Source organism: Dermacentor andersoni, chromosome 8 (assembly GCF_023375885.2).
Source record: "Dermacentor andersoni chromosome 8, qqDerAnde1_hic_scaffold, whole genome shotgun sequence".
Lineage (NCBI taxonomy): Eukaryota > Metazoa > Arthropoda > Arachnida > Ixodida > Ixodidae > Dermacentor > Dermacentor andersoni.
In genome coordinates this window covers 63,975,399-64,119,577 of record NC_092821.1, presented here as the reverse complement: position 1 = coordinate 64,119,577, position 144,179 = coordinate 63,975,399, and the positions used below count along the sequence as shown (strand labels likewise).

Here is a 144,179-nt window from a genome sequence, read left to right as displayed (position 1 = left end):
AAAGACAAACTTAATGTGCAACTGAGGAAACTAGTCTAACTAGCACTGGGAATCCCCAAGAACAGCGAGACAGAGCTCCTGCTGCAACTCCGAAGCGGAAGAACGGGCTTAATTGAGAAGACTCTCTCGCAGAAAACCGGGTAGAGAAATCCTAGCCAAACTAGGTCATGACACCGCAGCAATCGAGAATCTCTAGCAAAGCGTCGCGACGGACACACGCAGCTCCTACACGGTTCGCCCACTCCCGCGGAACATGAATCCCGTGCACCATCAACCCAGAAGGCTGGCACGCGGATCGTTCATCCTGCGCGAAATACGTGATAAGAAGATCCTAGCCTCTTACGTAGACGCGGCACAGTACCCGTCCAGGAAGGCCTTCGTTGCCACCACGGTCAGTAAGCAAGGTCAAGTCACAAACGCTGCCGCAGTCAAGACCCACAAGTCCGAGATAGCAGAACAGGCCGCCATAAGGGAAAAAAAATAAGGGAAGCTGTAAAACGGCTTAAGACGCACCACGTGGACCACTTCAGGTCGTGCGCGGCGCCGCTGTGAATGCGAAATGCCATCTGGCACGACCTCATAGTCCAGTGCGCCAATACATCTGATGACCTTGTAGGGTCCAAAATAACGTCGCAATAGTTTCTCACTCAGTCCTCGTCGGCGTATCGGGTTCCATACCCAAACACGGTCGCCGGGCGGGTACTCGACGAAGCGTCGTCGGAGGTTGTAGTGTCGGCTGTCGGTACGCTGCTGGTTTTTGATCCGTAGGCGGGCGAGCTGTCAGGCTTCTTCGGCACGCTGGAGATAGGTAGCGACGTCAAGATTCTCTTCGTCAGTGACGTGCGGCAGCATGGCGTTGAGCGTCGTCGTCGGGTTCCTGCCGTAAACCAACTTGAACGGCGATATCTGTGTTGTTTCTTGGACCGCCGTGGTGTAAGCGAATGTTGCGTACGGCAGGACGGCATCCCAGGTCTTGTGTTCGACGTAAACGTACATTGCTAGCATGTCAGCGAGGGTCTTATTCAGCCGCACCGTAAGACCATTCGTCTGTGGGTGGTAGGCAGTTGTCCTCCTGCGCCCTGTCTGACTGTATTGCAGAATGGTCTGGGCGAGCTCCGCTGTAAAGGCCGTTCCTCTGTCGGTAATGAGGACTTCTGGGGCGCCATGTCGCAGCAGGATGTTTTCGACAAAGAATTTCGCCACTTCGGCGGCGCTACCTTTCGGCAGTGCTTTAGTTTAAGCGAAGCGGCTGAGGTAGCCCATCGCCATGACGATCCACTTATTTCCGGTAGTTGACGTCGGAAAGGGTCCCAACAAGTCCATCCCGATCTGCTGGAATGGTCGGCAAGGAGGCTCGATTGGCTGTAGTAATCCGGCTGGCCTTGTCGGTGGTGTCTTGCGTCGCTGACAGTCTCGGCATGTTCTGACATAACGGGCGACGTCGCCGGTCAGGCGCGGCCAATAATACCTTTCCTGTATCCTCGAAAGTGTCCGGGAAAATCCGAGGTGTCCAGCGGTCGGATCGTCATGTAGGGCGTGCAATACTTCTGGACGCAGTCCTAACGGGACAACAAGAAGGTAGTTGGCGCGCAATGGTGAGAAGTTCTTCTTTACGAGTAGGTTGTTTTGAAGCGAGAACGAAGATAATCCTCGCTTGAATGGCCTAGGGACAACGTCGGTGTGCCCTTCCAAATACTCGATGAGGTTTTTCAACTCCGGGTCTGCTCGCTGCTGTTCAGCGAAGTCTTCTGCGCTAAAAATGCCAAGGAAGGCGTCGTCATCGTCATCTTGCGGCGGCGAATCAATGGGGGCGCGTGATAGGCAATCGGCATCAGAGTGTTTTCGTCCGGACTTATAGGTTACAGTGATATCATATTCTTGCAGTCTTAGGCTCCACCGCGCCAGCCGTCCTGAAGGATCCTTTAAGTTCGCGAGCCAATACAAAGCGTGATGGTCGCTGACGACTTTGAATGGCCTGCCATATAGGTACGGGCGAAATTTCGCTGTAGCCCAAACGATGGCGAGGCATTCCTTTTCGGTTGTAGAATAATTGCCTTCCACTTTTGAGAACGACCGGCTAGCGTAAGCTATCACGTGTTCATGACCATCTTTTCTCTGTACTAGCACGGCACCGAGGCCTAGGCTACTGGCGTCAGTGTGGATTTCGGTATCGGCGTGCTCGTCGAAGTGCGCAAGTACGGGCGGCGACTGCATGCGTCGTTTGAGTTCTTGAAATGCGTCGGCCTGCGGCGTCTCCCTCTTGAACTCGACGTCACATTTAGTTAGCTGTGTCAGCGGCTCAGCGATACGTGAAAAGTCCTTGACAAATCGTCTGTAGTAGGCACACATGCCAAGAAATCTACGCACTGCCTTCTTGTCGATGGGCGGCGGGAACTTTCCGATGGCAGCTGTCTGCTGCGGGTCGGGGCGGACTCGATTTGGTGATGATGTGTCCTAGGAACAGAAGCTCATCGTAAGCGACGCGACATTTTTCTGGCTTCAGAGTGAGCCCTGATGACTTGATGGCCTCTAGTACTGTCGTAAGCCGCCTAAGGTGATCATCGAAATTTGCGGCGAAGACGACGACGTCATCCAAGTAAACAAGACAGGTCTGCCACTTGAATCCTGCTAACACCGTGTCCATGACGCGCTGGAACGTTGCAGGCGCCGAGCAGAGTCCGAATGGCATGACCTTGAACTCGTAGAGGCCGTCTGGCGTGATGAAGGCGGTCTTTTCGCGATCTCTCTCGACGACTTCTATTTGCCAGTAGCCAGACTTGAGATCCATTTACGAGAAGTATTTTGCGTTGCAGAGCCGATCTAATGCGTCATCTATCCGTGGGAGAAGGTATACATCCTTCTTCGTGATCTTGTTCAGTCGACGATAATCGACACAGAAACGTAGGGTTCCGTCCTTTTTCTTTACCAGGACAACAGGGGATGCCCACGGGCTTTTCGACGGCTGGATGATGTCGCGCAGCATTTCACCGACTTGTTGTCTTATAGCTTCACGTTCTCGCGGCGAAACTCAGTAAGGGCTCTGGCGGAGTGGCCGAGCGCACTCCTCGGTCATTATGCGATGCTTGGCGACTGGTTTTTCTCGAATCCTCGATGACGTCGAAAAGCAGCCTTTGTATCGTCGGAGCAGACTTCTGAGCTGCTGTAGCTTGATCACGGGCAGACTTGGATTAATGTCGTAGTCTGGTTCGGGAACCATGGTTGTCGGGGTAGATGCGGCGGAATCCGAAAGGACAAACGCATTACTCGTTTCCAGAATTTCCTCGATGTACGCGATCGTCGTGCCTTTGTTGATGTGCTTGAACTCCTGGCTGAAGTTTGTCAGCAACACTTCAGTTTTCCCTCCATGCAGTCGAGCGATCCCTCTTGCGACGCAAATTTCACGGTCTAGCAGTAGACGTTGGTCACCCTCGAGGACGCCTTCTACGTCGGCAGGCGTTTTGGTGCCTACGGAAATGACAATGCTGGAGCGAGGCGGGATGCTGACTTGACTTTCGAGCACGCTTAAGGCATGGTGACTGCTAGAGCTCTCCGGCGGTATCGCTCGATCTTCCGACAGCGTTATGGACTTCGACTTCAGGTCGATGATTGCGCCGTGTTGGTTCAGGAAGTCCATGCCGAGAATGACGTCTCGCGAACACTGTGGGAGGACAACGAAGGTGGTAGGGTAAGTCCGGTCATGAACGGTAATTCTTGCCGTGCAGATTCCAGCCGGCGTAATGAGGTGTCCTCCAGCGATTCGAATTTGGGGACCCTCCCATGCAGTCTTAACCTTCTTCAACTGGGCGGCGATTGTCCACTCATTACGGAGTAATCGGCCCCTGTGTCGACTAAGGCAGTGACTGCGTGGCCGTCGAGAAGCACGTCGAGGTCGGTAGTTCTTTGTCTGGCGTTGCAGTTGGGTCTTGGCGTCGGATCACGGCTGCGTCGTGTTGAACTGAAGCTGGAACGTCGCGTCGTCAAGTCGTCTTTCGTCGGTGTAGTCTTGGCTTCCTGGCTTCGTCGGGACGGCGGCGTGTCGTCATTAGGTCGTCGAGATCGTTTCTTCGTCGTCTTCGTCGTCTTCGTCAGCGGCGGAGGATCTTCGTCAGTTCGATGAACAGCAACCGCACCTGCATCGGTTGCTGCTTTTAGTTTTCCGGATATGGGCTCGCAGAGCGGCCCCGGGCTGGACCAGTGTATGGTCGGCGCTGCGGTTACAGGTAGCGGCCTGATGACGGCGAATGGGACCGTCGTCGAGAGTTCCACTGAGTGGCGGCTAGGTAATCGGCGATGTCACGTGGGCGCTTCCCAAGCTGTGGACGCGGCGCGTTGACGGCGAACCCTCTCAGTCCCATGTCGCGGTATGGGCATCGGCGGTACACATGGCCGGCTTCTCCGCAGTGATAGCAGAGCGGGCGGTGGTCGGGGGCTCGCCAAATGTCCGTCTTCCTCGTGTAGGTGCGCTGGGCAACGGGTGGGCGCGCTGGCGGCGGCGGCGGCGGACGACGGAATTGCGGCGTTGCATGACCCTGGCGCGGTCGCGCAGGGGGTCCTTGACGGCGGGCGACGGCAGCTGCGTAGGTCATTGCTTCCGGCTGCGGTGATTCTGGTTGCACCTCAGGAACTCCAAGGGATCGCTGAACCTCATCTTTGACGATTTCGGCGATCGTACCCCTTGAGGGTGCGAGCTCGGATACAACGTCTGCAGCTCTTCCCGTACGACAGCCCTGATAGTCTCGCGCAGATCGTCGGTGGCCAGGGATTGAATTCCTGCATAATTTGTAGAGTTCGTGCGGCGGTTGAATTGCCGGCTCCGCATTTCGAGTGTCTTCTCAATGCCGGTGGCCTCGCGAAGGAACTCTGCTACGGTGGTCGGTGGGCTTCGTACCATTGCGCCGAAAAGTTCTTCCTTCACACCACGCATGAGTAGGCGAACTTTCTTTTCCTCGGCCATATCCGGGTCGGCGTGGCGGAACAGACGGCTCATTTCTTCCGTAAAGATGGCAACGTTCTCATTTGGTAGCTGCACTCGGGTGTCCAGCATAGCTTCGGCCCATTCCTTACGCACGACACTCGTAAAGGTGCGCAGGAAGCCGCTACGGAACAGGTCCCACGTTGTCAAGGTCGACTCCCTGTTCTCAAACCACGTTCTGGCAGCGTCTTCTAAGGCGAAGTAGACATGCCGCAGCTTGTCGTCGGAGTCCCAGTTGTTGAATGTCGCGATTCGTTCGTAGGTCTCCAGCCAGGATTCCGGGTCTTCAGTCGCTGCTCCATGGAAGGTCGGTGGGTCCCGAGGTTGTTGTAGGATAACGGGGGACGCTGGGGCAGCCATTGGGGTTGTCTTGACCACGATTTTCTTTGTCGTTTCAGGTAGAAGTCCGTGCTCTGGGGGCAGTCCTTGCAGTCTCTGGCTAGCACGCTGGTCTTGGGCGATGTCGGTTTTGTCCTCGGGCTTCGGGCTTGGATCGCAGCTTTGCGGGGGCGTTCGGTACATGAACGCACAAGCACCTCCACCAGATGTCACGTGGTAGTGACGTTGAATAACACAGTAGCAATACTGTGAACGATAAAACTAACCTTTATTGGGCGAACCTGTGCCCACAAAACAGGCTACACTTATAGCACCACGATAGCGGCGAACACGGTCGGCGATCGTCGAAAATCTGATCAGCGGGTCAAGCGCGTCGGCTTTTATACAGCAGTAATCGAATGTTCCAGACTAATCGTTGGGACCCGCATGCCTTCTACAAAGTTCTACGCCATTCGCGTCAAGGGATGAAATCATATAACACAAGGTTCGGCGACACCAGACAGCGGATAGAAACATCGATAACTTTCCAGAAACTTCGGATACATGCAGGCGCGTCCCGCGCTGTGCGATAACATTTGTTAGGCGGCAAAACGTGTCGCCGGATAAAGACAAGTACACGTGTCAATATTGTGCACGAACGTCACAGTGGCAATCCCTCTAAACTTACAGACAGTGCATGTGAGGTTGCGTCATCTTCTGGGGCTTCTGAGAATGCCCTTGGTCATCTCGGTCGTCGTGACGTCATAGATTTTGATGGCTTCGTCTCGAGCTGAGATAAATACAAAGATGGACCATGTTGTCTTGTACAGGAGCCACAGACTGCGCTTTGCAGTTGTCAAGAACTTTTAATGCGCTTAATGTCATAAATGGAGAAAAATACCCTCCCTTGTGACGCCTTGGTGACGTAGCACTGCTAGGATTTCGCTGCAAGAATATAAGGAACATCGACCTTCAATTTCTTTTCTAATATTTTCAATCTTCATGCTCCGCCAGGTCACACACCATGGCCAAAAACGTTTAGTCCGACAACCATCAAGCGCCCTTTTGACCAATGGTCGCACCATCCACGCGAGGCTTGTCAGTTTTCGTTTCGGCACTTGACGCCTGCCCAAATTTCGACTTCGCCTCACTGCGACGTTTACACCGACGGCGCCTTCACGAGACTGGTGGCGAATGTGACGTATGTCGTGTTGGACCCGCGCGACAGGTTCAATACGGCGCGCAGGCTTCGCGTGGAAAACGCCACAAGCGCTTACAGTGCCGAGACCATCGCCTTCGCGGAGGCGCTCGATTTCATAAAGGCATTGCGCGATAAGGCTAATGTGCGCCTGTGCACTGATTGATTGTCGTTATTGACAGCGCTTGCACACATCTCTGTCAGGTACGCGCACATTTGAGAATTTCAAAAGATACTGCGTTCGCAAGCCCTCAGCGTCGTCAGATCTTCATCACGCCCCTGGCCACAGAGACGTCGTGGGAAATGAAAAAGCTGACTCGGCCGCGTCGTGTGCAGCGACCACCGGACTCGTTCGCTGGCGTCTACCTACGGTGAGATCGGTCCGCACTAAGTTTTTTTTTTATAATTGCTCATAATCAGTGGCACTGTCACTGGCAGCGCGAGGGCGCAAGCACTACCCTTTACATATGGATTCGTAGTGTTTACGAGATACCGTGCTGGGTCCCACCACCCCCCCCGAACCATCTTTTGACGCATTTTTTACAGGGCATGGGCACTTTCAATATTACCTTCACCGCTTTAATCTCAGCGCCTCTAATTGATCGGCGTGCGGTGATACTAGTAATGAGGAAACACACGAAATGACCTCGTCTACGCGCACCGCGCTCATTGCGTCTCAATTATGAGCGCTCATACGCGTCGAAACACTATCACCCGATGTTTATACCGCCCCGTTAACATCGAAACGATTCCGAGCCTTGCTCCTGCGACTCGTAAATCTCATCAATCTTTCCGTTTCTTCCTCCCCCGTTACTGTCTATTCCGTTATTCCTGATGCTACCGAATAACATTTCCCGTCTTACTGTTCTTTCAGCGCATCCTAATAATTTCACGCGTCTGTTGATTGCCGTCCGCATTGTGGCGGACGGCAATCGACAACTATGGCGGAGTTACTACGTGCTGGATGGCTCTAACGGCGCCATTTACATTCCCTTTGCTGTTTCCTCCGGCGCTCCTCGTACGGATGCTGTTCTTCGGGTGTACGAACCATACGTGTCCGGCCCAACGATAACACAGCTGTTTTTAGCGCCGACACCTCTCCTGCTGATATAGTGCGATAACCTTGACGCCACACTATTGTTTACCGCCAGCGTTCTAATCTGCTCCGCATTTTCACATCTGCGCCGCCGCACAGAACCCGTACGTGACCAGACGCAAAGCAAACAATGAAACCCATTGTGTATCCGTTTGTTATAAGTCACCAAGTCCGTTTGTGTTGCCGGGCGCTGAAAAAACTGCGGGTAGGTTTGTAATATACAGCTTTCGCTGTAATAAATGAATGAGTAAAAAGAAGCGATTTACATGTTGGCGAGGTGCCTACTATTTGTAACTATAAAATCCTTTAGTAACAGTGAACGAATGTTACTCGGTATAGAATTCCAAAGCTCTATTGCACGTGAAAAAAAAGTGTATTTTAATGTGTCAGTAAGAGCTAAATTAGGTGTTCAAGGCGTAGGAGCTACGGGTACAACTTGCGTTAGTAAATGCGATATAATTACAGCGAGAAAGATCCAAGATGGAGTTCCTATTTGCATTTAAATGTTTTCAGGAGTCAATGCGATAACTTGAAAGTAATGTCCCAATGTTCTGAGGTTGTTGAGCCTGTGTTGGTGAGAAACTGCGGCTGTAATTTTTGCAAATGAAACGGATAGATGTTCGTTAAACGTTACTGAGCGAGCTTGTTTCACATCCTTTATAAGGAGAACCAAACGATAGATGCATATTCTAGAACAGGGCGAATTGGTTTTTTATATATTAGTTTAGTATGGCGGGCGGTGTTAGCTAAAGTGCGGCGCGAATAACTTAATTTTTTAGGGCTTTCCCGTTTACATATTCGATGTGTTCAGACAAAGACACTATGTTCTGTTAGAATGTCACCTAAGTATTTATATTGAACCACTCTTTTAAGTTGGATGCCATCCAGAGAATAATCGAACGAGAGGCGGCTCTGTCTATTAGCAAATGACATCATGATTGGTTTACTACACTTGATGTTCATTTGTCATGTTTCGCACCAAGCGCAGAAAGACATAAAGCATTGGGCAAGATGGTGATGGTCATCAACGGAGTTAGTAGCTTCATGTAATACATAGACATCTGCATGAAGTGTGACATTAGTTGAGCTGCTATGAGGTAAGTCGTCATTATATAATATAAATAATACAGGACCTAATACGGATCGCTGAGGAAAGCCTGACGTAACGCCGACAGGAGTTGACTCCACTGAGTTGAAAGAAACAAATTGTGAGCGACAATGACAAAAACTGGCTATCCAAGAAACAAGAGTGGGATTCTTGAATATGGTGTTTAATTTTACCACTAGTTCATGAATGAATAACAGAGTCAAAAGCTTAAGAGAAATCCATAAACAAGGCAACCGCTAAATTACCTATGTCTAGGTACCCTTTGAAGAGGTTTATGTAGCGGCACACTCCTTCAGGAAAAACACGACCCCAGGGGTAGATCAGGTCACGAACACAATGATTCGCAATCTAAGTGACGACACGATAAAGAGCTTGACCAAATTCTTTAACGACACGGTCTGGACAGAGGACGGCGTCTTTCCAAAAGAATGGAAGGAAGCAAAAATTATTCTCATTCCTAAACCAGGTAAGCCTCTTAACATGAACAACCTTCGACCCATCTCCCTAACCTCTTGCGCGGGGAAACTCTTTGAAAAGGTTGTGCAGGTCCGGCTCTCGAACCATATAGAGCGAAACAACATGTTCCCCCCCCCCCCCCCCCCCCCCACCATGTTCGGTTTCTGACCCCACGTGTCGGCGCAGGACGTTTTCGACTACTAAAGCACAAGGCCCTGCACCCCAACAGAGGGTCGCACGATAAATTTGTACTGGCATTGGACATCAAAAAGGCCTTTGACAGCATCTCCCACCACACTATTCTGGAGGGACTGGAAGCGGTGAACTGCGGAACGCGAATTTATAACTACGTGCGCTCGTTCCTCAGCGACCGCACGGCCACAATTGGATTAGGCTCCACGAGGTCCGACACCTTCAACTGGCCCGACAGAGCTACCCCTCAGGGAGCTATACTCTCTCCCCTGCTATTTAATGTAGCGATGAGAAAACTAGCCCTAGAGCTAGATAAACACCCGAATCGCGGCTGTGCGATATATCAGTCAGTCAGTCAGTCAGTCAGTCAGATTTTTTATTTGCAGGAAAATCCCATCATCCTGCGGGTGGCAGAGACTACAGGCATGATTGCCTGACGAGGTCTCTGCCCCCGTAACAAAAGAAGCAGTCTACAGGAGTACAGCAGAGAGCTGGTAACAAAAGAAAAGCGGCGTTACAAATAGTACACGCATACAGCCTACATCATACATACATCATACATCCTATACAATATGGGTGTACTTAAGCACTATGGACAGTTTATTTTTAAAAATCACATTGAAGATTCGCTCATATCACAAAAATACTTAAAAGGAAGCCAACAATTGAAACAGCAATTTACATTTATCATTGTAACTTAACAATTTCAACGGAAAACAAAACTGACCGCCGTTCGCGTTTGAACGTTTTTATGGGTAGGCAAAAATCCAAAATAGAAGCACAGGTATTTAACATGTCTATTACCCGATATTCCAGATCTTGTTTTCCATAATTTGTTCTGAGTTTTTTATTTCTGCGTTTGGGCTTACGGATATCATTTGCGCCAAGAGAGGTGTTTAAATACTGTGGAGCTTCTGTTTATAAATTCGTTGTGCCAGTATCCATAACTAGACTTTATTTGCAGGTAAAACATCAAATCAAGGAAAACGTGGTTGCGTAGGCAACAAACTAATAGGGCCGGTGTGGTTCACAAAAATCCGGAGGACACGTCTTTGCAGCAGTTGTAGCCTATCATAGTTCCCTTTTGTCGTTGTTCCCCAGACCATAATGCCATACAAAAGTTTAGAATAGAATAGGGAGTAATATAGTGATTGCTTTAGCCAAAGAGGTAGAAGAGGAGCTATTTTTCTAATACATCCAGCACACTGCGGTATTGGTATTCCCATTAACTGCACAGGTGCAAATTACTTTACAATACCGACAGGAAATCATTCCTCAAGTTGACGAAGTCAAGTACCTTGGTGTCATTTACGATGGCAAACTCACCTGGTGCAGTCACATTGAACATATTAAAACAAAGGCAGAACGAGCCGTAGCTATGCTCCGCCGGCTCAGCCACCGTCGCTCTGGACTACGCTGGGATACCTTACTGATGATCTATAAAATGTATGTTCGGCCCATATTAGAATTCGGCTGCGTGATACTTTCCAGTGGCCCCGCCTACAAAATTAAACCTCTCATACTTTTAGAAAGAGAAGCTCTACGGTCATGCCTCGGGCTTCCTAGATTTGTTGCCAATGCTGTTTTATATCAGGAAGCTCATACGCCCACCCTAGATTGGAGATTCCGCATGCTTACGGTTCAGACATTTTTAAAAATTTATGAGTTTTCAAAAAGACGTACGCAATATGCCTTTATCACTGAACCTGCTGAGTTTTTCCAAGTATGGTGGTCGAGATTGCACAGCCCTCAGATAGTATTCGTACAAGCACAGTAACAAAAACTGGATGTATCCATACGCCAAGTTTACCATTCAAATGATGCCTTTACAGACCTCAAAATTGAGTTCGAGGACATATTTCCTAATCATGCTAAACTATTACCAAGGCGATATTTAATTAATATCTTACACGGCCACCTGCACCAGCTAACCACTGACAACGTAGTAGCTACTGACTCTTCTGTGTGCAATGAGAAGGCGGGAGTGGGGATCTTCTCTGAATCTCTTCAGTGGCCTTACTCCCTTCGCCTTCCTGACTTGACACCTATATTTCAGGCATAATTATTAGCGAATAAATTAGCATTACGAAAACTCCCCCAAAAAGACCCATTAGCTGTTATCGTGACCGACTCGCTATCTGTAGGCACAGCACTAACTGCATCTTTAAATTCAGCAATTCAAAGAACATTTCGTTCGATGATACCTCCGTACTTACGAAAAGTATGTTTGCTTTGGGTACCGGGACATGGTGGGTTGCACTTGAATGAAATGGCCGATTCACTCGCACGACCATCCCTTAACGGCCCTATCATATCTGTTTTGCCGACATCAGCTTATGTCACCGCGGCAAGGTACAGAAATTTCTCTATATCTCAAAATTCTGCAATATCCATGCTAACACCGTGTTCTGAATTCCACCATCTTGGCTTCCCATGGAATATTAATTGGTGTCCTTCAAGGCAATTGGAAGTATCTTTTACAAAATTGAGATGCCGTATACCTCCTCTAAATTTTTACTTACACAGGTCTGGTCTCGCGATGTCCCCTCTATGTTCTTATTCCAGTGCACCTGAAACTTTCGAACATTATTTTCTGTCATGCCGCCGCTTCCTAAGACAAAGAAGAATATTAGAATACACATTTACCAAACTTGGCCTATCACTAACATCGACAAACATTCTTTCTTTTGGGGCAACTTCACTGGGAACCAGCCACAGGGAAGCTTTTCTTGCTGTTTACAATTTTATTAGAGAGACAAAAAGAGTACCTTGCTGATTTTCTACAATTATCCATAGTTTCTATTACTTAATTTCTTTACGTTAAATTATTTTATCAAAATTCTTACCAATACTTTCATTGCAAGTCTAAATTACAGTTCTATCGTCCCACGCTCCACTATTCAAATCTAGTTTCTCTATACTTCTAACCTTACGGAAAACCGCCTGCTTCTTGGCCAATCCCCCATAGTGGGTACGCGCCACTGTCTGGGACACAAGACAAGACAAGACGAGACTTCGCGATTCGGAGAGCAGATGATTGACATGAGGGGTCAAAGCCAACTCTTCACTAAACCATACCCCAAGGAACTTTTGCACACTTACTTGTTCTAAGTTATGTCCTCTGTACTGTAAGTTAATCATTTTTTATGCTTATTGATTGGCTTAAATATCATGTAGTCTGTTTTTACTGCATTCAACTGAAGTTTGTATTGTTGCAATCATGTGGATAAATCATTTAAATATAGATTGGCCGATTGTTCAATGTCATGCAGTGTTCTACCTGTAAAGAATAAACCAGTGTCATCTGCAAACATGGTTATTGTGGTTGTTCCTTGTAGTTCCGTAAGGTCATTCACATATAAGAGGAAAAGTAACGGGCCTAATATCGAACCTTGCGGGACACCTAGTTTAATGTGAAGATGTTTTGAAGAACTACAGTCTATTTTAACAAACTGATGCCGAAACGATAAGTAGCTCTTGATAAGGTCCGATGTGATACCTCGAATTCCATAGCAATCTAATTTTATAACTAAGACATTGTGGTCAACGGATTCAAAAGCTTTGCGCAGATCGAGAAATATTCTTAAGAAGAAGAGCTGATCTTCAAAATTTCTGATTATTTGCTGCTTGACGGCAAGAAGAGCATCCTGAGTTGTCTTATTTTTCTGAAAACCATACTGTGAGGGTGGTATTATATGATACTTGGTTAGATATTGTTACGTATAGAAAGACACAGACAAAAGAGGCTATTTACAGACTATTTACACTAAAATGGAGCCAGAGCGCCAGGCCGACATTCACTCGCGCCAAGGGCACAGACCCACTTCGTCGTCGTTCTCACGGCGGCTCGTCTCTCGGGTATTTACCGATCATATCGTAATAATATTTTGACAGCCTGTTATTTATTGACAATTCGTGAATCTTTGAAAACAGCCGTAGCACTGAGATTGGCTGGTAATTCGTAATATCGTCAATTCTACCTCCTCTGTGTATTGGAATTACTTCGGCCAGTTTTAATTTATCTGGGAAGACTCCAGTAGGAAATGTGAGACTAATGAGATAGGCTAGGACAGGGCTGATAATTATTGGCACTCGCTTTACAGGTTCAACTTTAATTTCATCATACCCGCTTGCGACATTATTTTTAAGCGTGTTATAAGACCATTGATTTCTCTTTCGGTAACGGCATCCAAAACAAATGAATTTACACGACGAGAAGGCCAGTAGAGCCCACATTGTTGAATAGACGGCTGGGGTACGGCTGCATTAATGAAATACTCATTAATTTCATCTGTTAGCATCTTGCCTCCTATAAAGTAATTGATTACTATTTGGTCAGCCTTAACCGGTGATGGGTTTCTGTCAGTAAGGCAATTTACCTGTCGCCAGATCTTTGCCGGATCCGTTCTTATCCTAGCAAACATTACTTCATAATATGCAAGTTTGGCTTTCTTTATATCAGCGCTTAATTGATTGCGATATTTTTTAAATTCTATGAAGAAGTCACCGTCTTTGCATTTTATGAATTTGTTGAACATATTATTTTTCTTCTTGATGCATTTTACTAGGGTGGTGCCAATCCAGGGCTTTTTAATCTTCCGATTGCATTTCTTATACCCTCTCAGTGGAAATGCATCATTGTAGCAACTAAGAAAGACCCGAAGAAAAACGTCATGCGCAGAATTTGCATCCTGCTGCAAGTAAACATTTGGCGAGTCAGCCCGCTCAATTAAAGAATGAAAATAGCTTAACGAGAACTCATTCACCACCCTATGTTCAAGCCTGCTGCGTTTATAGTTCGTGGCTAGGGTGTGTTGTGTGGCAAAGAATATAGGCAGATGGTCACTGATGTCGCATGATAATGCCCCTGCTTTGAAATCTGATGTATTCAGGTTTGAAACACATATATCTATAGAAGTAGAACTTTGTGAAGTGATTCGGGTTGGCATAGAAATAGCATTTTCGCACCCATGAGAGGATAAGAGATTCATCAAGTCGCGCGCAGAAGAGTCATCAGCCAACATGTCGATGTTCACATCTCTCAAGAGAAAGAACTGCTCATAAGTATTAATACAATAGATTATTTCATTTTCTAAATGCTGTAGGAAATGCCGCTTGTATCCAGTTGGTGGTCTGTACAAATCGGCAATTAAAAACGTGCTCGTTTCCACCATTAGGCACTCTATGTCCCTATTCATAACTGTGCACTCATCAACAATATGATATGCATACTTTCGTTGTAGATAAATAATCAGGCCACCACCTCTACCAGTTCTGTCTAATCGTATTGGCATGTAATCAGTAAAACAAGGAGAAGGCTCATCTTTGCTTAACCATGTTTCTGTGAACATGAATGCGTCAAAATTAACTTGCAGGGACTTCAGCGAAATGTCCAGCTCATCTTGTTTGTTCCTCATGCTACGGACATTTAAGTGTAATAAGGAAAAATATGGGTGTAAATATCGAAGATTTGATTTTTGTGTAGAGGATTCAGTAATGAAATAGGTTGAGTTGAGCATCATACTGATTAAATGAAAACCCCGGACCAACACAATGACGACTAAGATTATTTGTTGCGGGCGATATCTTCTTTGTTTGCAATTCGAATGGCATCGGTCTGTTCATCTTGCCGTGCCAAAATTTTACCCGAGCTGACCCAGACGTATATCCATCCGGCCTTTTTCTTTTCCGCAAGGGCAGCACCAAGAAGTTGCTTGTTCTGTCGTGTTAAGTGCTCATTCACGTAAATGGTAGCGATGCCTGTGCCCATATATCCCACATCTTCAAATGACAGCTTCTTTTTTTTTTTGACTTGGCAAAAAACGCGTTGCGCTTGGTTCGCGATATGAACCGTACAACGATGTTCTTATCCTATCTGCGAGCCGTGCGCACCCGGTGGCAAATGTCGATATCAGTATCAGTTACCGCCTCACCAAAAATTTCACTGATCTTTTTTATCACTGAGGTCGAGTCGAGCTCCTCTGGCACACCCCTAATTTCCAGGTTATTACTTCCCTGATAATGTTCGAGCTCGTCCGCTTCCTTTTCAAGTCTCTCGTTTTCCGCTTTGAGATGTTGATTCTGAGCTGTTAACGCTTTTATTTCTTCATGTAACGCCTTGATGTCACCAGTAATTGCCTTAACTTCATCACAGGTGTCGCTACAAAAGCGCAGACTACCTTTTCTTTCGCTCATTTCCCCCGCATTTCCCTGCGGAAGTCTGAAAACGCACTTGCGAGTTCCTTTTCTTCTTTCTTTGACATCCTGTGCCAACGTCAAAAAGCAGTCAAAATACAAAATATATTTTTTTGGTTGTCCGGCAGCAGTGCAGCAAGCCAGGTAGAGAGACAGAGAGAGAGAGAAGGGAAGAAGGAAAGGCAGGGAGGTTAACCAGACTGAGTCGAGTTTGCTACCCTACACATGGGGAGGGGAATGGGGAGTGAAAGAGAGAACTTAGGTGTAGGATGTCTATAGTCGGGCACTCAAGTCTGTTGCCTTCAGGTAGTGAAAAGGCGCTCGAACCGCTTTCTGCGCTAATGAACTGTGGGACCAGGCTCCCAAGATCTTCGCTTCCGTAAATGGCCTGTCATCCAGTCTATTCAAGGCACGCTGGAGAGTCTGAGGTTGATTATCGAAGCGAGAACAGTGGCACAGAAGGTGACTGATCGTCTCTTCACACTTGCACTTAGCGCACATTGGTGAATCTGCCATTCCAATACGATAGCTGTAGGAGTCGGTGAATGCTACTCCTACCCACAGCCGACACAGCATTGTTGCGTCACGTCGTCGTAGATTCGCTGGTAATGTAAGTATCAGTGATGGGTCGAGGCTTTATAAACGACACTTAGAGTGCTGTGGTGCATGCCAGTAACTTAACGTGATGGTACGAGCGAGACTACGAAGCTCTCTTGCAGCGCCGCCTCTCGATAAAGGTATAAGGAGTGTCGGTGAGCCAGCCTGGGCACGTCGGGCAGCGTCATCGGCGAGGTGATAACCAACGATGCCACAATGTCCAGGCAGCCACTGAAATATGATATCGTGTCCTCGTTCAGAAGCGCAATGACGGGTTTTGTTGATTTGTGGCACCAGCTGTTCATAATTGCCACGACGTAAACTTCGCAAGCTCTGGAGGGCTACTTTCCAGTCACAAAATATTGCCCATTCTTTTGGCGGTTCTTGTTCAATGTATTCGACAGCAGCGCGAAGAGCGGCCAGTTCGGAACCTGTAGATGTCGTTAGGTGTGAAGTCTTAAACGTGATGACGACCGATTGAGATGGTAGAAGAACGGCGCCCGTAGAATTTTCCGAGACGGAACCATCCGTGCGAACATAAATTCGGTTAGCGTATGAACGATGCAAAAGTTCCAATGTGATCTGCTTGAGAGCCACGTTGGTCAGGCTAGCTTTCTTCACTATTCCTGGAACAGCAAGGTACACAGGAGGCTTTTTCAAGCACCACATAGAGGATGGCGTTCTTGTTGCGGGTGAATGCCTCAAAGACAAAGAGTGCCGGTTAGCCGCAATTGATCTGGTGAACGCTGCCTTGGGTCTTTTCTCAGGCAAGCGAGCGAGATGGCGGTCAGGCACTAAGGATATATGGCGAACATGCACCCAGAGTGCGTTGATAGCTATATAGGTCAATATTGGGGGGTCTCGAAGGGCGACAGGTTCGAAGGGCTTGGCCTTGAATGCTCTGTAGGACACGGATGTTAGTTTCGTTACCATTGGACAACACTGGTGTGCTGTATCGCAAGTATCCTAGGAAGAGCGTCCAGTATAGTTGAAGCATAGATGCTACGGATGTGCCCCACGTTTTTCCGGCAAGAAACTTTAGTATATGGGAGATAGAAATAAGCCTCTTCCTGAAGTATGAGATGTGGGGGCTCCATGAAAGGTCTCAGTCTGTAATAATGCCTAGTAATCGGCGAGTTATTTCGTAGGAAATTAGTTGGTGGTCAATAGAAATCGGGTACCAGGTCATGGGCTTGTGGGTAAAAGCTACTAAGGCGCACTTCTCGGTCGAAATGCTGAGGCCTTGAGCACGCAGGTACGATGATGTTAGGGTCACTGCTTTTTGGCGCCATCTCCAAGGCCCCAGGAAACGTATGGCTGTAACGATATACAGGATCACTTAGTCGCCCTCCTCGCTAGGTGCACTGCTGCCGAACTGAAGAGCGAAGCAGGGATTCCGGGCTTATGTAGGCTGCCGGGCACTCTGCTCCGTCAGCGTAGGCAGAGACGAGGATGCGCAGTAGGATGCACGGGCGTCACGGTGACCAAAGGGCACAGGCAGCCTGCGTCGTTGATGGCCAACCGTAGCGTTGAACCAAGGCCCCAGGAAACGTGTGGCTGTCATGATATACATGATCACTTAGTCGCCCTGCTCGCTGGGTGCACTGCTGCCGAACTGAAGAGCAAAGCAGGGATTCAGGGCTTATGTAGGCAGCCGGGCACTCTGCTCCGTCAGCGTAGGCAGAGACGAGGATGCGCAGTAGGATGCTCGGGCGTCACGGTGACCAAAGGGCACAGGCAGCCTGCGTCTTTGATGGCCAGCCGTAGCGTTGATCCAAGGCCCGAGGAAACGTGTGGCTGTAACGATATACAGGATCACTTAGTCGCCCTGCTCGCTGGGTGCACTGCTGCCGAACTGAAGAGCAAAGCAGGGATTCAGGGATTATGTAGGCAGCCGGGCACTCTGCTCCGTCAGCGTAGGCAGAGACGAGGACGCGGAGTAGGATGCACGGGCGTCACGCTGACCAAAAGGCACAGGCAGCCTGCGTCGTTTATGGCCAGCCGTAGCGTTGATCCAAGGCCCGAGGAAACACGTGGCTGTAACGATATACAGGATCACTTAGTCACCCTGCTCGCTGGGTGCACTGCTGCCGAACCGAAGATCGAAGCAGGGATTCAGGGCTTATGTTGGCAGCCGGGCACTCTGCTCCGTCAGCGTAGGCAGAGACGAGGATGCGCAGTAGGATGCACGGGCGTCACGGTGATCAAAGGGCACAGGCAGCCTGCGTCGTTGATGGCCAGCCGTAGCGTTGATCCAAGGCCCGAGGAAACGTGTGGCTGTAACGATATACAGGATCACTTAGTCGCCCTGCTCGCTGGGTGCACTGCTGCCGAACTGAAGAGCAAAGCAGGGATTCAGGGCTTATGTAGGCAGCCGGGCACTCTGCTCCGTCAGCGTAGGCAGAGACGAGGACGCGGAGTAGGATGCACGGGCGTTACGGTGACCAAAGGGCACAGGCAGCCTGCGTCGTTGATGGCCAGCCGTAGCGTTGATCCAAGGCCCGAGGAAACGTGTGGCTGTAACGATATACAGGATCACTTAGTCGCCCTGCTCGCTAGGTGCACTGCTGCCGGAAGGCAGAGACGAGGACGCGGAGTAGGATGCACGGGCGTCACGGTGACCAAAGGGCACAGGCTGCCTGCGTCGTTGATGGCCAGCCGTAGCGTTGATCCAAGGCCCGAGGAAACGTGTGGCTGTAACGATATGCAGGATCACTTAGTCGCCCTGCTCGCTGGATGCACTGCTGCAGGACTGAAGAGCGAAGCAGGGATTCAGGGCTTATGTAGGCAGCCGGGCACTCTGCTCCGTCAGCGTAGGCAGAGACGAGGATGCGCAGTAGGATGCTCGGGCGTCACGGTGACCAAAGGGCACAGGCAGCCTGCGTCTTTGATGGCCAGCCGTAGCGTTGATCCAAGGCCCGAGGAAACGTGTGGCTGTAACGATATACAGGATCACTTAGTCGCCCTGCTCGCTGGGTGCACTGCTGCCGAACTGAAGAGCAAAGCAGGGATTCAGGGATTATGTAGGCAGCCGGGCACTCTGCTCCGTCAGCGTAGGCAGAGACGAGGACGCGGAGCAGGATGCACGGGCGTCACGGTGACCAAAGGGCACAGGCAGCCTGCGTCGTTGATGGCCAGCCGTAGCGTTGATCCAAGGCCCGAGGAAACATGTGGCTGTAACGATATATAGGATCACTTAGTCACCCTGCTCGCTGGGTGCACTGCTGCCGAACCGAAGATCGAAGCAGGGATTCAGGGATTATGTAAGCAGCCGGGCACTCTGCTCCGTCAGCGTAGGCAGAGACGAGGACGCGCAGTAGGATGCACGGGCGTCACGGTGATCAAAGGGCACAGGCAGCTTGCGTCGTTGATGGCCAGCCGTAGCGTTGATCCAAGGCCCGAGGAAACGTGTGGCTGTAACGATATACAGGATCACTTAGTCGCACTGCTCACTGGGTGCACTGCTGCCGAACTGAAGATCGAAGCAGGGATTCAGGGCTTATGTAAGCAGCCGGGCACTCTGCTCCGTCAGCGTAGGCAGAGACGAGGATGCGCAGTAGGATGCATGGGCGTCACGGTGACCAAAGGGCACAGGCAGCCTGCGTCGTTGATGGCCAGCCGTAGCGTTGATCCAAGGCCCGAGGAAACGTGTGGCTGTAACGATATACAGGATCACTTAGTCGCCCTGCTCGCTGGGTGCACTGCTGCCGAACTGAAGATCGAAGCAGGGATTAAGGGCTTATGTAGGCAGCCGGGCACTCTGCTCCGTCAGCGTAGGCAGAGACGAGGATGCGCAGTAGGATGCACGGGCGTCACGGTGACCAAAGGGCACAGGCAGCCTGCGTCGTTGATGGCCAGCCGTAGCGTTGATCCAAGGCCCGAGGAAACGTGTGGCTGTAACGATATACAGGATCACTTAGTCGCCCTGCTCGCTGGGTGCACTGCTGCCGAACTGAAGATCGAAGCAGGGATTCAGGGCTTATGTTGGCAGCCGGGCACTCTGCTCCGTCAGCGTAAGCAGAGACGACGATGCGCAGTAGGATGCACGGGCGTCACGGTGACCAAAGGGCACAGGCAGCCTGCGTCGTTGATGGCCAGCCGTAGCGTTGATCCAAGGCCCGAGGAAACGTGTGGCTGTAACGATATACAGGATCACTTAGTCGCACTGCTCGCTGGGTGCACTGCTGCCGAACTGAAGATCGAAGCAGGGATTCAGGGCTTATGTAAGCAACCGGGCACTCTGCTCCGTCAGCGTAGGCAGAGACGAGGATGCGCAGTAGGATGCACGGGCGTCACGGCGACCAAAGGGCACAGGCAGCCTGCGTCGTTGATAGCCAGCCGTAGCGTTGATCCAAGGCTCGAGGAAACGTGTGGCTGTAACGATATACAGGATCACTTAGTCGCCCTACTCGCTGGGTGCACTGCTGCCGAACTGAAGAGCAAAGCAGGGATTCAGGGCTTATATAGGCAGCCGGGCACTCTGCTACGTCAACGTAGAGAGAGACGAGGACGCGGAGTAGGATGCACGGGCGTCACGGTGACCAAAGGGCACAGGCAGCCTGCGTCATTGATGGCGAGCCGTAGCGTTGATCCAAGGCCCGAGGAAACGTGTGGCTGTAACGAATACAGGATCACTTAGTCGCCCTGCTCGCTGGGTGCACTGCTGCCGAACTGAAGAGCAAAGCAGGGATTCAGGGCTTATGTAGGCAGCCGGGCACTCTGCTCCGTCAGCGTAGGCAGAGACGAGGATGCGCAGTAGGATGCTCGGGCGTCACGGTGACCAAAGGGCACAGCAGCCTGCGTCGTTGATGGCCAGCCGTAGCGTCGATCCAAGGCCCGAGGAAACGTGTGGCTGTAACGATATACAGGATCACTTAGTCGCCCTGCTCGCTGGGTGCACTGCTGCCGAACTGAACATCGAAGCAGGGATTCAGGGCTTATGTTGGCAGCCGGGCACTCTGCTCCGTCAGCGTAAGCAGAGACGACGATGCGCAGTAGGATGCACGGGCGTCACGGTGACCAAAGGGCACAGGCAGCCTGCGTCGTTGATGGCCAGCCGTAGCGTTGATCCAAGGCCCGAGGAAACGTGTGGCTGTAACGATATACAGGATCACTTAGTCGCACTGCTCGCTGGGTGCACTGCTGCCGAACTGAAGATCGAAGCAGGGATTCAGGGCTTATGTAAGCAACCGGGCACTCTGCTCCGTCAGCGTAGGCAGAGACGAGGATGCGCAGTAGGATGCACGGGCGTCACGGCGACCAAAGGGCACAGGCAGCCTGCGTCGTTGATAGCCAGCCGTAGCGTTGATCCAAGGCTCGAGGAAACGTGTGGCTGTAACGATATACAGGATCACTTAGTCGCCCTACTCGCTGGGTGCACTGCTGCCGAACTGAAGAGCAAAGCAGGGATTCAGGGCTTATATAGGCAGCCGGGCACTCTGCTACGTCAACGTAGAGAGAGACGAGGACGCGGAGTAGGATGCACGGGCGTCACGGTGACCAAAGGGCACAGGCAGCCTGCGTCATTGATGGCGAGCCGTAGCGTTGATCCAAGGCCCGAGGAAACGTGTGGCTGTAACGAATACAGGATCACTTAGTCGCCCTGCTCGCTGGGTGCACTGCTGCCGAACTGAAGAGCAAAGCAGGGATTCAGGGCTTATGTAGGCAGCCGGGCACTCTGCTCCGTCAGCGTAGGCAGAGACGAGGATGCGCAGTAGGATGCTCGGGCGTCACGGTGACCAAAGGGCACAGCAGCCTGCGTCGTTGATGGCCAGCCGTAGCGTCGATCCAAGGCCCGAGGAAACGTGTGGCTGTAACGATATACAGGATGACTTAGTCGCCCTGCTCGCTGGGTGCACTGCTGCCGAACTGAAGAGCAAAGCAGGGATTCAGGGATTATGTAGGCAGCCGGGCACTCTGCTCCGTCAGCGTAGGCAGAGACCCCGATGCGCAGTAGGATGCACGGGCGTCACGGTGACCAAAGGGCACAGGCAGCCTGCGTCGTTGATGGCCAGCCGTAGCGTTGATCCAAGGCCCCAAGAAAGGTGTGGCTGTAACGATATACATGATCACTTAGTCGCCCTGCTCGCTGGGTGCACTGCTGCAGGACTGAAGAGCGAAACAGGGATTCAGGGCTTATGTAGACAGCCGGGCACTGTGCTCCGTCAGCGTAGGCAGAGACGAGGATGCGCAGTAGGATGCACGGGCGTCACGGTCAAGGTCGATTCAAATAGGTCGCGAAGCTTCAGGCGAAAAGCAGTTCAGTACAGATTGTCACCGACATCAGCATGGGGGGTTATGGGAGCAGCGATTGAAGCGCGACTATGTTTGGAGGGAACAAACATTGAGAAAGAAAAACGCGTTTTTTAAATTCAAACGAGACACAGTTAGATTCATTCAACGAAAATAAATTTCCTAGTCAATTTTATATAATCGTGACGAGTTAAGAAAATACAAGTTTAATTTTATTATTATTAATAATGCATTTCTTTTCAGCGCCCATTGCTATGGGGCGTTGACGCCACTATCACTCGCAATGCAATGCACATCTTGAAATGGGCAGAAAGGCGCACTCGTAAAGTTTACCTGTTAAAATACACTCCCCTCACACGTTGTGCTTTCTTGCGTGTCGAAGTTTGTCTGAATTTGGTGACGCGGGTAGCTTCATCGCTTCTTAATCTGTTCAGTCAAAATTAGTGAGTTACGACCGCCAGTTAATTGTGTAGTTGTTTTCGTGCGACGGCGCTGGCCGACGGGATTGGCATCCAACAATAGGATCAGCACTCTACACCTAAAGCTTTCGTCGGCCTCCAAAGAAAGTATGTTCTGTGCAGAGATACGATTTCGACAACCGTATGGCTGGCTTTTCCTGCATCGTATCCGCGCTGAAAGCTCGAAACGCCCATCGAGTCGAATGGCGGGGCATTTGAATATATAGCTCCAAAAGCAGGCCAACAAAACAAATTTCGCGCCTTCGAAAACAAAATGACGTCACTTCTGCTTTTAACGGACATGGCGTCACATTATTTTTTCTTCCGCCGGAAGTGTTCCCACCACATGCACATGGCGCTAAGCCCCATGGACCGCCGATGGACTACCATGTTTTGAACGTATGGGCTCCTATGGAAGCTTCGCTACCAGGTATATTTACCTTGTCACGGTGACCAAAGGGCACAGGCAGCCTGCGTCGTTGATGGCCAGCCGTAGCGTTGATCCAAGGCCCGAGGAAGCGTGTGGCTGTAACGATATACAGGATCACTTAGTCGCCCTGCTCGCTGGGTGCACTACTGCCGGACTATGCTGATGACTTCACGTTCTTGGCTCACCAGGAGTCCTACGGGGACAAGCAAGAAACTCTTCAAAAGGCCATAGATGCAGTCGTGGAATGCGCGAGTGTCGCGGACATGGCATGCGCACCCGAAAAATCAGAATTCATTCGGATGCATGCAAAATACGCAAGAAAGAAGGACTGGGTGCAACTCACTCTGACTCTCGACGGGGCACGAATTCGTGAAGTGGAGACACTCAGAATATTGGGGATGTGGATACAGCAGAACGCAGGAACATCCCACACCTTTCAAAAACTAAAGGCGGTCACACGAAACGTGACCAGAATGATATGGAGAGTGGAAAGAAGCAGAGACGGCCTAATTGAGGGAGAGACCATCAGCCTGGTTCACGCATTCGTAATTAGCCGAATCACATACGCCCTTCCGTACCAGGCCTTGACAAACCAAGAGATTATACAGGCAAACACAATAATAAGAAAAGCCTTCAAAGATACCCTTGGTCTTCCCGAATGCACTACAACAGAGAGATTCGACGGACCTTGCCTGCACAATACTTTTGACGAGTGCGCAGTCACGACGTTATATACTCAGAAAGAACGACTTTGTTCTTCAACTCAAGGCAGGGAAATATTGGCGAAGTTAGGCTTTCCCCTGAGACCCCAGTATTGCGGAGAGGAAACGGCACAGATAGACCGCAACGTTCGATCGCACATCGCGGTGGCCCCAATTCCCAAAAACATGCACCCCAAGTACCATCCCGGACAACTCAGAGCAAGAGTAAAGACTCTTCACAAACGTTTTGGCATGGGACCGGGGGTGTGTTATACGGATGCTAGTCGAGCCAGCTCAGACACTTGCACCATAGTCTCTACATCCAACAAAAACATAACAACGGCATCCTTCAAAACCGCCTCGGCATGCGTGGCAGAGGCTGCAGCCATCGCCTTGGCCACTCGGGATGCCGAGCGTCAAACTAATTCGGCTGTCATAGTATCCGACTCACAAGCGGCTTGCCACCTGTTTCTACATGGAACGGCACCCAAATCAATAATCAAAATTTTGGGCATTGAACTCATGGTGGCCAGCATTCCCAGACGGGAGAATGCCGATCGATATGCCCACATCAAGCAAATGCAAATCTCAGTCAAGATCCATGAACTCTGCGCCTGCGGGACAGCCCCGCACTCCACGTGCGAGGGGGTCATACGGGGCATACCGGTACAAGATGACCCAGCAACGGTGGATGGCAAGATTGTTAACCCAAACAACCCTCTTGCACTAGCAACCAAGAGAATCGCTCAGACCGGGACCATCATCATCGCCTTTGACGGGCACCGGGTACCGAATTTTGTCACGTACGGAACGCTCCTGATGAAATGTTCCCAATATCGAAAGGAAGTGGAGGTATGCCATGCCTGCGGAAGACTCGGGCATCGCGCCGATGTCTGTCCATCACTGAGCGACGTCGTCTGTCGGGGATGCAGCCTGCCAAATCCCCATGAGCAGCATCAATGCACCCCAAAATGCAATATCTGCGGTGGTCCCCACCTTACAGCCGGTAAAGAGTGTGCGCATAGATTCAAGACGCTGTACATTGTTCGCCGACGACGCTTCGAGCGTGTCAGGCAGTAAGAGCAGCTCCCTACGCCATCGATCGTTCGATCCTCCGATCCGGAAGCCTCATCCAGCACCAACCTTAGGGGCAAAAGACGCTTGCGCTCGAGGAGCCGCTCTACAAGCCGACGGGGCTCCAGAAGTCTCTCTACCTCGAGATCGCGACTCACGTCGCCTTCTCCAGCGCGCTCCAGCTCCAAAAGCTGCTCCAAGTCCAGTACTGGGAGCGACTCATCCAAGAGCTCACGATCGAAGACCCCCAACGGCGGTAAAGGCAAGTCCTCTCTAACGTGGGCCGATAGGGCCCGTGGCAACCAAACGCAGGCGTCCAACTCTCAAGACTCGCACGGCCTGCGTCTCACGAACGAGCTCGAAGAGCTTAGGCATGCCAATGATAGTCTTAGGAAAGAAAACGCAATGTTCAAGCTGGAAATTAGTCGGCTAGCCGCCGAGATGGCGGAAATACGAAGATTGGCGCTCACATAGCCGCACGCTCTTTGGCCATGGACACAGTGGAAGCGCCTCCCAAGACGGTTGCAGTGAAGCGTCGTGCCCTGGATGACTCAAGGGGAGATGAGATGGTAGAACTCCTGTCTGATCTTAAGAACGCCACCTCCAACATACAGACAGGTCTCTCTCACGTACAAGAAATGATCGCGCACCCTCAGCGCTAGAATACTTAGGCTGGAGGGGGCCAGCCAGGAATCTTTGCCAAGCACATCTACAGCACAAGTCCCAAAGTTGCACAGCGTCATTGCCTCACAGACGGAAGGTGCCATTCTGAATGTGGCACTTTCGCAATCCATCCCCAAGATCAAACATGGATAACGGAACTAACGTCATAACAATGTGGCAGTGGAATTGCGCAGGGTTCGTCAGCAAACGGGCGACCCTGCGACAATACCTAAAAAGCGTAAAGGACAAACCCCAAGTAATCGCCTTGCAAGAAACGATCACATCATCACATCATCACATCTCAAGCTCCCCGGTTTCCTGACGGTGGCTTCCACTGAAGGAGGAAGGGGGTCGCTACCCTGGTCAGTAAAAAGTTCACGTGCCCTCAGCGAGACGTTGGTCCCGCGGACAATGGGATGGAGTACGTCATGGCCGAACTCCTTGTCGACCCCCCTAAGCGGCGCTTAAGAAGAAACAATACCTTCATACTCAATGTTTACTGCAGACCCAGCGTTCACAGAGCCAGGCCTGGTGGTATTCTCAAGAAGGCTGTGCATTTGGCCGGCTGTCAGCTTGTAGTCGTCATGGGGGATTTGAATGCCCATGACGTGCCCATCAGGCGTGGGGCTATTGTACCAATACAAAGAAGGGTAGAGACATATGGGACGCGGCAACGGAGGAAGATCTTACGCTTATAACCGATAAAGACTCTCCAACCAGGAGAGGGAACTCGGTGTGTCAAGGCACGACTCCGGATCTTACCTTTGTCAAGAAACTGGAAAACGTCAAGTGGACCAACACAGCCATGGACCTCGGTAGCGATCATTGTATCATCGAAGCGGTGATCAAAGCTGCCCGTAACAAAACGAGGACCTTCAGGTTCACTGACTGGGACTTGTTCCGAGCCAACCGCTCCGAGCGCGTCTTTAACGATGATATGGACCTAGACTCTTGGTGCAACGAGATAAAGGATGCGGCTAGAGCCACCAAGGAGGTGACAACCGATCTGGAGGTGGACAGGATGGACAGTAGGCTGGCGCATCTATGGGAAGCCAAGCAGGCACTGCTCGAGAGATGGAAGATTCAGCGCCATAGCAGAAGACTACGCCAGAAAATTTCCGTTATAAAAAAGATGATAGAGGCTTATTGCAAGGTGCTATGCAAGCAGCAATGGGGCGGGCTGTGCGACTCGGTGGAGGGCCAGCTCAAGAACAGTAAAAGCTGGGGTCTCCTTAGGCACCTACTGCACGATGGCAACACCAAGTCCAATGAGAAGAGAGCTTTGGTGAAAGTTGTCCATTTGGCCACCGACTCGACTCCAGATGAGGCGGTCACGGAGCAACTCGTAGACAAGTACCTGGCGGCCACGGACGATCCGGTGCCCTCCCCCGAGTTTCCCGAGTACGAAGGGCGTGACGTACCATCTATGGACGAGGATTTTACCGTGGCTGAGGTCAAGCGGGTTCTCCCATCCCTCAACGGCAAATCTGTCCCTAGGCCCGACGGGATCACCAACAAAATGCTCAAGAATCTCGACGACGACTCAATCGAGTTTCTTACGCACAAGGTGAATGATATCTGGTGCAGCGGCCTCATTCCCAAGAGCTGGAAAGCAGCCTACACAGTACTCATACCGAAGTCAGGTAAGGCGCCGAGCGTCGATAATCTAAGGCCCATCTCCCTGACGTCGTGTGTTGGGAAGATGGCCGAGCACGTCATGCTTAACCACCTCACTGACCATATCGAGTCTAACGAATGCTATACAAACAACATTATTGGCTTTCGGCCGGGGCTTTCTACTCAGGACGCCATGAGACTGATCAAGCACCAGATCATTGACTCTACCTCCACCGACACTAAGGCAATTCTCGGCTTGGAACTGGAAAAGGCTTTTGACAACATGTTCCTATGGGTGGGCAGCGCAACCCGGACGAAGGACGAGAGGCAGAACACAACACGAGCGCAGACTAACAACTGGTTTATTATTTCAAGCAACGAACTGTAATATACAGAAAATGTAAACACGTGTAAAGTGACGTTTACAAAGGTGTTAGCCTATCTTGCCATTCAAAAATTCGGCTTCTTTATCATGTAGAGTGATAGAAGGCTGGCTGACACATGCACCTGAGTTCACATGCATGAAGTAGGCCTCTACAATCTCGCGGTTAATTTGATGCATATTTTTATACAGTATTTCCGTTTGTTCAAACATGGGTTTGCATGAGCAAACTCTACAATGCGCGGCCAGATTCGAACCTGTTTCATTCCTGATCGCACCTTGGTGCTCCCTGAGGCGGATGTTAAGGCAGCGTCCCGTCTGCCCAAAGTACATTTTGCCGCACGAAAGTGGAATGACATAGACCACTCCCACCGAGCATGCCACAAGCTGCCCCGAGTGTTTGATGTGGCATGTAGCTTTGGACGCCTGTTTAGGTCTATTGACAAGATTGCAAATGTTGGTTAAGGAGTTCTTTGCTGAAAAGAGTACTTGAACACCATATTTCATGGCTGTCTTTTTTAACCCATGCCCCATCTGATGTACATAAGGGATGACTGCGTACTTTTTAACTTTTTCGATCTGTCTTTGGGGTGCTTCCCCTTTCTTTATTTTCTTCACTAGCCCTTCACATATTGACACAATAATGAATTTAGGAAAACCGGCCTTCTCTAAACCGGCCTTCTCTGTTCTGCCTCTCGTCCTTCGTCCGGGTTGCGCTGCCCACCCATAGGAACATGTTCAATCACCAACTCGCCCAGCTTGCCGTCTTAATTCAATTTTGACAACACACCGCACGCCTTTATTCTCAAGAGCCTGACGGAGTGTAACGTCGGCAAACGGGCGTACAATTTCGTGCGCTCCTTCCTTTCCTCAAGGTCCACTAGACTCAAGATTGACGAGTTTTTCACCCACGAAATCCAGCTTGGGCCAAAGGGAACACCTCAGGGGGCGGTAATCTCCCCGACGCTGTTCAACATCTTCCTGATCAACCTGTTCAGGGCCTTCAACAAAATCCCGAACATTAACCACACGATCTACGCGGATGACTTCACCATCTGGTGCTCCAGCGGATGTGAGGGTCAGGTCGAGGGTTCTTTGCAAGAGGCCATCGTTGTGACGGAGCGGTATCTTATCCCCACCATGCTAAGGTGCTCGCCCACTAAATCCGAGCTCTTGCTCTACACGAAGAGGCCCAGAGGCGGTTCACACCGGTCCTGGAAGCCAGCAACAGAGAGCCACATTACATTATTCACTGGTAAGGGCTCCCCAGTACCGCGGGTAGACACTATCAGGGTCCTAGGAATGCTTATCGAGTCGAACGGGGCCAATGGAGCCGCCCTCAAACGCATGTGTTCCAAGACCGAAAGTGCCCTCGGCCTGATCCGAAGAATCGCCAACAGGTACCGCGGAATCAGGGAAGACAATCTGATCCGGATTATCCACGCCTTCGTGCTATGCCACCTCGCTTATTCAGGGGCTATGCACAACTGGCTCGCATCGGAGCGCAACAAGATCAATGCCCTAATCAGAAGAGTCTTCAAGCTTGCCCTCGGCCTTCCCATACGAACGCACACAAAAGACCTCCTCAATTTGGGAATTCACAACACGTTCGAAGAAATCGTTGATACCCAAGAATTTTCCCAGTTTGTCAGACTCTCCGGTACCCCAGCGGGCCGAGCCATACTTGGCAAGCTGGGACGTAACCCCACGGTCGTCAATCTCGACGCTGTGAAGCTGCCCAGCGACGTAAGATCCAACATTTACATACACCGGATGCCACGAAATATGCATCCCACCTACAATGAAGGACGAACACGAGCCAGGGGTAAAGCTCTGCTCGCCAGTGCCCGCTTGAACAAGGACCGAACAGGCTTCGTAGACGCTGCTTCGTACGTTCAAGAAGAGGCCTTCTCCTCAGTGGTCATCGACTGTGATTCTAAAATCCTTAGCTGCGCTACCATCCGCACTTCTAATTCCAGCGTTGCAGAGTAGGTTGCTATTGCTCTTGCATTGACGGACAGTGTACACGACATGATTTATTCGGATTCCAAGGCCGCTGTCAGGGCCTTTCAGATGGGAATGGTGGCTCCCCAGGCCCTACGTATCATTCAAAGTGCCAAAGACATGAAACATCACTCTTTGGCCTGGTTCCCTGCGCACCTTGGAACCATTGAGGGTGCCTCGATCAACCCCAATGAGGAGGCGCACTCGGCTGCACGAGGTTTGACTGACCGTGCGCTGGGCAACGCGTCCTCTCCTGGGCGACCCGAGCCTCTCTGTTCGTACAACGAAATCTGCAAATATAATTATCTGTCAAGAAGACTCCTACCTTTGCCGCACTCCTCTCTGTGCAGGGCCCAGACAGTCACTCTCAGACTTCTGCAAACAAGCACTTACCCGAGCCCCGCGGCGCTGCACACAACGTATACCGAACGGTTCCCAAGCCCGGACTGCCCTCTGTGTGGTGATAATGCGGACTTCGAACATGTCCTGTGGGGCTGCGCCTCTGCCGGTCCCCCTTTCACCCAAGAGGAAATGATGAAGCTAATTAGGGCCCAGGTTCAGACCTCTCAAATCCTGGCAGTCCAGAGGGCTCGTGAGAGGGGCGTCACGTTTCACCTGATGGTCCCCGAGTGGGCCTAGCCGGGTGACGTGGAGTTTGCCTACGTCTTTAGTGGGCCAAATAAAGTTGTTTAACTCACTCACTCACTCAACTAGAGGGGCCCCCCACTATGGTATGGTGTCCGGCACACGAGCGACTGGCAGGAAACGCGAGAACAGACCGTATTGCTCGAGGATTAAACGTCCGAGCAACGGCATGGCCTCGCGACGACCTTCCACCGAATTCTCGTGACATCCTCCTACAGCAAAGGCAGGATCGCAGACGTTTGACATCCTCACTCCGATTTAAACAGCCAACGGGAGAGTGACTGGCGTCGTATTCAGACGAATACATACCCCAACCTGCACCACCTACGCAGAATACACCCCAAGAGGTTCACTGACGAGTGCCCGTGGTGCACGGACACACCCACACTAAAGCACATCACATGGGAGTGCCCCAGGAGGATTGCACACATAGACAGCCCTTTATTACACCAACAATTAGAAATCGGCAGTGGGAGGCATGCCTTGCGGACGAGGGCGGGGAAAGCCAGTTGGCTCTTCTGGACCAAACCAAGCGAGCCGCTCGTGCCAGTGGGGCCCCGGAATAGGGACACCAACCATCGTGCCTTATTTTATTTATATTCAATAAAGTTTTTACCCTCTCTCTCTCTCTAGGTTAGGAGTGATATCACGAACAAAACTAATTGGGTAAGAGTGCTATAAACAAGACGGAAACCATGCTGGGCAGATGTTAGAACGTCATTAGCGTCAAAGAGTTCGATTATATGTTCGTGAATAATCTGCTCCAACAACTTGCAGAACTGAAGTGTGAGAGATATCTGCCTGTAGTCGGAGAGAAGTTGTTTATCACGTGATTTATACAAAGGCAGGACTTCGGCTGTTTTCCATTTACTTGGTACTCTACCAGAGTATAAGGATTTCGGGAAAATTACAGTAAGTTACTGAGCAGCCCAGAGGAAAAATCTTACAGGGAAGGAATTTAGGATTCCATCTGAAACGGCAAACTTTTTAGTTTCGAGATTTAAGATTACTTTGAAGACACGATCAGAATTTATTACAATGTCGCCTAGCTTAATAATTTCTGCATCATAACTAAACTTCGTAACTACATGATTATCGTGGGTGAAAACAGATTGGAAGTACGAGCTAAAAATATAAAAAAAGGTAATATTGATGTCGAGAACCTTGGAGGATGAGATTTAGGCAGTATAATGAGTTGCAGTGAAAATAGAAACCTTTAGCGTTTTAGTATGAGTACAAAGTTCCTCCTTGGTCTTTTTAAAGAGCATCGCGAAGCGCACGATTAGAATGCTTTGATTTACGTAGTCTACCGGATACCATTGGCCATAGTGAGATTAGAACTGGTGAGGCTTATACGTTGCTTAATAACAGCCATGTCCTCCGCTATAGAGGGCTGCCTGATAACAAGCAATACGGAATAGGATTCTTAATCCGTAAGGACATAGCAGGCAACATTGACGAATTCTACAGCACTAATGAGAGGATAGCAGTAGTCGTAATGAAACTTAATAAGAGGTATAGATTAAAGGTAGTTCAAGCCTACGCTCCAACATCCACTCACGACCATGAGGAAGTAGATCAGTTTTATGAAGATGTTGAATTAGTTATCAAAAAAGTGCAAACTCGCTATACAGTTGTAATGCGTGGCTTCAATACAAAAGCAGGGAAAAGCAGGTGGGTCACCAGGCGATTGGCAAATATGGCGTCAATTCTAGAAACGCTTGAGGAGAGGTGCTGGTAGAATTCGCAGAAATAAATAAGCTGAGAATAATGAATACCTTCTTCAGGAAGCGTAGCAACAAAAAGTGGACCTGGAAAAGCCCTAACGGCGAAACAAAGAATGAAATGGATTTCATACTTTCGGCCGATCCCAGCGTAGTGCAAGATGTAGAAGTGATAGACAGGGTAAAGTGCAGTGATCATAGGTTATTGAGGGCTAGGATTCACCTCAATTTGAAGAGAGAAAGAGCACAATTGGTCATGAAGAAACAGCTCAACTTAGAGGCAGTTATCGAAAAAGCAGGCAAATTTAGGCTGGTACTTGCAAACAAATTTGCAGCCTTAGAACAAAGAGATGATGATGATGACATAGAGATAATGAATGAAACCACAACGAGGCTGGCTTCAGAGACAAGAACTGTATTGGAAGACAAGGCACCAAGGCAACCAGTAGGCGAGCTCTCTCAAATAAAGAAGGACCTAAGAAAAAAACTGCAAAGAACGAAAGTCCAACTCAAGAAATAGGATAGAATTCGCAGTGCTGTGAAAACTGATCAACAAGGCGAAAATAAGTGTTATTCGATAATATAACCTGAGAAAGACTGAGGAAGCCGTAAAAATGGACGCAGCCTGAAATTAGTGAGAAGGAAACTTGTCATAGGACAAACCAATATGTATGCACTGAAGGATAAGCAGGGTAATATCATCAGCAATCTCGAAGGCATAATAAATGCAGCGAAAGAATTCTACACTTATCTGTACACTGCCCAGAGGACTCAGGAGAACTCCATTCGAAACGATAACGAACAGGATACAAAAACTCCTCTTATAACTAGAAATGAGGTCAGAAGGGCCTTGCAAGACATGAAACGGGGAAAAAGAGCAGGAAAAGATGGAATAACAGTCGACCTAATCAAAGATAGAGGAGACATATTTCTTGAAAAATTGGCGGCTCTCTATACGAAGTGCCTATCAACTGCAATGGTCCAACAAAACTAGAAGAATGCGAACAATATACTAATCCACAAAAAGGAGACATTAAAGAACCGAAATCTTATAGGCCTATTAGCTTACTCCCAGTACTATATAAAATATTTACCAAACTAATCTCCAATAGGATAAGGGTAACACTGGAATTTGTTCAACCAAGGGGACAGGCGTGCTTCAGGAAAAGATTCTCTACAATGGATCACATCCATGTCATTTATCGCCTTATCGAGAAGTCCGCAGAGTACAATAAGCCTCTTTATATGGCTTTCATAGATTATGAAAAAGCATTTGATTCAATAGAGATACCAGCAGTCATAGAGCCATTGCGTAATCAAGGAGTACAGACCGCTTACATAAATACCTTGGAAAATACCTACAGAGATTCTACAGCCAACTTAATTCCACACAAGAAAAGCAGGAAGACACCTATAAAGAAAGGGGTCAGACAGGGAGACACAATCTCTGCAATGCTATTCACTGCGTGCTTGGAAGAAAAATTCAAGCTAATAAACTAGGAAAGTTTAGGAGCAAAGATCGACGGCGAATACCCCAGCAACCTTCGGTTTGCCGATCACATTGTTTTATTGAGCAACACTGCAGACGAGTTACAACAAATGATTGAGGTCCTTAACAGAGAGAGTGTAAGAGTGGGGCTGAAGATTAGTATTCAGGATCACCAGTCAGCCTCTAGAGTCTGTGATGGAGTACGTTTACCTAGGTCAACTAATCACAGGGAACCCTGATCATGAGAAGGAAATTCACAAAAGATAAAAAATAGGTTGGATCGCATACGGCAGCCATCGTGAGCTCCTGATTGGAAGCTTACCCTTATCATTGAAAAGGAAGGTATACAATCAGTGCATTTTGCCGGTGATGACATATGAGGCCGAGACTTGAAGACTGACCAAGAAGCTTGAGAACAAGTTAAGGACTGCGCAAAGAGCGACGGAGCGAATAATGCTAGGCATAACCTTAACAGACACAAAGAGAGCGGTATGGATCAGAGAGCAAACGAGTATAGACGACATTCTAATAGACATGAAGAGAAAAAATGGCGCTGGGCAGGTCATTTAATGCGTAGAGTAGATAACCGTTTGACCATTTGGGTGACAGAATTGCTACCAAGAGAAGGAAAATGCTGTAGAGGACGACAGAAGACTAGGTGGTGCGACGAAATTACGAAATTTGCAGGTGCTAGTTGGAATCGCTTGGCGCAGGAGCAGGGTAATTGGAGATCGCGGGGGAGAGGCCTTCGTCCTTCAGCGGACATAAAAATAGGCTGACGACGATGATGATGATGACAGACACGCCGTGACAGGTGCATCATTCATTCAACTTCATGTCAGCTTTTAACGCTGAGAATGGGTTGCCTGTTTAAAGCGAGCCCTCCATGAGTTTTTCTTTAATTATGGGGTTTTACGTGCCAAAACCATTTTCTGATTATGAGGCACGTCGTAATGGAGGACTCCGGAAATTTCAACCACCTGGGGTACTTTAACGTGCACCTAAATCTAAGGACACGGGGGTTTCCGCATTTCGCCCCAATCGAAATACGGCTGCCGTGGCCGGGATTCGATCCCGTGACCTCGCGCTCAGCAGCCCAACAACATAGCCACTGGGCAACAACGGCGGGTTCCATGAGCTGTGCGGCACGGGTTGTGCATCGCCTCGAGAGATGGCAGTGTGCTCTGTCGCCCTGGCGTCTTTCGCTGCCTATCGTCCTGCCTTCAGCCGGTATTCTTCTTCTAGCTGGGCAGCGTCCGAGTGAACCAGTGCACAGTATTGCGTGGTGCGGTGTGGTACGGTGAGGTGTACCATTGCGAACACGCGCTACGCTCAATTTAAGATTGTGGATCATATCATCTCCAACCCATCTGTCTTGCCGGTTGCCATTTGATGCCTACATCTACTCTCGGTTACGGGAGAGGGAACATTTCTTTCTTCTACTGGTACCGCAGTCAAGCGCTCTGAAAGCTTTCTGAAAATCTTGCCAAGTCTCCAAGTCTTTACGGATGATGCCATCAAGGCTCTGAAAGGTGCCATTCACAGATCTTACGCCGTTTTTCCCTGGGAATGCTTCCTGATTAGACTAGTCTTCCACTTGGCTTTCTGCATTTGCTTTTGTTCTTTTTTCATTCAGTGATCACGGATTCATGATAAAAAGAGTTTGCAATAGCCTTATTGTAGACGTATCGGATCATGCATGCGCCATGTGATGTTCGACTGTTGTGTCGTGCCCACCTTAAAAAAACTTCTTGACCAAAAGTTCAACAAAAGATTTTTCTGAGGTATTACGTGGCAAAAGCACAATATGGGTATGATGCATGCAGTAGTGAGGGGCTCCCGAACAAGTTGGAACACGTGCGGTTCTTTACCGTTGTCTCAATCTAGGTTCGTGAAAATTTTGTCATTGCGCCCCCATTGAAATGCGTCTTGCTGCGGCCGGGGTCAAAGCACCGACCTCGAACTCAGCCTTAGCAAGGAAATTTTGACATGGCCCCATCGGCTATCCGCACCACCAGCAAAATTCAACAGGGAGTGTTTGAAAAAGGTATACTTCATAAGACTGTCCAATGTAAACCACTTTCAGCTATCAACATCCTGAAGGTACGCACTTTTGTTAACATTGTTTTTTTAACCACCCTGGTCGTATTGTGTTTCCTTCCTTAGAGCACAATTTTGATCACGTGTAAAGCACTGCTTTAATGCCGCAAGAAGGGTATGAATAAGTGCCGTAAGCGCGCGTGCTTTAAGCAGAACAGACCCTCCCGACGTTTCGAAGTGAATGTTGGTGAAATTCAGGCTGCCTTTAGAACAAAATTGTTTTAATGGTACCTATTGAGTAAGGCAGCGTGGTTGGCGGATGGGCGTGGCTGGCACGGTGAATGCTTATTCCCGCTGGAAGGAAGCCCAGAAAAACACTGATCTCGTGCCGTATTTGCCGGTGTGATCTTTTTTCTCAATGCCTGTGCATTCACGTGCTTCTCTTTACCAAAAAGTTTGTTTCAATTCAGGGAAAATGTTAAAGAAATCTGCGTTTGCCGTGCCCGAAATTGATGCAGTTGTTTGGCATGTTGTTTACTATACAAAGAGGAAGATTGTGCTTGTAATCATTCCTGGGTTCTTATTAGCGACGAAAAGTGCGCGCTGTAATAATGAGCATGGCATCGCACGTTGACTCATTTCCCGTAGATGCACAACGTTGGATGCCCCGTAAACATTTGGATGTGAGCTCCACCGAGCACCACCGGTGATACCTAAGCTTGAGAGGCGCGGTCGCAGTACTGAGAAGTTGGTGCGCAGCGAGACATGATTTTTAAGCGTTGCTTTCTAATTTGCCTTATGCGCTACCATCCCGTTCGTCTAGTGCACGACATTGATAAATCTAATAGCTGCCTGCAGTTGCGATATAAGAACGTAACCACAAACCCATAAAGGAGGCAGCTTTTCATTACATTGAGAGCTTCGATAACTCATATATTTCTACCAGAAGTCCCTGAAAAATTCTGACGCGCTTTTTTCAAGTTAGGCAGCAGTTTACACGCAAATGTTCGCTTTCAAATGCATAAAGATGCCATAACGTGTTCACGCGAATCTGTATGATTGTGCTCGTAACAACGAACGCTAAATGGCAACTATTCAATAAGTGAACACTTGTTTTCAATTGTGAAGGAGAGTTTTTCTTGTGTTATTATCACACCAGGATTTACAGCACCTGCGTTCTCCAACGTTCTTTCTCTTCTTTTATTTTAAGCCTGCGGACGGTAATATAGAGTTTTGTTAAAGGTTCGGCACTAGCACACTTTAATACAGCAGTCAACATTCACAGATACACCCAAAATTTATGAGAATGCAAGAATTTCACAGAAAGTCGTTACAGCCGTGCGTAAAGAATCTTCCCCGTGCACCGCTTCCAGGAGACAGTGCGCCGCAGCAAGTTTGCAAGCAGGTAAGTTAATTTAGTGAGCTAAGGTCCCACATAGCATTAACACATAGTTGAACGTAGGTCTCATAGGTATAGCCTGATGGAGGCAAAAGGCGTAGCGCATGAAAGAAACGTAACAAAGATGCATACAGAAGGCACACACAATTGGCGTGGCAGTTATTGATCTTTTCCCGGTGACCGTTTTTCACCGGCTAACAAATGTTCAAACTTATCGCTGAGCGCAGGACGTGCCAGCAACTATCGGAAGTTTCTGGAATGGAATAGATGGTTCTACCCGTTGTGTTCTGTCGCGAATCGCCGAACCATGCGTAGACTCCCTGTGTGCGCGACACAAATTGTGTAGTACTTTCTGGAAGGTACGCCGGCACTAGCGATTACGCTGGAACGTTCCACGTGTCCTGTGTAAAAGCCGATTCACTTGACACAGAATAAGATTTTCGAAGATCGTCGACTTTGCTGACTGCTATCGATGTTCTTAGGTGTTGCTTGTTTTGCTGGGCACAGGTTTAAGAAATAAGGAGTCAATTTTTTTTAACTCGCGGTTTTGTCACAACGTGAATCTTCACTGATACTACAACGCGACATCTGGTGAAAGTGCTTCTGCCTTCAGGTGCCGGACACCCCCGTAAAGCCGCCACCCAAGCCCGAACCCCGAAGAAAGCACTACCGTCAATCCGGACCTTTGATCAAGCCGCACGGTCACACCTGCCCTAGGAGTACGGACTTTTTGCTGGGACGATCAGTAAGATCGTGTACCACTCAACAACCACAGTCGCAGCTCCGGCATTCCCTATTGTGCTGTAACAGCCCAGGGTGCTAGCGAGAATGCGCGGATAATCGTTTGGAGACCCAGAAAGGTGACTGAAAATACACGAAAGAATTGCGACATTCAGCAACTAGCCTCCGCATGGTGTGTTTTTCATTGGTACGTACAAATTCCATTTCAAGCATTTCTAACACTATGGATGCCATGTCTTCTGCTCCCTGAATTGCACTTCAAACATTTGACTCTGTATGCCGTGTCTTATGTTGGTCTAGCGAATGTTCACTTTAGTGAACTTTAAGTTAAGTGAACTATTTCCTTCGGTCTCTTGAAGTTCACTCAAGTGAGAGTTCACTGTATGTGGTATGTGTAGAGAATCGACTGTAATTAATTTGCCAAACATTAGGGTCCGAACTGCCACTTGCTCAAGGGGTGTTCGGAGTTCTGAAGCTCGACGTGCTCATTTCTTATCGACTGTGATTGCTACGCCGTCCTGTGCAGCATAGGCATCGGCGCGGTCTTGCGAAGAATAGCGTATTTTGGTAGAACGTCCGTGTATGTTTTAAGCGTGATTCCTGGACACACACTATTTTTGGCTTCGGTTTAATTAGAGTTGCTTAACTTCATCAAGATTGCGGAGCAGACCTCTGATGTTCTGTTGAAGCATTTGTACATCCATATCAAAGATGCGGGTGCTGTGTGTGTGAGGGAAATAACTATTAGCTTAACAGGCGTCTTTACTGCGGGGTTTGTCTTTTTTGGGATGCTCAAGAGAGTTGCGCCGTTTTTTCGGCATCTGTGACGCCGATGCACTAGACATCATCTCCACCGAGGCCCTCGATGCCCGCTCGCGGTCTACACTCGCTGGTGTTTCGGGCCCTTCTACGCAAGGAGAGGCCCCAGAGGCTGCATGCCCAGACGCCTGCAGGCACTTCTCCGTTGGTGGCGGATCGGTGTTAGCAACGTCCACCTGGGGGGCTGGCGGCAAGCCTGTCGGCCTTCTACATGTGGTATTAGTGGCCGCCAGAGGTCGCTGTGGCATCGCTGCCTGGGAGAATGTTTAGGTATCTGTAAAGGAAAAGCATTGATTCACAGTGGAGGAAAAGAACTAGGAAGCTTACCAGCAAGTTTGCGGCCTGTAGGGTGGTCAACACAGCAACAGAGAACGTCAAGCGGAAAGTCAGAAAGGCTGAAATAATATCGTGGCTGGCGGCAATGGAAGAGAAACCTTCAAGGAATAACTACTTAAGAAGAAAAAAAACGAAATCAGGAAAGAAACAATTTATGGTAACTCAAAGCGAAGCTCATTACTTTTCTAAGCGAGATCTAGATGTCTTAGACACACCTATAAAGCAAGATATAAGAAGGAAAAAGATGCATGTGCTTGCTGCGGTGAAGCTAGGGAAACGATGGAGCATGTTTTATTAGAATGAGAAGACATCCGCCCAGCGGCCGATTTAGGCACTACTGGCCTCCTTGAAGCCCTTGGGTTCAGCGAAAGCAGGGTAAAAGTAAACATGTCCTCAGTAGAGTTTAGTAAGAGGCGATTGGAAGATTGGTGGAAGAAAGGTAGGGAAACGACAGAAAACGGAGACGTACAAAAGCAAAGTTCGCAATAGGTGGTCAGAAAATTTAGTCGTGGGAGTTCATATTGGTTATTTCTTTATTTCTTTATAACCTAGGTAGGACATTCGGCAGTATAATAGCAAGAGCTTGGTGGCGCCACGCACCGCCTCGTTCCAAAGGGGATGCTCATAACATCCATCCATCCACGCACCCATCCATCCATCCATCCATCCATCCATCCATCCATCCATCCATCCATCCTGACATGCCACTAGGGCATAGCTTGTTTCTTGCAATGGAGAAACGTTTCCGTGCCTCACCAGAAAGATGTTCCCTTTGAATTTCAATGCCACAATGTCCTTTTGTGTTTTTTTTCCAGGATGGACAAGATCGGGAGTATGCTGCATGTTCTCCTTGGCAGTTTGCACTGAGGTGCGTTGGCACAGATTTTGGTAGGTCACCTAGGGAGCTCCATTTTGCGCAGTTTAGTCGGCCTCGGCAGCTCTGCGAGCCATGGTCAAATATCTTACAGTGGAAGCATCCGCGACGGTTTAGAATATGTGACCTTACGCAGATTCTTGTGTATCCAGTTTTGATAGATTGAGGAAGTGTACTAGAGGCAAGGGTCAGAATAAGGTGTTTGGTGGAACTTTCTGTGTTTTCACGTCTTAGTTTAATTCTTTTCGGATCAATGACATCCTGGTCCTTCTATCCTTCAAGGAGTTCAGTTTCATTCAGATCCAATGGTCTTTCTCGGATATGGCACCGCAAACAGCGTTTAGAGCACGGTGATTTGTTACTGTCACCAGGATATTCCCGAACGTCACATGTTTGGAGAGTTTTTCTTATTGAAGTTTGTGGTTTATGTTAAGGAGGAGGTTAGCACTTGCCGTCTCGGTTACCTTGTAGTCTGGTCCTATTCTGTCTGTTAAGCACTTCCCCAAGAGAAATGAAGAGAGTTCCTGCAATTTTGTCGCGGTTTTCATTGTAGACCGCATGAAACCTTGGAAAGTTTTGTTTTACATGACACAAGAAAGTGAATGTTTCATTGGTCCGTCCCCTTTTTGATAGAGAAAGATGAGGAAACGGGGAAAGAAGCTGAAGCCATAAAGGTTTACGCTTTTCGGGAGTGATCGCAGGCACCCTCCACGAAGATCAACGAACGGACGCTACAATGCGTCTAAAAGAGAGACCTGCATGCGGAAGCTGCACTTCGGCGCTATAACCCAAAATAATATATCCAAGGTTGGATATATTACACCAGGTTAACCCTTGCCATAGGAAAATTAGGAAAGTTATACGAAATAACCGTGAGACAGGAAAGATGATAAAGAAAAAGTTAAAAGACGTGGTGAGCGGTAGGAAAAGACGACTGCCAATTTCACGATGGCAGTTCAATTTAGGGGTGCCATCCACGTGAAGCGAGGACCAAACAGGTATATTGCCTCCGCTGAGGGGCCTTAGATGTTCAAACATCCGGCATCGGCTCATCCCCCAGGTTTCCCTTTTCCCTGGACACGGCTAGGCTACGCATGGCCACGCGCGGGAGGGTCCAACCCCCGTGTGTTCGCGCACGTGCTGTCGCAACCCATAAAACGCCTGCTGTCGCAGGCGCCCCAGCGGGACTTTGCCATTCGGATCCAAATTTTATGCAATGCCACCTATTTAGATAAGTAACAACACAAGTAGCAACACTCAACCTGGTGGCATTCTGCACAAAACATGTCAGCTGATTACACACCACCAATTATCGCAAAGCGTGCATGATTTTGTAAATAGGCATGCATCCAATGCACATATTTTGTGGATATTGAAGTAATTTAAGAATTTCACTTCAGTATAGGCGTGGCACACACGTAGTGCGTAAGCATTCTTTTCAGTCGCTCACCCCTCTGACGTATCCAAAAGCACATGATTGCATGATGGCACGTTTAGTCGGTTTCCTGCTTTTCGCTGTGTGACACATAATATATATATATATATATATATATATATATATATATATATATATATATATATATATATATATATAGGTGAAGCGGGGAAAACGAAGAAGGCGTTGTTGTTGTTCCCTTGGACGACTGATAAAGTGCGTTTCTTGGCGGTGCTGCTACGCATACTCGTCGATCCCACGTCGTTACACTGGTGGAGGTACGGGGTATTCTTCATGCTTGGCACCCCTTCGCGGAGCCGACGATCGAGCCCGGAATCACCATCGCGCATCGATACACCGGTCCACCGGTGCAGTCGTCGCCTGCTAGGCTTAGCACCCGAGTCCAGTCCCCTGCAAGAAACTTCGAGAAATCGTTTGCCTCCTGCAAATAACATGGCCACCGCAGCTCCATCGCAAGTAACACTACAGAATCCTATGGTCCCGGAGAGCTTTCATGGTGATGCCTTTGAAGACGTCCAAGATTGGCTAGACCAGTTCGAGCGCGTCGCCCAGTATAACCATAAGACCAGCTCGGTGGACAAACTCTCGAGTGTCTATTTCTATTTGAAGGACAATGCTCGTACGTGGTACGTAAACCGGGAGAGGAGCTTTGCCACGTGGGACGACTTCCGCGCACAGCTGCTGGATACCTTTTCAAGCATCGACAGGAGGAAAAACGCGCAGCGTCTCCTTGAAATCCGCGTTCAAAAGCCCAAGGAGAGTGTTACTATGTTCTCGGAAGACATGGTCCGTCTTTTCCGTAGGGCAGACCCAGGCATGCCAGAGGAAAGAAAGCTGCGATATCTCTTGCGAGGAGTGAAGGAGCAACTGTTTGCCGGCCTTGTCTGAAATCCACCGACAACAGTGGCACAGTTCACAAAAGAGGCTGCAGCCATTGAACGGGCCCTGCATCAACGATACCGCCAGCATGACTTGAGCAACTCGGAGGCGAACACTTCCGTACTGGCTGCAAGTAACGACATGTCTCTGCGCGAAGTTGTCCGAGAAGTGGTGCGAGAAGAGCTTCGGCAGCTCGGCTTTGTGGTTGCGCCTACGGAACCGACGCCAGCGTTATCTTTTGTTGCTGATGTAGTCCGGGAGGAAGTCCGGCAAGCTTTTTCAGCGCCAGACTATGGCAACGTTCCGCGGCGCCTCAGTTATGCGGAGGCTGTTCGCCGTCCACTCAACGCAACTTCAACGCCGTTGACATCCATAACTACAACACCACCTACGCCACAAGTAGAACCGACATCGTCACCCTCGTCGACTCTACCGACCCCGCCGATCATGCCAGCACAAACAACGCCGTATTTTCGACATGCGCACGACACTCCTTGGCTCCATGGAGAGTTACCGCCGAACTATCAGCGTCGGAAAACCGATTTGTGGCGCACCGTCGACCGTCGACCAGTGTGCTACCATTGTGGTAAAGCTGGACACGTCTATAGAGTTTGCTGCAAATGAAACTATCCCGCCGCTCAACACCCAAGCTTTCCTGCCAACTATGCTTATTCTCCGTACGACGGTCGACGCGCTTACAACGACGCTCCTGTGAACAGTCAGCCACAAAATACGACGACGCCCCGACCACGTTCTCCTTCTCCATCTCCCGCGTGCTACAATTCGCCGACTCCTCGCAGTTTTGCCGACGTCACTAGGGGCAGATCGCCTAGCCCTCGACGGGGAAACTAGCCGCAGCGACCTCCGGGGGTGAGGTTGCCAATACTCTAACTGCTCCACATCCCCCGTTATCGACGAACGACGACGTGAAGACTACGTTGACGAAAAAGACGCCCAGCACAACGACGAATACGACGGATAGAAGTACGAAAGACGTAACTGACATCATCAGCGCCGAGCTCATCGTTTGCATTGACGGCCACGAAATAGCCGCTCTGGTTGACACTGGCTCCCAATTTTCAATCCTTAGCTTACAGGTCGCTGACAAACTGAGGAAGGTGAAGACACCATGGCACGGACCCAACATAAGAACCGCCGGAGGTCAGTTGATGACACCTGTCGGGAAATGCACGGCCCGACTCTTAATCGCCGATTCAACCTTCGTCGTCACCCTCGTCATCCTTACTGAGTGTTGTAAAGAACTTATATTGGGCATGGATTTCCTACGGGAGTACGGCGCCGTGATTAACATCCGTGACAGAAGCGTCACATTTGCCACGAGTTCGGATAATGTCACCCATGAGAAGCCACAACAACCTCGCTTACGTATTGACGCGGACGACGTCATACTTTTGCCGCGGAGTTGCTCTCTCGTACAGGTGCGCTGTGACAGCCTGCAAAGTGGGACTGGAGTAGCTGAACACATCAGTGCGCTAGCACTGAATTGCGGTGCGTCCATTGCCAGAGCACTTATCAATGTAATCGACGGAAGCGCCGAACTCTTGCTGACAAATCTTAGTAAGGAGCGCCGACACATCGTTAGAGGCACTGCTGTCGCCTATTTCGACGAAGTGACAGAAATACAAGACTGCCACTTAGCGCAGTAGTCGGCCTCTACAATCCACACAGCTGCACCTATTGTAGACGTTAATCCGACGTTAACGGCCGTTGAGCGGAACCGTCTTCTTGAGCTCATCAATCAGTACCAGGGCTGTTTCTCCTCTGTGTCAAGAGTTGGTCAAACGCCACTTACCAAACACCACATCATTACTGATGTCGACGCCAGACCCATCCAACAAAACCCTTATCGCGTGGCCCCAAAGGAACGCGAAGCAATACAAAAACAAGTGAAGACGATGCTGGAAGATGGCGTTATTCGACCATCTAATAGTCCGCGGGCATCACCTGTAGTTTTAGTGAGGAAGGACGGTAGCCTGCGCTTCTGCGTCGACTATCGGAAGCTCAATCAGGTCACCAAGAAGGACGTCTATCCACTGTCACGTATTGATGATTCCTTAGATAGGTTGCGAAACTCGTGCTACTTTTCCTCAATGGACTTGAAAAGCGGTTATTGGCAGATCGAAGTGGATGAGAGAGACCGTGAGAAAACAGCCTTTGTGACGCCTGACGGACTTTATGAATTTCAGGTACTTCCTTTCGGTTTGTGTTCGGCGCCAGCAACATTTCTGCGTCTAATGGACACTGTGCTCTCCGGACTCAAATGGCAAACATGCCTGGTGTACTTGGATGACGTGATTGTCTTTTGCGCAACGTTCGACGAACACTTACGAAGGCTGAAAACTGTTTTTGAAGCGATACGCTGTGCCGGTCTCACTTTGAAGCCTGAGAAGTGCCATTTTCGTTTTCATGAGCTCCAGTTCCTCGGTCACGTCGTCAGTAGCCACGGAGCCCGACCTGATCCGGATAAAATTGCCGATGTCGCTAATTTCGCGATTCCATCAGACAAAAACGCCGTGCGACGTTTTCTGAGACTCTGTGCATATTACCGGCGATTTATTGCGAATTTCTCGCGTATCGCATGGCCGTTAACACAGCTCACCCGAGAAGATATGCCTTTTACTTGGAGCGAAGACCAGCAGCGGACATTCCACGAGCACCCGCAACGCATGCAATCGCCTCCCGTATTAGCACACTTCGATGAGGAAGCCCCGACGATATTGCATACAGACGCTAGTAATGTCGCTCTAGGGGCGGTGCTAGTACAATGGCAGGGCGACAGCGAAAACGTGATTGCTTACGCCAGTAGGACACTATCCCGAGCCGAAGCTAACTACTCCACCACTGAAAAAGAATGCCTCGCAATGGTATGGGCAGTTCTGAAATTTCGTCCGTATTTGTATGGTCGGTCTTTCACCGTCGTTAGTGATCACCATTCCCTCTGCTGGCTCATTAATGTGAAAGATCCTTCCGGTCGGCTCGCACGTTGGAGTCTTCGACTCCAAGAGTTCGACTTTGTTCTTACATACAAGTCGGGAAAACGGCACGCAGACGCCGACTGCCTTTCTCGGTCTCCTGTTGAGCCGGCAGCACAAGACGATGACGACACGGTTTTTCTGGGACTCGTGGATATTGCCGATCTTTCACGCCAGCAACGGGATGACAGTGAATTGCTGCCGCTTATTGATTACCTCGAAGGACGAACCAACAGCGTGCCGAGGCTCTTTGCAAGAGGGGTGGCATCATATTGCTTGCGTCGCAACGTCCTCTACAAGAAGAACTTCTCGCCTACGGCAGCAACTACTTACTTGTTGTTCCATCACCGCTTCGACGTGAAATCTTACACGCCTGCCACAACGAGCCGACTGCTGGGCACTTCGGCTACACTCGCACATTGGCACGGATTCGGCAGAATTACTACTGGCCCAGACTTACTGCGGTCGTTAAACGTTACGTTCAGACATGTCTGGATCGCCAACGTCGTAAACCGCCATCCGTCAAACCAGCCGACTTACTGCACCCTGTTGACGTACCGGCCACACCTCTTGCACAAGTAGGCATGAACTTTCTGGGCCCCTTTCCAACGTCTACTACTGGTAATAGGTGGATAATCGTTGCCACGGATTATCTCACTAGATATGCCGAGACAAGTGCCCTGCAACGGGCAACAGCAGATGAAGCGGCACGATTTTTTCTGGAATCCATCGTTTTAAGGCATGGCGCTCCCGCAGTAGTCGTCACGCACAGAGGTACTGCGTTAATGGCCCAGTTTTTAGATATCGTTGTACGTCTAAGTGGTACCGCCCACCGGAAGACAAGAGCGTATCACCCTCAAACGAACGGACTGACAGAACGACTCATAGGACATTGGCTGATATATGTACGTAAATGTAGAGCATAGGAACTGGGACGAGGTTTTACCTTATGTCACCTTCGCGTACAATACGGCTCGTCAAGAGACCACTCGCAAGACGCCCTTCAGTCTCGTATACGGCCGTGAGGTTACAACAACATTAGACGCAATGCTCCCTCATGAATTTGACGACAACGAGACGGGTGCTGAAGACATAACACACCGAGCAGAGGCAGCTAGGCAGCTTGCGCGTCTGCGAATCCACGAACAACAGGACTGTGACGCCAGACGCTACAATCTTCGGCACAAAGCCGTAACATACAACATCGGCGACAAAGTGTGGGTCTGGACACCTATTCAACAGCGTGGGCTCTCTGAAAAACACCTACGCAAATACTTCGGGCCCTACATAGTTCTCCGACGCATCAGTGACGTCAACTATGAAGTCGTTCCAGACAGCTCGCATTGTTCAAAGCGCCAACGTCATTTACCCGAGGTCGTTCACGTGCTGCGCATGAAGCCGTACTATGAGGACTGCCAAGACTGCGCAGTTCTTTACCGCTGCTTTCCAAGCCTCTATCATCGGGACGATTATCTTTTCTAAAGTGGGAGCAAATGACACAACTACATTTGGCAGAACCATAATTCAGCGGGTATGCGACAGTGGGGACGACGCTGAAGTAGCGCGGGTTTTTAGGTGAAGCGGAGAAAACGAAGCAGACGTTGTTGTTGTTCCCTTGGACGACTGATAAAGTGCGTTTCTTGGCGGTGCTGCTACGCATACTCGTCGATCCCACGCCGTTACAATATATATATATATATATATATATATATAATCCAAAAGCACGTGATTGCATGATGGCACGTTTAGTCGGTTTCCTGCTTTTTGCTGTGTGACACATCGTATATATATATATATATATATATATATATATATATATATATATATATATATATATATATATATATATATACATATATACATAGAAATGAGAGGTGAGCAGGTTAACCGAGGGGCCCGATTTTTAATAGTCATCATTACTGCCTTCAGGTAGCATGTGTCGATTGAGTGAGTGAGTTAGTGAAGGAACTTTATTGCAGGTCCGGCGAGGACGCGAACTCGTCGCGCACCTGGCTAGTCCCACCTCGGGACCGGCAGGTCTAGCCCACCGGCCCGGTCGCGGGCACGCCGGACAGCCAGGATTTGCTTTTCTAGAGCGGGGCTACGCAGAAGCGAGTCTGCTCCTCCTTGATGAACTTGGGGTATGTCGACCCGCACTCCCAGAGCATGTGCGCTAGAGTGGAGGTCTGCCCGCAGGAGGGGCAGGCGTCGTCGCGATACACGTCCGGGTAAGCCTCGTGTGATTGACCGGTGGCCTTCACCAAAAAAGATCACGTTCTTGTGGCGCCTGTGGCAGAAAAGGATGTTCCGCATCCGCCGCCAAGCTTTGTCAGTGGTGGCGCTCGCTAACACTCCCAGGATTCTACTAGGAGCCCTGGGAATGGGGAAACGTGGATGGGGAAACGGTGCCGCGGTAGCTCAACTGATAGAGCATCGCACGCATAATGCGAAGGTTGTTGGATCGTTCCTCACCTGCGGCAAGTTCTTTCTTCATCCACTTTAATTTCCATTAATTTATCGTTTCTTTATATTATTTATTAGGCGCAAGTAATTTCCCCTATGTTGTCCTTGATGTCGGTGTTTGTTGGCTTCTTACAATATGAGTATATATATATATATATATATATAGGCATATCATGAGAAGCCAACAAACACTGATACCAAAGACAACATAGAGGACATTACTTGTTCTTAATAAATGAAAATATAGAACCGATAAATAAATGGTAATTAAAGTGGATGAAAAAACAGCTTGCCGCAGGTGGGAACCGAACCCACAGGCTGGCCCACCCCCCATATTCCCCCAAACTTAGGCTTACCCACCCCTATATCACGTCAAATTTAGGTTGGGCCGCCCCCATATCAGCCTAAAATTCAGCTTGCCTCATTACCATTTCACCCCAAATTTAGGTTGGGCCACTCCCATATCACTACGAAATTCAACTTGTCCCATCCCTGTATCACGCCCAAATTTATGCTGATGCCACTTCCAATTTCATGTTGGCCACCCCAACCCTTTTTATAAAGACATATGTATTCATGTGGGAAATGTGGGCGTTACATGTGGGCGTTACAGACACGATTTTGCACGATTTTGCTACCAAATTGCTGGGGTACTCGCCAAAGAATGCTGCGCATTAAAAGCAACTGCACCGAACGAACGACGCCATATGTTTATCCTAAATACTGACGGCTAGCCAAGCTAGCTTCTCTGTAGAGCGACTTTGGAGACACAGCACGGGACATTTATTCAAATGGTTTTTTACGGCCACACCTATGGATTCATACCACTTGATTGTAGGGAACAGATTAACAGTAGCTATTAATGCACACACTGCACATCTTCTCCTAGTTGGTGCATTTCTTATTTGGATGAATCTTTAGAAATAATTAACGTTCAGGTAGCGACTCAGCTTAGCAGACCCTTTGTTCTGCACGAGTGTTGCATAGGAATGGCACTGGCCACCGTGTGGCATTGTGGCCCAGGTGGACCTGATTCGCTCGGAATATGTGCCATTAAGGGCAGGCGAAAGTCGAAGAAAACGGACCTTCCAGAAACGGACCTTTCTGTCCTTTATGCGGGCGCGGCCAGCGGCTACAATGGCCTCCCGTTAGGAGGTCCCGAAAGTAGCTCCTCAGGATTCAATAAAGTTCGTTGTCTGTCTGTCTGTCTGTCTGTCCAGAAGAACGCAATAAGAATAGCCATTTTGTTCTCCCAGGTTACACGCTACAAAGCACGATTTTTTTTTTTTTTTTTTTGCGTAACACAAAGCTATGCGCAAGCTTTTAGTTATGATGTCCAATGAATAAAATCTTCATAATGCGATGACTTAACAAATGAACACGACACTGCTATGTTTTAGGAAGGAAAAATAGAAAACATAGTATTTCAAGAGAACCACTGGAAAACCAGAACCGAAAGCAAATCATGAGTTTTGTGTTTCTGCCATCTGGTGGGAGACTATAAAACTAAATCCTATGCGCCTTTTGAAAAAAAAACTGCGCCGCTGAATAACCAGAACCGAAAGCAAATGTTGGGTTTTGTGTTTCTGCCATCTAGTGAAAGACTAGCAAACTAGGTGCTATGCGGCTTATAAGAAAGTGCGAAGCGGGAACCGAACCGCGGCCACCGCGGCCACCGCGAAGCGGGACTAAAAATGCGCGCGATTCTACCACTCGGCAACGGCATCCGAGGCTTCGGCAAGTGGTATGCTCATCTTTTTATAGATACCGCGTGAATTTTCATGACGGTTACAAAAAACGCTTTTGGGAACAGTGTTACGCCATGTGTGGAGAGTTGAGATAGGCATCAATCGAAAGCTGGGTCTCCGGACTACATACGCTGCACGGGGTATTACGATAGACTCAGTAGTATCATCACAGGCACCGTTCTCGCCTCGAAAATCGAGTACAAATTTCCGTCGTTTCCTTAGGCTTCCACTGTTAAATCTTTAACCGCTGTGGGAACAAAATTCTTACGTGCCATAGAATGATCAGTGCATTTGGCTCGTGTGGATTGTCTTCCAGAACACGTCTGTCACCTGCCTTTTACGGTAATCGACCTGCAGCTTTTGTTATTCGCGAAAAATCCGCTCGCATGCTGGGGCCGCTTGGGGCGCTAGTTGGTACGTGTCCACTAAAGCTGGATATAGTTGGCCTTTCGCGTGCGATGCTCTACCAATTGAGCTACTGCGGCGCCGTTTCGCCATCCGCTTTCTTGGGTGTTTATGTGTCCTAGTAGAACCCTGGGAGTGTTAGCCAGCGCCACCACTCACAGACCTTGGCTGCGGGCGTGGAACGTCCTTTTTGCGGCAGGTGTCATGAGAACGTGATCATTCTTTTGAGTGAAGGTAACTGGTCAATAAACCCATATATGCTACCTGAAGGCATCAATGTTGCCGGATTCGAGACCCTCGTTATGAAATAAACGAGAAGAAAGGGGATTAACCGAGGGGCCCGATTTTTATTAGTCATATCATGAGAAGCCAACAAACACTGACACCAAGGACAGCAGAGGGGAAATTACTTGCTCTTAATAAATGAAAATAAATAAACGATAAAAGAATAGAATTGACCAGTTGCCTTCACTCAAAAAAAGATCACGTTCTCGTGACGCCTGTGACAAAAAGGACGTTCCACGCACACCACCAAGGTCGGTGAGTGGTGGCGCTGGCTAACACTGCCAGGGTTCTACTAGGACACATAAACACCCAAGAGAGTGGATGAGGAAACGGCGCCGCGGTAGCTCAATTGGTAGAGCATCGCACGCGAAATGCGAACGTGTTGGGTTCGGTTCCCACCTGCGGCAAGCTGTTTTTCATCGACGTTATTTTGCATTAATTTATGGTTTCTTTATTTTAATTTATTAAGAACAAGTAATTTCCCCTATGTTGTCCTTGGTGTCAGTGTTCGTTGGCTTCTCATGATATGACTAATAAAAATCGGGCCCCTCGGTTAACCCCCTTCTTCTCATTTATATATATGTATATATATATAAATATATATATATATGTATATATATATATATATATATATATATATATACATATATAACCGATAATAAAAGGGTTAACTGAGGGGTCCGATCTTTTTAGCAGTCATATCATAAAGCCAACAAATACTGACACTAAGAACAACGTAGGGGACATTATTTGTGCCTAATAAATGAAATAAATAAACGACAAATTAGTGGAAATGAAAGTGGATGAAGAAACAACTTGCCGCAGGAGCGGAATTATTCCATAGTTTCCGCATTTCGTGTGCGATGCTCTACCAATTGAGCTACCACGGCGCCGTTTCCCCGTCCACTTTGTTGGGTATTTGTGTTTCCTAATAGAACCCTGGGAGTGTTAGCCAGTGAATCCACACAGAGATCTTGGCGGCGGACGTGGTACATACTGCCGCAGGCGTCACGAAAACGTGATCTTTTTGGGTGAAGGTAACCGGTCAATAAACCCACAAATGCTACCTGAAGGCATCAGTGTTGCAGGATTCGAGACCCTCGTTATGTAATAAACGAGAAGAAAGAAGATTAACGGAGGTGCCCGGTTTTTTATTAGTCATATCATAAGAAGCCACCAACGCAGACACCAAGGACAACATTGGGGAAATTATTTGTCCTTAATAAATAAGATAAAGAAACGGTGGGAATGTTGTGGGATCGTTCCCCACCTTCGGCAAGTTGTTCTTTCATCCACTTTCATGTCCGTTAATTTATCGTTTCTTTATTTAATGTATTAGGCATAAATAAATTCCCCTATGTTTTCCTTGGTGTCAGTGTTTGTTGGCGTTTTGTTATATATATATATATATATATATATATATATATATATATATATATATATATATATATATATATATATATATATATATATATATATATATATGTGCCAGCGAGCTTTTATACCTCGACGCTTTATTCAGCAGTTGCACGCTGAAGACAATGGCGCTGACCATGGTGACGTATACAGACGATATATGACAATGGTGATAGATACAGATGAAGAAGATGAAGGGTGGATATAATGTTGACAGTATTCCGTCGCGCATGCCGCCGACAACCCTGGTCGCTAGTTATGGTGGCGAGGAGCGTATGAAAGGCTTTAAACGTGAAACATGCACCATCTCTATGGACCGGCAGTAGCCGTCGAAAAGCGTGACAAGGCGAGTGACTCGATAGTGCACTGGCGAACTTTGTTCCCCAACAATGTAGGGCCCAATAAAACGGGATTGAAATTTTTCACCTACTCAAGGACCTTGAACTGTGGGCAGAGCAACACTTGTCTCCATGGCAAAAGAAAACGACATGGTGGGATGCATCATAGCGAGTTTTTCAATCTTATTGACTGGCGTTGGTGTTAAGGGGGGCGTGCTGGGAACTTCCGAGTGATGCGTGAAACGAACTGCAGACACATCGTTGTCGACTAAGGCACCGCAACACCAAGGAAAGAGACGTCGAGGAGAGTGACCTGATGACGGCCATGCATGCGGAAAAATGGTGAGTACCCTGTAGTGCGTTGCATGGCGTTGTATGCGAAAGTGGCGAATGGCAGAATGACATCTCAATTGGTGCGGTCAAGGTTGATGTACATTGATATCATGTTGGACAGCATGCGATGAAAGCGCTGTGTGAGGCCGTTGGTTTGTGGGTTGTAGCTGGAAGTCGTCTTAGTGATGATGTTGGACGCACCAACGACATAGTGGAGGAGCTCCGACCGAAAGGTTCTGCCATGGTCACACGTGGGGCTCTGTGATGTAAACAAACGGCTTTCAAGAAAAAGGCCACAGCTTCCGCTGCAGCTCCTGAAAGTCGTGCGGCTGTTTCAGCGTGCCGTGTCAAGTTTCCTACAGCTGTGACTATCCATGCGTTAGCGCAAGCTGATACTGGTAGCGTGGGTATAAGTCGATACCAGTTACTGCGAAAGGAGCTTCACGGCAGGGTGCAGGTTGGAGCAGTCCAGCCGGAGGTGAGGTAAGTCGTTTGCAGTGATGGCAGCGCGAGCATGAAGACAAGTACTGCGCTACGCTGGTTGCAAGTGCAGGCCAAGAAAAGCTGCTGAAGACGCGCTCATAGATTTTATGGTAACCAAAGTGATCGGCCGTGGGATCGTCAAGACAGGTCTTCAGTATCTGGGCCAGAAGTGATCGGAGTGCGACAAGAACCCAACGGTGTCCTCCGGAATGAAATACGTATGGGCACAGCATCAAATTTTCGATCTTGTTCTTTAATTGCCAATGGAGCCGAGCGGAAGACGGGCGGGATCATCCACGGAAACGTTTGATAACGTCGTGGGAGTAGGAGTCACTACGTTTGCCAGATATAAACGTATGAGAATGGTTTGTTGTGAGTCGGTCGACGGCTGCGAGTGAAAGTACTGCAGAAGTCGCATCCTGAGGCTTGCTAATGAAAGGTGGTAAGCAAGCAGCGTTTGAAGACATTGGTAGGGGATAGCAAGAAAGAGATCCGGTATCTTGGTGCATCTTTCCAAACTCGTAGGTGACGTCAAGTCGTATTCTTGTAAACGAAGTATCCAACGACGAAGACATAGCGATAAATTCTCTAGCGTGGCAAGCCAGCACAAGACATGTTGACCTGTAACGAGCGCAAAGTGGCGGCCGTTAAAGTAAGGCCAGAATTTTTGGATCGACCAAACAACGGCGAGACACTCTTGCTCGGTAATCGTATATTTTATCTCTGCACTTGTCAGCGTGCGACTGGCGTATGCGACCACACGTGCTTGAGAATTTTAAGAGCATTAGCTCTTACTCATCCCGTTTCTCGATTTCTTGGGGTCTGCTACCACCTCACTTCGGCGTGAAATTTTCAGTCTGAGGAATTCAAGATGGCGGCCTCGTAGTAAATCGATATAGCAACCCGATTTGCGATCGATTGGTGACATCATTAGTATAGCGAATCGATGATTGATTGGTGGTGTTACGATATGTCGAAGGTGGCCACGAATTGATGACGTCACCTATAAATCCAAGATGCCGGTCCCCGTAGTAAATCAATAGCAACCCAATTGGTGATCGGTCATGTCGTAATCCAAGATGGCGGCCACATTTTGGTGCCAATGATGACGTCATAATCTAATATGACAGCTAGAAGTGAAACCGCATGATTATGACAGCATGCTCAAAGATGGCGGCATAGTTTCGGAATTAGAAATCCAAGATAGCTGCAAAATTTGGTGCTAATGATGACTTAATGGTCCATAATGGCAGATAAAGGTATAACCACGTGATTATTGCGTCATGCTACGAAATGGCACCATATTTTCGGTTTCTCAATACCCAGATGGCGGCTCTCTGTGTAACGTCATAGCAGAGATGGCGGCTACTAAAATTAGTTGAGTCGAGAAGAATGCGAATCCATGGATGACGACGAAAGTATTATGGAATAAGGCAGTCTAGCCAATCAAGTGAATAATTTGATGAAGGCGCCAGTGAAGATGTTGAGCAGTGATGTGTGATAGTTGATTGCAATATTTACATGTGAAATGTTTTTGAGTGTGTTTATCATATGGGAAAATAAACGTACCAATTCGTTTTTCCATCGGTGTACCTCACATTAATCTCATTAATATCAATTGTAAACCAAACACCTATCGCTCGTCACTTCAACGTCTCCCAGATGGTGGCGGCATTTCTGACTGCAGAGAAACAGCGTCGATACTATGACTGCTGGAGTCAATATGTAAAAGAATGGGCCCGGTGTAGTCCAGATGACAAAGCACTGCTTCGGACATGAGGGCACGCATGAGGACGTCAAAAGAAGTTTGGCATTCGTTCGACTAATACATATACGGAGCTGCAGATGGAAAGAGTTCATGGTGGCAAAGTTAAGTATGGAGCGCTGGAAATACCTAGCTAGGCCAAGGAAGCCACACAAGTCTACCGAAGTCTAAAGGAAGGTCGAAGAAAATATGGCTATGTTCCATGTAGCATGAACAAGTCTTAAATTTTGGGCCCCTTAGTACATTGTCAATCATTCGCTCAAATATTGCGGGAGCGTTGTGTAGGCTGAAAGGTATTCGTATCGTTCATTTGGTTTTTTTTTTTTTCTTGTTGGCTTCGCGAAAGTGGAGTGTAGATCAAGGCCGGAGGAAAAAGCTCCTCTCTATGTAATGAATCTAACGCATCATCGGTTTGGACAATGGATATACATCTTTCCGGGTTATTGTGACGAAGGCACAGTAGTCAACGCAAAATCGCACCCACCTTTTTTTCTTACGCACAAGAGTGACAGGTGGTGACCAAGGGCTTGAATAGGGGCCGATAATGCGTCGTGTCACCATGTCGGCAACGTGAATTCTGATGATCTGGAGTTCAGCAGAAGAGACTCGATATAGTCTACGACGTACGATAGAAGTTCCGTCTGTGTGTACGCAATGAGTCATGGTAAATGTATGTCCCAGAAGAGGAGAATGCACGGCGAAGGAAGTTTCACGCTTGGATAATAACGCTATTAACATCGCCGTTTCCTGTGGCATTAGATCGGTGCTGATTACACTACCGAGAACAGAAGCTGGAACTGCATCTATAGCGGTAAGTGGTTATCGAACATCAGTATTCAAGGTAAGCAAAGACAGGCTCAGTGTGAACGACGCACGTTACAACAGCGCCTTTAGAAAACGCTACTGGCTCATTGTTGCGCTGAGTACAGCCAAAGTGGCGGTATCGTTGGCGAAGCGAACAAGGTTGGGTACTAGTGCTATGCCATAGGGGATAGCTCAAGGATAGCCCACAAGCTCAAGGCACACATGGATGTCTCCATCGGGGATGCCAGGCTTAACTACAAGAAATTGCCCGTGGCCAGGTGGCACACAATCGTCAGCAGTTTGTAAGCGAAGGCGCCAATGATACACATCATCTTAATTGTTCGTCTCTATCAAATGAACGAGGCATTATCGGGATGATATCTAACCAGACGCTGAAGAGAGAAAGTCCCACCCTACAGTAAGCATGTGAGCACAGGAAGTGAGCTTTTGCTTTTGTAGACAGCCGTGTCAATTAGTACCGTTGCATTCGATTTGTCAATGGGTAGAATCACGGTTCCAGTGTTCGCCGGAAGTTGCTTGACAGCCTTCTGTTCCTCATCAGAAAGAAGGGAAAAGAACTTTCTGCGGTGCTGTCGAGAAAGGTCACCAATAGCGCGGGTGCGAGCCTCGTCACGACGGGACGGGTCAACTTGGTTAACCGCGCAGTCCGCCGCACACACACAGCCTTGCTGACATCCGAGGCAGGTGCGACATTGAAATTCATATCTAGCTCCAGGACGGAGGCCTCGGCAGGGTCGACACGGTGCGGTGAAAGGTTCACCATAGTTCTTCTGCTGTGCAGCCGGGATTGCCTGGCACTTTCCGAAAGTCTGTCAAGCTTGACACTATTTATTTATTTATTTATTTTCGATACCCTCAATCCCCGAGGCATCGCAGAGGGGAGTGGGTGGCAACATATAAACAAAGAAAAGGACACAGTGAAACGTGCAGCTTTTTACAGTATTAGCGACAAATTGTGAAAGTGAAATGAAATATAACAGAATGGCACTGAAACAAATATCGCTGAACTGAAGAGAAATAAACACAGCATGTTATACAATACTAGTGGCAAAATTTTATACAATATTAGTGACAAAATATAAGCGTAAGAGAAATTTGGGAAAGGGAGAAAAAAAAAGAAAACAGGAGAAAGGTGAAAGGTACCGTGAAAAATGCAAAAGAAATTGCAGGCATCGCGACACATCTAAAAAGAAAAAGAAAGGAGTGGGGAGAAAATATACATGAGATCATTAAGCCGGGCTATCAGAATGCAGGTTCGCAGATAAATAATTGCTGTTATACTTGTATGATGGTAAATAGAAAGAATTATCCGTGCAGCTTTATTCTTAATTAATTCTAGAGACCTAATTAAATTTGCGTGATGAGGTTTCCAGATTGCAGGCGGTGTATTCTAACTTCTAGCGCACAAGAGTTTTGTATAGAAGCATTTTGAGGGGAAGTAGGGCTTTATTAAAGTTTTGTCGTAAGTATCCCAGTGTGCGGTTAGCACTGCAACTTGTCAAATTAATATGTGCATTCCATGTTATATTGTAGGTAATAGTAATCCCGAAGTACCGATATGATGATACTTGGCCGAGCTCGATGTCACCTAGGTTGTATGCTGAGGAGCTATCGTACTGCCGAGATACAGTCATTAGTTTGAATTTGCTAGGATTTAAGTTCATGAGCCAGTTATCGCACCAACTTGCAATATTATTTAAGTCTGTCTGCAAGATATATTATAGTCATCGTTACGCATTTCCCTGTATTCTACACAGTCGTCGGCATACAAATGCACATAAGAAACGCAGTTAGGCTAATCGTTAATATATATTACAAACAAAACTGGGCCTAAAACTGAACGCTGTGGTACTCCCGATCTTACATTTATTTCATGTGAGTAATGACAATTATTTGTGACGTATTGGAGGCGGTTTGTTAGAAAGCATTTGAGCCAAGACAGTATGTTACACTAGAGATTGAGCGAGAAGATTACATTAGTAAGGCGTGATTAACTTTTTCAAAGGCCTTCGCAAAGTAAAAAAATGCCGTCTATCGTGAAGTGTTTGTCAAGTATAATATGCAGGTGATGTGTGAACATAAGTAAGGGGGTTTCACGGGAAAACGTACGCCTAAAACCATGTTGGGCCGATGCAAAGAATGAATTAGATTCTAAAAATTTAGCTATGTGCGAGTACAATATATGTTCCGTAAGTTTACACGGAATCTTTGTTAATAAAATGGGCCGGTAGTTCAGAGCGCAGTGTTTATTGCCAGCCTTATGTATTGGAACCACCTTACCGATTTTCCAATCGAGCGGCAAGATTCCTTGATCAAGAGACTGCTGAAAGGTCTTGTGCAAAAAGAGAGAAGAATATGTGCATGTCTGCTTGAGAAACTCTGAGTTAGTGTTGTCAATACCAAATGATGACGATATTTTTAAAAAATTAAATAAATTCACAAGTCTAGCAGATTCAAAAATTATAGGAAACATTGGGCAATATTCACGGCACACAACTGTGTTAACAGGCACGGGGGTGCTTCCCGAGGAATTGGCGGGAAAAATATTGCTAAAGGAAAGTGCACATTCAGATGCTGGTAGCGGCTCACCAGACTCATTGTTGATTGAAAGTTTGGTACTTTCGTTAGATTTGATTACGCGCAAAAATTGGTTTGGGTTCCTTGATAAAAGCTCAGGTAATGTATGGTTATGAAAATGATTCTTAGCAGTATGTACAGCTTTTATATACTCTGCTTCTGCATTTTGATAAGCTTCCCAGCGATCTGAAGTGTTTTGCAACTTGGCCATGCGGGAAAGACGTTTCTTTTTATTACACAAGCGTTTGGGATTCATATTATACCATGGGGTTTTTTTGTTGCTTCGTGCACGCCGAAGGGGCACATGTGCTTTAGTGAGATCAGAGGCTAGGTTTCTGAAGAAATCCCAATTTTCTTGTAGACTACACTTATCAAAATTGGAACAAAAAGTATCTAAGTACTCAGACACTTCTTGGTTAATAGCTACAAAATCAGCCTTGATGTAGCCCCGGATATATTTGTCTTGCTTAGTTCCACGCGAAAATGACATCGTAATATCGAAATGTGCACCAACTCGGACTGAGGGGGGCAACACATTGGCTTGGAAGTTGGCATGTAACTGGATGCTTGCAAAATGATCCGGGAAAAGGTCCACCAGGCGGTGCCATGGAAAAAAAAAAACACCTCGCTTCTCTTTTTCGTGTACTTCCCTGCCTATAGTTATGCTTATGTCGCCTTTGATGCATCATATTCATCACATTTGATCTTTGGTTCGCGCCTGAAGCCATGCTATACCTTAATTCGATTGCATTTTCAACTAGTCATATTAATTATGTAGTTATGCAAGCTGCGCCTAAGTATAGCATTCTTACTGTAATGGGAATGAAAAGCTATCATATAAGTCACGAAATTTGTTCCTTGCAATGTTCCTTGCAGTTTTAAACTCATTTTCTACACATTACATAATAATGTAAATTTAATTTTATTTATTTGTGAGGAAGTGTAACGGATCAATCCCAACAGCACCAGGAAACTACTTTCGTGAGGAGGCCAACCGAATAGGAAATATAATGCGCCTCTGTACCGCTTTGAGATCAGGCAGGATATTGCTGCAAAATCACTACAAGACACGTTAAGAAACAAGGGGGTGCAGCCCATACATGAATAACATTATGTGAAATATAAGCAAAGCTAGCTAGACCTGCGACCTTCAATGAGAATATACACCACATTTCTAAATGCACTGTACTCTCAGTCAGAAACATCCATACGCTGTACAGCATGTTATCAAATGAGCTGCTGTCATGGAATATGGCACACAAAAAAGTTTCTTGAAAAATTTATCTATGTTCCCAGCCCCATGCTTAGCACCTCATCTGGTAACCTCTGCCATATAAGTGCATGCGTTTTGAGCCAGAAATGCCTTTGCTGACCAGTAACGTGGCGCATATTCCTCTTCGATCGTAATTCAATACTTGGTGAGTTTACACACGTTTGTTCTATGTTTAACATTCCTTTGTATGCTTTATTTTTGAAAAGGTGGAGCTAATTGATTTAAAGGATATTTCTGCAGTTTAATACTGACTAACAGGCACGTACCCAGGGGGGGGGCCTCGGGGGGCCCGGGACCCCCCCCCCCGAAATCAAGTGGCGTACCCCCCCCCATCCCTCCTCACCCACGCCACCACTCCTTACACATTCCTAAAGCGCCGCCAGATCAATGTTGAGACTTGGCAGCTGTTCATCGGTCAGCATTATGCTGCCTTTTTCACTCCTTTTAGATGGTGGTAGTTATCGGCATCTCTTGTAATATGAAGGACAGTTTTCTCATAGATTCCGCACCCGCGCGATTAACTCGAGATGCGTTCAGTTGTCACCATCTATTCAACCGTCACGCGCATAGCTGTTGCTTTTGTTAGTTCAACCTTCTTTGTTTAGGCTGATCCTGGGACCAGGAGAGGGATGCGGCTGTTACTCAGCTGGTCTGTACTCTCATGGAACGAGTTGCGGCCGGAGAAAACGCCAATTGCGTTTAACTTATGCCTTTGATTCATTATTTCCTTGAGTTACGGCTCGCCGCGACGCTGGCAGATGCCCGGAACCATGTACACGTGATATGGGTTAGATAAGGTGGGAAATAAAATAATGTGAAATAGCGTCCATCATGAAACCCTGCAATAACCCTTAAACCCATAAGCAAGATGATTGTTGTCCGTTACCTCGTCTGTTTTTCCCTAATTGTATAGCACTTCTCGTGCAAAATTGGCAACTGGAAACAAAAATCGCAAGGAGTTGAGAAATCAAGCGATCTACTAAGGGAGAGAGCCAAGGCAACAACCAAACAGCAAGCAAAATCGAATAATAAGAAGGTAACCGTTGTTTATGAGAATATTTATGGATCAAAATCTTTTTATTTAAAAAGGAAGTAGAGAAAACGCCGCCGGAAGTGGAGAACAATTACTTGTTTTGAATGACGCTTCTATAGTTATCGGTCGAACCGCCTCACCTAGCCACTTCTCTGCTGTGCTTATGTGGGTGTTTTTCTAACCTTTCGCGGTGAGCGCAGTACGTCTAGAATCGCAGAGTCCTGCGCTCTACGCGGTTGTATGGGACTGGCGGCCGCACAGCGTTACGCAATTCGCGGAACTGTCAAAACTGATCAAAAAGGCGAAAATAACTGATGTTCGAAACCATAACATGAGAAAGACTGAAGAAGCCGTAAAAAATGAACGCAGCCTGAAACCAGTAAAAAAGAAACCTGGCATAGGACAAACCATGATGTATGCACTATAGGATAAGAAGGATAATATCATCAGCAATCTCGAAGATATAGTAAAAGCAGCGGAAAAATTCTAAGCTGACCTGTATACAGTACCCAGAGGAGTCACGATACCTCACTTAGAAACAGTAATGAGCAGGATACAGAAACTCTGCTATAACTAGCGATGAGGTCAGAAGGGCCCTGCAAGACATGAAACGATGAAGAGCGGGAGGAGAAGGTGGAATAACAGTCGATTTAATCAAAGATGGAGGAGACATAATGCTTGGAAAACTGGCGGCTCTTTATACGAAGTGTCTATCCACTGCAAGGGTCCCAGAAAACTGGAAGAATGCAGGCATTATGCTAATCCACAAAAAAGGAGACGTTAAAGAATTGAAAAATTATGGGACCATTAGCGTGCTCCCAGTATTATATAAAATATTTACCAAAATAATCTCCAATAGAATAAAGGCAACACTGGATTTTGCCAACCAAGGGAACAGGCTGACTTCAGGAAGAGATACCTTACAATGGATCACATCCATGTCATCAATCAGGTTATCGCGAAAACTGCAGAGTACAATAAGCCTCTCTATGGGGCTTATATAGATTACGAAAAGGCATTTGATTCAGTAGAGATACCAGCAATCGTAGAGGCACTACGTAATCAAGGAGTACAGAACACTTACGTCAAAAGCTTGGAAAATATTGCTATATGCGTGTGGTATTTGTTTGTTTGAACGAGGCGCGTAGGCGCCATCACTCCAGAAAAGAGGAGGAAGAACGAACTGGGCTCGCGCTGTGAATCTAACCGGTCAGCGCTGCAAACGTTGTTGTAAATATAATCTGTAAATAGTTTCTCGTCTTACTGATTCGTCCTTCGCGTAAGAATATCTACAGAGGTTCTACAGCTACGTTAATTCTACACAAGAAAAGCGGGGAGATACCTGTAGAGAAAGGGGTCAGACAGGGAGACACAATTTCTCCAAAGCTATTCACTGCGTGCTTAGAAGAATTCAAGCTATTAAACTGGGAAGGCTTAGGAGTAAAGATCGATGGCAAATATCTCAGCAACCTTCGGTTTGCCGATGACATTGTTCTATTCAACAACAATGCAGACGAGTTACAACAAATGATTGGAGAGAGAGTCTAAGAGTAGGGTTGAATATTAATATGCAGAAGATGAAGATAGTAATAAATAGCCGGGCAAAGGAACAAGAGATCAGGATCGCCAGTCGGCCACTAGAGACTGTGAAGGAGTACGTTTACCTAGGTCAATTATTCACAGGGAACCCTGATCATGAGAAGGAAATTCACAGAAGAATAAAAATAGATTGTATCGCATACGGCAGACATGGCCAGCTCCTGACTGGAAGCTTCCCATTATTATTAAAAAGTAAGGTGTGCAATCAGTGCATTTTGCCAGTGCTGACATATGGGGCAGAGACTTGAGAGCAAGTTAAGGACCGCGCAAGGAGCGATCGAACGAAGATTGCTAGACATAACGCTAAGAGAGAAAGAGAGCAGTTTGGATCAGAGAGCAAACGGGTATAGACGATATTCTAATTGACATCAAGAGGGAAAAATGTAGCTGTGCAGGTCATGTAATGCGCCGGTTAGACAACCGTCGGACCATTAGGGTTACAGAATGAGTACCAAGGCCCATCGGTTGCGCCTGCAGTGCCGTGCAGTGCAATGCAGTGCAAGCCTTGGTCCTGTGAGCGAGTTCGTTAAACTAAAATATTGACTGTTCCAAAATTCGTTTAAGTGAAACATTTTTGCATAGAATCTATAAGAAAACTGTTATTCTGTTATTAGAAAGTTTGTTATTCTGAAATATTCGATAAACTGACGTTCGTACAACTGAGAGTTTACTGCAATTATCGACTTTGTAAAACTGAACTCCAGGAATTATTAGATGAACGGTCTCAACCTTATGTACCGGTTAGCGACTTTAACGCACAGAGTACTATTTGACAAAGTATCCGGTGCGAAGCAAGAGGCCGATTAATTGAAGGACATATTTTCTCTTCGGGCGCATGCCTGTTAAACAAGAAAAAGCCAAAATTTACAGCCACGAAAAGAACACACGTAGCTCCATGGACCTAAGCATACCCTCTTCGACGTAAGTATTCCATTTAGATTAGAATGTAATCAAGGATCTCTATGTCAGCGATCACTTACCTATCCGTCTCACAATTACAAAGGAACGCGATCCTCCACCATGTGCCCCTCAATGAAAAGTAGCATCTGCAGACTGGGAAAAGCTTAAGCAGATGCCCCATCTGCCCCGAAACGCTCCCAAGGATTTTAGTGAAGATGATGCGGTTGCCTGTTTTACTGCTTTCATAATTATTGCTGCTTTACAAAGTGTCCCAAAAACTAATGACATTCTGAGGAGACGGCGTGTGTCATGTTGGAATGAAGATTGTAGAAATGCACTTAGAAAACAAAATAAAGCCTGGGGAAAACTGCATGACTTATGTAATAGCGCGGAACATAAGGAAGGGACGACGATAGAGACTGAGTGAAAAGAGCGCTTACTTCCAACTGTTTATTCTACTGTCGATGCTATGCATATGTATACATACGAAGTGCCAGCAGGAAAGGAAGAACAGAGGAGAAAAGATAAGAACAACAATCATCATGAGTGGCACAAGCTGATATCCCCAAGCCCCTATTCATCAACCCTCTAAGAACCTTAGCTCTTTTTTGGTCGATGTAAGCGATGGCATGCTTACACACCACTCTCCTGCACGAGCAATCTTGACCGCCTCAATAATATGTCGATGCACTGATCCTTTTGTCGAGAAACAATCCCGCTTTTTTCGAACTCAGGCATGCGTGGCTTGATACGATGACCCGTATACTTATAACAATTACCGCAGTGTAAGCTAAAGTGGCCCTCATTAAGGTCACTTATATTCTTGTTGTGCTCTTTTAGTCTGGTGCTTATGCACCTGCCAGTATAGTCAACGTATTTGCGTCCGCAAGACAACGGCACACGATAAACGACACCCTCGTCGCAAGAGACAAAACGTTTTTGGTGTTGAATCTAGCATGGGGTTTTTTTTTTCTTTGCTATTGCACGGGTTTGTTTTCTTGCACAGTATTGAAAGTTTTAACGGAGCCGAAAACCGAACGGCGACCCCTACGCGGTTTCGAATCTTTATAAAGTTGCAGGAAGCTTGGTGGTTATTCGAAATAAAAGCTATTTTCTAGCGCCAACCGAGCGTTCCATATCTTGCTTCTCAGGTTGCTGCACTGTTTTAATTTTTTGCGCCAGGGCCTCAGCCTCAGAGACCAGAACAGGTCCCGGGTATCCGCGTCAGACAGCCATCTAATTTGAAGTGCGAGGCTTTCTTGGAGCATATCTTGACTAGATTTTGCTAGGGCGTTAGTAAAGCGGTAAATAACAGTGCTAGGTTCCACGAGCTCGGAGTGAGCAGATACAGCGGGCAATAAAGTTTTTCTGGCTCTTTGTTCATAACCTCAACATACATGATCATTAAAAAGTTTAGTCGCAGCTCTAAAAACCTCATGGAATTCTGCTCAGACAGTTAATGCGTAAAAATTAAAGGCGTTAAGTTTCACTTGTAAATGTCAAGCACGTTTTCAGCTGGCTGATGAAAATCTTCTTTGGCGTGGTCAATGATGATTAGAAAGTCGTCTACAAATCTAAAAATTTGGATTAGACTTGTTCCTTCGAGACATTTTATGGTCTTCATGTCATGTATAGCTAAGAACAGATCAAAAAGGACAGAAGTAATACATTACCCAATGCAAACTGCTAGCTTTTGGCAGAGAATATCTTTGTCCGAAGTGGCAAAGGCAGATCTCAGGTACCTCAAGCAATTTCGGAAAACCTCTAATAGGTCCACAGATGTTTGTAAGGAAACCGCACCTAACCTGTCAATTGCATGTGCAACACGAAACAGTAGTGTATCTTGCGGCAAATAACAAAATATGTCTTTTATATCGACCGAAAAGGTCGACACATTTCCATTGTTATAGTGCCGCAAATATTCAACAACCTGCGTGGAATTCTTGCCTAGGAATGTGCCTTGAAGTTTTAGCATAGCCAACTTATCTTCCAGATAAAGAGCCAAACATTTCTCCCATGATTCCTTTTCTGAAATAATCACACGAAGGGGGCAGCCATCCTTATGCGTCTTCGCAGAAAAAGAAACATGTAATGAAGGATTTTGTGTCCTGAATTTGCCTGGCAAGTGATTGCATTCTTAACCGTTTGCAGAGTTTCGTGGCCGCAAGGAGATATTCTTCATTTCTGTGCATGAGCTCAACGCCATACTCCCAGGGATATCACGGTGGGTGCCTAAACTTGAAACTTGGTGTGAGACATATTTGCCACTAAACGGAAGCGCACAATAGCACTCGTGTCATGCCACGCTTTCCGGTGTCACCTTTTGCCTTGATGTCTGGGTTTCCACGTGTGTGTTCGTACCTGCAAGATTTATTAACAGCGAGAAAATACATTAAACGCAAACTCTGTTTAGCGTGTACTACCATCGTCATCATCAGCTTGGTTACGCACAGTGCAGGGCAAAGGCCTCTCCCGCACTTCTCCAACTACCCCGGTCACGTGCTAATTGTGGTCATGTTGTCCCTGCAAACTTCTTAATCTCATCCGCCCACCTAACTTTCTGCTGCCCACTGTTACGCTTCCCTTCCCTTGAAATCTAGTCCGTAAACATTGATGAATATCGCTTATCTTTTCTCCTCATTACATGCCCTGTCCGTGCCCATTTCTTTTTCTTGATTTCAAATCAAATGTCAGTAACACGCGTTTGTTCCCTCATCCAATCTGCTCTTTTCTTATCCCTTAACGTCAAACCCATCGTTCTTTTTTCCATAGTTCGTTGCCTCGCCCTCAATTTAAGTAGAACCCTTTTCGTAAGCGTCCAGGTTTCTGCTCCGTACGTGAGCACCGGTAAGACACAACTGTTATACACTTTTCTCTTGAGGGATAATGTCCACCTGCTGCTCATGATCTGAGAATGACTGCCAATCGCACGCCAGCCCATCCTTCTTCTTCTGATTATTTCAGTCTCATGATCCGGATCCGCGGTCACTACCTACCCTAAGTAGATGTATTCAACTACCACTTCCAGTGCCTTGCTACCTATCGGAAACTTTTGTTCTCTTACTGGACTGTTAAACATTACTTAAGTTTTCTGCCGATTAATTTTAGACCCAATCTTCTGCTTTGCCTCTCCAGGTCAGTGAGCATGTATTGCAATTGGCCCCCTGAGGTACTAAACAAGGCAATATCAACAGCAAATTGCAAGTTACTACAGTATTCCCCATTGACTCTTATCACCAATTCTTCCCAATCCAGGCCTCTGAATAGCTCCTGCAAACGCGCAGTGTATAGCATTGGAAAGATCATATCTTCCTGCCTGACGCCTTTCTTTATTGGGATTTTGTTGCTTTCTTTATGGAGGACTACGGTGGCTGCGGAGCCGCTATAGATATCTATCAGTATTTTTAAATATGGCTAGCCTACACCCTAATTCCGTAATACCTCCATGACTGCTAAGATTTCGACTGAATCAAACACTTTCTCGTAATCAATGAACGCTATATATAAGGATTGGTTATATTCTGCGCATTTCTCTATGACCTAATTGATAGTGTGAATGTGGTCTATTATTGAGTAGCCTTCACGAAATCCTGCCTGGTCCTTTGGTTAACAGAAATCTAAGGTGTTCCTGATTCTATTTGTGATCACCTTAGTAAATACTTTGTAGGCGACGAACAGTAAGCTGATCGGTCTATAATTTTACAAGTCATTGCGCGCCCTTTCTTATGGGTTAGGATTATGTTGGCGTTCTTCCAAGATTCCGATACACTCGAGGTCATGAGGCATTGCGTATACAGGGTGGCCAGTTTTTCTAGAACAATCTGCCCACCATCCTTCAACAAATCTGCTATTACCTGATCCTCCCCAGCTGCCTTCCCCTTTTGCATAGCTCCCAAAGCTTTCTTTACTTCTTCCGGCGTTACTTGTGGGATGTCAAATTCCTAGACTATCCTCTCTTCCATTATAGTAGTGACTGCCGCCGGTACTGTATAAATCTTTCTAGAACTCCTCAGCCACTTGAACTATCTCATCCATATTAGTAATGATATTGCCGAGTTTGTCTCTTAACGCATACATCTGATTATTGCCTATTCCTAGTTTCTTTTTCACTGCTTTTAAGCTTCCTCCGTTCCTGAGAGCACGTTCAATTCTATCAATATTATACTTCCTTATGTCAACTGTCTTACGCTTGTTGATTAACTTAGAAGGTTCTGCCAGTTCTATTCTAGCTGTAGAGTTAGAGGCTTTGATACATTGGCGTTTCTTAATGACCTCTTTCGTCTCCTGCAATAGCTTACTGGTTTCCTGTCTCACGACTTCTATTGCACACTCCTTATTGATGCACATACGACTTCGTTCAATGCTTCAACACTAAGGTCCTCTTCCTGAGTTAAGGCCGAATATCTGTTCTCTAGCTTGATCCGGAATTCCTCTATTTTTTCTCTTACCACTAACTCATCGATCGGCCTCTTATGTACCAGTTTCTTCCGTTCCCTCCTCAAATCTAGGCTAATTCGAGTTCTCACCATCCTATGGACACTGCAGCGCACCTTGCCAAGCACGTCAACATCTTGTATGATGCCAGGGTTAGCGCACGTGAAGTCTATTTCATTTCTAGTCTCCGCATTCGGGCTCCTCCACGTCCACTTTCGGCTATCCCGCTTGCGGAAGAAGGTATTTATTATCCGCATATTATTCCGTTATGCAAACTCTACTAATAAATCTGCCCTGCTATTCCAAGAACATATGCCATATTCCCCCACTGACAAGTCTCCAGCCTGCTTCTTGCCTACCCTGTCCTTGAAGTTGTCCATCAGTATAGTGTATTTTGTTTTGACTTTACCCATCACCGATTCCACGTCTTCAAAGGAGCTTTCGACTAGCTGGTCATCATGACTGGATGTAGTGGCGTAGACCTGTATGACCTTCACTTTCTACCTCCTATTAAGTTTCACAACAAGAACTTGCACCCCCTCGTTAATGCTATAGAATTCCTGTATGTTACCAGCTATATCCTTATTCACCAGGAATCCGACTCCTAGTTCTCGTCTCTACACTAAGCCCCGGTAGCACAGGACGTGCCCGCTTTTCAGCACTGTATATGCTTATTTCGTCCTGCTAACCTCACTCAGCTCTATTACATCCTATTTAATGCTCGCTAATTCCTCCAATTGCCCTGCATGTACTATATTCATGCCAATTTTTTGACATTGGGTTCACTACATGACGCTGCATAAAGTAGTTTATTCATGCCTCGGGTCTTATAAGCGATAAAAACTGCACGCAATGCGACAGAATGTTAGCTCACTTTACGTAGAAGCCCAGCCTAGAATGCGCAGACAATGCCTTGGCGTCCGCGGCTCTCGTTTCGTTAAACTAACGGGAAAAGAGGCCGTAGTTGCATAGTGGCTATATAGTGTTGGGCTGCTAAGCACGAGGTTGCGGGAACAAATGCCGGCCGAGGCGGCCGCATTTCGATAGGAACCTAATACGAAGGCGCCGTGTACTTAAATTTAGGTGCACGTCAAAGAACGCGAGGAGCTCCAAGTTATTTCGAAGTGCCCTACTACGACGTGCCTCATAATCAGATCGTGGTTTTGGCAAGTGATAACCCCCTAATTTAGTTCTTTTTTTTTTTCAATGTGGAAAGAGTGGCTTTCAACGTGTGGTCGCAGTATTGAGATGTTTGTGCATTGCGGGAGACGTTTGCGAAGCGTTCGTTCCTAATTTGCTTTATGCGCTGCACTCACGACCACCTAGTACGCGCCATTGATAAACGTAGCTGGCGCATGAAGTTTCGATATATTAACGCAACCACGAATTAATAAAGGAGGCAGCATCCACTCGAAGAGACTGTTCATTACATTGACGGCTTCGATCACGCATTTTCTTCTATGACAAGTCTCTGAAAACGTCTGACGCGATTTCGTCCAAACTACGTGGCAGTTTGTATCCCAATGTTAGGTTTCAAATGCCAAAAGATGCAATGATGTGTACACGCAACGCTTTATGATCGTGCGTGTAACAATAAACCCTTTACGGCAACTCGTTAAGTGACCACTTGTTCATAGTTGCAAAGGAGACGCCGCTGTATTCTTTTTTCATATTGATATCACAGCTGGGTTTACAGCATGTTCACTCTCCCACTTTATTTTGCTTCATTTTTTTCGGCCTACTGAGGGCACTATACTGTTTTGAATATTATATCAAAATGTGAAAATTTCACAGAACGTTTTCGCAGCCGTGCGTACAAGAGCTTCCCAGTGCATCCTCTATCCAAATGACGCCACCACGGGACGATGCACCGCTGCTTGTTTCTGAACAGGTGCGTTCAGACAGTTTCAGGCCCTACGTAGTTTTGACACAAAGTTGCACGTCGGGCTGGTTGACACCGCGTAATAGACGCAAAAGACGTAGCGCACCCGAAACCAGACGAAAGGTGGTCACATTAGGCGCAGTATTGGCACATGTGCGTATTTACCTTTCTCTTGTGACAGCTTTTCAGTGGATAACAAGCGTTAAAACTTACCGCTTGGCGCTCGACTCGCCTGCATAATCGTGTAAATACGTAATAGTCTATGGGCTTCTCCACAGAAGATATGGATAAGGGGAGCCAAAGTTAGGCATGTACACGATAAAATTACAGTCAACAACGTTCTTTATGCAGAGAATCGACACACGAATAAGCGATACGAGTGTACTGTGCTCCCACAGAATGATTCTGAGTGACCTTTGGAAAGCAGAAACTTAAAAATATTGAATGTGAATGCAAAACACATGCTAAATAAGGTCGAGGATATCGAAGCAATTATTCTAGAGCATGAACTAGACAGTATAGTGATTGCCGAGACATGGCTTCATAAATATATAATATACAGCGAAGTTACACCAAATTCTTATGTAAAGTTTAGGAAAGATCGGGATAGTAAATGTTGTGGGGTTGCGGTAATGATTGGCAATAATATCAATTTCGCTATAATCCTTGCTCCTGTTGACACTGAGGCTGAATGCACCAAGACAATTTTAGATAACCACGCCGTCCGCATTGGTGGCATTATGCACCACCAAATTCACCAGTCCAAGTTCTTTTAAGCCTGCGACACTTTCTGGATTACAATACGCAACATGGTGATATTATACTCATGGGGGACTTCATCCTACCTGGAAGAAACGGAAATGATTACTCTCCTGGAACAGAAATTCTAAATTATGAACAAGTACTAGGACATGATTTGTGCTTTAGTTTAAGCCAGGTGGTGGGCGACCATACAAGAATCAGTGTACGTCCTTCATCTATCCACTACCTTAGTTTTATGCAGAATCACATGAGGCCTTTTCTATTTGACTGAAACCAGTGTGGTATCTCTGACCATAAGCTAGTAGTGTCGTCTTTACACCTTTCCCCCCGCACCACGCGCCTTCCCCTCATGAATGTCGTTTTAAACTATGCTTGCGCTATTGGCGTTGGGCACTAACATATTTAGAAGACTCTTCCGAGACATTTTCTGAACTTTGTCAGCTTAACGAGTGCCCAGACTTTCTCTGGGAGTGATTTTTTTAATTTGGTCACCTATTGTATACAATAGTACATGCGTAAGCGTATTTAGAAAACTAGTAATAAAAATCCTTGGATAAGTAGAGACATATTACACCTAAGAAAAGACAACTAAAACGGAAAATTATGAATTGTAAGATTAATTGTAGAACTCGGCTTCGATCATCCATTCGACGTCTCGGTAACGAACTCAAACAACTCCTAAAAGAATCTCAACACAAGTTTTTCGGCATCACAATCCCGAGACTTGTAAGAGAAGCACCTGACAAATTTTGGATATATATCAACACATCGTCCAATGATCACTCAATGGCACTGTCTAAGAAATATGCATCCGCTGAGAGTTTCAACGCATATTTTGCATGTATGTTCACAGAATATTATGATATTCTGTGATACCTGATAGGCCCCCTATTCAGACTTGGAAATTTCCGAACAAAGTGAGCTCAATCTCTTGCTAAATTTGAACCTAAAAAATGTCCCAGGCCTGATGGCATCGTAAGTTAGTTTCTGTGCCGGTACGCCGAAAGGAATTCAAAATACCTCACAATAATTTTTCGGTCTTCGCTTCATAGCGGTTCTTTCCCTAAGGTGTGGAAGCAAGCTGAAATGATTCCTATCCTCAAAAACGGCGGTCTGGACCATTTATCAAATTATCGCCCTGTCTCGACTGCTAATATTTGTCCAAAGCTGCTTGAACATTTTATTTCAAAACATTTTTTTTATTTACCTTAAGGCAGCTGAAGCGCACAGACACCAACGGCGGGAACAAGAGACAAGGCGCTACTTCCAACTGATTTTATTTGCAAGAATCCCCGTACATATACATTCACCATTCATGTCGCATGCGCCGCAACAAATGATAATTCACTGAATGGCTAACTATGTGAGATGATGCCCCACCGCGCACTATCATACCTACACGTGCCTGCAGAACGCTATGATTACACTATGAAAACATGAATCGGTAAAAGGTGTTAGCCAAGAGATCATCAAAGAATAAAATGATGAGTATAAAAACATAAGAAGCGCTATAATCGGGGTGCGAACAAAAATAGTGTAGGACACTGAAACAGCTGTACACTCCGGGCACCAAAGGCTAGTCAGTCAGGAAAGGGGAAAGAAAGAGAGGAGGGGAGCAAGGAAGATTGATAACAAAATGTGGCCTTTTGCACGAAGAACTTGCCGTTGAGATTAACAACCGTGGGCGCTACATGTAAGGCTAATAAGTCATTAAATTTGTTAATTCGGCTGGCGACAGTGTTGTAGAAACAAATAGCCAGACAGTCGTCAATGCCAGCCTGAACTACTTCGACGAACGCAGCGTGCGGCAGGGAATAATAGAGCTCCTTGATGCCTGCGGAAAATGCGTATATGGAAGGTTGACAAGAGGCCTCGAGGAATTCAGATACGTCACCTGGCCTTTTCACGAGAAACGGGTCGTCGACGTTCAGCAGCGAGAGGCCTTGTTGAAGGAAAGGCCCCACACACTGCTGCCAAGTTCTTATCTCCGTCACCATCACTCGAAACAGGAGGGAGTCCTTGCGGGTTTTTACAGTGAAGAAGGCGGTGAGGCACAGAAATTTAGAAGTTTTCGCAGAGGAGGCGAGCTTTGACGAGCCCGCAGTCTCGCAAAGCTCGAGCACTTTCTTCTTCGCCTTGCTCGAGAGAAACCTTTTGGCTGGAACGAAGTTTTCGTTGATAGCGCAATCCGCTTTTTTGCAGTAGACATCAAAGGTGAGCATGACAAAGCCGCCCTCGTTGTCCAATTGAAGAAGCTTTAGCTTCTTTTGTTTTAGTACTGTCACCACCTCAGAAACGGCACGCTATTCGACCTTCGTTAACTTTTGTGGGAGGCCATCAACGCTGCCCCAGGTAATGCGATCCGCTTCAGGTTGGGAGGGGGGGGGGGGGGCTTTCTTGACTGTGGTCGCACCAATGCGAGGAGCTCAGTATTGAATGGCCTCGAGGCAATACAGAACTTGGGACTCAAGCTAAGGACGTCTTCTACAACCTTGGACACGTCGGCATCACCTATTATCTTCGCTCTACTATTACGCTTTTCAGAAGGTCGTTGTTTCAGTAGTTCTGGAAGAGCTTTCTTTTTAAAGAAATTCCGACGCCTGTGTCACCGTCTGAAGTTCTTCACGAAACCTGGCGAGGGATTGTCCAGGGGGGGGGGGAAGGGGTGAGGGGAAGGGCTACTGGTCACAGGCTACAAACAGGCAGTCTTTCAGCAAACGGATTTGCCTCAAGGACTCAGATCTCAGGAGGCGGCAAAGGAGCAGAGCATGGTGGTGAGAAGGCTGTAAAAGTCCAACTGGTGGTGCGACCAACGGTGGAACGTAGGTCCTTTTTATGGCGAAGGTAAATAATCTGGCATTGAATGTGGCTTCAACGATGAGCGAAGGAAGCGTGGAAGGGTCTAGGGGAACACTTTGAGGAAAGAAGCTAGGTGAAGAAGACATATATGAACAAGCGCCTGGATCCGAGCTAGTTGGTGCGGAATTATTTTCCTTAAGGCAGGTCAAGGCTGTCAAGGACGGCCTGCTGAGGTGCCTACATGCAAAGTTTTGCCAGCCAGGTGCGACAGCGGCGTCGACGTTTTCTGGAAAGCCACCGTCATCCTCTAGCCAAACGGGGCCACTAAGTCTTCTGTGTGCGGAGGACAATACGCCGCGGCCGCGACTCTACGTCGCGGGATTGCCGAGATGAGTTCGACGAACCAGGCTCTGTTACTTAACACGCCACCGCCGACCTAGTCTGCCGTGAGCGGGGAAGTTCCCGAGGGAAAGTATTTGGCGGCAGCGTACCACGCACATTTCCAGACGTAAGCCCCGAGTTCTGTGAAGACCATCTGGCCTCGGTGGGGGCCGTGAAACCTGTGCGGAAGTGTGTGTGTGTAAGCCCTCCAGCTAAAAGGCGGCTCGGCTACGATGGCTTGCCGAACATTTTCCCTCACCAAGGGATCTAGGGAAGACAGAGTGCTTATGCGGCTACTCAATGTATTTTCTCTCGCAGTCATGCTAGATTGATGAACCGCAGCATCCTGATGTAGATACTGTAAAAAACCCATATGCCTGGTTCTCGATGTGAAGCAGTCCTTCTCTTCAACAACGGCCTCAGCGTGGATAAGTTGGACGACGGCATGGGCCAGCTACCATCTAATTCATGCCCGACTCCAATCTTGACAACGGGTTGCGAGCGATGGGATTGAGCCCCCAACCCTTACAACTGGCTGACAGCGGTGAGTGCTTGGTTCTTGCTTTGACTCTCTAGGCTTCATTTTGTGGTTGTTCTCTTTAGAACAGTAGGGAAGCTAGATTGTTGATTGTCAACCACGTTGTGTTTTCCTAGGTAGGTTTAGCGAGCAGGACCAAGGCAGTAAAGCAGCAATCATGGAGTTAAGGACACTGCTGAGAGAGGAATTGTTGATTGTTGGTGAGGAACTGGGCCTAGATGTACGCAAGGAAATGCTAAAATCGGAATTATTGGAGATACTTTTTGAACAGGCCAGTGAGGAAAAAATTAAAATGGGGTTAGAACTTCCGAAAAAAGAGAAACGGGACAGAGAGAGAGAAGAACAGGACAGAGAAGAACGGAACAGAGAGAGAGAAGAACGCGATGAAAGATCGCGAGTTAAGAAAAATGCAACTTTTTTTATTGCGACAGCGTGCCTTCTGGCATAAATAAATATTTAAACATGTAGATACACTCCGGATTCGCGGAGGAAGTCCAGCAATGTCCGGTGGTGGGGCCCAAAGATCCAACTTTCTACATCTGGAGGCCGACCTGGGGGTGGTCCACATCGAAGCAGGTGTTTCTGGTGGAGGGCATGTAGAGAAGGGCAAGTCCAGAGGAGGTGCCCAGTGTCCACCTCGCAGACAGGAGCGGGACTGAAGGGGCAGGAATCGCTGATGGAGGCACGGTACTGTGCCGACTCCGACCAGGTTATCGCAGGGGTGAGGGCGACTTGAACTTGAAAGCAAACGTTAGGAGTTGTCTCAAGGAAGTGAAGGGGCTCTGGGACGGTCAAGTGAGGCAGAATCATACCGCATGGGCAGGCTACTAAAGCTATTTGAGGTCGGGGCCAACATAGGCTTGTTCCGAAAAAATTTGGAAAGGACTTGCGAGAAGATGAACTTCGCTCCGAGTGCATGGCCACAGCGGTCGCCCTCTATGTTGCCGTGTGAGGCGGCGGAAGTAATCGCCAGACTCAGTGCGGAAGATCATATGATTATGCGAAAGTTAAGGCTAGTCTCCTGAAGAAATACCATCTTTCAGCCGAAACTTTTCGGCAAAGGTTCAGGAGCACAGGCAAGAAAGATAGCGACGGGGTATCCGGAGTTTGCATACGGCTTAAAGGCCAACCTGGTCGAGTGGCTGAAAAGTGCGAAAGCATACGACAGCAGAGACATGATCATTGAATGCATGTGTCTAGAGCAGTTCTATAAAACCATCCCCCAAGCTGTGAAACTGTGGGTGCAAGACAGAGGGAATGTAAACACTGTAAAGGGCGGCTGAATTAGCCGAAGAGTACGTAACGCGTAGAAAGTTGAACGCCGAGGACGGAAACTGGGACGGTTGAAATGGACCGCGGAAACCATTTCTGTTCAAAAGGGGTTCGCAGACTAGACGACCGGAGCCTGTAGACGTGGAGGAAAAGCCCGCACAAAAGAGCTAGGAGAAACCTAACGGGGAAACCATACAAAAAGAGCAGAATAAAAAATTCGAATATTTTAGACCGATCCGCTGCTACAAGTGCCCCAAACTGGGACATATCGCTGTGAACTGCGGAAAGCCTAGCGTAGTTTTTTCCTACGTACATGAAAAAGACGAGAATATGGAACTTTTAAGCCCATATCTTCACGACCTGCAACTTAATGGCAAACCACGCCGGGTGCTAAGAGACAGTGCCGCCCCGATGGACATTGTCCATCCGTCTTGCGTGACGGTAGATGACTTCACTGGAGAAGTAGCATGGATCAAAGAGGTTGTAGAAGAACACAGCGTGTGTCCGCCCATGGCCAAAGTCAAAATCAATGGACCATTCGGGGAGCTAGTGACTGAAGCGGCAGTTTCCATTTTTTTGTAACTGCAGTACCCTCACATTTTTCAAATCGTTCGAATCGGTTACTGCGTGACAAAGTGCTTAAACTGGGAGAGGGCATAGTACAGGATTGACCCGAGGCCAAGCTCGTCAAATCGCGTCACTTTCGGCTGAAAATGCACAAGCTGCTCCAGCGGAAGCAGCGAAAGAGATAACTTCAATACCCGAATCCGAGCTAGGCCCGAGGGACAAAAAAACAGCTGAGCAAAGCCTGCCAGCTGACCAGCTCAATGAGAGCGTATCACTAGGGTGCCAAAGTTCACCCCTGCAGGAATAGCCCGCTGATGCACTCGCAAGCGAGACAGGGTCGTTACTGTCACCGGCCTCAAAGAACTTTGATCAGCTCTTACGTGTAGACAGAGTCACTGGCAGCCGAGCAAAAGAATGATGACAGCTTAGCTAAAATACACCACACAGCTAAAAAAGGCATTGCTAGGCGCAACGTGACGATACAAGAGAGAGGAGGATTGATGTATCGGCACTACAAAGATTGAAAGGGTAGGATTCTAGATCAGTTAGTCGTACCTACTAAGTACAGGGAGGACCTCTTGAGTCTGTGTCATGGAAATGGGTGGTCCGGCCACCTAGGCATAAACAAATTAAAGGAAAGATTGCTTATGGAATACTACTGGCCTGGTTGTTTCAAAGACGTAGAAAACTTTGTAAGATCATGCGACGCCTGCCAGCGCTCGGGTAAACCAGGAGAGACATGGAATGCTCCACTAAAAGTAGTGCCCTTAAATACAGAACCTGTCAGACGAATTGGGATAGACACGGTAGGGCCTCTACCAAAAACAAAATCGGGTTACAGGTACTTGTTTACCATGCTGTGTCCGGCTACAAAGTTTCCAGAAGCAATCCCTCTGAAAGACCTCAGATCCGCCAACGTAGTAGACGCGCTTTCGACAGTATTTGCACGACTTGGGTTTCCAGCCGTAATTCAGGCGGATCAACAGTTAGTATTCACCAGCGCACTGACTTCCAAATTCTTGCAAAAGTACGGGGTAAAGTTGAGGCACAGTTCCGTCTATCACCCTCAGTCAAACAGTGTAGAGAGGTGGCATTCAGTACTTAAAGCAAGTTTTGCGGGCTCTCTGTTACGAGCACAAGGAGGACTGGGAGAACTGTCTTCCGGCAACTTTGTTTGCTTTGCGAACGGTTCCACCTGAGGCTACAGGGTTCTCGCCAGCAGAACTAGTGTATGCAAGGACAGTCCGTTCTCCACTGAGAGTGTTAAGAGAGATGTGGGAGGAAAGAGGAGAGAGTCCAACGGTGGTTGAATACCTGCTAAATCTGCTGGAACGGCTAAGCGCAACCCAAGAACTAGTCGAAAAGAACATGGGAGTAGCTCAAAAGAACGCCAAGTTCTATTACGACAAGAATGCGAGGCTTCGTACGTTTAACGCCGGAGACCAGGTAATGATCCTCAAACCTTCAAGAAAGAACAAGCTTGAAGTTCACTGGGACGGGCCCGTTAAAATGTTGGACAAACTTTCAGATACTAACTATGCTCTGAAAATCCCCGGTCGCAGGAAGGAGGTGACGATATTGCCACATGGTGTGGCGGAGCAAGGGCCTTAAGGAGAGGAGAACGAAGTTCGTCTCGGCATCGCGCGTCGCCGCCTACGCTTTCGTAAAATTCAACCACTTGTATCTTCATTCAGCTTGCATACTCCAGCAGGGTATACGCGACAATTTGGTGGAGCTTGCTGGGTACGCTCAACTTATGTAGGAGACCGCACTGGGCAGGAAGAACTTCGCCCCACAGTTGGACTTGACTCCAGTTCACCGCACAAGCCGGCGAATCCGAGGCCTCGCCCCAGAATTCGGAAACCTCCAGGAAAAACGGATGACTGCAACCACTGCGACTTCTACGGAACGGGTGACACCGACTTACCTAACACTACTGAACCCCAAGTGCCGACGGCCTTTCATGGCGACACACTTGAAGACGTTGAAGACTGGCTGGCGGAGTTCGAGCGCGTGGCTGCGTTTAACGAGTGGGACAACAACGCCAAACTCAGGAACGTATACTTCAGCCTCCAGGATGGTGCTCGCACGTGGTTTATGAACCGCAAAAGTGCCTTGTCATCCTGGCCTGAGTTCCAGCGCAAGCCACTGATACTTACTCCAGCCCCGATCGTCGGGAAAAAGCAGACCGGGCCCTTCAGTCACGCATTCAAAAGCCCAATGAGAGCGTCACGATGTGCGTGGAGGGCATGACGCGTCTCTTTCAGAGTGCCGGTCCGAGCATGTCAGAAGAGAAGAAGGTGCGTTATCTGATGGGAGGCGTAAAGGAGCAGCTCTTTGGCGGTATTGTTCGGAATACGCCCAAGACTGCTGCGGAGTTCCTCACCGAAGCCATCGCGATGGAGAAAACCCTTCAGCAACGGTCGAACTAGTACAACCGACAAGTAAATGCCGCTTGTACTCCAGATACACCGGTTGGCTTCGGGTGCGACGTTGCCTTGCTTTGCGAGCTGATTCGCTCAGTGGTGGATTCGCGACGAGCTGCAGAAGCACCACGGTACGTCGCCACCTCCAGTCAGCTCCCTCGCCAGCGTCGTACGCAAAGAAGTACAGCAGGCACTGCAGGCATCCCTTTCCAGCAGTGAAGCACCACTTCTGCCAAGCGAATCCCGGCGCAAGACTTATCAATCAATCAATCAATCATTCAATCAATCAATCAATCAATCAATCAATCAATCAATCAATCAATTTATTTCAGTATCAAAGAGACTTGGTGGGTACAGACAAAAAGCCATTCATCAGGCTTGACGAGGTCTGCACCCCCGAATACTGGCAGACGAGGCGCATAACAAATACAGCACGCCAACATAAATAAACCGAACAGTGTACAGAGGTCAGGTGTGTGTGCATCTACGGTCTTAAATCAGCTGCTGTTATAAATACTAGTAAAAGAAGCATAACAACAATTCACTGTGTAGAAACAAATAATAAAATAAGAAAGAAATACGGTTGAACAAACGACAGGGTCACATGAGTACATGAATACTGCATGAGATTACACACACTTTATTGCGAAAGCAAAAAGCACCGATAAATAGAACGTCACAGCAAAGCAAAGAAACCTTAATGAGCCCCGTCCAAGCTTTCGCACCTACTTATGTGGCGCCGCCAGTCGCACTGCAATCAGCGCAAGCCGCTCCGACAACTCCGCTACCGTACTTCGACGATCGACGAACACCCGCGAGGAAATCAGAGGTTTGGCGAGCACCCGATCGACAACCGCTGTGCTACCACTGCGGCGAAGCTGGTCGTGTGTATCGGGGGTACCGCTACCGACGACTCGGACTGCGAGGTTTTTCTGTCGATTAACCTCGACCTAGGTTCGGCCAAAGGCCACCCGACATCGCATAATTCCTCGAACGGCAGCGCAGGCCGAGCCCATCGCAGCGGCAGTCACGCTCAACCTCACCGCGGCGATATTTCCCTGCTCGCGATACCACCTCGAGGACGACGCAAAGGCTATCCCCAAGTCCACGCCGGGAAAACTGACGTCAGCGACCTTCCGAGGCGGGGCGGCTGATACTCGACGCGCTCAAGACCTCGTATCGTGCCGACCGCAGAACAACGAAAACACGATGACGCCAGAACCAGTTTCCGCGAACAAGATTTCACTGGACATACCTGTGTTGATCGACGGCAGAAAAATGAGTGCAGTTGTAGATACCGGCGCCGATTACTCTATTATTAGTGTAAAACTGGCGAGCGTTCTGAAAAAAGCTACGTTGCCCTGGAACGGGGCACCAGTTCGTACGGCAGGTGGCCACGTCGTCACACCGCTTGGCCTATGCACGGCCAGAGTAGAAATTCGCGGGGCTGCTTTTCTCGCCACTTGTCTTGTTCTACACGAGTGTTCGCGCGATTTAATTCTTGGGATGGACTTTCTCCGGAAATATGGCGCCATTATTGACCTCCGCGAGCGCTGCATCACTTTCTCGGCACAAAGGGCTACACAGACCGGCGCCGTTGGACACCGATCCGCACTTCGCGTTTCGGACGAGAGCATCACGATACCGCCGCGTGCGAGTGTTATGGTTACGGTCAAGTCCGACGAGCTACAAGACGGTGAAGCCATTGTAGAAGACAACATTTCTATGTTGCTCACACAAGGTATTTGTGTAGCGCGAAGCCTTGTGGAACTTCGTGATAGCCAGGCAACGGTCCTCGTTACCAACTTTACCTTTGAGCATCGGCACATTTTTCGTGGCACTGCCATCGCCTACGCCGAACCATCAACGGACATCGTCGAGTGCTTTGCTTCTGAAGTGGACACAGACGACGGTTCGCTCGGAGACATCCATGTAAACTCCGAGCTTACGGACGACCAAAAGAGCGCACTGCAGGAACTCGAACGAATTCCGCGCGTGCTTCGCTCGGGCTACTAAGGTGAGCCAAACGCCAATCACGAAGCACCGAATAAGGACATCCGCCGACGCACATCCCATCAGACAACAGCCTTATCGTGTCTCGCCGAAAGACCGTGAGGCAATTCAAGCCCATGTCAAGGAGATGCTAGATGATGGTGTCATTCAGCCTTCGCACAGTCCGTGGTCCTTCCCCGGTCATTCTAGTGAATGAAAAAGACGGAACGCTTCGTTTTTGTGCTGATTATCGACGCCTCAACGATGTTGCGAAGAAGGTTGTGTACCCACTACCACGTATCAACGACTCTTTTGACAGGTTGCGGTGAGCTAAGTATTTTCCGTCTCTCGATCTAAAGAGCGGTTACTGGCAAATTGAGGTCGATGAACGAGACCGCGAAAAAACTGCTTTCGTCACTCCAGATGGCCTATACGAATTCAGAGTACTTCCTTTCGGTCTCTGTTCGGCACCAGCAACTTTCTAGCGAATGATGGACACCGTTCTCGCTGGTCTGAAGTGGCAAAGCTGCCTCGTCTACCTTGACGACGTGGTTGTTTTTTCGGCTTTTCGGCGACATTTGACGACCACCTGAAACGACTACGGCAAGTTCTCGAAGCCATCCGATCGGCTAACCTCACCCTTAAGCCTCAGAAGTGTCATTTCGGCTACAAGGAGCTGATGTTTCTCGGACACGTGGTCAGCGCGGAAGGCGTTAGCCCCGATTCCGCGAAAACTGCAGCTGTCGCCTCGTTTCCAACACCGACCGACAAGAAAGGTGTCCGACGCTTCCTGGGCCTTTGCGCATACTACCGGCGTTTCATCGAAAATTTTTCGAAGATGGCGGAGCCGCTGTCTCGCCTGACGAGGGACGATGTATCGTTCGTCTGGTCCTCAGAGCAAGAGACTGCCTTCACCGAGAGCTTCGACAGTGTCTGGTACCAGCACCAGTTTTGGCCACCTTTGACGAGGAGGCGGACACGGAAGTTCATAGAGACGCCAGTAACCTTGGTCTTGGTGCGGTGCTTGTACAACGGCAGGAAGGTATTGAAAGAGTGATCGCCTACGCAAGTCGCACACTATCGCGTACGGAGACCAACTACACCAGCACGGAGAAAGAGTGTCTTGCCGTAGTATGGGCGCTGGCCAAATTTCGACCTTACCTTTACGGCCGCCCATTCAAAGTTGTAACTGATAATCACTCGTTATGCTGGCTTGCGAATCTCCGGGACCCTTCTGGACGACTGACACGGTGGAGTTTACGTTTCAGGAGTATGACGTGGCCATCGTGTACAAGTCGGACCGCCACCGCAGGGGCGTCTGCGTCAGCAGGCGTTTGGTGTGTTGCGACACCACGGACCCGAGCACACGAGGGTAGGACCCTCCCGCGTGTAGCCGTGCGCGGCTTAGCCGTGTCCGGGGAAAGGGGGATCCTGGGGGTTGAGCCGATGCTGGGTGTTTGGACCTTTAAGGCCCCCCGGCGGAGGCGACACACCTCTTTGGCCTCTGCTTCACGTAGACGGCACCTCCAGACTGACCCACCCGAGGGAAATCGGTAGTTGCCTTTTCCTGTCTCTCTCTCTCCCTCCAGCCTTCGTCTTTCTCTGACTTTTTCACCTTTTCTGTCCTCTCCTACCTTCCGTTTACTTCCAATTTTTCCAGGCGCCAAGGGTTAACCTTGTGTGAATAGCCAACCTAGGTTATTTCATATTCGGTTATAGTAATTACGTACAGCTGGCGTTTGCAGGACCTGTTTTTACAGTTCCTGTAGCGTCCCCTTGTAGGGCTCCACGGTGGGTGGCTGGCGTTATTGCCGAAAACTACACATTCCTCTATGGATAACTCCTTCCCTCAACTGCCTGATCGCCCTCAGAAAAGAGGGCGCACCAATGAAATTTTCCAGTTTTTTGGCCGACAAAAAGAATCCTTCCCGCGTTTCCATGTCATTCACTCTGCAAAACCAGACAAACCAGTACGAACAATTTCACCCTTCCTTGTTTCCAAGTCATTGACTGAAGTTCTTGGTCCAGGTTATAAGGCGTCGAGGATGGCAAGCGGTGATCTCCTCTTGGAGCTCCGCGATCAGAAACAATATGAAAAATTGTCAAAACAAGTATCGTTTGGGGAAACCCAAGTAATTATAACCCCGCACCGCACGATGAACACCACCCGTGGTGTTGTCTCCGACGATGACTTGATGGAGCTCACTGAGGCTGAACTCTTGGCGGGCTTCAGTGAACAGAATGTCATAAGTGTTAAGCGAATTAAGATCAGGCGAGATGGTAAAGAGATCAAGACGAAGCACCTGATACTCACTTTCGGTTCAAGTGTCCTCCCCGAGTCCATCGAGGCCGGTTATATCAAACTTCGTGTTCGACCATACGTTCCCAATCCTCTCAGATGCTTTACGTGCCAACGTTTCGGCCACAGTGCCAACGTTTCGGCCACAGAAGACTGTCGAGGCCGTCTGACTTGTGCCAAGTGCAGTGACAAAGAACATTCCTCCGAAACGTGCCAGAACACTCCACATTGTGTTAATTGTGATGCCGAGCACGCCTCGTGCTCGCGGTCGTGCCCTTCCTGGAAAAAAGAAAAGGAAATCGTTACAATCAAAGTCAAGGAAAACATAACTTTCAAGGAGGCACGGAGGCGGGTATCATACCTGCCCAAGAAAACCTTTGCCGACGTGGCGCGTCAGTGGGCAGCGTCACAACGTCCTCCGGCGGCTGTCCGACTCACAAGCAGCGAGTCGGCAGTTACGCCTTCTGCCCCCGCGGCGGTTGCAGCTAGCGCTGCTCTGTCAAGCGAAGAGAGGGGACCATCGACACCGAAGGTGGGCTTCCGACACCGAAGGTGGGTGCCCCATCGACCTCCGGGCTGGTGGGCGCAGGGGTCTTGCCCTCCAAGGCGGGACTCCCCCTGAAAACTTCTCGCTCGCAAGAGCACGTGTCCGGCGCCTCACAAGAGGCAATGGACACAACAACCGTCCTCAAGGCGCACCAAGCGCCTAAGGAGCGGCGAGGCTCACTCGAACGCTCCAGAAAGGGCAAAACTCCCGTTACAGGGCCTCGAAAGGGCTCTGTAATTTAATCACTGTAATTTCCATAATCACTACTTCTGTTTCTGTACACACAGCACCTATTAACTCCCAATATGGATACACAAATAATTCAATGGAACGTCAGAGGTCTTCTCAGAAACCTCGATGATGTGCAGGAACTTATACAAAAACACAATCCAAAAGTGCTGTGTTTACAGGAAACACACTTAAAATCTATACACACAAACTTTCTCCGAAAGTATGTTACGTTTCGCAAAGACCGCGAGGATGCTGTCGCATCATCTGGTGGTGCAGCCATTATTGCTGACAGAAGTGTAGCGTGTCAGCATTTAAAGCTCCAAACGGCCCTTGAGGCAGTGGCCGTTCGAGCCGTACTTTCAAATAAACTCATAACCATCTGCTCCTTGTATATACCACCACATTATCACCTTCACAGACGAGACATAGAATCGTTAATAGATGAGCTCCCGGAGCCCTATTTGATTCTTGGTGATTTTAATGCACACAGTAGTTTGTGGGGCGATTCACGCTGTGATGCGCGAGGTCGCGTGATTGAACAGCTGCTTTTTTCTTCTGGAGCATGTCTCTTGAATACAAAGGAACCTACGTATTTTAACCTGGCTAACAAGTCATATTCTGCCATAGATATTAGCATTTTATCGCCGACACCTTTACCTCATTTTAAATGGAGTGTGCTTAATAACCCGTATGGAAGTGACCACTTTTCAATAATCTTAAGTACGACCGAACAAGATCAACTTCTCCCGCAGGTCCCCCGGTGGAGGGTTGAATCAGCCGATTGGGAACGGTACCGAGCTCTTACTCATATGACGTGGACTGAGATATCCGGCATAGCCATAGATGATGCTGTCACATATTTTACAGCTTTTATACTAGATGCCGCCTCTAAGTGTATTACTCAAGTGAGCGGCACTGGTTCTAAGCGGCGTGTTCCCTGGTGGAACGATGCATGTAAGCAAGCGCGGAAGAACCAGAACAAAGCATGGGCGCTGCTTCGCGATTCGCCAATAGCAGAAAACCTGGAAAACTTTAAGCATGTCAAATCACAGGCGAGGAGAACGCGCTGACAAGCAAGACGAGAGAGTTGGGCAAAGTTTATCTCAAGCATTAACTCTTACACAGATGAGAGAAAAGTCTGGAATAGAGTGAAGAAAGTTAAGGGCAACAAACATATTCCTTACCTTTAGTAAACAGCCACGGAGAAAGTCTGAAAGATCAAGCCAACTCTCTTGGTGCACATTTTGAATACATATCGAGCTCCTCGCACTACTCCGAAACCTTCCTAAAGAACAAAACGCGAATAGAAGAGCAAAAGTTACAAAGAAAATGTGCTAAAAGTGTGGCGTAGAACGAACCATTCTCCATAGCAGAACTGCAGGCAGCACTGAACTGTTGTAATACATCCGCCCCAGGTTCAGACCGCATAATATATGAGATGTTGAAACAACTACCCCCCGAAACACAAAAAACCCTCCTTTACCTTTACAACATTATATGGTTTTCCGGCGACATCCCCTCTGTTTGGAAGGAGGCTATTGTATTCCCGATTCTAAAGCAAGGAAAGGATCCTTCCTCTGTATCAAGCTACAGACCCATAGCATTAACAAGTTGCCTCTGCAAAGTTTTTGAAAAAATGATTAACTGTCGCCTACTACACTTCCTCGAATCAAACAATTTGCTCGATCCATACCAGTGCGGTTTTCGGGAGGGTCGATCTACCAGTGACCATCTTATACGCATCGAGGCACGTATCCGTGAAGCTTTTGTCCATAAGCAGTTTTTCTTATCTGTATTCCTTGATATGGAGAAAGCTTATGATACTACGTGGCGGTTCGGGATATTGAGAGACCTCTCAAACTTAGGTATGCACGGAAATATGTTCAATGTTACTATGCAGCGGTGGCGTAGAGGTAGAACACCCGCCTCGCGTGCAAGAGGTCCGTGGTTCGAATCCCGGTGCCGCGCAATTTTCCACCGGATTAAAAAAACAACAAAACAAAAATCCGCGTGTTGATAAAATTGTATAAACAGGCCTGGAGTGTGGCCTGATGCCGGTGACCAGAACCGGTAACACACTCCCTCACCGGAGCAGGATTGGCCACCCTGGTGCAGTACTTGGCCACAACCTCCTATATGAACACGACAATCAAACCCCGGCCCTCAGTCCCCAGCAGCTGCGAAGCAACTGACCACGGCGGCGGTCAGACCTGCGACGCTGCAGAGGGTGCTAAGAATCCCTGGCTCCGGACAGGCCGCCATTGGAATATGAACCTGGCAACGTTTAACGCAAGAACATTATCTAGTGAGACGAGTCTAGCAGTGCTATTGGAAGAATTAGAGGGCAGTAAATGGGATATAATAGGGCTCAGTGAAGTTAGGAGGCCAAAAGAAGCATATACAGTGTTAAGGAGCGGGCACGTCCTGTGCTACCGGGACTTAGCGGAGAGACGAGAACTAGGAGTCGGATTCCTGATTAATAAGAATATAGCTGGTAACATACAGGAATTCTATAGCATTAACGAGAGGGTGGCATGTCTTGTTGTGAAACTTAATAAGAGGTACAAAATGAAGGTTGTACAGGTCTACGCCCCTACATCCAGTCATGATGACCAGGAAGTCGAAAGCTTCTACGAAGACGTGGAATCGGTGATGGGTAGAGTGAAAACAAATTACACTATACTGATGGGCATGCTGGAGACAAGGCAGTGGGGGAATATGGCATAGGCACTAGGAATAGCAGGGGGGAGGTATTAGTAGAGTTTGCAGAACAGAATAGTATGAGCATAATGAATACCTTCTTCCGCAAGCGGAATAACCGAAAGTGGACATGGAGGAGCCCGAACGGCGAGACTAGAAATGAAATAGATCTCATACTCTGCGCTAACCCTGGCATCATACAAGATGTGGACGTGCTCGGTAACGTGCGCTGCAGTGACCACAGGATGGTAAGAACTCGAATTAGCCTAGACCTGAGGAGGGAACGGAGGAAACTGGTACATAAGAAGCCGATCAATGAGTTAGCGCTAAGAGGGAAAATAGAGGAATTCCAGATCAAGCTACAGAACAGGTATACGGCTTTAAGTCACGAAGAGGACCTTAGTGTTGAAGCAATGAACGACAATCTTGTGGGCATCATTAAGGAGTGTCCAATAGAAGTCGGTGGTAACTCCGTTAGACAGGATACCAGTAAGCTATCGCAGGAGACGAAAGATCTGATCAAGAAACGCCAATGTATGAAAGCCTCTAACCCTACAGCTAGAATAGAACTGGCAGAACTTTCGAAGTTAATCAACAAGCGTAAGACAGCTGACATAAGGAAGTGTAACATGGATAGAATTGAACAAGCTCTCAGGAACGGAGGAAGCCTAAAAGCAGTGAAGAAGAAACTAGGAATTGGCAAGAATCAGATGTATGCGCTAAGAGGCAAAGCCGGCAATATCATTACTAATATGGATGAGATAGTTCAAGTGGCTGAGGAGTTCTATAGAGATTTATACAGTACGAGTGGCACCCACGACGATAATGGAAGAGAGAATAATCTAGAGGAATTCGATATCCCAGAAGTAATGCCGGAAGAAGTAAAGAAAGCCTTGGGAGCTATGCAAAGGGGGAAGGCAGCTGGGGAGGATCAGGTAACAGCAGATTTGTTGAAGGATGGTGGGCAGATTGTTCTAGAAAAACTGGCCACCCTGTATACACAATGCCTCAAGACCTCGAGCGTACCGGAATCTTGGAAGAACACTAACATAATCCTAATCCATAAGAAAGGCGACGCCAAAGACTTGAAAAATTATAGACCGATCAGCTTACTGTCCGTTGCCTACAAAGTATTTACTAAGGTAATTGCAAATAGAATCCGGAACACCTTAGACTTCCGTCAACCAAAGGACCAGGCAGGATTCCGTAAAGGCTACTCAACAATAGATCATATTCACACTATCAATCAGGTGATAGAGAAATGTGCGGAATATAACCAACCATTATATATAGCTTTCATTGATTACGAGAAAGCGTTTGATTCAGTCGAAACCTCAGCAGTCATGGAGGCATTGCGGAATCAGGGTGCAGACGAGCCGTATGTAAAAATACTGAAAGATATCTATAGCGGCTCCACAGCCACTGTACTCCTCCATAAAGAAAGCAACAAAATCCCAATTAAGAAAGGCGTCAGGCAGGGAGATACGATCTCTCCAATGCTATTCACAGCGTGTTTACAGGAGGTATTCAGAGACCTGGATTGGGAAGAATTGGGGATAAGAGTAAATGGAGAATACCTTAGTAACTTGCGCTTCGCTGATGATATTGCTTGCTTAGTAACTCAGGGGACCAACTGCAATGCATGCTCACTGATCTGGAGAGGCAGAGCAGAAGGGTGGGACTAAAAATGAATCTGCAGAAAACTAAAGTAATGTTTAACAGTCTCGGAAGGGAACAGCAGTTTACGATAGGTAGCGAGGCACTGGAAGTGGTAAGAGAATACATCTACTTAAGACAGGTAGTGACTGCTGATCCAGATCATGAGAGTGAAATAATCAGAAGAATAAGAATGGGCTGGGGTGCGTTTGGCAGGCATTCGCAGATCATGAACAGCAGGTTGCCATTATCCCTCAAGAGAAAAGTGTATAACAGCTGTGTCTTACCAGTACTCACGTACGGGGCAGAAACCTGGAGGCTTACGAAAAGGGTTCTACTTAAATTGAGGACGACGCAACGAGCTATGGAAAGAAGAATGATAGGTGTAACGTTAAGGGATAAGAAAAGAGCAGATTGGGTGAGGGAACAAACGCGCGTTAATGACATCTTAGTTGAAATCAAGAAAAAGAAATGGGCATGGGCAGGACATGTAATGAGGAGGGAAGATAACCGATGGTCATTAAGGGTTACGGACTGGATTCCGAGGGAAGGGAAGCGTAGCAGGGGGCGACAGAAAGTTAGGTGGGCAGATGAGATTAGGAAGTTTGGAGGGTCAACATGGCCACAATTAGTACATGACCGGGGTAGTTGGAGAAGTATGGGAGAGGCCTTTGCCCTGCAGTGGGCATAATCAGGCTGATGATGATGATGATGATGTTCAATGTTATCGAAAGCTATCTGTCAAATCGGACATTCCGTGTTCGAGTGGGCAATGTTTTGTCACGGAAATTTGTACAGGAGACTGGAGTGCCGCAGGGCGGGGTGCTCCGCTGCACGCTCTTTATAGTAAAAATGAATTCTCTCCGTCTACACATACCACATAACATCTTTTATTCAACATATGTTGACAATGTGCAGATAGGATTTCAATCAAGTTCTCTCGCAATCTGTGAGCGACAGGTCCAGCTTGGTCTTAACAAGGTCTCCAAATGGGCTGATGAGAACGGGTTCAGACTGAACCCACAAAAAGCCCCTGTGTCGTTTTCTCTATAAAAAGAGGCCTGCATCCTGATCCTGAAATTGTGTTGCATGATGAGCGTCTGCCTGTAAACAGGGAACATAAATTTCTAGGCATAATTTTAGACGCGAAATTAACTTTTATACAGCACATAAAGTATCTTAAAAACAAATGTATGAAAACAATGAATATCTTAAAGGTTCTCTCACGCACAACCTGGGGCAGTGATAGAAAATCTCATGAACTTGTACAAAAGCCTCATACGCACACGACTAGACTATGGAGCCATAGTTTACCAGTCGGCTACTCCAACTGCTCTAAAGATGCTAGACCCTGTCCACCACTTAGGAACTCGTCTGTCCACAGGCGCCTTTAGAACAAGCCCAGTGGAAAGCCTGTACGTTGAATCGGATGAGTGGTCACTGCATCTGCGGAGAACATATTCGTCTTTCATGTATTTTCTTAGAGTGAACGGAAACAGTCAGCATCCCGCGTATTACACCATAAACGATTTGTCCAGTTGTCAACTTTTCCGCAACCAGCCCACAGTGGCACAGCCTTTCTCTATGCGTGTTAGAGACATGGCTGAAGAAACAAGGGTTCCACTGCTTGAATACCACCTTATGTCCCCTGCTATACGGCCACCGCCGTGGCAGTGGCAACCAATAGACTGTGATACATCTTTCGTAGCTGTTACAAAGCACGCGCCTGTCGTGCATATACAAATGTACTTCCTCAAGTTACAGCACAAATACTCCTCTCCTGAATTCTTTACAGACGCATCGAAGTGTAATTCTGGCGTATCTTACGCAGCCGTCGGTCCATCCTTTTCAAATGCCAGTGTTCTGCACCCTAACACAAGTATTTTCACAGCAGAGGCCTACGCGATATTGGCTGCCGTTAAACACATTAATGAATTTAATATCCCAAAGGCAGTTAAATACACAGACTCCTTGAGTGTCGTAAATACTTTAAAAACTGTCAGGAAATACCAAAACCCCGTAATTCTATCTCTTCACTCAGCATTATGCACAACCTATGAGTCCAAGCAGCATATCGTCGTATGCTGGGTGCCGGGGCACCGAGAGATAGAGGGAAACGTGTTGGCTGACCAGCTAGCCACATCCGTTCACGCGAACGCTTCCAACACTTGCACGACTGTCCCTGTAATGGACCTCAAGCCCTCAATAAGAAAAAAGCTAAGGACTTTCTGGCAGCGCTTGTGGGATAAAGAGACAGAAAATAAATTACATGTTATCAAGCCGTATCTTGGCAACTGGCCGCCGGTATCAAAGAATCGCCACACAGAAGTAACACTTTGCACACTCAGGATAGGACACACATACAGCACACACTCATACCTCTTGTCCGGTGGCGATCCACCCACGTGTGATAAATGTGGTGAGCCACTTACCGTGCTTCACATCCTGCTGCAATGCACTCAATTAGACGCTAATAGAAAAAAGCAATTTCCATTACCACATCGGCAGCTAATTTCACTCCATCCTCAAATGATTATAGGTATAGAACCTCTCTTTAAACATGAATCCCTGTTTCGATTTTTAAAAGATGTACATAGTTTTCATATTATAGCCCCAGGAAATCCGTAGCACAGACTCTAACAGGGGTTTCTCCTGCGGTAGGTGCAATAAAAGAAAGCACCAGCCTCCCAGCCTTTGGGCTCAAAGGCCCCCCGGAGGCATAAGTGCTATTTACATATTCTTGCATTTTAGCTCCATGATCACTTATCACGCGTACTATATCCACAGACCATTACATGTATCACTATCATAATTTTATGCTATATACTATTTCACGCTTCCATGACACTGATTGATTTTAGGCCACTTTACAGCCATGTTACATCCCACCATCGCCACTCAGAAATCAGCGCTTAACACAACATTATCAGTCATGGCGCTCTTTGGCCATACCTGGCCCTTGCGCCACTAAACAACACACATCCATCCATCCAAGTCGGACCGCATACACGAAGACGCTGACGCTATTGGGATTTGAGCGGTCGTAGTTGTAGGGATGGAGCTTGGGACGGCAGGACTAGGCGAGCAGGGTTTATTTGCAAGATTTACATTTAAAACAAGATACATTGGCAGTCTAGCGCGACTCCCATATGGAGCCCGCAAGACTAACATACAGCAAACAGCTTACGAGCACACAGCTTACTAGTACATATCTATCATGACAACGAGCACTCAGCTCACTACGACGAGCACGACACGAGCACGACACGAGCACACCCTAGCAGCCGGCAATCCCTGCTTATAAGCTCTCTGCTCGACGTCATAGTTCGACGTCATTCAAAATGACCCGCCTTTTTGGAGGATGAGGGCTGTCGGCTTGGAGGAGGATGAGGGCTCACATACACGTGCCGCACATACACACAGGTGAAAAGGCCGGAGCCGACGTCAGAGGGCTTCGTAGAACTCTGCTTTGTCCCGGGTGGCACGGCCGAATATCACATTCCTGAGCTGACCGCGCGCCACGTGGCTGCCGGCAATTCGCAGTTCTCCGAAGTGCGCCCCGTCGGCCGGATTGGAACACGTGCAGCGGGCTGAAAGCTGGCGCGTTGTCACCCCGTACGGCCATTCCTAACAGCTCCTCCATGGCCCGGAAAATCTCGCCTGGCCAGTGCTGGCAACCGCTGGGCAGGAAGATAATGGCTGGCGAGCAAGACGATGGCTTTGCTCGCTGCAATCCCTGCGTACTTGGAATGCCTTCAACCATCTTACAACTGGCACAGAAGAGCCAACCCGGCAACACAATACCGTCCAGCGTTCAAACGCCCGGAATTAGCTGTTAACCTGCCAGGCTTCCTATCGAAATTTCAATGCAAGTCACTGAACTGGGAACCCCAAATTTTGCCCCAAAATTTCGTGCCGCCAAAGCGAGCGTTCACGTTCCCCTTTCAGTTCGACCAAACCTGACTGTCGTGCTGCACAAGAGTAAAGGTTTACGCAGAATTAAACCGAAGGCTCTCAAACACCAATACCCAAACATACCATAAGCAGCCTAACTTCACGAACAGCCTGTTCTTACCCTATCGCAGTGGCGTACTTATCTCACGTACTGTTGCCACTGAACAGTCTGGCCAACTCCACAGGTACGCAATCACAATCGCGCTAGCTTTGTGGTCCCTATTCTGAACACGTGCTTGCATCATACAAAGCTTTCATCACGCTGACTCACATTTGTTCCTTTAGTCCACACAGGACACGTTCCTTAAACAAACAACCAAACTTGCGTAACTTACGCAACACAGAGGAACCTTCGAACAAATGTGTCTTCTAATAGCTAGCTCTACGCACACGTACCAGAGAAGTCAGAATACGGCTGCCCTCGACACAAACGAGCAACCCAGTCATAAATCTGCTTCCTTCCGTCCACACAGGACACGTGCTAATGGACTTAAGAGCTCTTCTTGGTGCAAATCGTGCACTTACTGAATACCTACGAGCTTAACCTTAGAAAATAAAAAAACGGATAAAAAAAGAAGGTTAACTAAAACACACGCGCATTACCATAGGCCTCTCAACGATAACCTTGACCTTCAGGTTACTCACGCACACACAAAAAAAGAGAGCCTATATACTTAATAATGAACACCTCGCGAAACTAGATGTTTACTTAAAACGCGTCTTTCAAATCTCGAGCTTCTCAAACAAAACATAAACAGAGCTCATACCTTACATATTGAAAGAAACTTAAATCGCGAAAATTATCCGAATGCTCAAAAATAAAACAAAACAACATGCTTTACTTCCACGGAAGCTCCCTTGGCCTCCCCTTCCAAGCATTTACAACTGACTCATACTTTTGAGCCGTACTCGAGGTGGTCGCGGACCGAAAGCTACTCTGGCTACGGGGGAACAGCAAAAGGGCTGACTCACTACAAGCTCCCCAAGACGTTAGAGTCCCCTCAATTTGCGTCCTGGCGCCCCTCTTTCCTCACAAACTCGAGTGACCGCGTCGCTACTCGCCACCTGGTCTCGTCTTGCCACCTTGCGCTTCTTTGTACTGTACGCTGAGCTTCGAAGAGAACGACGGAACGACGAGGAATTTAACTGCCCCGTACCCTTTGTCCGCGTCCGTGCAGAACATGCTTCTCGGTCCCCCTTTGACCGGTGGCTCGAACGTGTTTGATGCGTCAACATCGTCCGTGACGACCGCACCTGTCTTTTCTCCGCGCCCTGCCTTTTCGCGCCTGTCGCCGTCTTTGGCTTCGCTACATTAGCCACCGCATTCCGATCCTTTCGGCGCTTCTTTCTGCGGCGCTTTCTCTTCGCACTCACTTTCATGTCGCCTTTTCGTGCCTCGTGCTGGCCGGTACACATTTCGTCGGCCCGGATCGGTCTCTTACCCGCACAGTCTGAGTGATTTACATTTAAATCTACTCTCACTTTGCCTCGACTGGCGGACAGCTCAACCGACTCTGGAACAATGCAGCAGGCTTTACTCGAGTTCGACAACTCGCACTCTTGCGAACTGCCCTCTACTGCATTGCCCAGCTCACGCTGTGCATTGACACACAGCCCGTCGGTCTCGAGCGCTGTCTCACGCGCACAGTCCGAATGATTCCTAATTAAATCATCCATCTCTAGGCTACCTAGACTGGCGGAGAGCCGCACCGATCCCTGAACAATGCAGTTGTTCTCTCGTGAACTACGGAGCTCGCCATCCCGAGAACTACTCTCAACTGCATCGTCCAGTTCGCACTTCACTTCTGCACGCAGATCTGACTCGACATGGGTGCTCGCGTCTGTCGAGTCCGTAGTATTCTGTACCTCGCTAACGACCTCGCTACCATGAGATGCGACGCACACGCGCGGTAACTGTGCCAATTTGTTCGCAGCTGGCCTAGCTGTCTCTACAGTCCTCTGTTGGCACAGCACCTCGTCGCTCTCACTCTGGCCTTTAACGGTCTCTGTTGCCATTAAGGCATCGTTAGTTGCTAGCACTTCGAGTTCACTTGTGAACGCGCTGCTACTCTCACAGGTACTACTTCTCTGGGCTTTCGACTGAAATCTGCTGTCTATTTCCTGCCACTTTCGCTGCGTCCAGCCTACAGATTTCTCCAGCCTCTGTTGACTTCGTGCGCTTAACTGCTGCAAATCCTCTATCTGTTTCTGTACTGCTGTAATTTCCTTTTCAATCTCCTGCCGTTTTTGCTCACGCTCTCGGCGTTTTCGCTCGCGCTCTTGGCATTCTTGCTTAATTGATTCCTGTTCCTATCTTTTACTTAGAATTCGTTTGCTCATTTGTTCTATGAATTTCGAATCATTGTTACTTTCTAGAATTGTCTTACGAATTTCTGATTCCTTCAAGTCCTCATCTACGTTTACCTCGATCTCCTCACACAACCACAACAGGTCAGCTCCCGTCAAACACATTAGGACCATGGTCGCTGCTTTAAGCTTTGGCTCTGCTGTCACACAATACTTGTTGCGATACCCACGCAAATCAAAATACAAGTAACAGATCCCAGCGAATCAAATTCAAAAACACAGAGAAATTGAAGCCTGGTAAATCTTACAGCCAAAACCAAACGCTTACCCACTGAAGCAGCACCATATCACCAGTCCTTCCCCGCCGTATCCAGTCAGCTGCAAGAGGTGGTGAATCTCAAGTCGCCTCCAACTTGATCAGGATGCCGGTCGGTCACCATGTGCCAACGTCCGTCAGCTGCCGTTGCTGTCTCCCGAGTCGTAGGCCGATCTGGGAGCTGTAGGCCGATCTAGGAGCCGTAGGCTGATCCCACCGCTGCCACCAGTTATTGGGATTTGAGCGGTCGTAGTCGTAGGGATGGAGCTTGGGACGGCAGGACTAGGCGAGCAGGGTTTATTTGCAGGATTTACATTTAAAACAAGATACATTGGCAGTCTAGCGCGACTCCCATATGGAGCCCGCAAGACTAACATACAACAAACAGCTTACGAGCACACAGCTCACTAGTACATATCTATCATGACAACGAGCACGACACGAGCACACCCTAGCAGCCGGCAATCGCTGCTTATAAGCTCTCTGCTCGACGTCATAGTTCGACGTCATTCAAGATGACCCGCCTTTTTGGAGGATGAGGGCTGTCGACTTGGAGGAGGATGAGGGCTCACATACACGTGCCGCGCATACACACAGGTGAAAAGGCCGGAGGCGACGTCAGAGGGCTTCGTAGAACTGTGCTTTGTCCCGAGTGGCGCGGCCGAATACCATATTCCTGAGCTGACCACGCGCCACGTGGCTGCCAGCAATTCGCACTTCTCCGAAGTGCGCCCCGCCGGCCGGATTGGAACACGTGCAGCGGGCTGAAAGCTGGCACGTTGTCACCCCGTACGGCCATTCCTAACAACGCACTCTCGCGCGCCACTATCGACAATACCGGCCAAGACATTGAGGACGACGGCGCTTTCCTTGGGGCCGTAAGCGGTACTGATTTTTCCTCACGGCAGCGCGCAGACGACGCACTACGGCCTATATTCGAACATCTAGAAGGGCGAAACCCATCAATACCCCGGCATATCGATCGAGGATTGTCGTCTTTTTGTTTATGACATGGCGTCTTGTACAAGAAGAACTCTGCTGTCACCAAGACCTACCTTTTGGTCGTTCCAGCAGACCTCCATGCCGAAGTTTTGTTCGCCTGTCATGACGAGCCTCCGTCTGGCCATTTGGCTCTTACGCGAACGCTTCATAGAGTGCGCAAATCCTACTACTGGCCGAAACTCGCCGAGTGTGTTAAGCGGTATGTCCAAGCCTGCGATGAATGCCAGCGCCGAAATTCGCCAGCTGTGAAGCCTGCGGGATTGATGAATCCGATTTACCCACCTGCCAAACCTTTCGACCAGGTCGGCATGGGTCTTGTGGGCCCGTTTCCACTGTCATCTTCTGGCAACAGGTGGATAATCGTCGCCACGGACTATTTAACGCGGTATACTGAGACAGAGGCGCTGCCTCGAGGCACAGCTTCCGAGGTTGCCCAGTTTTTCATACAGAGCATCGTCCTATGGCATGGCGCCCCATCGCACGTCATCACAGACCGAGGCAAAGCCTTTGCAGCACAGCTCATTGAAGACGTTTTCAAACTCAGCTGCACGACCCATCGAAGGACAACTGCCTATCATCCGCAGACAAACGGCTTGACCGAACGACTGAACAAAACGATGACTGACATGCCGTCTATGTACGTAGACGTACAGCACAAGACGTGGGACGAGATACTCCCTTACGTAACGTTTGCCTATAATACTGCTACGCAAGAAAAAACACGCTTCACGCCGTTTTACCTCGTTTACGGCCGTGATGTTCGGACTATGTTAGAAGCAATGCTGCCGTGCGACAATATCGATCATCTCGACCTCGCCCAAGATGCCGAACTTTTCGTGCAACGCACGGAAGAAGCCCGTCAGCTTCCGGATTGCACATAACGCAACAACAGGGCATCGATGCGCACCGTTACAAGCTCCGCCATCGATATGTCGAGTTCCAACCTGGTGATCAAGTTTTGGTCTGGACTCCCGTGCGCCGAAAAGGACTATCCGAGAAGCTTTTGAGTCGCTACTTCGGACCTTGAGAGTGTTGCAGCGAATTAGTGACGTGAATTATGAAGTCCTTCCTGACGGAAGCTGGCCTCCCCGAAGCCGACAACCGCAATCTGAGATTGTGCATGTTGTGCGGTTGAAACCGTGCTATAGCCCCTAATATTCGACGTTTTCAGCCGCTTCGATTAGTTTTTGTTGTTGCTTGTCCATCAGTGCCTTGTGACTATATCGAACACCACAGTGGTTGTGACTATAGCCTATGTGTTCGCCCTAGAGCATCTGGGCGCTCTCAGGTCAAGCCTATGTATGCTTTCCTTCTTTTTTTTTTTTTTTTTGAAGAGGGGGTAATGCCGCATGGTGTGGCGGAGCAAGGGACTGAAGAAGAGGAGAACGAAGTTCGTCTCGGCATCGCGCGTCGCCGCTTACGCTTTCGTAAAGTGCAACCGCCTGTATCTTCATTCAGCTTGTATACTCCAGCAGGGTATACGCGACAATATATCACTGCAATTTGATGAAGCCGTATGTAGAGCGGAGCGGAGTCGTTAACTATACCATCAAAGAGCACGATGGCACTAGCACCAAGTTGAAGGAGTATAAGGCGACCTACAACTCTGAAATCCGGTAAGCTCGCACGCTCTTAGACCCGAGCAGCTAAATGAGCTAAAAGGGGTGTTAGGGGAATATCTCGACAGATTCAGTGATCGGCCAGGTAGAACCGAACTAATACCGCATGAAATAGAGCTGACATCAACCACATCAAACCTAACGCAGCAGGGCAGACAATTACTTGGTGCTGCGGTGGTAAAGAAAAGAAAAGTTGGCTGGAAATTCGTGCGGACGCAGGGAGGAAAAATCTCTGCAAGGAAATCGGAAGCATCAGAGAAGCTTAGAATCTGTTGTCGGGAAGATGTTGACAAGATGCGTCAATAGTTCATTTCATGATATTTTGAGTTTTGCGAGCTGCCTCAAGATGGCTAAGAAGGCAGGTTGCCAATATTACGACCAATATAGGATCTGTCATACCTTGAACGGGTTGTCTAAGCAGTTCACTGCATCTCATCTAAACGTTCGAAGTATTAAAAATAAAACAGATAGCCTCAGTTTGTTCTTTGAGCGTCTTGACATTAAATTTGATGTTTTATTATTCACTGAATCCTGGTTAACTCCGAATGACAGACCACCACACTTTTCAGGATGTGTTTATAATGGCATTATCCGTCCTTCTAACCAAGGCGGTGGAATTTGTCTGTATGGTAAAGATTCCCTCACCCATGATGTTATTGACGAAATGACCTGTATGACGCCTAGTATCGAATGTGTCACAGTGCATGTGCAAAATGTTATCATAGCAGCTGTTCATCGACCTCCCGCAGGGTATAAGTCTAAATTTTTTAATTTTATAGAAACGTTGCTGCGAAAAATTTATTTGATGCGTAGTCCATTTCTTATCATGGGCGATGCCAACATTGACATGCTCAGCGGGGATGCATGTTGTAAACAGTTGGAAACTATTCTTGATTCATTTGCTTGCTCAAATGTCATTACGCAACCTACTCGTCTTACTGACCACAGTGCTAGCTTACTTGACATCACTATCACAAACATCCAAAAACAAGATTGCACTAGTGGTATATTATCACTCGACATTAGTAATCACCTTCCTATCTTTACATTTTTGCCACTCGCCAGCGACAGGCTCGACTCTCATGAAAAGTCGAACTATCGTAAGATAAATTCACATCTGCTACGCCAATTTTATTATGCGCTGGAAGATACAAACTGAAACTTGGTTTACGCAGAAAGTGACCCTGACAAGCCATACCGTCTTTTCTTTCACACACTTAAGGCTATCTATCATAGATGCTTCCCGCTTGTTCAATGCTTCCCGAGGCAAAAAAATAATTCGTAAACCCTGGATTAGTCAATGTTTGTACAAAAAAATCAAAACCAAAAACAACATGTATCACGCATTTGTACAGACACGTGACACTGCTTTGCTCAACGAATACAAGAAGTACCGAAATAAAATAAATGCCGATTTGAAAAAAGCTGAGACTTCCTGTTATCAATGTCTTTTCGCTAGGATATTTAATGATCCTAGAAAGCTTTCGAAAGAGGTCAATAATCTGTCAAACAATTCGAAACTGAAGCGTCCCATTAACATTGCAGCTTTTTCTCATTGCAAAACGGAGGTTGAAGCACTCACAGATATGAATGAATACTTCACTAATGTCGGTGATTTTCAGATTCCCAGTAAGAGGAACCTTAGTACCGAAACTTATCTTGATTTAGTGCAGAAACGCGTACGGTTGATACACTCAATTTGTTTGTTTCCGACAAGTCCACAAGAGGTGGAAAATTTATTGGGTAATATAAAGAACAGCGTCTCGCCAGGAATTGATGACCTGTGTGTTGTAACAATTAAATATGTTGCGTCTGTTATATCTCTGCCGCTAACGCATATAATTAATCGAATGCTGGAAACTGGAATCTTCCCCTCCGATCTTAAGCTTACCCGCATATGCCCAATACACAAGTGTGGGGCGCTTAGTGACATATGTAATTACAGCCCAATCTCGGTGCTGCCCGTGCTATCCAAAGTCTTTGAAAATGTTATTAACATGTGGCTCGTGAATTTTATGACTAAGCGCCACGTAATAAATGACGCACAGTACGGTTTTCAGAAAAATAAAACAACAGAGCTAGCGTTATTACGTGCTAAAGATAAAATAATGGATGACATTGAACATAAGCTTTATACCGTTGGTCTCTTCATTAATCTTATGAAAGCATTTGATTGCGTTAACCATGAGATTTTATTAGTTAAACTTCATGATTACGGCATTCGTGGCGTTGCCTTAGATCTTTTAAAAAATTATCTTTCCCACAGAAAACAGCGTATAAAAATTGGTAATGTTATTTCCCCAACTACTACAGTAAAACAAGGAGTACCTCAGGGGTCGATTCTAGGGCCCTTGTTATTTATACTTTACATAAAGAATATATTTGATATACCTAACTCCCCAAAGTTAGTAATTTACGTAGATGATACCAATATATTTTTTTTTTCTGCGCGTACACTTAGTGACCTTCAGAACACGATTAACGACTACCTAATGCAGCTTCATAGCTGGCTTCATGCAAATAAATTAGCTTTGAACCTAAAAAAAACTAACTACGTCTTGTTCAAACCCACCAACAAAACATGTGACAGCGAACTCACGCTGACATTCCTGGACACCGTCATAGCACGAGTAAAATGTCAGAAATTTCTAGGTGTGTGGTTTGAAGAAGGTATGTCGTGGAATACGCACCTAAACAAACTAACCTCAGAACTAAGCAGAACAGTTGGTTTATTATTCAAATTATCAGATCTAATTCCTCTGCAGATAAAGAAAGCCATATATTATGCCCACTTCTACTCCCGTTTATCCTACTGCACACTAGTTCGGGGCACTACAACGACTACGAATTATAACAAACTGGAGGTATTGCAGAAGAAAGTGCTCAGGATTCTTGAGAATTATCATGGTGAACCCACAGATCTACCAAATAATCCTTTGTTTATTAAACACAATTTGCTCAAAGCAAGTAAAATATATGACTACAACCTCCTGCTTCACATACATAAACATAACCTGTTACATTCAGCACACACAACGTCAGCTCGTTATGCACTGCGTAACGAACGGATAACAACACCACGAACACGTAAAAATTTTGGAAGGGCTGTGCTCGCTTATCAAATACCCGCACTAATAAAGCGTGTGCATTCCCAAATAGGTTTCAGCATGAAACTCTACAAATTCAAGTCGCAAATAAGACGTTTTTTGTTGTATGAGTAAAGAACCCTTGACACAGGTACAGATTCATTCTTTCATGTTTCCCCGTTTTCATTGTATGTTCGTAGTTGCCATATCTGTATTTGATTTTTTCTTGCATTGTATATTATTTTCACCATTTGAAAATACCCTGTTATGTAAAGTCTTTCAAATTGTTCTTTTGTAGATGTATCACTTTGCCTGCAGTCTTTATAGTCCCCAGGTCCCCTCAAGTTGTCTATGACAACTTTTTTGCCTGGAGGACCCTCAACATTGAGTTGGAAATAAACTGAACTGAACAGAAAACTGAACTGAACCCGTAAGATCGAAGCCTTGCAGGGTGTCTCCAAGACAGAAATTATGGAGGCAGAGATACAGCGCATGCTAGAGTTGGGAGTTATTGGGCCCGCTGAGAGTGACTACACGTCACCGCTAATACTGGTGGAAACCCCTAACAAGGACCCTCGTCCGTGTGTTGACTACAGGAAGTTAAATGTCATCACTAGGGATCAGCTGTATCCGATACCCAACATTGAGGAACGAATTGAAAGAGTTAGCGCTGCTAAATACATTTCAACTATAGATCTCGTGCGGGGGTACTGCCAAGTTCCCCTTTCAAAAAGTGCCAGCCGCTATGCCGCATTCATCTCACCTGCAGGCACTTTTCGCCCTCTCACACTCAGCTTCAAGCTGAAGAACGCACCGTTTAGCTTCTCTAAATTAATGGATATTGTCCTAAAAGATATGCAGGAATTCGCCTTGCCATATCTTGATGATGTAGCAATTTTTTCGGACAGCTGCGAACAACGCGTATCGCACCTCAAACAGGTGTTCCCACGGTTGAGGGAAGCCGGCTTAACGATGAAAACGGAACAGTGTAGATTTGGCTGTTCGCAGGTTACTTATCTGGACCATGTTGTCGGCCAGGGCACGAGACGGCCGGCCGAGCTGAAAATAGCTACGATTGGAAAATTTTCTCAGCCGCGCACGAAAACAGACCTTCGTTCATTTTTGGGACTTGTGGGGTACTATCAACGGTACGTGCCGAATTACTCGCAAATGGCAAGTAGTTTAACAGACACCCTCCGAAAGGGAGCACCGAGTAGTGTACACTGGGATAAGGACAAAGAGAACGCTTTCCAATGTTTGAAAACGCTATTGGTTTCTCGTCCTGTGCTTCCCGCGCCAGACTACACAAAGGAATTCATAGCTCAATGGGACGCAAGCGAGAGAGGTATGGAGGTGGTACTTAGGCAGGTCGACGACAATAACGAGGAGCATCCTATCTTCTATGCCAGCCGTAAACTAACTGTAAGAGAGAAAGTCTACAGCGCTTCACAGAAGGAATGCGCTTGTTTAGTTTGGGCCGCCCAGAAGTTGTCGTGGTACTTGTACGGATCTAGGTTCATCTTCGAGACCGACCACTGTCCTCCGACGTGGCTCAATCAAATGTCACACAGAAATGGTCGCTTGCTTTGATGGAGTCACACCTTCCAAGAGTCCAACTTCTCCGTTAGATATAAGAAGAGAAAGTTGCATAGCAATGCGGATGGTTTGAGCAGGCTAATTTGAACTCTGCGTTTAAGGGTCCCGCCTGAATTTTAGGGTTATTATTGTTATTTTTGTTAAGCCAAGAAGATCCCCTCTCATTTAGCAGGATTCTGTCCATGATTGCTGAATTTGTCAGCACAAAATTGCTTCAAAAATCGGCATAGCGAAATGCAGCATTTTTTGTTTCTGCACTTATGTTTTCTTTGAAGCCTAGCAGGTCTAAAGTGGGATCCAGGGTACGTCATCTCGGCGCAGAGCCGTGTTGTGGGGTTCGTTTTACAGTTGCCTTTCCTTGTTGGATGTTTTGGGGCAGTGACATCATTACACAAGTGGTCGCTGCGAGCCAAGGCATCACCCCCTGGCCACCAGCCGTTCTCTTCCTGCCCAGCGGTTGTCAGCGCTGGACAGTCGAGATTTTCCGGGCCATTGAGGCGCTGTTAAGAACTGCCTGCTGAGGTACCAACATGCAAAGTTTGCCAGCCAGGTGCGACACTGGCGTCGACATTTTCTGGAAGGCCACCATCATCCTCTAGCCAAACGGCGCCACTAACTCTACTGTGTGCGGAGGATAATACGCCGCGTCCACGACTCTTCGTCGCGGGATTGCCGAGATGAGTTCGACGAACCAGGCTTTGTTACTGAACATGCCACCGCCGACCTGGTCTGCCGTGAGCGGGGGAGTTCCCAAGAAAACGTATTTGGCGGCACCGTACCACGCACCTTTCCAGACGTAAGCCCCGAGTTCTGCGAAGTCCATTTGGCCTCGGTGGGGACCGTGAAACCTGTGCGGAAGTGTGTGTGTGTGTGTAAGCCCTCCCGCTAAAAGGCGGCTAGGCTACGATGACTGGTCGAACGTTTTCCCTCACCTAGGGATCTAGGGAGGACAGAGTGTTTATAAACAGCTGCTGTGCGGCTGCTCAGTGTACTTTCTCTCGCAGTCATGCTAGACTGATGAAATGCGACGTCCTTATGTAGATACTGTAAATAAACCCACATTCCTAGTTCTCGATGAGAAGCCGTCCTTCCCTTCAACAACGTCCTCAGCGTGGATAAGTTGGACGACGGCATGGGCCAGCTACCATCTAATTCATGCCCGACTCCAATCTTGACAACTGGTTACGAGCGATGGGATTGACCTCCCAATCCTTACAAGGCGCACAAAGACACGGACGGCGGGAAAAAGACGGACAAGGGGCTACTTCCAACTAGTTTTATTTGTAACAACCCCCATATATATACATTCACCCTTCAAGTCAATGCGCATGCGCTACAACGGATGATAACTGGATGGCTAACTGCGTGGTAGGGTGCCCCACCGCGCACGTTCATACCTACACGTGTCTGCAGAACGCTATGCTTACACTTTGAAAAGGTGAACCGGCAAAAGGTTTTGACAAAAAGATCGTCAAACTAGCTCGAATCCATACCCAGCCTGCCGTTCAGTGTACATCTTTTAGGTTATGTAAAAGAACACAGTTTACTATGTAATTGCCAACAGGGCTTTCCACAATGCCTGTCTACTACATCTCAGCTCATGGAATTAGGTTACGATCTTTTGGAAACCATATACTTTTGTGGACCGATGGATATGATCGTCATGGATTTCCCAAAAACATTCGATAAAGTGCCTCACCTTAAATTGGTATGAAAAGTGGAGGCAATGTGCAATAATGCTGCCTTTAAAAATTGATACTGATCTTATTTTCGTACTCGCGAGGAATATGTAGGGACTAGAGACACGATGTTTCGAGTTTTATCTGTTAAATCAGCAGTACCCGAAGGCAGCGTTCTGGGCGCCCTTCTTGCTCCTTTAACTTTGAACGACCCCTCCGAATGTAATAGACATTTCCATCTGGCTCCTTGGAATTGAATGTTTTATATGCAATAAATTACAAACAATAGCTGACCAGGAAAGATTATACGGAAACTTGCAGAATATAGAATGTGATGAATGGCTAATGGAGCTAAATTTGTGGGGAGCTCGGTTTAGCGGAGGCAATGAATATACCGGGTGTTCAAAATTAAGCTTTATGTTTTTCTTAAAATGCGGCACTGCGAGGCATGCGAAGACCGCCTGCGAAAATAAGTTATGTGGGCAGGGGGACACAAAGTTAGGTGATAATTATCGTTGTCAACAGCCCACTTAACTAAGTTGACTGATCAACTTTTTATTGACTCCAGTAAGTGTGTATGTTTGTATTCAAAAATTAGAAGCAGTCGTATTTCCGCACACTTTCACTTGGAAGAATTATAGCATGTCTTTGTTCCGAGATATTCGACTCCAAATTTTTATTGTTCGCATAATTACGCATGCAAGAGTGTGAAGATCGGCGCAAAGCTCCTCCCTGATATGATGTGGCCATTGCATGCGGCGTTTAGTCTGATAACGGGGCGGAGACAGCAAAGGTGATAACTGTTCCCCTTCCCTTCTCGGCTGGCGAAATCAAGATATGACAGCACGGTGTGCCCTGCAGTTGTTTGTTGCTCTTGATTTCAATAAACCTTACAGTACTACGAAATCAGCAATCACTTTATTTGCGTAGCCCAGGCAAGGACCATGCCCGTTCGTCTAGTCACCATTACACACGCGCGCTGCCCTCCGACTTCTCGCGCTATTATCACGGCATGGCAGTTGCCGCCATCGTTACAGGTAGCGCGGTCACGTGTTACGATAGCAGTGCCGGTTTCTGCCATCTTTTATTTCACCAGCCGAGAAGGGACGGGGTAAAGTTATCAATGCAAATGCATCCGCCCCTTTGTCATACCAAACGCCGCACACAACCGCGTCACATCAGCTTTGCGGCGATCCTAACTCTCTTGCATGCGTAATTATGCGAACAACAATTAAAATTTGGAGTAGGATATCTCGGAGCACAGACACGCTAGAAGAATTCCTCCAGCTAACACTGTGTAGAAACACGACTGCACCTAACTTTTCAATACAAACATACCAACTTGCTGCAGTCAAGAAAAAGTTATTATTCAATTTTATTTAATTGGGCTGCCGACAGCGACAATTATTATCTGACTTTGTGTTCCTCTGGCCACATAATTTATTTGCACAGGTGGTCTTCGCGTGCCTCCCTGTGCCTAATTTTAAGAAAATCATAAAGCTTAATGAGCCCCATGTAGAGGCATGGTGAGGGGACAAAGGTGCAACGACTCCCACGGCGAGGCAAACAGGATTTCCAAGGAGTGGGCGCAGCCAAGTGACGGAAGGTCGCTACAAGCCCCCCCCAGGTTGCCGGAGGCAAAGGTGTGAATGACGGAAGGAATGAAAAGTTAATGGTCAAGATAGGCTGGTTTCACTCGGTCACACGACACTGTCTCTTTACCGCGAGCGTCAATCTTCAAGCTTTCCTCTGAACCGCGAAACCACACTAAAGGGGCCTCCGTAGGAAGGATTCAACAATGGCTTGATACAGTCACAACGCACAAAGACGTGCGTGCTTGCGTCCATCGTCGGCAAATAGAACACAGGCTGCCCGCGGGCGGTACGTGAGGGTGCAGGTCGAAGCTGGTCGAGTAAAGGGCCCTATAACGTAAAACTATTCCGATATCTTTTTATTCTAATCTTTATTTATTCTAATTTTATTCTATTCCTTGCCCCTTGACACGGCACTTCCTCCTGCTGCGATCTCAACAAGCGAATATGCGCGCGACGCCATCGCCCTCGCCGACCATGCACGCCAGCTTGCACGTGCTCGACTGACGGCCTCGCAAACCACTCAGCAGCGTCAGTACAACGCCCGCCACCGTGGCGTACAGTTTTCGCCTGGTGCGCTCGTGCTCCTGTGGTCGCCCTCTCGTCACGTCGGACTTTCGGAAAAGCTCCTTTCGCGATGCCCAGGGCCCTACCACGTGCTGCGCCAGGTGACGCCTGTGACGTATGAAATTGCTCCTGTGTGTTCAACCTCGCCCTCTACTCTGGCATAGTGATGTCGCGCACATCGGTAGGCTCAAGGCCTACTACACTGCTTCCGAGTCCGGCCTTTAGTCGCTCCAGGACGGCGCTTTTGCCTCCGGGGGTAGTGCTACGGAACAGTGTTTTCAATGACGAAGAGGCGAGCAGTGAGAAGACGACGACGACGATTGGAGGCTAGCGCGGGCTGCTGCCTCTTGGCCAAGTGTGGCGTATTCCCTTGTAATTATACTTGTATATAGCTTTTCGTCTGCGTCTTCCTACGTAAGAATATTACTAAGCTTTAGGAAAGGCAAACGCCAAGTATACTTAATTACACGGGAGCTGTAACCTCAGCACCAAGCGCAACAGCCTTGTTCCCAACGGTGTTCTTAACCGCTGGGGTAGCTCGGTCGTAATCATTATGCGGCTGATGATGAGGTCGTGGGATAGTTTATCAGCCATGCCAGCCGCGTTCTGATTGCGTCGGAATGCAAAATGCTCTTGTACTTATGCTTAGGCCAACGTCAACGACTCTCAGGTCGTGCAAAAGTATTCCAGAATGCCCCACCGTGGCATCTCTCATAGTTAGTTCGTGTACTTTTGTTATTTGATGCATACGATACATGTCTGCACCAAATGTACGAATAAACTACTCAATACTTCACAAAATAAAACTGCATGAAAACTCCGCACTCGTGCAAAACCGCTAAAGCTGTACTGCGAGGTTCTTGCGTAGAAACTACAAAAATAGTTCGAGAACTTAGTGTTTCGTGACAATAGCAGAATTACCCATACATCTTTGCTTGCAATTCCCAGAATGGTATAAGAAGCTTACATCATATCTGAAATCATCGGAAGCGATATCCCCGAACGCGCACTTTGTCTTCCCTGCGTACCGTGGACGACGTGCGCAGGAGAACCGTTCTACTGAAATGCAGCGCCAGTTTTGCGTGACCGGAAGTTGTGAACTACGCTCGATCGGCGCACCTACTTTTCTAGCCACCGCAATGCCGCCTTTCTTGTCACGTATGTGCTGTTGGAAGCACGTGGAGAACCAACACTTCCGAGAAAATTTACTGAATGGCTTTGGAAAACAGTTTTCCTTCACATAAACATATGCTTAAATAAACGCCGAACCTCGTTTTCACATCCAAAACCCTCTATAAATCTCCCCCTGCCCTCCCCCCCCCCGTTAGGCTTTGGCGCCCAAGGAATTTGGTCACATTAGCCTTGTATAATGCTTGATTGCCTCGCACTTATACAAGATCAGGACACCTAGCGCGCAGAACTTTGTAAGGTAGTCCTTTTTTACGTTAAAGAAGGAAATTAAATGTTATTTTTTTGCTTTCGACTTCAGGCAACTCGATAATTTCGGTTGATAAAATCACGTTCTCACGACGTTGCACACCTACAGCGTGTTTTTTCTAGCGTCCAAGTTTTAAAAAAAAATTTCCATTGGCAGATCGCCTATACATCATCGACCATCATTATTCGTACCGGCAGACCTTACCTGTATGAAAAATTCAGACGCAATATAAACTAGTTATTTTTCTTCCTAATGAGATTTTCTAGCTAATTGCACCAGGGCACTCCTTGTAATTAACGAATTGTAGCCGCTAGTTTTCTACACATCCACTTCGAATAAATTCAGGGGATTGTACGAGTTTGCAGACAAATGCCAACAAGAGAGCGAGAGGGAAAGCATCTTTATAAAGCCTAAGGATGGCATGATTTGCAGGAGTGGTTCCCTCTACAGGGGAATCCATGCGCCATCTTGTTTGCGACCGCACTCGCAGCTATGATCCGGCCCGTGCGGCGGGAGCTGGACGACAGCGTCTCCCACTGCTCTTGGAGAAGAGGTAGAGGAGTCAACTCTGGATTTTGTTTGCAATCTGCGACAATGTACGAATACTGTTCCAAGCTGTTCGCAGTATTTGCATTGTTCTTCATATTGCGTAGGAAACATGAAGCCTCCTTGGGTGCGGGGACTTGTTTGCAACAATCTGAGTGTTGTCTCTTGCTTCTTCGTGAGCTGTTGATGTGGTGGTGGGAGTGCTGTGCGGCTGAGTCTGAAGTGTTGAGTGATTTCTTGGTATGCTGTCAGTATAATGACCTCCTCTGTGTCCTCCGGAGCCTGGTCAATATGTTCTCAGGCCTTGGAGTGGGGGAGCTCTTTGCCCTCCTGGGAGGCGTGAGCGGGTGTCCACACTATTTTACCATTCCTTTCTGGCAGCTGGGCTGTTAGTATACGTTAAGCTCCTGCGCACTTCGTGAGAACCAGTTATAATGACTGTTGCCGTAATCTGTGTGAGGGCTAATGCTAGGGCTAATTCGTCTGCTTTCTGCGTTGTTCCATCTGGTATGGTGGCGCTGACGAGGAGATCCGTCTTTGTCGTCACCCCGACTGCTTTAGCTCTTCTGCCACATTATGCGCCTGCATCTGTGTAAACCACCTCCTGGAGAGACCCGCAAGTCCTGCCCGCGGCCTTAGCTCTTCCTTCGAGCTGCCCTTGGTGATGGTCAGGGAGCATATCTTTTGGTGAGGGATGTCGCCAATCTTCTGGAATTTGTCCGGGATTTAGCATCTGCAGGGGAGTTTCACTTGACTTGTTTCTGAAATTTCTGTCCTGTTCGGGTCATAGCCAGGCGCACGTTCTGGCTGGAGAAGTGGCCCTGCATTATTTCTTCAATCGCGTTATAGAGACCCACACGGAGAAGGCTGTCTGCGGACTTTCTCATAGGGAGACCAAGGGCTTGCTTTGTGGATTTTTGAATGACTGTGCTTAGTTTGTCGATTTTCGCCGGTACCACGTACGGCGCTGCAGACGTCACACTAGAGAGGATAGAGGCTCGAATGAGGTGTATGGTGTCATTGCCTTTCATGCATCGCTGTCTGTTTCTTATTCTATGCATTAGTTTTAAGACAAGCTGCGTCGTCCTGTCGAGGCGATGGAGCATCAGGTCGCATAGTGCATCAACCAGCGCTGGATTAGGGGGTGGGCTAAGGGGGCTGCAGCCCAGGGCCTCACCTCGGACAGTAGGAGAAGGGGGCCCATTTATTCTAACCTGCTTAGTATATGGAACCATGGGCAACGGAACTTCAAGCGACATGTATGAAGCGAGCAAACCAGAACGAGCAGACGGGGCCCCCGCCTAATGTAACAGCATGCGTTTAGCCTTATCATTTGGGGAGAGCTTGTCAAGCTGTAAAAACAGGAATCCCCCGCCACCTCGGCGGGGCCCTCTTTCTTACGAAGCGCGGTGCGTTTGCTTCGAAGAGTTTTCGTGGTTTCCTGTCAGTCCGTCTGTCCAGTGCTGACTGGAAAGGAGGAGCAAGGAGGAAACACCTAAAGCATGTAATGTGGGATGAGCACCTCAACCTCCCTTGCCCCTCGTCACACCCACGCGACCCTCCACCTCTCAAATAGTTCAGCCGTTGTCCTTCTCATAGAAAGGATGTGCTGCAGTACCCAACAGTGCCTCCCATTCGACTTTACCGTGATGGTAATTTGGGCGGGGGAGGATGAGTCCGATAGCAGATGATGATGTGTAATCGCAGAGTATATGCAGGAAATGAAAGAAGACGTCACTCGTGCTTCTGTCCACGTGCCGTGGGGCATGGAATGTTCACTGTTCGGGCTAGGGTTGTGGAAGACTGAACGGGCAAGTTGGAGAGCTGGACCCAAAGGCCTGTATCCAGGTGACATTCCTGCCTAGTGGCTGCGCACCCTCGCACACGCTCGACGAAAAAAGAAGGCGAGACTGGCCGCCGAACTTTCCAGAAAGATGTAGAAAAAGATGACTCACAGGCGACGGAGGGCTGTAACATCGCCCGCGCTAGGAGTCGCCCTCTCCCCTTCGTTCTCGCTCTCGGCTTCAACGGGGCGAAAGAAAATCGAGAACCTCCTAGAACAGACGATTGCTCCTAGCCAATAGGAAGACGAGACCGGAACGGGAGAAGGAGTGAGTTTGTACAGAGAAGGAGGGAATTTGTACAAGGAACTCTATGCGTATGTGAACGCCTCCTCTGACGCTAGTATCAGACAGACGCGGCACGCGTCTACGAAAGGAAGTTGATCGCAGGCTGCGATTCAGCCCCGAGCTGCCGGTTAAGCTTGAATAAGCCCGCCCGCTAAGGAGCTCCCGAGGGACGCACCATTCCCGGCCAATCACGCACGATCCAGGCAGCGTGCGCCAGTCATCGGGGCGGCCACCGTTGGACACCTGCGGTCGCGTCGGACTGACGAAGTGCCCGGTGAACAATTAGCATCCAGTCATGCGAAAACGCTCAGTCGGAAGCATAGAAGTTGTGCGTCTAAATGAAAGGTCAAGGTAAAAAGAGAAGAGCGTGAAAAGAAGCCACCAAAGATGACAAAGTACCTACTGAATGCAACTTCCGCGGAACAGTATGATCGCTCTACCCAGAGTCCGTGTCCAACTCCCAATAGTACCGACTGTGCTTCTGTGGAGGACTTGCCAACTGACATCACCATGGTTTCCTGGCAAGAAGCAAGGTTTGACTAATCTTGGTTGTCTGGATCCTGTGAAAACGGTGCCAACCTCGGTCGTCCATATTTGCGAGCAACCGACGCTATCCGAGCCCTGTCATTTTCCTGAGTCAGCAACGTCTATGCTACTCAGCCGGGCCCCTGCCCCAGAGCTCCAGCTGTCCGGTCCGCCACGCCCGATTTATACTACTGCTGATCAAGAGGTGCCAAACCTCCCCGATGAGCCACCTTCTACTGACGAGCGCCAGGAAACAACACAGTTTGGCTTCAAATAATCATGTTCCCTCCCACAAAGTGTGCCTCGAGAGGACGAATCAGACGGCTAATCGTTGCGGCAACAGGGAAGTACAGACACCCCGGCAGCAAGAGGTACGTTGCGAGATTCTCCGAAGTGACCCTGCTAAGTGACCGGACATTATTACTGACAGCTTTCGGAGTGTATGCCTTGAAAAAGGCCCATTGTATTTTCAAAATCGGGCAGAAAATTTTCCGTCTTCCGAAAGGCAAAACAAAACTCAGAATCGCTATATGTCACCTCATCTTTTCATGCAAACGGCTGTAAATGGCGAGGCGTACGAGCGACACTTGTTAATGTACTCGGAGTCCAAAAGATCCGTTTACTGTTTCATGTGCAAACTATTTTCGATTTCAAGCAACCCAAGTTCTTTCACTACGCACGGATTTTCTGATTGGAAAAGAGCAGAAGACAAGGTTTATCACATGAAAATAGCGTCGAGCACCGGAAGTACGGGGCAGCATGGCTCGCCCGCTCTAACTCGAGCAACACAATCGACAAGGAGCTGGTTAAACATCTTGTCACTGAGACCGCTTACTGGACAGAAATGTTGAAGCGCGTAGTCGTTGTAGTTAAGCTTCTACCTGAGCGCAACCTAGCGTTTAGGGGCAGTGGGGAGATTTTTGGTTCACCGAGAAATGGCAATTTTATGGGAGTGCTTGAGCCCACTGCCAAGTTTGATCCATCTCTAGAGGAGCACATCAAACGCTGCCGGAACAATGAAAAGTTCACCCATCCTATCTGTCAAAAATCATTTCTGATGAACTTATCAAGCACATGGCAAAGGCTGTCAAGGAACGTCTCGTTGACGAAGTGAAACGTGCAAAATACTTCTCTTTAATTGATGATTCGTCTGCAGACCTTACTAAACTTGATCAGCTGTCAGTTGTTTTACGATACCATCTAAAAGGGAAAGTGTACGAACGCTTTCTTGGATTTGTTCCAATTGAATCGCATAACGGCTTGTATCTTTTCGATACCGTGATGTCCGTCTTGACGACCAATGACATCTCAATTGATGATTGTAGGGGCCAAGCTTATGATAATGGGAGTAATATGTCAGGAAAATATAAGGGACTGCAAGCTCAAATCAAACACCTGAACGAATCGTCATTCTACATCCCGTGTGCTGGTCATTCCCTGAACTTGGTTGGCGCATGTAGCGTTGACAGTTGCCTTGAGGCAGTCAAATTTTTAACTGTAATTCAGAGACTGTATGTGTTCTTTGCTGCCTCACCAAAGTGACGGAGGTACCTTTTAGACAGCATGGGCGGAACTGGTCAGCAGCTTGTTTTGAAAAGTCTCTCTGAGAACAAGTGGTCAAGACACGCTCAATCATGTAAGGCGATTCTGAAAATTTTCAATGCAGTCTTGTGTTGCCTTGAAGCTATATCAAAGAACGAGGAAGAAAACAGTGGCACTAGGAACTAAGCGCAATCTCTCTCCAAGAAAATGACAAAACTAGAGACTGCATTCGTGGCGATTTTCTGGAGTGAAATTTTGGAGAGCTTTCACAAAACAAGCGTAGCACTTCAGAAACCAGGCCTAGACATTTCAACTGCTGTAGACCTGCTGAGCTCTCCAGAAGGCTTTGTTAATTCTTTGTGACCTCTCTTTGATACCTTCGAAATGAGAGCACGCCCGCTAAGTACCAATAAATGTTATCAGGATGAGGGCAAACGTATCGTTTTGAGTAAGCATCCGGGCGGAAAAAGCGATTGTGTGCTACAAGGTAGAAAAATGTTTATCGTAGATACCTACAATGTTGTACTTGACAGTCTAGGCTCTGCTTTGCGAGTGCGAAAGGCTGCATACACTGAACTCTGCGATCGGTTCGGATTCTTAAAATTGCTGACATAAGTTAGTTGGGACGAGGCCTCTCTGGCACAACAGGCTGAGAAGTTGGTGAGAACCTACAAAAATTATTTGGAGCCAGCATTTTCCGCGGAAATCGTTCAGTTTGCGAATTTTCTGTACAACTGTGTGCCGGTACACGAGTCCCTTGGGAATAATGAAGTTGCTGCACAAAAGAAAGCTTATTGATGTGTTTCCGAACCTTTCTATTGCTTTGCGAATGTACTTAATCATACCCGTGGCAAACTTTGAGGCCGAACGATCATTTTCCAAGTTGTCGCTGATAAAAAATCGCCTGCGTTCGAGCCTCCTTGACGACAAGGTAAACTCGCTTGCTATCATGTCCATTGAAAGTGACCTCCTCCGCGATCTATCCTTCTAGAAGACTATATCTGATTTCGCCAAAGCGAAGGTGCGAAAGATTCCATTTTAAGAGAGGACTGTTTGCGCTATACATGAATAGTTCCAATAAGTTCGTTGTGTTGCCTCCCAGCCTCCATGTTGTCAGTGAAATGCTGAGCAGTGTAATTCAATATATGCAAATCTTCGTTGTTCGTCTCTTGTTTGTTCTCCTTGTGATATTTAGCGTGCTTATAAAGAATTGTATTTTTGTTGTTTTTGATAGCGCCACGTTTATTTGGTGTCTTCCTTTCTTGTCTTACCTTTAACGAAAATATTTTCAAATTATGTTTTGTAATTACAGTTGGTAATTTTCATCTGTATTCTAGTGCATTCTTATGGTGTTTGTATTGCCTTAAGTATTGTATATATGTATTGCATATTTATAGAGAAGCGTGTATAACGATTACTGCAGTCTGATGCTTGAATTTTAATGAAGGGTGTTTTTCATACAACCATGCGTCTCCTCACGGGATTAAACTTAGTGATGCAAACAAAGCCTCGCTTCAGAAGGATCGACATCTGAGCTCTGTTGTCTTTTCTACATTCTTGTTCGTCTTGAGTGCACTAAACTTTTCCTTAAAGCCTAACTTTTGCTGAAAACAGAATGCAGATTAAGCACAAAGTGAACATATGTGTTAGTGTTTACAACAGCACGCGTTTCAAGCAAGTTTTGTTGCTTTCCTTATAATAATAACAGTAATAACAATCCCGTTGATCGCACTTCGTTCTTTTTAATTTGGTGGAATTAAAATGAAATATGGCATATTTCCAGTAGCGTAGCAGGTGACAGGGGGGGGGGGGAGATCAGTATAGGGAAAGGGGGCCTGCATGCGCATTAGCTTAGGGCCCCCATTTTTCTTAATCTGGTCCTGGCATCAGCTTGTATGAGTAGTCCAAGGATTCTGGGGCTTCTGCAGGACTTTATAACCTGTCCCTCTCGGATGATATGTATGTTATCTTCATCCTTCTTGGTGTGACGCCGTTGGACCAAAGAATCTTTGGCTGCTGAGTCCGATGCTAAAAAGAAGCGGCGACAGATTGCTCGGTCCTAAAATGCTCTGTTATTCGGCCCACATATTTCAACATAATGCCTTTTTATGCACTGAAACACAAAGGTATTTGAAACATCTATGTATATCTTGGCAAAGTTTGGAAGATCTGTAAACTGGTTGCAAACTGGTGTCTCACTGAAAGGTCGCCCTATGCCTTGCGAACTCGTTGTCTACAATTCGTGGATTGCAATATGTGCCATAGAGTAAATAATAAGGAAATTGACTGCTTTTTTCTAGTTACTCAATTTTTCATTTTCATTTCTCTGAAAGTAATATCAGCCTGTACGAGTAAACCAGCTCAAAGACTAAGAATTCCGCTCTCCGCAACAGGCCATCTTTCAAAATTCTGTATATTCAAAAAAAAAAGGAAGAGAGCAATGCGCAGTACATTTCACTGTGAAGCGACACATGCAATCGGTCTCTGCTTTAGTTTATTCAGTGGCTCAATTCAGTGTACGCTTCCCCGTGCAGGTTTTGATAGGAGGGCTTGACCGGACTGGTACCAGCTTGTGGGTTCCGTCTCCGCACACCGTGGCTTCTCACTCCGTGTACTCGGGGCGCCGTCTCCTGATAGTCCTGCTGCTGGCGGGGTCGTGCGGCGTGCTGGCTTCGAAAATCCGGGAATACAGACGGGGACGCGGCCCGGCCAAGTGCGGAAGTGTATGCGGCGGTGAGAGCGGGACCGAATGTGAGGCCGGGTGTAGATGCCTCAAATTCCTCAACACGGGCCTCTGCTGGCCCATGTTGGAGCAACCCAAATGCGGCGGTGGCTGCGGCCCCCTCTTGAAGACCTACTGTGAAAGCGGGTGTACCTGCATCTATGACGGCTTCGATGCTTTGGGCTTCTGCATGCCGTACGGGACTGCCGAGTGCGGCGGTGAGTGCAGCACCATGTTGGGCACCAGATGTCCGGCCGAATGTACATGCGTACTCCGCCAGCCCCACATAGCGGATGGTGGTGGCACCTGCCGGCGAATAATGTCCGCCCGAGAGTTGTTAGGGCCGAGGTTCCAGGGAAACTGGTCCGACGCAGAATTTAACGAGTGGATTTCGCAGCGAAACTGGACCGATGCCGAATGGACCACCTGGTATTGGCGCGTACGCGCCGTGGTTCCTTAGTGGCTATGGTGGTAGGCTGCTAAGTGCGAGTTCGCGGGATTGATCTCCCCGCCACGGCTGCTGCATTTCGATGGGGGCGAAATGCGAAAACACCCGCGTGCTTAGATTTAGACGTACGTTAAAGAACCTCAGGTGGTCGAAATTTCCGGAGTGCCCCACTACGGCGTGCCTCATAATCAAAAACTGGTTTTGGCACGTAAAACTACATTATTTAAATTTTTATTGCGGTGGATGAACGGCCAGCATTCTTTCCTCTGGACATGAACCAATCCATTACTTCTTTTTTTTTCGTCGTTCACTCGGAATTACAAATTTTATGCTTTTTATGCTTTGAATACATGTTGTCCTGCTCCTTTTTGTTAATAAAGTCAGGCGTCGTGTTTCAGTTGCTTTCGTATATAACGGGTTTTCTTACGGTTCTTTTTTACAGCGCCTTACTGATGATCTATAAGATGTATGTTCGGCCCATATTAGAATTCGGCTGCGTGATATTTTCCGGTGGCCCCGCCTACAAAATAAAACCTCTCATACTTTTAGAAAGAGAAGCTCTACGGTCATGCCTTGGGCTACCTAGATTTGTTGCCAAAGCTGTTTTGTATCAGGACGCTCATATACCCACCCTAGATTGCAGATTTTCGCATACTTACGGTTCAGACATTTTTAAAAATTTATGACTATTTAAAAAGACGTACGCAATATGCTTTTATCGCCGAACCTGTTGAGCTTTTCCAAGTATCGTGGTCGAGATTCAACAGTCCTCAGATAGTATTCGTACAAGCACAGTTACAAAAATTGGATGTATCCATACGCCAAGTTAACCATTGAGATGTTGCCTTTACAGACCTCAAAATTGAGTTCGAGGACAGATTTCCTAATCATGCTAAACTATTACCAAGGCGAGATTTAATTAATATCTTACACGGCCACCTACACCAGCTAACCACTGACAACGTAATAGCTACTGACGCTTCTGTTTGCAATGAGAAGGCAGGAGTGGGGATCTTCTCTGAATCTCTTCAATGGTCCTACTCCCTTCGCCTTCCCGACTTCACACCTATGTTTCAGGCAGAATTATTAGCGATTATATTAGCATTACGAAAACTTCCCCAAAAAGACCCATTAGCTGTTATCGTGACCGAGTCGCTATCTGTATGCACAGCACTAACTGCATCTTTAAATTCAGCAATTCAAAGAACATTTCGTTCGATTGTGCCTCCGTACTTACGAAAAGTATGTTTGCTTTGGGTACCGGGACATCATGGGTTGCACTTGAATGAAATGGCCGATTCACTCGCACGAGCATCCCTGAACGGCCCTATCATATATATCTGTTTTGCCGACATCAGCTTATGTCACCGCGGCTAGGTACAGAAATTTCGCTATATCTCAAAATTCTGCAATATCCATGCTAACACCGTGTTCTGAATTCCACCATCTTGGCTTCCCATGGAATATTAATTGGTGTCCTTCAAGGCAATTGGAAGTATCTTTTACAAAACTGAGATGTCGTATACCTTCTCTAAATTTTTACTTACAGAGGTCTGGTCTCGCTATGTCCCCTCTATGTTCTTCTTGCAGTGCACCTGAAACTATCGAACATTATTTTCTCTCATGCCGCCGCTTTCTGAGACAAAGAAAAATATTAGAATACTCATTTACCAAACTTGGCCTATCGCTAACCTCGACAAGCATTCTTTCTTTTGGGGCGACTTCACTGGGATCCAGCCACAGGGATGCTTTTCTTGCAGTTTACAATTTTATTAGAGAGACAAAAAGAGTACCTTGCTGAAATTTGGACAACTATCCATAGTTTCTATTATTTTATTTCTTTACGTTAAATTATTTATTCAAAATTCTTAACAATATTTTCATTGCAAGTCTAAATTACAGTTCTATCGTCCCACGCTCCACTATTCAAATCTAGTTTCTCTATACTTCTAACCTTACGGAAAACCGCCTGCTTCTTGGCCAATACCCCATAGTGGGTACGCGCCACTGTCTGGGACACAAGACAAGACAAGACATTCTTCGTCATCGCATTTGGGTTAATATTTCGCCCCGCCTATCAGGCCGAGCTTGTTTTCTCGCTTGGTCATCGTGACTTTGTTGTGGCCTTGCGCAAGACTAGGCGTTGTCATTGCGCGTTTGACACAGAGCCTTTCTCGTATCTCTTAACATGTATTTTCTTTTTAAATCTTGCGACTGAAAAAATGTCGGGCATTCATATTCAAAGGACACTCCAGTTTAATTCATGTTACGCTGCTCGGTTCATAGACAAAGTCACCGACTGATTTTCCGGATTTCGCCATGGTACAATCCAGTTCTCCGTATTATGATGTATTACCGTAGCCGTATTTCTCATGACATACGGTGCCTCCCCCGATAATTAGCTAAGGTATGAATTAGCGCACATGTGGTCCGAGAGCGGCAACCATGCACAAATTTTCCGCCTATCAAGTGGTCGTATGGACCACATATTGTTGGCACTAATATTTGACAGCTTTAAGAATGCCTCATGACTGCTACTAAGAAAGCCGTACTTTCGTCGACACTTCACAATGAAGTGACACTGGTTAGGCGTAGATGTTTAATACCGCCGTGACGGAACATCATCGACGTAGTGGCCTGTGGTCAGCCACAGTGGAAATCTCCTCGTGGGCAAGTTTGGAGCAGTTGACCTTTACGGCAATCGGACCTGAGCGAACGCGCTAGAGTTAGTGGTGACAGAAGGAACAGAGACAAGATCCACGGGTGATCTGCTGGTAAGTACCTCGAACTATTAAGTAATTTGTGCGCTTACCAAACGGAGCGGCGAAAGCACGTGGTAGGCGGCAACTTTCGCACTCATTTCGCGCAATGCAGTCTATTATGGCACTCAAGTACATTATGGCACTCAAGTAATATTGAGCAAGAAAAAACGACACGGACGTAAGAGGGGAAGACACACCAAGCGCAAACTTTCAACTAAGTTTATTGTACCACTGAATCGGTTATATACATGTGAAGCAGTGTAGACTGCGGATGCGTTTACATGAAAACGAACTGCGCATTCATGTAACATAGTTACGAGTCATGTGATATTATTTGAGTAATAGATTACCAACTTTCCCGGAATGCTGCACTCCTGTTATGACAGTCTGGCACAGTTCTGCGCACTGCGAAGCTCGCACGCACATATCTTCATTTGTCAATTCCGCACAACAGGCGATAACGACCTCTCGCCCCCCCCCCCCCCCCCCCCCTCAGGCCACGTCTACTGTATCAACCATCGGGCTCTAGCAAGTACTTATAAGTACTTATTAGTGAAAGCCGTAAAGGGGCAAAATTCAGTGAATAAGCTTGACGTACCTTTCTAAAAGGCCACGAAATTGAACTTGCCGAAAGTCCTTTATTTCAATGGCAATTAAAGGGGCATTCCATGCACATTTTGACCGTCCTCATCGTCAGCGTCGTCGGCGTCGCAGTGACGTTCCGTATAAAGTCCAAGGGCCATAACGCCGTCGCCTCGCGCTGTATGCTTTATATGCCAGTCAAAGCACGCAATCGAAAGGAGCCGACGATTGCGGCTCAACCTCGCGCGCCTAAGAGAGGAAAGCGAGGAGGAAGCGCATCGTCTTTGGTCGCGCGTAAGGGCCCGGGGAGAGGCGAGTGAAGGGGACGGAGTTGTACTGCGGCGGCAACTGCGCATTGCGTGGCAGCGCGAGCCCTATCGTGAAGGCGATCTGCAGAATCTAGGTGCGCTGATGCCTCATACTTCTGCGCGTGCTGTTTTCTCGCTCCTCAGTTTGCGTTGAAGCGACAGACAGCACGAAGCTCACTTCGCTCGATGCTGCCGCCGTGCTTCCTCACACCAGCGTAGTGGCAGCAAGTGTCCGTGGTCAACGAGTATGATATGTTTATGCTTCCCTGTGCGCGCTAACACCATGCTTGTTAACTTAGTAAGCGATATGGTTTCCAAGTTTATACCGCCGATAATACTGCTATTCCTACTGGATATAGCTGTATACTCATTTGCTATCGCAATCGATATTTTGCCTGTCGGGCGAAAGTGGGACATTTTTTTTACGGCGAAGCTATCTATGGCGAGGATCCTAGATATTTTCGCGCTCGTCACTTCTACAGAAAACCCAGGTGGGTCAAACCCGGCCACTGTGTAAGGCCGGCGGCAATGGCTCATGTCTCCGCAAGGCAGGGGCATGAAGCGAACACACAGCAAAGCTTTCGTATCAGCACAAACCGCACGAATAAAAAAAGCCATCAAACGCCGTCTCAAATACGAACGGAAAATATTACTGTGTATCATTGCGACCACGAAACAGTTATAGCAGTCATTTCAGTGTAATAAATAAAGGTTCTTAAACCTGCATTCAAACGTGTGCTTCTCTCATATCACTTTGAAATGCAGTGTGATAATGACGCATTGTTCGTAGTAGTACCAGTTGCCCTAAATTAGGCGCAACATATGTACAGCTTCGCTGACCAACGACCTTGAGAGAAGTTGATTGGAGGTGATTTTCTTTAGAATGCCCGATCATTTGCACCTTTTCGTGGTCTCCTGCTAGTCCAAAGATCTGTCGGCGACTGTATGCCTAATGAAGAAGTCGCAGTTTCGCCGAAAACGCGAAGCATCGACTACATTCGCAAATTAGCAGACAGCTACACAAAGTAAGGATAGTGGTTTTATCGGTGATATAAACTTGGAAACATTCGCCTACCTACTGAATTAACAAGCGTGGTGTCAGCGCGCACAACCAAACATGAACACATAACTCTCGAGCGCGGACACTCGCTGTGAATACGCTGTTGTGAACAAGCGCGACAGCAGCTGCGAGCGAAGTGACCTTCGTAACGTCTAACGCTCAGAGCGAGAGCGACTACAACACAGCGAGTACAAAGGTATGAGCCATCTGCAGATCTCTATCAAGCTACGGCGCGCTGTAGGCGAAGCCACACCCCTTGTTCCCGCGCTGCCTCCCCGCTTTGCGCCCTCTCGCGCACACGCGAGTTCCCCTAGCGCCCGGTAGCGAAATAGGCAGTTGCTGCCAGAGCACACGCCGCCCATTCCTACCAAGACGGCGCGCTTCCTTCGCGTTTCCGGCCCTTGCGTACGCGAGGTTGAGGCGCGAACACGAGCTCACCATCGCAAGCTTTCGCTCCCACGTACAGCACACAGCGCGTGGCGACGATTTTATCGCCCTTCTACTTTATACAGAACCTCACGGGGACAGTGGAAGTGCGCCTGGAGCGTCCATATAATTCCTGTCGCAATAAAATGGCCTTCTGTAGGCTAAGTGTGCAATCAAACGCGACCGTCAACACAATGAAAATCCCATCACATGACGCAAGTGTTGTGTAGCAAGCAAGCATAAGACCGAGGCAGCGCAGGTAGCAGCTGTGCCACTGCTCTCGGCTGCTAAAAGCAATGCTGACTCCCTGCTTCGCCTACGCAACAAACAGCGTTACACTGGGGACTTTTTTTTGGCATGACTCCCTTCTGTGATTGCGAATTTTGCGTGTGTCAAATGTGTGTCGACGAAAGAAATAACTGGTAACAGATATGCTTCGGAAGTTTCAAGCGAAATAAAGTTTTCTTCGTTGGTCATCATCATATTTTATTATGAACATATACCATACATAACGGAATTTGAAAAGCAATCTTCTCTTAAGTATATGTGCACTGTACAATTCCTAAAACTTGTTTGTCACTCCCCATTGACCATTTACTCAAGCCGATTTTTTCATAGCATATCAATTAATGTTACCAGTAACTTTAATACTATACGAGCTGTCTAATTTTTAGTAGGTTACGGCATTGCGATCACATGAAATTCAACTAAATATTGCCAATACCTTGAAATATTAGGAGTTCCGCTATTGCTAACTGATGTGCAACATACATTTTGTTCCCAGAGTGCTGCATCTAAAGGACTTGTTCAGAGCAGCAATATTAGACAAATGTCTTCAAACACCTCAGAAGCCTCCACGTATACCACCCAAGTTCTTTCGTGTATCTTAAGCGGCTTAGGTGTTTCTAAGCAAACCTTCCAACACCATAACTATATATATTTCGCCGTACACAGGGAGCACTGAGCCAAGAGGTTATGTAATTTTCGATGTTTGTTATAATGTTGCATAGGAGCGACTACTCATTGTTTCTAAATAACCTCTCCACTGCAAAAGCTACATATACTTTGCAATTGCTTTCCTAAACCAGCATGGAAAGGCAATGTTGGTGTTCCAAGACGCATTTTGGCCTCCTTAAGAACTGCACCAAAATACCATGGGGCACTAACATCATTAGTCTCTAGGTTTTTGAGGCATCCAAACACAGAACACTACGTTGGATCAGGCATGCGGGATGACAAGGTGGTGTTTGCCAACGTGAAAAACCAACGAAGACGCACACGCGCACCAACACAAACAGTAACGCACTGGCTCCTGGACGCGTCGGGGCACGTTTAAGTTGCTCCTATAGGGGAGTGATCGGCAGGAGTGAAAGGGGGCGGGAACGAGTGCTTAGCTCATATATTAAAACAATTTCGCGCGATATCTTTTATTGCTCCGCGGAGTTTCGTTGCATTGGACGTCTTTGCTTCTTCGTTAAATTATCGTGATATTGTCGTCCTAATTCAATCGTCATGATGCCACCGTTGTCAAGCCAATGGGGGGCGCTATAACGTAAAGCTATTCCAAACTTCTCTATTCCAATTCTGCTATCAGCCCTCCGCGATTGGTCAAAACATTTTTGAACCACCGCCTCTTCGCCTGTCTGTCACACGTCACGAAAACCGCGATAGCTCCTCATCTTATTTACAGCGATAGCTCCTCATCAGCCTTTTCGCCATTAGCCCTCGGCTATTGGTAAAAAATTTCCGCGCTGGGCCCACTTCACCTTTCTGTCACGCGACGACACAAATCCGCGAAAACTCACCGCCTCAAAGTGACGCGAACGCGTTAAAGATGCATTAATATGCCGAATAAAACTTAATTTTCTTCTGAATAGCCGTAGGGTGCCCCGTTCCGAAAGGTATAAAAGATGGCTGTCGCCAATTGTTCAGGCACTGGCCACTCGCACCTGCCGGAGAGCCTAGGCTTATTTGGGTACAATATAACTTTTTGCGTGGCCGTGTACCGTTTCGAAGCACTTTCGGCACGTTTGCAGCCTCGCTCTGCCAACTCTTCTTTGCTGAGGGTCCCTTTTAGCGGCATTCTTAGCCTTCCGTTGCATGCCGCCGCGATTTTCGACTAGCCACCTCAAGCCAAGTAAGGGAAAGTGGACCACTCGCAGGTGCCGGCACCACCCTCTTCTTCCGGTTATCGATATTCAGTGCAGTGGCTCGGCCCCATCGAAACCCTCTCCAACTGAGCGTGTTCCTCGCCTCTTATCAGCCAATTAGATAAGACAAGCCGCTCACTGTAAGCAATGTAATCCGTTTTTAAAGCAAGCAAAAGTGACCTCCTATAACCGAGGAGAGCGTTTGATTGGTCTGTTCAGACAACCCTGCGGAAATTTGACGTCAGGAGATTAGAATAAAAACATATTGCAATAGTTTTACGTTATAGGGCCCGGGGTCGTTGTCGTCAGGCGATTACTGCCTGCCTTACTGCTGTTGTCATATCACCGTCATCGTAACAAGGTGGCCGTGCCATCACCGTCATTCGAACTTGGTCATCCGGTTGTCACGTCGTGCTCGTTAAGCCTGGTTCGTCATACACTCGTTGCCATCCCAATACCCTGAAGCCGGAGGGAAAACATTGCCGTCATTGAACCATCATCATCACTTGAAATTGTCATGTCGTAGTCCTCATTTCATTGTCGTGACATCGTCTCAGTCGTTCCATCGACGTCATTTATTCGCCGTCACTGCGTCATCCTCATGTTCGTGGGCGACCTTCGCCAACGAGTGACATAACAAAGTACGATGATACCGGAGACAGCGCACGACACAGATTCGAAGCAATGTAAGTCTCAGAACAACCATTAGAGCTCCTAAATAAATATTGTTACGTGAACGAAGGATTGAAACTGGAGATTATTTACAAAGTATATTTACAACGGGTAACAGCAGTGCTGGCCAGTTCAGCCGACAGCTCGAGAGCCAGAGAACTTTCGTCGACTTCATCGAGGCGTCCGCGTGCATCGGCCACAATAAACACGCAATACGCTTGTATCATTACCGCCGGCGGTAGAAGCACCGTCCTGGGGCGTCTAAATATTGCTGATAACAGGAGAGTAATATGGCTTCAGGCGTGCGAAATGCACAACGTCAGTGGAATTTGGGGCAGATGAGGCATTGGTACTGAGTGGGGCGATTTCATAGGTAACTGGAGTCACTGCCCACAGTACTCAATATGGGCTTGTGTACCGAGAAGGAAGTTTTACTGTCAGGCCAACGTGACGAGTCGGGGACCATAAGAGTACCAGAGAAACAGGCGAAGAGTGGACGTCTCTGTGTTGGCAATCTTACAAGCGTCGTTGCTTCTCTTGAGAGGTCAGAAGGCGAGCGCGGGCAATTTCGCGTGCTTGGGCTGCCCTGGTGATGGCGTAAAGTGCATACTTGCTGGGCTTTGCTGCGACGGATGGAAGGGATGCGTCCAATGGAAATGTGAGCTCTCGGCCGAAGAGCAGAAAGAACGGGGAATAACCGGCAGTGCCGTGATGCGATGAATTATATGCAAAAGTGACATAGGGTAAGGCAAGGTTCCAATCAGTTTCGCCGGACAAGACGTACTTCGCAAGCATGTCTTTTAGGGTGCGATTCCGACGCTCAATGAGACCATTAGTCTGTGGACGGTAGGACGTAGTCAGCTTATGCTTAGTAGAGCAGGACTGCAGGATGTCGGCGATGACTTGAGAAAGAAATGTCTGACCATGGTCTGAAAGCAGTTGGTGTGGAGCACCATGCTGCAGAATCACGTCGCGTAAAAGAAAATCGGCAGCACGAGGTCGCGGGATCGAATACCGGCCACGGCGGCCGCATTTCGATGGGGGCGAAATGCGAAAACACCCGTGTACTTAGATTTCAGAGCACGTTAAGGAACTCCAGGTGGTCGAAATTTCCGGAGTCCTCCACTACGGCGTGCCTCACAATCAGAAAGTGGTTTTGGCACGTAAAACCCCATAATTTAATTTTTTTAAGAAAATCGGCGACATCTGTGGCGCAACTTGTTGGAAGCGCTCTGGTGATGGCGTAACGCGCGGCGTAGTCTGTAACCACAGCAACCCACTTGTTGCCAGACGTGGATAGAGGGAAAGGGCCAAACAAGTCCAACCCAACGCTAAAGAATGGCTCCGAAGGAATGTCGAGCGGTTGAAGGCACCCGGCAGGGAGCGTCGATGGTGTTTTTCGCCGCTGCCATTTCTCACACGCCGCAACGTATTTCCGGACGGAGCGGGCAAGGCCTGGCCAAAGAAGCGTCGGCGAATCTAGTCGTAGGTGCGGGAGACGCCAAGGTGACCCGCCGTCGGTAAATCGTGAAGTTATTGAAGAACAGCTGACTGGAGGTGCTTAGGAATGACGAGCAGTAGGGCAGTACCGTCGGGGCCTACATTGTGGCGATATACTACACCATCCCGGAGAACAAACAAGTGAATGGACGAATCAGAAGGCGAAGATTCCAAGCCATCAGTGATGGCGCGCAAAGTGGCAACACGGCGTTGCTCGTCGGCAACGTGTAGCAGCTGAGAAACGGAGAAAACGCAAGCTTCGGTATCGGGGTCACGGTCGGCGGGTGGTTCGTCCACTGGATAGCGTGATGAACAGTCTGCGTCTTCATGTAATCGGCCTGACTTGTACATTACTGCATAGGAATATTCTTGCAACCGCGGAGCCCAGCCACCAAGCCAGCCGGTAGGATCCTTGAGTGAGGAAAGCCAGCAGATCGTGTGGTGGTCCGTGATTACTGAGAAGTGCATGTCATACATGTACGGGTGGAATTTGGAAACCGCCCAGACAAGAGCCAGGCATTCACGATCTGTAATCGAATAGTTTCGGTCCGCTGCTTTGAGGAGGCGGCTAGCGTATGCGATAACGCGATCTTGACCCTGTTGGCCCTGGGCTAAGATGGCTCCGATACCGTGATCACTGGCATCGGTACGCACCTCTGCAGGAGAGGACTGGTCAAAGTGGGCCAGTATAGGTAGCGTGATGAGAATGTCGGTGAGGTGGGAAACGCGGCAGTTTGAGCGGGGCCCCACATAAACGCCACGTCTTTCTTCAGAAGAGGATTAAGAGGTCGAGCAATCGCTGCGAAGTCTTTAACGAAGCGTCGTAAGTAGGAGCAGAGAGCTACAAAACTTCGGACATTTTTGACAGACTGAGGTACAGGAAAACACGTGACAGCACGAATTTTCTCCGGGTCTGGTTGAATACCGGAAGCGTCGACGAGGTGGTCCCGTACTGTAATCTGCCGACGACCGAAGCGACACTTCGAGGAATTTAGTTGGAGCCCAGCCTCGAGGAAGCCTTTAAGAACAGCTGATAAGCATTCAAGGTATGTCTCAAATGAAGGGGCAAATACCAGAACGTCGTCTAGGTAGCAGAGGTATGTTGACCATTTGAACCCTTGAAGCAAAGAGTCCATCATACGTTCGAACGTGGCTGGGGCGTTGTATAAACCGAATGTCATAACGTTGAATTGACATAGACCATCAGGAGTGACGAACGCTGTCTTCTCTTGGACTTTTTCATCTACAGAATATGCCAATAACCAGACCACAGGTCTATTGATAAAAAGTAGTTAGCACCGTGGAGACAATCGAGGGCGTCGTCAATGCGAGGCAAGGGGTTGACGTCTTTCTTGGTAATGCAGTTTAGATGACGATAATCTACGCAGAAACACCATGTGCCATCTTTCTTTTTAACAAGCACCACGGGAGCCGCCAAAGGGCTCGACGAATGTTCATCAATGTCTTTGGTAAGCATCTTGTTCACATCATCTTGAATAACTTTACACTCTGAAGCAGAAACTTGCTTTGGACGGTCATGAATAGGACTGGCATCACCAGTCTTTCTGTGATGCTTAACAATTGAAGTCTGGGCCGATTGGCGATTGCTGAGGTCGAAGATGTGGTGGTAGGAAACCAAAAGGCGACACAGAGCTGCTGCTTGTTCAGGCAATAGGTCCGCACCAATCATGGGACGAAAAATTGCGTCAGGCAAATAGCATCCTGTGGACATGGTGAAGAATCTGAGCTGACGTCTACGGAAAACCTCGTGACATGGTCATCTCTGATAGCACGGAGCGTTACACCCGATATGCCTTTGGGAAGCACTTCATTTGTCAGGCCGAAATTGACGACGGGGAGACATGTCCGGTTACCGGCGATGGTGATGACGGACTGGGGCACAGTGATATTGCGCATCAAAAGGACAACAGGAACAGTTGTGGCGACGTAATCACCATCGGGGAGGAAAAGATTATAGCAAATCGACGAAAGTCAAGGCTTTAGGCGGCAGGCGGATGAAGGCGGTCGTACTGAAGTTCGGCAGCTCGGCACGAATATTCGTGAGTAGAGGAAATTCGAGGCAAAGGTTACCAGCAGAACAGTCGATCAAAGCTGAATGCGCCGTAAGAAAGTCGAGTCCGAGGATTAGGTTCAGCGCTGAATTAAGGGAGGAGGGGGGGCTAAGGGGACTGTAGGCCAGGGCCTCACCTGGAGCAGTAGCAGAAGGAGGCCCATTTATTCTAACCTGCTTAGTAGATGGAACCATCGGCAACGGAACTTCAAGCGACATGTATGAAGCGAGAAAACCAGAACAACCAGACGGCGCCCCGCGCCTAATGTAACAGCGTGCGTTTAGCCTGATCTTTTGGGGAGAGCTTGTCGAGCTGCAAAAACAGGAATCCCGCGCCACCCAGGCGGGGCCCTCTTTCTCACGAAGCGAGGTGCGTTTGGTTGGAAGAGTTTTCGTGCTTTCCTATCAGTCCGTCTGTCCAGTGCTGTCTGGAGAGGAGGGGCAAGAGGGAAACACCTAAAACATGTAATGTGGGATGAGGACTTATATCTCCCTTGCCCCTCGTCACCACCACGCCACCCTCCACCTCTCAAACACTTCCGCCGCTGTCCTTCTCATAGAAAGGATGTGCTGCAGTACCCAACAGTGCCTCCCATTCGACTTTTCTTTACCGTGTTGGTAATTTGGGCGGAGGAGGGTGAGTCCGATAGCAGAAGACAATAAGTCTGATGGCAGAATCTAGGCAGGAAAGGGAAGGAGACGTCACACGGGCTTTTGTCCACGTGCCGTGGGGCATGGAATGTTCACTGTTGGGGCTAGGGTTGTGGAAGACTAAAGGGGGAAGTTGGAGAACAGGACACAAAGGCCTGTCTCCAAGGCCCATTCCTGCCTAGTGGCTGCGCACCCTCGCGCGCTCTCGACGGAAAAAGTAGGTCAAACTGGCCGCAGAACTTTCCAGAAAGAAGTAGAAATAGATGACGCAGAGGCGACGGAGGGCGCGTAACTTCGCCCGCGCTAGGTGTCACCCTCTCCCCTTCGTTCTCGCACTCGGCGTCGACGGGGCGAAAAAAAGATCGAGAACCTCCCAGAACAGACGATTGCTCCTAGCCAATAGGAAGACGAGACCGGAACGGGAGGAGTGAGTTTGTACGGAGAAGGAGGGAATTCGTACAAGGAACTCTATGCGTATGTGAACGCCTCCTTTGGAGATAGTAACAGACAGACGCGGCGCGCGTCTATAAAAGAAAGCTGATCGCGGGCTGTGATTCAGCCCCGAGCCGCCGGTTAAGCTGGCATAAGCCCGCCCGCTGAGGAGCTCCCTGGGGTCGTACACACTCTTGGCCAGCTACGGACCATCCAGGCAGCGTGCGCCAGTCATCGGGACGGCCACAGTTGGACACCTGCGGTCGCGTCGGACTGAAGTGCCCGGTGAACAATTAGCATCCATTCATGCGAAAACGCTCGGTCGGAAGCATCAAAGTGGTGCGTCTCAACGAAAGGCGAAGTTAGAAAGAGAAGAGCGTGAAAAGATGCTACCAAAGATGACAGTGTCTACTGAATGCAGCTTCCGCGGAATAGTATGATCGCTCTACCCAGAGTCCGTGTCAAACTCCCAATAGTACCGACTGTGCTTTTGTGGAGGACTATCCAACTGACATCACCACGGTTTTCTGGCAAGAAGCAAGGTTTGACTCATCTTGGTTGTCTGGATCCTGTGAAAACGGTGCCAACCTCGGTTGCCCATAATTCTGAGCAACCCACGCTAACCGAGCCCTGTCCTGTTCCTGAGTCAGCAACGTCTATGCTACTCGGCCGGGCACCTGCCACAGAGCTCCAGGTGTCAGGTCCGCCACGCCCGATTTTTACTACTGCTGATCAACAGGTGCCAAACCTCCCCGATGAGCCTCCTTCTACTGACGAGTGCCAGGAAACAACACTCCAAGAAGCGACTCACTTGTTACCTGTTAGTTTGACTTTAAATAATCATGTTCCCACCCACAAAGTGTGCCTCGAGAGGACGAATGAGACGGCTTCTCGTTGCGGCAACAGAGAAGTACAGACACCCCTGAGGCAAGAGGTACATTGCGAGATTCTCCGAAGTGACCCTGCTAAGTGGCCGGACGTTATTACTGACAGCTTTCGGAGTGTATGCCTTGAGAAAGGGCCATTGTATTTTCAAAATCGGGCAGAAAATTTTCCGCCTTCTGAAAGGCAATACAAAACTCAAAAACGCTATAGTCACCTCATCTTTTCGTGCCAAAGGCTGTAAATGGGGAGGCTAACGAGCGACACTGGTTAATGTACGCGGAGCCCAAAGGTTCCGTTTACTGTTTCATGTGCAAATTATTTTCGATTTCAAGCAACCCCTGTGCTTTCACCACACGCGGCTTTTCTGATTGGGAAAGAACAGAAGAAAACGTTTGCGCACATGAAAATAGCGTCGAGCACCGGAACTACGTGGCAGCATGGATCGCCCGCTCTAACTCGAGCAGCACAATTGACAAGGAACTGGTTAAGCATCTTGTCACTGAGACCGCTTACTGGACAGAGGTGCTGAAGTGCGTAGTCGTTGTAGTGAAGCTTCTAGAAGAGCACAACTTAGCATTTAGAGGCAGTGAGGAGAATTTTGGTTCACCGAGAAATGTCAATTATTTGGGAGTACTTGAGGCCATTGCCAAGTTTGATCCATCCCTAGAGGAGCACATCAAACGCTACCGGAACAAAGGAAAAGTTCACCCATCGTATTTGTCGAAAACCATTTCTGATGAATTTATCAAGCACATGGCAAAGGCTGTCAAGGAACGTCTCGTTGACGAAGTGAAACGTGCAAAATACTTCTCTTTAATTGATGATTCGTCTCCAGACCTTACTAAACTTGATCAGCTGTCAGTTGTTTTACGATACTATCTAAAAGGGAAAGTGTACGAACGCTTTCTTGGATTTGTTCCAATTGAATCGCATAACGGCTTGTATCTTTTCGATACCGTGATATCCCTCTTGACGACATCTTAATTGATGATTGTAGGGGCCAAGCTTACGATAATGGGAGTAATATGCGAGGAAAATGTAAGGAACTGCAAGCTCAAATCAAACACCTGAACGAATTGGCATTCTAAGTCCCGCGTGCTGGTCATTTGCTGAACTTGGTTGGCGCGTGTAGCGTTGACAGTTGCCTTGAGGCAGTCAATTATTTTACTGTAATTCAGAGACTGTATGTGTTCTTTGCTGCCTCACCTAAGCAATGGAGGTATCTTTTGGACAGCATGGGCGGAACTGGCCGGCAGCTTGTTTTGAAAATTCTCTCTGAGACCAGGTGGTCAAGACACGCTGAATCATGTAAGGTCATTCGGAAATATTTCAATGCAGTCTTGTGTTGCCTTGAAGCTATATCAAAGAACGAGGAAGAAAACGGTGACACTAGGAACGAAGCACACTCTCTCTTCAAGAAAATGACAAAACTAGAGACTGCATTCGTGGCGATTTTCTGGAGTGAAATCTTGCAGCGCGAAAGATGCCATATTAAAAGAGGAATGTTTGCGCTATACATGAATAGTTCCAATAAGCTCGTTGTGTCGCCTCCCAGCCTCCACGTTGCCAATGAAATGCTGAGCAGTGTAATGCAAGGTATGCAAATCTTCGTTGTTCGTCTCTTGTTTGTTCTTCTTGTGATATTTAACGTGCTTATAAAGAACTGTATTTTTATTGTTTTTGATAGTGCCACGTTTATTTGGTGTCGTCCTTGCTTGTCTTACCTTTAACGAAAATATTTTCAAATAATGTTTTGTAATTACAGTTGGTAATTTTCATCTGCATTCTAGTGCATTTTTATGGTATTTCTATCGCCTTAAGTATTGTATGTATCTATTGCATATTTATAAAGTAACGTGTATAACGATTACTGCAGTATGATGCTTGAATTTTAATAAAGAATGTTTTGGATACAACCATGCGTCTCATCAAGGGATTAAACTTAGTGATGCAAACAAAGCCTCGCTTCAGAAGGGTCCACATCTGAGCTGTGTTGTCTTTTCTACGTTCTTGTTCGTCTTGAGTACACTAAACTTTTCCTTAAAGCCTAGCTTTTGCTGAAAACAGAATGCAGACTAATCACAAAGTGAACATATGTGTTGGTGTTTACAACAGCACGCGTTTCAAGCAAGTTTTATTGTTTTCCTTACAACAATAACAATAAAAATAATCCAGTTGATCGCACTTCGTTCTTTTTAATTTGGTCGAATTAAAATGAAATATGGCATGTTTCCAGTAGCGTAGGAGGCGACAGGGGGGGGGGGGGGGGTCAGTATAGGGAAAGGGGGCCTGTATGCGCATTAGCCCAGGGCCCCATTTTTCTTAATCTGGTTCTGATTAGGTCATGGGGACAATTGGTCAGCAATGTAAAATGAACAGGAACGTGGCGGTCGGCGATACTTAAGCGGGAAGTACACATTCCAGTGACGGCACCTGTGCTGCGATGGACCACGCGTAATAGTAGGAGGCGTGAGAACCTTCCTCAATCGATGACGGAGGTTACAACTCATTATGGACACCTGGGCTCCAATATCTATTGACGCCGTCAAAGAGACACCGTCGACGTGAACATCAAGTAAGTTCTGGTTCGTTGGGGGCGTCAATGGAGGATTTCGACACGACGAAGATAATGCAGCACTACCTCCAGGAGCTGCATGGTCTAGTTGTTTGTCCGGGAGGGTCCATAATTGGTCGGGGACGAATAACAGCGTGGCCGGAGCGACGGGGGCCGACGGCGCTGAGGTGACGGCGAGCGAGCAGGACGACTGATTTCGAGGGGGGAAGTCAGAGGCAGGAGGCAACCCGCCGTGGTTGCTCAGTGGCTATGGTGTTAGTACAGTGGCTAGAATTATTCTAGCCACTGTAGTGCTAGGCTGCTGAGCACGAGGGCGCGCGATCGAATCCCGGCCACGGTGGCCGCATTTCGATGGGGGCGAAATGCGAAAACACCTGTGTACTTAGATTTAGGTGCACGTTAAAGAACCCCAGGTGGTCGAAATTTCCGGAGTCCTCCACTACGGCGTGCCTCATAATCAGAAAGTGGTTTTGGCACGTAAAACCCCATAATTTAGAGGTAGGAGGCATACGGCGAGGCGAGTAACGGCGCGGGTCGGTATATGGGCGAAGAGACGGGGAAAAGGAGCTTGAATACGGCGACGTCCAGGAGGTGCGGCAGTGGCGAGCGACGTGGCCAATGCGGAGGCAACGGAAGCAAATGGGCTTGTCGTCCGGAGTTCTCCACTCTGTAGGGTTGCGGTATCCGGGAGTGGAATACAGATCACCGTGAGGCTTAGCCGTCGGGACTGGTCGGGCGTCAGGTCGGGAGACGGAGCAGGCAGCAGGAAAACTTAGCTTTGCGAATTCTTGCCGCACAAATGGCTGAATGAGAGAGATCGCTGGGGCTGGTTGGTCAATGAATGGGGTCAGGTGGGCGTGGATGGAACGGCGCAGGACTTGTAGCCTCGAGCTCGCGGCGAACAACACATGTGACGTGCTCATTTAAGGGTGGTGAAGCGGTAAGGTCGACGCAAGATGACGTCGCAACCGTGTTAGGGAGCCCGGAGAACTGTGGAAAGACGCGGCGGCTTTTGGCGAGCTCAAAGCGGCCGCATTTCTTGATTGGTTGATGTATGGGGTTTTATGGCGCAAGGGCCAGATATGACCAAAGAGCGCCATACACATGGTGATCAGTTTTCAATGAATTGTTCGTGAAGTGAAGAAATGTACTTCAAATGGTGGGTGTGGCATGCTGTAAATAGGCCTAAAATCCGTCGCTCTGGATTGCGTAAAATATATAAGTATTAAAACAATGACGATGACCAGAGATGTGAGCTATGGAACTGTCATGTTACACGCGGGTGATGAAACAAAACATGTAGTGAACGCAGCACTGATGTGTCACCAGGGCCTTTGAATGCAAGGGCCTGGAGACACGTGTTATGCTAATGTAACAAACGCAGCGGCAGCCTCTGCTAAGAAGCCGTACTACGTAACACTTGGTCGGATAATGTACAATGTTCGAATGTCATTTATATAATTCAAAATTGATGTGGTGTTGAATAACGGGTTCGAGCCGAGAAATTGTGCTGGATGTCATGGGATATGGTGTTGATAGGCCAAGGGAAAGCGCTTTTTTCTCTCGCATTCTGTTTCCCTACATTCCACGAGGACGTGGATGACCGTCAGTCTTTTACCACATCTGCCACATGTAGGAGGTTCCTCACCAGTCAGCAACAAGTTGTGTGTACTGTATGTGTGCCCTATTTATAGTCGACAGAACGCGACATCAGTCTCTCGTAATATTGCTATAGATGGGGCAGTGCCTAAATGTGGCCTGATTAAGTGAAGTTTATTCGAGGTTTGCGAGTCCCACAAGTGTTGCCAATAATCTCAATTTTTTGCGAATGAAAGGTCTTAAATCTCTGGCGGGGACACCTATGGAACAGTTCAAATCTTTTCTTGCTGTGGATGTGGCGATTTCGTCAGCGAGCACATTACCCTCAATGCCTCTGTGCCCTGGCACCCAGCGTATAATGAGACGTTGATTACATCCATAGAAAGCGCACAAGAGCGTATAAAGGTCATTAATTACAGGGTTCTTGTGCTTTTTAAGCGATACTAACGCCTTAACAACGCTCAGAGAGTCGGTATATATAATTGACTTTCCTAGTTTTAATTGTTTTATGTGTTTCACAGCTGATAATAATGCATAGGCCTCAGCCGTAAAGATACTTGTCTGCGCATGCAAGATGCCTGAGTCGGAGAAGGACGGACCAACTGCTGCATAAGAGACGCTGGCTTGTGACTTAGATGCATCGCTGTAATACTCCGGGCAGCAATACTTCGACCGAAGCTCAAGGAAGTGCATTCGAATGTGCATCTCAGAAGCATGCTTACTGACTTCAATAAACGACATGTCACATTCCGGGAGCTGCCACTGCCACGGCGGTGACAGCTTCGCTGGAAGCATTAGATGGTGTTCTACAAGTGGGACAGACATTTCTTCACTAAGATTCCTTATACGGAGCGAGAAGGGCTGCCTGACTGTAGGCCGATTATTTAAAAGTGTGGCACAGGAAACATCATTTACAATTGTGTAACAAGGGTGTTCAGGATTCGAGTTTACTTTGAGATAATATGTAACGCTGGAATATGACCTCTGTAGACGGAGTGACCACTCGTTTGATTCTACATAGAGACTTTCTACAGGGCTTGTCCTGAAAGCACCGGTCGCTAGGCGGATACCTAGGTGGTGCACAGGGTCTAGGATTTTTAGCGCGCTCGGTGTTGCCGAATGATAGATTATAGCACCATAGTCAAGACGAGAACGGACAAGGCTCCTGTACAAGTTCAGGAGACATTTTCGATCACTTCCCCATGTTGTGCGAGACAGAATTTTTAAAATATTCATCGTTTTCAAACATTTTGCCTTCAAATATTTGAGATGGGGGATGAAAGTAAGCTTGGAATCTAGAATTATTCCCAGGAATTTGTGTTCACTGCTCACAGATAGTTCCTCTCGATTGATGTTGAGTTTCGGCACTAGCGTTATGCCTCTTCTGCTTGAAAAGAGCATACATGTACTTTTGCGGCAATATATTTTAAAGCCATTTGCATCCGCCCATTTAGAAAATTTGTTTAGCGTGAGCTGTATCTGTCGCTCGCAGGTCGCAATGCTACATGATTTAAAACCTATCTGTATGTCATGTTCATATACAGAATAAAACATTGTGCGTGGTATGACTGTATACAGGGAGTTCATCTTTACAATAAGCAGTGTGCAACTAAGCACACCCCCTTGCGGCACTCCAGTCTCCTGAGTGAATGTTCTAGATAAAGCGTTGCCCACTCTCACACGAAACGGGCGGTTGGATAAGTAGCTTTTGATTGTGTTTAACATATTTCCTCGGACCCCCATCGCGGAAAGATCTCGCAAAATCCCGAAGCGCCATGTCGTATCGTATGCTTTCTCTAAATCTAAGAATACCGAAAGTATAAAGGTGTCTCTCGCTTGTTGCAAAAACTCGGCGCCAGGCGGCGACCGCATTATGTATGAAATGATTAGATACCTGCACCATGAAGCACTGAAAACGCTCCCATCTCTTTTCAATGCCATGTGGGCGGCTGGGTATATTCCGTCCTCGTGGAAAGAAGCCATAGTGATCCCGATACTTAAACAAGGCAAAGACCCGTCCTTAGCCAGCAGCTACAGGCCAATAGCGCTAACAAGCTGTCTGTGCAAGCTGTATGAAAAAATGATTAACCGGCGCTTAATCTCTTTCCTAGAAAATAGCAAAACACTAGACCCCTTCCAGTGTGGGTTCCGAGAAGGTAGATCGACAGTAGACCACCTCGTCCGCATCGAAGCGAACATCCGAGATGCGTTTATACATAAGCAGTTCTTATATAGTTCAGCTAAGTTAAATGGACGATTGTAAGCTTCATTCGAGGAGTCTTTGTGATTAAGAGGCTGTCTATCTGCACGTTCTTTTAACCTCAGGAAAGATTCTGTATTGTGCGATGCACTTGAAACAAATTCAAAGTGTTCACCTAGACAATCCGCCTCAGCCTCCAGGCTATCACCGTGGGTGCTCACCAAGGGTAGAGGATGTGCTTGGCGGCCTATTAATTTATTCACTCTTGTCCAGACTTTCGTCTCGTCCGTGTAGGAATTTATGCTAGAGATGTTTTTCTCCCAGCTCTCCCTTTTAGCACGTCGACGTGTTCTTCTACCCTGAGCCTTTATTTGTTTAAAATTAATCAAGTTTTCGGCGGTTGGAAAGTCGCGAAGTCGTCCCCAAGCTTTGTTTTGGTTTTTTCGTGCTTTTTTACATTCTTCGTTCCACCATGGGATACGACGCTTATTCGACATTCCATTAGTTTCACGAATGCATTTTCTCGCAGCCTCAATTATAAGGCATGTAATATACGCCACAGCATCATCTTTATCGAAAGAATCGATTTCATCCCGGATTGTATATGTTAACTCGCGGAAAAGTTCCCAGTTAGCCGACTCGATCTTCCACCGGGGAGCATGTGGCAAGGATTCATCTTGTTTGGTGAAGTTTAATATAACTGGGAAGTGGTCGCTTCCAAACGGGTTCTTCAAAACGGACCACTCAAGGTACGGCATTAGTGTGCTCGACACTATGCTTAAATCTATCGAGGAGTATGTATTATGTGCCACACTGTGGTACGTCGGCTCCTTTTTGTTAAGTATACATGCCCCTGAGGAAAAAACAAAGTTTTCAATTAGACGACCTCTCGCATCGCAACGAGAGTCTCCCCACAAGGTGTTGTGTGCGTTTAAATCTCCGACAACTATTTACGGCGCGGGAAGTTCATCTATGTACTTTTGAAATTCGCTTTTATTAAGTTGATAACTTGGAGGGATGTATACAGAGCTGATAGTGACCAGCTTATCAAACAACACTCCACGGATAGCAACTGCCTCTAGGGGCGTACGAAGTTCTACTTCCTGGCAAGCAACACTTCTGTCTACAATGATTGAAACACCGCCGAATGAGACGAGAGTGTCATCGCAGTCTTTACGAAATATAGCATATTGTCGAAGGAAATTTCTTTGCGTATGTTTGAGGTGTGTTTCCTGAACACACAGCACTTTTGGAGTATACCTGTATAGGAGTTCTTTGATATCATCAAGATTGTGCAGCAGACCTCCGACATTCCAGTGTATTATTTGCGTATCCATGTTGAATGTGGTTTATGTGCTGTGTGTTTAAGAAAGGCGAGTTACCTCGCGGAGCCCTTTGAAGGCGCCAAGATGCGCTGCTTTCCTTTTTGGGAGCCATCGCGAGAATCTCGCCGCTCCTTAGGCGCTAGCGGCGCCGTCTGGCTGGTTGTGTCCATCGCCTCGGAAGAGGTGCTGGACAGGCGCGTTCGAGAAGAAGGCCTCGTCCCTGTGGAAGAGACCTTTGAGGTCACCTGCTCGAAGGTAGATGGCCCCTTCTGCTGGGTTGGCGTAGCAGCGCTAGCTGCAGCCGCCGGGGGGGGGGGGGGGGGAGAGGCGTCACTGCCGCCTCACTGGGTGTGGGTCGGACAGTCGCCGGAGGCCGTTGTTGCGCTGCCCCCTGACGTGCCACATCGGCAAAGCTGCTCTTGGGCAGGTAGGAAACCCGCCTGCGCGCTTCTTTAAATGAAATATTCTCTTTAACTTTTATCGTCACGATTTCTTTTTCTTTTTTCCATGACGGGCACGAGCGTGAGTACGCGGCGTGCTCGCCATCACAGTTGACACAGTGTAGAGCGCTTTCGCAATTTTCAGAAGTATGGTCTCCGCCCCTACATTTAGCACATGTTTGCCGGCCTCGGCAGTTCTGGGAACTGTGTCCGAAACGCTGGCATTTAAAGCATCGAAGAGGATTTGGGACATAGGGTCTGACACGTAGCTTTACATAGCCTGCCTCGATTGTCTCAGGCAGGATGCTTGAGCCAAAAGTGAGTATAAGATGCTTTGTCTTGATTTCCTTACCGTCACGCCTTAGCATAATTCGCTTGACATTGATAACATTTTCTTCGGTCCAGCCTTCCATTAGTTCGGCTTCTGTCAGCTCCATTAAATCATCATTAGAGACAACACCACGGCTGGTGTTCATAGTTTGGTGCGGTGATATAGTGACTGGGATTTCTCCAAATTTAACTTGGTTAGGAAGGCTTTCATGTTGCTTTGCATCGCGGAGTTCCAGAAGGAGATCTCCACCAGCCATCTTTGATGCCTTGTAACCTGCGCCAAGTGCTTCGGTAAGACATTTTGACACTAGGAAAGGTGAAATCATTCTCATCGTCTTTTCAGGATTGTCGGAATGGATGACGTGGAATCGGGGAAAGCTTTGTAATCTGTTGCCAAAAAATTTGAAGACATCTTCGGTGCGCCCTCGTTTCTGAAGGCGATCAGGAAGTTTAGGGAAAGGAGTTTCCATGAGAATATATAAAAATTCGGCAACAGCGCCGACCGCCCACCACGGAGCCCAACGAGGGGACGCGGCAGAGCTTGCATACAAGTCTGCACGACGCCAGTCGTACGCCGCCACTATAACCGAATATGGTGTACCCAAGGTTGGATAGCCACACAGGGTTGACCCTTGCCGCCAAGAAGAAGGAAGTGAATAGAAGAGAGACGGAAACAGGAAAGGTGGATTGTAAGCGATAGACGAAGGTTGTAGGAAGAGAGAGACAGGAAAAGGAGACTGCCGATTTCCTCCAGGTGGGTCAGTCTGGAGGTGCCGTCTATGTGAAGCCGAGGCCGAAGAGGTGTGTTGCCTCCGCCGGGGGGCCTTAAGGTCCAAACACCCAGCATCGGCTCAACCCCCAGAATCCCACTTTCCCCAGACACAGCTAAGCCGCGCACGGCTACACGCGAGAGGGTCCGACCCTCGTTTGCTCGGGTACGTGGTGTCGCAACGCACCAAACGCCTGCTTGCGCAGACGCCCCTGCGGGGGCCGCATTTCTTTACAATGACGTCGATGGTGGACACATTGTTGAAAACTAATAAATTGAACGCGTCGTCCGCGATCCCTTTGAGTACGTGGTCGACTTTGTCTGCCTCGGCCATTTTCTCGTCGACTTCCTGGCAAAGAGCGAGCACGTCTTGTATGTACGAGACATACGATTCAGTAGAAGACTGAACTCGGGTAGCAAGCTCTTTCTAGCAGCCAGCTGCCGACCGGTGGGGTTTCCAAAGAGGTCGGAGAGCTTCTTCTTGAAAGCATCCCAGCTAGATATCTCGGTCGTCCTCGTGTGTCCGGAACTAGACACGAGGAGTTCCGCCCAAGTAGAATAGGACATTCGATAGCATAATGGCAGGGTCCCAGCGGTTGTTTCGGCGAACACGCTCATACAGGCGCAGCCAGTCCTCAACGTGTACATTATCTTGGCCGGAGAATATGCCAGGATCGCGGGGATTGGTAATCGTAACGTACGTTGTTGTAGGGGTCGCAGGAGTAGGAGATGAGGTGCCGTCACCGGGAGCCATGGCGGAAAGCAGCACGGTGCGGCCGCTGCGGAGCTCCGTGGTGAGCACGAGGAACTTCACCCTCCACCAAAATGTTACGCGAACGAAGGATTGAGACTGGAGACTATTTACAAAGTATATTAACAGCGGGTAACTGCAGCGCTGGCCAGTTCAGCCGACAGCTCGAGAGCCAGAGAGCGTCCGTCGTCTTGGTCGGGGCGCCCGCGTGCATCGGCCACGAGAAACACGCAATATGCGTGTATCAATATTACTTATGCAATACGATCTGTTGTTACATTGCTAGGATATCATTCGCATTACAGTCGACAGTCATAGTGAGGTAAGTTCTGAAACAAATTTTTTTAAGCACAGGGCTTCATTTTCATCTCGTTATTTGGAGCAAACTACTCTAAACCGCTACCCAGAGCTGCCTCGGTCGCACCTGAAGTGTCGAAGAACACAAATATTGTTGATGGCGTGTATGCTCGGAAATATTCAACGCAAGGTCGGTTCTCAGTGCGGATTGTTCATATGTTCTTTTAGTCCCTCCTCTGCATTAAGTGGTCCCACATGGTGACGTGCGCTTGCATTATAAGACGTATGTCACAAGCACCCCTGATTTAGTATAAAATGTCATGTTATTGCGCACCTTGACGTAGTGTCAGAGTTACCTTTCGCTAGATCTTCGCTCCTTTTTTACAACGTATCTTATTTGTAGCAACTTAAGTACAACAAAGAAGTAATTATTGCGCCAGCAGCATGTCGCATGCGTAATGCACTTGTGTTGCTTTGGCGGCGGTAACGCCGCCTCAGACAAGAAGTTGTTCGTGCCAGCATGCGAATACGTGCGTTTATTTCTAGCACATTAATTTAAAGGCAAGAACAACGGAGACGGCAAGGCCAGGGGATAGGAAACGAAATAGTTTTGCATGCATGCTCAACGCTTTGCTTTCTTATTTAGGTGCCCATATCTTGCAACACTTATTCCGTCTTAATAACCATAGCTGTTGACATCATCTGTCTTAAAGCGCCCAATGGCATTTCTGACATCCACTCTAATACTACACTGTTCAATGCGCATGCGGCTTATAGGCTCAGCCATAAAGAATATAGCAAACAAAAATGCGACCCTCACAAATTCCACCGTGACGTTGACTGTCATTGATACTTGATGCTTATGTTAAGTGCGGATTCATATGTTTATTTTTTTATTTATTTATACATGCTGCAGCGCGTTAGGGCTATAGCAGGAGTGGGTGTACATGCGAGTAAAACTTATTATGATATGCAGAAACAGAACCATAGAAATAGAAAATTGTAAAGGAACTATGCATTTAAGAATTGAGAAATGGGTAACAAACGAACTTCGGCAGGCAACAAATTCCGCTGTTCGATCATGCGGGGGAGAAAACTGTATTTGAAAGCGTTAGAGCGTGGATGGAGTGGTCTGATATTAGAGGCATGGTAAATTCTAGTTGAAGTCGGGCAAGCATACGTTAAAAGGGAGGGATCTGATAGGTGACAAAGAGAGTTCTTATAAGAATAGAAAATCTTCAGAGATTCTATGTGCCGCCGTCTAGGATGAAAATGGAGGTTTAATTCTGCAAGAGTAGCTGAAGGTGAAAAGTCTCGGTCGAAGCGACGGTAAACAAAACGATTAACCTTCCTCTGGACCGATTCAATACAATTAATTTCACATTGTTTAAATGGGTTCCATACGGAGGAAGCATATTCTAAAACTCGGCGAATCAGTGTTTTGTATGCTACTAATTTAGTGCCCCTCGGAGCAGCAGATAAAGTGCGGCGGATGTAACCAAGTTTTTTTAACGCTTTACTACAAATGTAAACTATATGTTTGTACCAAGACAAGGTGGGTGTAAAAATGACGCCTAAATATTGTGATTGAAAAACTCGTGTTAGTGGTACACCGTTGCATATATAACCAAAACATACGGGCATGTGTCTGTTAGTAATAGACATTATAACAGTTTTATCAAAATTAATGCTCCTTTTCCAGGTAGCACACCAGTAACAAGATGGAACAAAGGCATCTTTAAGGCGCTGATGATCAGCGTGTGAGTCAACTGGGCTGTACATAACACAATCATCTGCATAGAGGCGTATTTTTGAAGTAACGTGGTCTGGAAGGTCGTTAATGAACAATAGGAATAGTAGAGGGCCAAGTACAGACCCTGTGGGACCCCTGAGGTGACGTCGACTACAGACGAATCCGCAGAATCATAGCATACGAATTGGGAACGCATAGAAAGGAAACTGGAAATCCAAGACACTAACTGAGGGTTATTTAGAATATTATGGAGTTTCAAAAGCAATTTAGAGTGTCGTACAGTGTCGAAAGCTTTGCTAAATTCAATGAAAATGATGTCAATCTGATTACTTAAGTCGATGTAATGGGAAAAGTCATGAGTGAACTCCGTAAGTTAGAGTTACAGTTACAGTACTAAAACCGCGCCTGAAGCCGTACTGGAAGCTGTTCGATAGGTTATTATTTTGAAGCAACATTATTATATGCTTATAGATTATGTGTTCTAGTATTTTACATGAGCTTAGAGTTAAAGAAATAGGCCTATAGTAGGATAAGAGCTGTCTGTTACCGGATTTATATAAAGGCAGTACTTTAGCTCTTTTCCAGGAAGAAAGCACAACGTCACTATTAAGGGACTTCCGACATATAAAGAACACGTATTTAGATGTTCATAGCGAGAATCGTACTAAAATGGAATTCCGAATTCTATCAGGGCCGGCTGGTTTTTTAGCATCTAAGTTTAGTACGAGATTCAAACACCTCTAGGCTAATGTTGATATCATCACTTGCATAAAAATCGTTAGTTGTAAGTGTTGAAAGATTGGAAATATCCGAGGCGAACACTGACTGAAAATATGTATTAAACGCTTCTGAAATCTCTAACGGATCTTAACAAAACTGTTGTTGATATTAAAAGAAGTGGAAGAAGAGCCAGGAGATGTGAAAGACCAGAATTTATAGGGGTTAGACGAGCAGTTTCGACAGCTGAACATTAGAGAAGAAATTTTTGGCCGAGGTGTTTCTTTTTTCTAGAGTTCATTTTTTACCTGAGCGCACAAAACGCATGCCTGAGGATTGTTCGAGCGTTTAGTCTGCCAGCACGTCGCGATAAGTGCAGCAGTTCTCGGTTAATCCAGGGAAGGTTATTGTTCTTCTTCTTAGTTTACAAAGGAAAAAAATCGATATATATGTACTGAAGGCACTGGGCAGTGGGCATGGTGCTGGTGTGCTTGTGAAAAAGAAGACGACGAGAAGTGCTTGCTTCCCTGTTACGATATAGCGCCGACCTGTTTTAAGCCTAGCGCTACAATCTATAACTAGTGACCCTTTTGCTAGGTGAACACCCCCGTTGCATTTGGTGGAGCTGCTGGGTTTCTCTTCTACATCCTGGAACTCCGCAGCCGAACGCTACCACCAGCTGTTCCAATGGATGAACCAGGACCGTCCCAGGCTGCTGCTCCCGTGCCCCCCACCATCGTCTGTTCTGGCGTGATCCGCCAGCGCGATCCGGCTATATTTAGCGGCACAGACGACCACGACGTGGAAGACTGGCTCGCCGAATATGACCGTGTAAGCGCCTATAATAAGTGGGACGACCGCGCCAAGCTCACAAATGTCATCTTTTACTTGACTGACGTGGCAAACCTATGGTTCCGCAATCATGAAGCCGATTTTACCACCTGGTCGGCTTTCACGGCGACTTTGGCAGAGGTCTTCGGCCGTCCCGCCGTTCGCCGGCTTCGCGCTGAGCAACGCTTGCGTGGTCGAGCTCAACGCCAGGACGAGACCTTCACCAGCTATATTGAAGACGTCCTCTCGCTATGCAAGCGCGTGAACTCATCTATGGACGAAGCTGACAAGATCAAGCACGTCATGAAAGGCATCGATGACCATGCCTTCCAGATGCTCGTCGCGAAGAGTCCGCGGACGATTGCCGAAGTCATACAGTTATGTCAGCAGTATGACGAGCTGCGCAAGCAGCGTGCTTCAACGCGCGCTGCTCAGCAGGACACCACGGATCTATCTCCGTTGGATTTCGGCCGCGACGCTGCCGACATCTCTGCTTTAATGCCAGAGATAAAGCAGTTTATCCGTCTGGAAGTTGCCCGCCAACTCTCTCTGGCGAACAGCACACCCGAGCCGTCGACAACCTTGGCTCCTTCGCTTCGCCACGTCATTCAGACCCAAGTTGCCGCGGCGCTGCCATCTGCCCCTCCTCCGCAGCCTGCAGCTGGGCCGCTAACGTACGCTGACGTTGTCGCCCGGCCTTACGCACCTCCGGCTGCTGATGCCTACCGGGCCACTGGAACCTTCCATGTGCCGCCGCCACCTTCACGCCCGATGGTCGTCCCTTACTCGGCCGCTGGGGCCCCTGTCGTCAACCCGTGGCGTACATCTGACAACCGGCCAATATGCTATTTCTGCCATCTTTCGGGCCACGTAGCACGATTCTGCCGCCGTCGCAGCCCCCGTTTACCTGACAGTGGGGGCGCCTCAAGCTACAGGCCTGCTCGACTTCCACGTCAGGACCCATCTAGCCTTCCTCCGGACTCATCTTACAGTCGCCTCCCTTTCGATGCCCGTCGGTCACCTTCCCCACGTCGCCGATCCATTTCCCCGATGGTTCGCCGACCCAGCCCAGCCCGAGAGGAAAACTAACAGTCGCAGTTCCAGAGGCAAGAACTGCGTTTACGTCGAACATTTCAAGGCCTCATTCTAACCCGGCGAACGAAATTGAACTCTCCGTAGATGGCGTCACCGTACACGCACTTATCGACACCGGAGCCGCCGTTTCTATTATTAGTGAGAAGCTTTGCCGCAATTTGAACAAAGTGACCATTCCCCTTACCTCTCTTTCTCTGCGTACGGCAACCTCGCATCGCATTCAGCCTTCAGCGTCGTGCACAGCCGGGTTGTCATTCAAAACGTTATGTATGTTATAGAATTTGTCGTCTTATCTCGTTCGTCACACGACGTTATTCTTGGATGGAATTTCCTATCTGTCAACCAAGCACTTATCGACTGCGCTCGTGCCGAACTTACATTATCAGTGCCGTGCTTCGACCCTGACGACCATTCTTCTCCTAAAGTTGTTGCCGCCTCTGACATCGATATCGCACCTTTCTCCGCCGCTCTGGTTCCTGTGTCATGTAACTCTGCTGCAAACTCATCAGTTCTGTTTACACCGTCGGCCACTTGTGCGCGCCGCCGGAACTTTCTGCTTCCGTTTGCTGTCGTCACTTTTTGCGACGGTTCTGCTGCCCTTTACGTGTGCAATCCGTCCGCCTGCCCATCATCCCTACTCCGCGGCGAGTGCCTGGGTACCGCTGAAGATTTCGATAGCGTTCTCCTGGCCACCACGTTTGGTGATACGGCATCACTTCCGATTTGTTCCGTCACTCCTCCCGCCGCGACTGATGCCCCTGTAGACGTCTTCGCTCGTGCCGTCGACGCAGAACTCACACCTGCGCAGCACACAGAAATTATCAAGCTCCTCCAACGCTTTCGTTCCTCATTTGACATTGACCAACCAGCCTTGGGCCGAGCGTCCGCAGTCGTTCACCGTATCGACACCGGTCCACAAACACCATTGCGCCAGCGTCCGTATCGTGTGTCGGCTGCTGAACGCCGTATCATCGACCAGCACGTTGACGACATGCTGGAGCGTGGCATCATCCAGCCCTCTAACAGTCCCTGGGCATCTCCGGTTGTCCTCGTTAAAAAAAAAAGATGGCTCCATTCGGTTCTGCGTTGACTATCGCCGCCTTAACCGAATAACGCGCAAGGATGTCTATCCTCTGCCGCGCATCGACGATGCCTTGGACTGTCTGCAGGGAGCGGAATTCTTTTCCTCGCTGGATTTGCGCTCCGGCTACTGGCAAGTGCCAATGGCCGAGGCCGATCGTCAAAAGACAGCCTTCGTAACGCCTGATGGGCTATATGAATTTACTGTCATGCCGTTCGGCCTTTGCAACGCGCCTGCCACTTTCGAGCGAATGATGGACGCCATTCTTCGAGGGCTGAAGTGGAAAACGTGCCTCTGCTATTTGGATGACATTGTGGTTTTTTCCACCGACTTTGCGTCGCACCTCAACCGCCTCGAGCAAGTACTTGCGTGCCTCTCCACTGCAGGACTGCAACTAAATTTGAAGAAATGCCACTTCGGCGCTCGTACGCTTACTATTCTCGGCCATGTAGTGTCAAAAGACGGTATCCTTCCGGACCCCACAAAACTTAGCGCCGTATCCGAGTTCCCTAAACCAACCACCATGAAAGAGCTTCGCAGCTTCATCGGCCTGTGCTCATATTTCCGACGCTTCATCCGTAACTTTGCCTCTATCATTGCCCCCTTGACGCAGCTTCTCACCGGCAGTTCTGACCTATCAGCCTGGTCCTCGGCGTGCGACGACGCATTCCAAGAACTGCGACGCGTTCTCACCTCGCCTCCAGTGCTGCGACACTTCGATCCCTCTGCTCCAACTGAGATCCATACGGACGCTAGTGGTGTCGGGCTCGGCGCTGTTCTTGCACAACGCAAGGATGGCTTCGAAGAGTACG

At 47.8% G+C, this 144,179-nt stretch overlaps 1 long non-coding RNA gene across 2 annotated transcripts; it reads left to right on the top strand.

Annotated features, from left to right (window-relative positions):
- Positions 1-36,828: 36,828 nt before the first annotated feature.
- Positions 36,829-114,507, top strand: LOC129386834 (uncharacterized). 2 transcript variants are annotated; one of them, XR_011889856.1, is made up of 3 exons: positions 36,829-37,016; positions 37,624-37,938; positions 113,470-114,507. It is a non-coding gene; the product is annotated as an uncharacterized lncRNA (long non-coding RNA). The 2 variants fall into 2 exon arrangements; XR_011889855.1 differs by lacking the exons at positions 36,829-37,016; positions 37,624-37,938 and adding an exon at positions 67,982-68,876.
- Positions 114,508-144,179: the final 29,672 nt, after the last annotated feature.